This window comes from Girardinichthys multiradiatus, chromosome 10 (genome assembly GCF_021462225.1).
Source record: "Girardinichthys multiradiatus isolate DD_20200921_A chromosome 10, DD_fGirMul_XY1, whole genome shotgun sequence".
Lineage (NCBI taxonomy): Eukaryota > Metazoa > Chordata > Actinopteri > Cyprinodontiformes > Goodeidae > Girardinichthys > Girardinichthys multiradiatus.
The window spans coordinates 11,679,236-11,798,734 of NC_061803.1; the positions used below are offsets into that span (position 1 = coordinate 11,679,236).

Consider the following 119,499-nt stretch of genomic DNA (forward strand, 5'->3'; position numbering starts at 1 on the left):
TATGTCAAATTACTTTATCCAAAAAGTTTAGGTTTCTAAAGATCCAAATATGTCTAATGAATTTTTAAAAACCTATCATACTTTATTTACATTTTTGTCCCATTCATTTAGATTTTTATTCAGCTGTTTGCTTTACGTTATTAACATTTCAGTGCAGAAATCCTAAACAGCTTGATGCCACTTCAAAAACCTTTACTCTACTGACTTGTACAGTTTTAGCAATCTGTGAGAAGCTGAGATGTTGCTTTTAATGACAGAAAAAGGAAAAATGTGTATTTGACAATTGTTAAAACAGTTTTCTCACTTTTTATTTACGTAAGGAATAAGTTAGTTTTCTGAGCTGAACAACTTCTGATGAATGGGTATAACATATATCAATGCACATTGTATAGAACAGATATATTAATCAGGTTGTAATAACATCAACAGAAGTGGAATGCATTTTTCACTATTTCTGCAAAGCGTTTCAGATAAATGCTGAGGTGGATCGGGGCTGCATATATAAAGCTGAATTATATTATGTTGCAATGATGAGCTCTAATCACTTTTCCACTCTGAGAAAATTAGAATCAGTAACAGGAGGACCAGTATGACATAGAACAAAAAGAAAAATTTGTCCACTCTTTTAGCCACTCTGGTCCAGTAGCCAGATGTCTTATCTTCTTTCTTGGACTTCAAGAACAGAGTTAATAACTTCTCCATCGCCCTCAGCTCATCTGAAAGCCTCTCCAAGGTGTAACAGTTCCCCGTCCGTTTGTTGTGTCTGTCCTGAAAAAGTGGTTAAATAGATCAGTTGACTGAAGCGAGGGCTGCATTTTGCACTTTTACGTTGTTTGCAATGATAATAACTTAATGCTAACCTCTTCGGCACCAGGCGCAACCTCACCAGTTTCACTTGAAGACACATTGTGGTTAAAACTACCTTGAGTCCAATCATGTGTGTCTGAAAGAAACACAGGTGCTACTGCAGTAGGTTGTATAAAATTTCAACACTTAAGACAAACATTTTACCCTCTAGAATAATATTTATATAAACTGATTTTAAATTAGGGTCAAACTGAAAATATTTAACATGACTGAAATGTGACTATGTGACTTAATTCTATTGGAAAAAGATGTAACTGATTTAAAATGAAGTTAAGGAAAAAGTGTATTCTATACAATTGCATATAAATTAGAGCTGTTTTTTAAAGTGCCTTAAGATAACAATTGGTGTAATTTGGCGCTATTTAAATAGACTATTGAACTAAACTTAAATAGCTACATTATTGCTTATTAACACTTGATTTTCCTGAATGCTGTTGTGGTTGCTTTCCTGAGGAGGGCAGCAGATATACCATGTTTCTAATTAAATGATCTGAATCAAAGTAGTTACATCAGCATTGCATATTTAAATGTTTTTGACGTTTTCACACCTTCTAGTTTAACCCGTTGTTTATCTGTTTGTTTTGCTTTTGCTTTTTGAAGGAATAAATTCACAGGACATTTCAAAACTGTAAGTTACCCATCTTTGCATATCTAAAGTTGAGGAATTTGCTGAAAAATACAGAAAGAAAATTTTATATTCTAGTTATTTCACTGGCAAAAAACTTTGATTATAAGTTCTGAATTGAGCTATTAATGTGGATTATTAGCTATTTTAGCTAATTCATTTTCCTGTTCAGCCATTTCAGTGAACCAGGATTAGCAATACCTTTCACAACTAAAGTATTCCGCTTAGTTCTGAGCACAATCACAATAATCTAAAAGAAATTAAAATATCTTCATGAAATATGTGTACATTTTTAATTAGTGTTTTTTTTTATAAACAAATGAAGATATTTATTGTGTAACAGTCTTTGTGGCAGTGCTTATTAGACACAGGCCACTGTTAACATTGCTTAGTCACACTATCACGGAGATAATATTATAACATTTTGGCCAATGATGCACAGTATTAGTCGTCAAGGGTTGATGTCCAGCATGTTTTAGTTATCTGCAGAGTTAAACACAACTGAACCACATGAACGATTCATTTGCAGGCTTCTGCAGAACTTGATGTAATCCTGATGAGGCATTTCAGTCATTTGTATTGGCTATTTTGGAGCAGCGACACATTTCAAATATACAGGACTGTGGCCCTTGAGGAATGCTATTAAATTCCTTTGCATTTAGCTTTCAGTAAAGAAGATGAAAATGTTGATAAGATGCCGACAGTACTTCACAGCAAAACGACTAGTAACTACTAAAGAGCCCAGTTTCCCTGGAGCTGGGCTAACATTAATCTCCTATCTGTGAAGCAGCTGTGGAAGTTGCCTTTATTGGCCTTGATAGATTCCTGCATCATGCATCCACCTCTTTGTGTCTCTCGGGAGCCCTTCTCTCTCAGATACATCACAAAGATCGTCTCCAGGAGGCTGAGCATCATCAGAGCAAAAACCACAATACAGTAAGTGGCTAAAAAGGATCAGACAGCAGAAGATTAATGAGGTCCTATCATATTTACTGTACATAAAAAGCAGTCCAGCAAGGACCTATCCTACCTATGAGAGGGACCTGGTTAGAGGAGGAAGGCAGAATTTCATTGAGAATTAGCTGTAACACCGTAATAGCAAGCAGCACAGTGACTTTGAAGCTGAGTTTCTCTCCACCGTAGTCTGAGATCATGAAGGAGGCCAAGTCCAGACACAAGAAGAAGAGAACAGGCAGCAGGAAGTTGACAATATACAGCAGAGACCTCCTCTCCATTGTGATCTGAGAAACAAGATTTAGGATTTGGATTAAATCTCATCAAAAGTGGAAAATATACCTTATATACCAATGTTTACCAAAATTTGGCTTTTGGAATGCCATAAAACTGTTTAGCTTAATTTTTTTAAATATATCTTTAAATGTTCTTGTTGCATTGCTCTTTTTTCAAGCAATTTCAACGTTGTACCATTAGAAGATGTAACACCTTAAATCCCTACCAAGGTCAAGACCAAAACAATACAGAATATAGGAAAGGTCATTCAATTCTAAAACAGAAAAAGCTAGAGATACCTACAGTATAAATGATTATGTCTTGATCACTTAATTCACTGGCGTTGTTAGCAGTGACTGTCATGTTGATGAACAGCCACTCATACTGGGTCCGCATCACCTCCCGAGACCACTCTGTGGCCTCTGAAGAGTTGTCACTTGGTTGTAGCCGGATTTCTCTGGCTGAAACAGCAATAAAATAATGTAAAAGCTGTTTTAGATTCCAGGGAAGGAAACAGCTGTCATATAACACAAAGATTATAACCTCTGCTCAGTGTTAAACACAGACATCACAAATATTTTAATCAGCTGTGAATCTTTTGTTTATTTTGTTTATTAAACAGAACCCTCCATAGACTCTGTGCTGCAGTTGTCTAACAGTGACTAGATGGGATTTCTCTCACACTTATAAGCCATCCTCCTCAGTCAGGATAGACTTGGGTCTTGTTTGCCGCAGCTCTGTTTCTTTGAAGCTTTTAAGCTAGCTATTGATCTGATTTGATCATTATATATTATAATATTTCCCTTTAGATCTGTTTTCCCTTTTGTTATTTAGTCTAGTTTCCTTTGCTTCTCAGTTCCTCATGCTCATTAGTTTTATGAAATACATTCCCCTCAGTCTCCCTGCAGCCTGTTCCTTGTTCCCCATGATTACTCTGTCCCTCTGTTCATTGGTTCCCGTCTGTATTTAAGCTGTTTCGTTTTCATTGTTCCCCGCTGGTTCCTCCCATTAACTACCTAGCTGTTCCCTGCTGAATATCCACGTCTTATTGTTGTCACCCATGTAAGTTTTTGGAAAGCTTTCATTAAAGAAAATTTTTCTCATCATGCCGCTGCCCAGTGTTTGCCTGCGTTTTGGTCCTACACAACCTGAATCCCTGACATTTGGAAGTCTGATCAACTTAAAAATAAATATTGAGTATTACTAATCAGATTTTCTCCTTTAGGTTACCTTGGGGATATACATGTTCTCCACATCATCTTGCCAGATCATTTCAAATACCTTCCTGATCACATATTTAACAAGAAGAAATTATAGGGGACCGTAAACATAGTAAGTTGTCAAGGAGTCCATCAGGTAATGTTGATAACAGGTAACAGTTATTTTCTGTCATGACTGTCCTTAACTTTTGGTGTGAGCTCAAATTAATCCCACTGCTGCTAGATGCAAAATTTTTATAGATATGTTAAGATCCTGCTCTTACCTGTGTGTATGATGGATTTGAAGGTGAGGTTACAACTCTGAATGTCGAAAGGAAATTTGTATGTATGCATCATGCAGGTGCTCACTAACACCTGGTCATTCTGAACTTCAACATCTCCTTTGTTGTTGATGGTGAGATAAGGACTTGGAGGGGCTTTGTCTTTCTCTGTCCTGTATTAATTAAACAGACAAATGCACAAAAAGGGATCATGGACCTTTGAAAACCTTGAGGTTCACACATGACAAAGCAATACTGTCAACCAAAAGCCCTGGCATCATATTTACAGATCAGTGAATGAAGAGGACAAAGACATAAAGGCACAATCTAAAGCCCACAGGGTTTAGAGCTTAATTTAACTAAGTCACATGGTGACTCATGAAAATAGCGTCTTGTCATGAACTGTAGGACCTTAATGTGTTCTCTGTGCTTTTCAATGTTTTATCTTTTTGTATTTTAGTAAATTAAGAGTTTACATTTTAGTTAATGGCTGCATGGTGGCGCAGTTGGTAGCACTGTTGCCTTGCAGCAAGAAGGTCCTGAGTTCAATTCCCATCTGGGGGTCTTTCTGCATGGAGTTTGCATGTTCTCCCTGTGCATGTGTGGGTTCTCACTGGGTACTCTGGCTTCCTCCCACAGTCCAAAGACATGCCTGTTAGGTTAATTGGTTTCTCTAAATTGCCCTTAGGTGTATGAATGAGTGTTTGCATGGTTGTTTGTGTGCTGCCCTGTGATGGACTGGTGACCTGTCCAGGGTGTACCCTGCCTCTTGCCCATAGACTGCTGGAGATAGGCACCAGCTCCCCCGTGATCCACTATGGAATAAGCAGTAGAAAATGACTGACTGACATTTTTAGTTATGTACCCAGTTAACTGTATGGTTTTTAGTTTAATCATTTTATTTTTATGAAATTACAATCAAGATCAGGGGGGGTCTGATCTTTATATGTGACTCTGGTCCAACACACCTCAATCAAATTGGTGTCTTAGCTCCTCAACATGTCAGCTTTTTCAGGCAGTGCTTTTTAAAAACTTAATTATTTGATTAAGGTGGGTTGAAGCAGAAACACATTTAAAAATAGTAGCACACCAGCCATTGAGAGACAGAGTTTGAGACCCAAGATCAAGATGATCCTGCCTGTCTCTTGCAGGCATTTGAGTCCATTTAGCAGGTGATATGTTCACTTTCTTGGCAAACCTTTGCTGATAGGTTGAGAAAACATGTCTTGACTGGCTTTCTCTCTTTGAGAGCAGAGCATGCTGTGACCAGACTGATCTTCACCATCCTGGGTTACTTCACGCTCCTCACAAGAGTGTAATTTCTTATCTTCTATGCCCAGCCACCAACACTCACAGCTAAATCCAGTCTGCACTCACTAGTCACATTGCCATGCCCCCACCCAGATCTCTGGATTCATTCAGCATGTCCACCTGAGAAAAAAACAACAACATCTATAGTATAGAGCTAGAGCATGCAACTTGTCCTCCAGGACGCAGCATCTCCTGCAGCAATCTCATCTCCTGAAGCAAATGCAACTCCTTCATTTCCAATGTATGCATCATCTCTAGCGTCTGCACCCTCCTGTTAAGAGTGTCGGTTATTAGAGCATTCCTCACCTTTGTCTTCTGAGTATTCATCACCTTTATTAAAATCTTTAACTCAATCATCATGGTTTCTGCCCCATCTCCAGATTCAAAGTTCCCTGAACTCTCATAAGCATCTTGATGTCCTGCGCCATCTCCAGCAATATGGTTTCACTGTTAGGGCTATCATCCTCTCTTGCTCTGCCTTTATCATTGTTGTCTCCATTGTGTCCACTCTTGATGCCCGCAGAGTCTTCATCCCTGTCACTTCCAGCATCTCATTAATCTCCATCTTTAAACCTCCATTACAGCAGCACTTAATGTCTCTGGAACAGCAGTCTTCTCCTGCACTATCAATATCTTCTCTGTCATCTTGTGAGCCATCATCAGAGTCTCCATCGTCCTCACTGCAAACTATTTCTGCAAATTATTTATCCTGTGATTTGTTGACTGAGTCTACTTGTTAAGCCCCTGACCAGCCCTCATGAACGTCCTTGCCAAGCTCGCCTTGGTTGGTTATCATAAAGATAGATATCATCTATCAATGCTGTCTATGTAATATCATCCCAAATTTTTCATTGGATCCAGCAGCCCGCCACCCATCCATTTGAGTGTTTTTATACTCTTGAGATTTCTCATTGGAGCTTGCAGCCTCTGGGTCACCTCTCTAAAGAGTTTCAAGTTCCAGAAACCACATAAACCCCATAACCAGAAGAAAGCTTTTAGTGGCTCATACAAGAGTCATATTGAATGTCCAGACAAACATTTTTTTTTTTATTTAGAAGGAAAATCTTTTAATCAGTTTAACAAATAAACTTAATGTTTCTACGTCACATGCACAATGTCATTGTATTCTCATATAAACACTTACATTTCTTCAATCGTAAGATCTGGTTTCCATAAAATTTCAGAAGGTAGAGAAACATTATCAATTCCGCAAAACTGATTGGGATCCCAGGAAATGTGTTCATTGTTCCATCTCTTAAGAGAAAATAGTATAGAGGGAATTAACAATCCTGGGGTTAAAACCAAGAAAGAGAGGAATGTAGTGGTAAATATGAGAGTAAAATTGTTCTAAAGAACTCACTGTGACTGTCCACACATAAGGAATAAATTTCTGGTCTTTTTCAACCTGTAAAAAATAAGATATGAGGTAAAAACACAACTTAAAGCCAAATCCTTTACCAGACAGAGTGAAGTGAAGATTAAAAAATGTGTAACATTACTGCCCATTAACCCAGTCACTAAAAGGAAGATTTTATGTATGTTATCTTGTACTAATGTACAAGATTCTTTATGAGGAAAGCTGTTATGTACTTTCGGAGTACTCAAGGCTATTACAGTTTTCTAGAAAATGCTGGAGAAACCTGAAAAAGCCCCATAGTCTGTCAATATCTAGTGACAATTTTCTGAATTCCATCTAAAAATAAAGTAGCTGCTGTTAGAACAAGACAGTCAGAGACTGTAAACCCAACGTAGGGCCACTGACACCATGGATTCAGCTTGGCAAAATGAGCTACTCCAGTTCAGTGAAAGAACAGAAAAGGTCTAATTCTACGCTTTCTGGTGATTTATGATATTTGATTTCTTTTACTGTAAGAACATACCACTAACACTGGGTTCACATTTATATGAGTTCAAAAGTTACAAATCTGTTAGCACCTTAGCAAACCAGTAGAGCTTAACAACAATTTGGCGTTGGTTGTACATCTCTAGCTTTTTTTTTTGTTATTTACACTATCAAATTTTGTAATGGCCCTATATTTTCCCTCATTCTTGATCCCCAGATCCAGACTTCTGCTGGGATCATGAAAAGACTTTCCCTTACGATAGAACATATGATTATGTTTTGTTTTCATTTTGGTCAAACTTTTGTGCATTCTTTTTGTGGAGTTAGATGCAAAAATGTTTAAAATGGCCATATCCTGCAATGGTGAACAATCATTTAACCATCTAACAAGCCACCACCCACGGGCAGTTTAAGCAGCTTGCAAGTGGGTTCCAAAATGATGAAATCCATTATTTTGACATCAGAATTTGACAATTTATGTCACACTGCAGGGCCAAAATGGATGCCAGCTTCTCTTTTTACAACAGACACCTCTTTCAACAGATTCTGTCAGCCTATGGTCTCTCCAGACCCAATCATGGCAGTAGTAATTGTGAATAATATTTGAGATAATGATAGAGAAATTGTTTGGACATACCCACAGGAAAACCAAGAATACATTTCTTTTGGTGTTGTTATCAAACTTGCAGTAGCCAAGACTTGTATCTATTGTATCTATCATTTGACCCATCCATGAACAGTTACAGGAAAACAAACAAAAAATATCCAGATAAGGGAAAGATTTTGAAATGAATGTGTGTTTCAACTCCAATAACTGAAAACTGGTTACAGTTACTGTATGGATGGATGTTCAGTGTAAAAATTCACAGTGTTACCTTTACAGAAAGACCAGGCTTTTTGCATGTGCTCCAAATCGTTCAAGAACAGCATTTAATTTAATTTGGGCAGGCATTTTACAGGCATTTTTAGACATTTTGGGGAGAATGCAGTCTCTGACTATTTTTTTTTTCTTTTTTTCTCCAGCATCAGACTGAGTTTACCATCTAGTGATGTTAAATGCCTGCATAGGGTGCCGGTATGTTAGGTGTCCAAGTAACTACTCTCAGTAAACATTTTTACTGACTTTCTCATTTTTAAGGTACAACTTGTCTGAGCTCTGAGTTGAGCTAGAGACTCACCACTCCTTTTGGGAAGAGCTCCAGAGATAAAATCTTAATTCTTTGTCAACTTTTGGTTGCGTTATCTGGTACTTGTGCTCGCTTTTGATTTCCTTTACTGTTATATTTTTCATATTCCTCTATTTCTGACATTCAAATGAATATAAATAACGTAAGCTGCAAGCCCAAACACAGGGATCTTATATATAATGACATATAAGAAATGATCTTATATATTTCCTTAGACATTGACATCGATTACTTACCACATCTAGGATGGCATAGAGCAGAACCTCCAGTGATACTTGTGTGGGATTTTTATAGTTTTTAACTGGCCGGGTCATCGAGTACAGCTCGTTGTTACCTGACAGGTTTAAATAGTTCAAAACATCCTGATAACTGCAGTTTTGCTCACAATGAACCTCATCTACAGAAGAAAAACACAGCAAAACATTATTCATGATATAACATGATGACTTAAAAACTATTCATCTTTATGACGAGGGTATCAAAAACACCCTTTTACAGATGTAAGCAGTAATTGGAATTGATTGTGGGCATTAAGAGGCCATTATGAGACTGCACTAACAGCAGTACAGGGTTTAGAATAACCAATTCACTGGTTATTCAGTAATGTGAGCATGTTTCCAGGAATCGTTATCTCTTTATCTCTCAAAGATATTTAGATTTCTCTACTGTTTGAGAGAAAACATATCCTTTTGAAGCACTGGATAATTTTGTAGCCTATTAAAAAGAAAAAATAAATACATACAGATCATCTATTTAAGTCCATTTTAATATTTCTAACAAGGCATGCATATTATTCCTCCTAAAATTCACATTTACCATGATGTTTCTGTAAAAGGCCTGTAAAACAAAGATCCCTGTCGGCTAATTAACTCATGGTAAATCTTTCAACAGCCCCGGCAAGCAGACAACATATCAAAAACAGTCTATAATTCCTGAAAGGTTGTGAATTCGCCTTTCTTTACTCTGTAAAAATAACTTCACTAAACCACTTTTAACTGTAAACTGCTTCTGATTTTTCAGACTGACTTCGTGTATCAGACTTACCAGAGATGAGGAGCAGAAAAAGAAAGCTAACCAGCATGGCTCCTTCCGTCTTGAAAATTCATGCGTATATTTGTCCTTTCAGTGAGTCTTTACAGTTGATGACACCATGGTCTTATAATGGAAAGGGGCTGGGCAAACCACAACTGTAGTTGTAAATGTTGTGTTCTTTGCTTTTTTTCATATTCCCATTAGCCAGACAGCCATCCCCAGACAGAGGCTACGCCCACATGTCCAAATCGAACATACAAAATTATTTCCAGATCAAATTACAAAGGAAACGGAAACTTGTCGCACTGGCCTCTTAAATATTCAAACTAGATTATTTAACAAGGTTAAAAATACACATTTATGAGCATGCAGGGGAGTTCATAATTGAATCTCTTTCCCCAAGCATTTGCTGTCTGCAGATCGTACTTAACTGGAGAAATTGGAAACATGTTGCCACCATCAGTTCAAATGTCTTTTATTGATCAATATGAAAAGGATTATGGCAAAAATGCAGCTGAACAGCTGTTTTCAATTCCCTTGGAGGTAAACATTCCTGTAAAACTCAGGATCAGTGAGTTGCAGTAAGCAGTTAGGCTACCTAGCTCCTATTTAAAACATAAAAACTGTACATTTAAATTAATGACATCTGTGTGGTCAAAGAAAGAAATATATTTCTTTATTCAGTTGAGAAAGATAAGGTAACACGAACCATAGGAGTCAAGCTGACATCCAGGAGACTGCATAAGTCATTGCCATAAATATAAAATCACACGGCACATTTTAGGTCTTCCTATTTTGAAAAGTATGTTTTGATTTCTTTTCTAATTAGTGAATAATATATTCAACTATATTCCCTCATAAAAAAATTTTTATAGGCTCTACTTATATAATATTCATTAAAACAAAATATTTTTGATTAAATTAAATTAAGGGTCAAAATCCATAAATGGCCACTTCAAGAGTAAATTGCAGGTGTATGTTTTGTGGACTCATAAAATATAAACATTTAAACAAATGTTTTAACTTTTGAGCAAAAATCTGAAATGCTAAATGATTAGGGGTTTCTGTTTGGGGTTGTTTTTTCAGATTAAAAGCAGAATGCACTGAGCTTGGTTAATATGAAACAGAAAAAGGTAATTGTTTTATTTCTACAGCTTTTTACATTTTCATACACAGGATATAATCTCCTAACTTTTATTTTTCCAGCCATCCATGGTACAACCGTCTGTTACTGCTGCTCTGTAAGAAACATCTATCCTTGTGTGTATTTTTGTGCATATATGATATACTGTATATTAGTTAGTAGCTTGACCCCAAACAGAGTTTCCATGTTTATGATTTCTATATAAATTTAGATTTAATGGTTGCAGGAATTTCAAGGCTTCATTGTTTGACCTTATGTTTTTTTTTTTTTTTTTTTTTTTCTTTTTGTTTTTACCAATTATCTGAAAGAAATTCACTCAACAGAAAAATTTAGTATTTTAAAATGAAAGGAAAAACAGAAATGGTATTAATAAAGTTAAGACTGAAGCTTTATTTTTAAATATTCTGTTGAACAATTTTTACAGTTTTTTGGTAAATAAAAAAAGCAAAAATAAGAATTAAAAGTTTCATATAGTGTAGTACGTAGGGATGTCTCAATCAGAAATGTTTCTACTCTACACCGATCTAAGGTATTTGTCTCTGTAAGTTAAAGCTATTTAAGCAGCAGTTCAGCTTGTAACATATTTTAGTATAGTTTCAGTTAAAAACATGTGAGGTCAAAACTTACACAAATGCTTTTCTCCTTCTTCATAGCACTTTGCTTTGAATGTCTTAATATGCAAATGACTGGTGTTTCAGCCGCTCGCTGCACAGCTGAATTGTTTATAATGTATTCACTTTCTGTATTAGTTTATTGAGGATGGATTGAAGTATCTCTACTATAAAGTATTTGCTTGTTGAATTCTCTAACTTTGTTTTAATTTCAGAAAAGCCTAAAATGCTAATTTGCATGAAATTTGTTACAAAGCAGAATATTTCTAACAGCACAGCTACAGATACAATACATACTGATTGGACATTGTACAATACGGTATTGCAATGAAGGATTTTATATTTCTAACAGTACCATTCCATACAGATGAAGGACAGAAAGAGTGAAACAGTTATAACATAAAAAATAAAAAAAAATCGGTTGATTCTCTTTGCCCAGAATACAGACTTCACTCTTTCCTCTCTGGGGCCAAGATGTTGATTCATCATGTTCTGCAACTTCTTCAACTCGTCCAGGATCAACAGCAAAACATTTGTATCCCTCGAGTGACTGATGTTGTTCACCTGCACAAAGATGCAGTTGTTTTAATTTTCTTTTACTTTCTCACTCAGTGTGATACAACTTTGTTCTGCTCATCTTGTCTCCACCTTGTTTCTGAGATCATCCTAGTGGTATGAGATGCACACAACACAAATCCTACCATTGTCTTAGAATAAAGACTTTAAACTGTGAATAGTGAAAAGTTAAATGGCTTTACACATAGGAACATAATAAAACTTGGTCTGATAGGGACTCTATCTTGTTCTAGAATTGTTTAAATCAAAATTTTGTGTAGAGCTGTCAAGGTGTTTGAAGGTGGCTCTTCCCTGATAAGCAGCAACAGTTGCTTCACTAAGGTCATTGCTGATTTCTTTCCACCCTGGCATCCTGGTAATTAGTTGTTTGCTAGTTAATTAGCAGCACCTGGGTGCTACCTTCTCTCTAAAATCCAATAAAAGTAGTAAGGGTGTACACTTAGCTTTTCATACATTGCCTAGCCAAAAAAAAAGTCACCACCTGGATTAAATTAAGTAAATAGGTACGAGCCTCCCATTGGATAATTACTGCATGGGCAATTATGTTTCAGCGGGCAAAAAATTATTTAACCCCAACTGATGCAATGAGTTGCTTCTTATTTCTTAAACAACCATGTCGATAGACACACCCTGTGTTCGTGGAAAAGATTTCAGTCTGTTTCAGAAGGGTCAAGTCATTGGCATTCATCAAGCAGAGAAAACATCTAAGGAGATTGCAGAAACTACCAAAATTGGGTTAAGAACTGTCCAACGTATTATTAAAAACTGGAAAGATAGTGGGGGCCCATCGTCTTCGAGGAAGAAATGTGGCCAGAAGAAAATTCTTAAAGATTGTGATCGGCGATCACTTAAACGTTTGGTGAAATCAAATCGAAGAAAAACAACAGTAGAACTCTGTTTAATAGTGAAAGTAAGAGCCTTTCCATACCACAATGCGAAGGAACTCAAAGCATTGGGACTGAACAGCTGTGTAGCCTTAAGAAAACCACTAATCAGTCATGCTAACCGGAAAAAGATGCTTCAATTTGCTAGGGAGCATAAAGATTGGACTCTGGAGCAATGGGAGAAGGTCATATGGTCTGATGAGTACAGATTTGCCCTGTTTCAAAGTGATGGCAGCATCAGGGTAAGAAGAGAGGCAGGTGAAGTGATGCACCCATCATGCCTAGTGCCTACTGTACAAGCCTGTGGGGGCAGTGCTCTAATCTGCAGTTGCTGCAGTTGGTCAGGTCTGGGTTCAGCAACAGTATGTGTTAAAAGAATGAGGTCAGCTGACTACCTGGATATACTGAATGATCAGGTTATTCCATCAATGGATATTTCCTTCCCTGATGGCACGGGCATATTCCAAGATGACAATGCCAGGATTCATCGGGCTCGAATTGTGAAAGAGTGGTTCAGGGAGCATGAGACATCATTCTCACACATGGATTGGCCACCACAGAGTCCAGACCTTAACCCCATTGAGAATATTTGGGATGTGCTGGAGAAGGCTTTGCGCAGCGGTCAGACTCTACCATCATCAATGCAAAATCTTGGTGAAAAATTAAAGCAACACTGGGTGGAAATAAATCTTGTGACATTGCAGAAGCTTATCGAAACAATGCCACAGCGAATGCGTGCTGTAATCAAAGCTGAAGGCGGTCCAACAAAATATTAGAGTGTGCGACCTTTTTCTTTAGTGGCGACTTTTTTTTTTGGCCAGGCAGTGCATGTTGAATTTGCTTTTGTTTAATAAATAACAACAGTGTAGAGCCTGTTTGTTTCTGTACACTTGAAGATAGATTTAAATAATTTTAGAATGTGGAGAATACCATATCATGTTCATTAACTCGATGCGTTACATTAACGCTCAGCTTGGACTCCTGCTTTACTTGCACTGCCATACTTGCACAATGATCACCTGCACTGTTGTATTGCTCTTGCATCTTATACTGCTCTATATTTACTCTCACTCACTTAAAACTGTGCACATATATTTATATTATATTGTAGATATGTTTATACTGTTTAATTTGTATTGTATTGCACCGACTACGCCAAAACAAATTCCTTGTATGTCCAAAAACGTACTTGGCAATAAAGCTTTTCTGATTCTGATTCTGATTCTGATTATGTCCAGATATGTGACACCCTACTACTGGAAAACAACCTAGTTTCTTTTAATCATGACTGTATTCTTTGCTAAACTTGATTTGTAAATCTTGCACATTTATTTTTAACAATGTTTTCCTTTACAGTGTAAATAGTTTGTAAACAGCTTTGAGCTGCAAAACAACTTCCTTCCAATAGGTGAGTATTGTTAGTATAGAAGGACGTATTTAGTGTTTTTATTTAATATTTAGAAATAACTCAGCTCATTTGCAACCATGGTTGATTTTGGTTTAAAAAAATAATATTTGATAGGAACACCACAATTCAGAAAAAAGAGAAATTAGTCATTAGTTGTTCCTAATTTATAAGGGTGTGTTTATTCTAAACTGCTTCTGATTGTCAATCAAAAGCATAATCTGAAAAAGTAAAGCCTAAGAACCTCTATAAAAATATACACATAAGGCCTGATCTTCAATAGGTCTGCGTGTACAAAACCATACACAAACCTGTTAAAAGCTGGTATACAACCCAGATGCTAATCAGATTGCGTGTGTAAAATCTGCGGAACAGCAGACGCAAACATTTTAGCGTCTTGCCTTCATAAATTTCCAAAACATATGATAATGGCCCAAACACGTAAATTTATGGGAGGAAGATATGCAAATGATATCCTTTACCACCCGTAACACGATTTATCAAACCTGAAACGGATTGCAGATGCTGTTGTGTCTAGATTTAGCACGTTTGAAATGAAGGCATTAACTGCGATGCAAAAAAATGTCTGCTGTCACTTTGGCCAGAAGGAGGCATAGATATAATGATAGACTAAGGAGAGAGAGTATCTTCTGAACATGTGTCAACAGATTTGGATTGTCGAAAATAAAAATATTAAAAATAGATGAGAATAGAGGATTCTATGTAGGATTATCTAAGGTTTTATTTGGAGCCAATCACAAACAGAAGCCATAAATTATCTCCTATGATAAAACTTCTTGCAATCCTGTTTTCTTGCGTCTGGATCATTCCAGCGCACCATTGCTGTCAGCGAGATCATCTGCTGCTGAAACACAAACCTGATCATGGTGAAGTGCGCACATAACTGATCATCCACCAGAGAAGAGCGCACAGCCTGTTAACTGTAATTGCACATCATGAAATGGACCCACTGTGCTGTGATGTTGATAATATAATTACTAGGAAACAAATACAGGCATTATAAGGCGGATTAAATCCGTCATTTGCAAACTGGATACTGAAAGCACTTTTTAGCAGATGAAAATTTACAATTTTAAGGTGTCTTTTCCATGTGATGAGAAAGAAAATGAATGCTTTAACCTTGTCACTAAACAAAACACATTGCCTTTTTGACAATAACATTGTGTCATTGCAGAGCAAGTGGAGCTGGATCAGTTTGAACATATGCCAGGGGAGTGTTTATACAGTGAAAAATGATTTTGTGTCACCAAAAAAAATTTTTACAGTCAACAACGTTGTATTTTGTTAAAATAATGCCAAAAAAACTAAACAAATTCAGCAAAATAATTGGAAAATAATTTATTTTTATGTACATAAATGTTAAATGTAAATTCTTTGAAGGACAGTTTTGTGACATTATGTTTTAAAATTAGCAAAGCTATAACATACAAATAGCCAACTCCTTCAAACTATTTTTATGTTGCTAATATTACGTTCAGGCTTAAATATTGTGGCTGTTTATGATAAACTCCGAACTCTTCAAATAAATACTCTAAAAAAAAAAACAAAGGAACACGATAGATCTCTGAAAAGAACTAAAAGTTCAAGGGAGGCAAACCTCTAATAAATTAATTGACCGACATGTTTGTCTTTTTTATTGTTAATAATGATTTGCCGATTTGTTGAGTTAAGTCGAGCAACACAGTTAAAGACCATGTAAAAGGGAATTCAGCCATCTTCTTAATACAATACAAATGCCATAGATGTATTGTTCTAAACATAAAAAGTCTCTATTGAGAGTTTTATTGTGGAGTCAGAATTCAATTAGGGTTTCAAGATTTCTGTGTTTCACGATTTTGTGAGTGTGTCTGAAAGTGCGGCCCTGCCCCTGCTGCTCCAGTGGTATAAAAACGTAAAGTGCGGTAGCCTTGGTGGTTCTCCTGCTCACTTCCGAGTCAGAGATAGCGCTGATAGTTTGCTGCTAGCTAGCTAACCAATTATGCCTCATTCAACTTGTTCATGCATCCTCCCTGGATGCCACAATGCACAGGGTAGTAGCTTGGTGACTTTATTTAAGTTTCTGAGATGACCACCTGCACAAACTCTGGAACAATTTTGTAAAGAGACGCCACTATGGAGAGATCAGGATCACCACTAACATTCGCCTTTGCAGTGCCTACTTTTTTCCAGATAGTTTTACTAACTACCAGGAGATACAGTTGGGATTCATGGACAGTCGGTTGGTGCTGGCTCGTGAGGTTGTACTGACCATCTCCCTCCCCGACTCTCATCCTCCCAACATCACCGCAGCTGACGTCGCAGCCCTTGACAATGGCATCGCCAGCATCTCCAAAGACAGGATTATGAGGCCAACAAATGGATTAAGTTTTGTTGTGTGCTTATGTTTTTAATATTCTAAGTGCTGCCAGCCTTCGCAAGTATTGTCTCCTCACACAAGACACGGAGGTGGGAACGGTCCTGCGCATGGATGTGTTCAGCTCCTTCAGTGGACATGCTCCCACCGTTTCAGAGCAGAAAAAGGTGATGTTTTTCCATTACTTTTGAGACCAAATTTTATATGCTTAGCAGTGTTTTTAATTGTTATTTATTGCTACTTTACATGGACTTGAAGCTGTGCCCGCTCCTATGGTGCTGTCAACTCAGACACAACACTGAACATCTGGGCACCGATGGTCCAATGGCGGAACATGCACGCCACTTTGGACACAGGTCTTCCCTTCTGCGCAATAATCTGTAATCCTTTACTTTGATTAAAGGCCAAGCAGGTAGTCTTTGTCTCACTGGGTCCATCCAGACCACAAACATAAAGCATCTGCTCGCAGAACAACTTCAAACTGAGGGGCAATAATTTAGTCAGGGCCGAGGTTGCGATGACAAATCTGCTGCTGTGAATAGCAACGACAAAAGTTAACAAACTAACAGTTTAGAAAAGCAGGAGCAGAACGGAACAGAAGGAAAAAAAATCTGCAAGTGGTCCATCATAACGATGCAGCACAACAACCGCTGCATATTTCAAGCAGGGAGGATCTGTTTGCTTTTCCTCTAGTTCCGCTGGGGGCAGTAGCAGCCAGCCAGTAGCACACACAATTTCCTCATTTAAATAGGGCAGTGCGCAATCTTTGAAAATCACACGCAACACATCCACTTATTACACGTGCAATTATTTTTTTTTTTCGCAAAAAATTTAGCACCCCTTGTTTGGGATCTTTGAAGATCAGGCCCATAATGCTTTACCTCCTCATCAGCATTAAGGAGATCCTGCTGTCTCTCACTGTCACAGGCTTGGCAGATGCAGTGGCAGCCATTTGTTTTTTTGTTGTCTAAAAACACAACACATTAGTTGTAAAAAAAAGAAACATGCATACATATTATTATTTAAATTATAAATGCAAGCGGGGCCTCTTTCTTAAAAAACAAATGTAGAGCCAACAAAACTACAAATTTTATCACAAAGACGAAGCACATATGAATGGAAACACATAAACAGTGACAGAAATTATTCAGATGTTCCAAGGTAAAGTGTGTCTCACCTGAACTACAGTTTGTTTTGACTTGTTTGTGTTTGTCCTCCTCACTTTCCCACAATTCATCTTCGGAGTCTTTTTCCATCAGATACGTTACCAGGATTGTCTCCAGCAGACTGAGCAGCATCAGAGCAAAAATCACAATGCAGTAGGTCGCTTAAAGAAGGAAATAGGCCATTAGTGAGGTTTATTTGCATATCTCAGGTCAAGGGGAGTCCCCTTATTTCTTGGTTTCATACCTATCAGTGGAGTCTTGTTGGACATGGAGGGCAGGATGTCATTAAGGATGAGCAGGAGGACAGAGATGGCCAGCAGCACCGTGACTTTGAAGCCCAGCTTCTCCCCTCGATGGTCAGCAATGAAGAAGGAGGCGAGATCCAGAATAAGGAAAAACAGGATAGGCAACAGGAAATTTATGACGTGAAGTAGAGGTCTCCTCTTTATGGTGACCTGAGGAAACAGATAACATTTAAAAACAAAGAAAAGTTTGTATTTCCTAAACTCGGTAAGGAGCTGTTAAAACAAAAATTAGGATATGTGCATATGCCCTCAAAAATACTGTTTTAGTTATTATTGGTATAAATAATCATAACCTTTGAAGATTACTGTTGTATTATTGGTATTTTGGTGATCTTAAACCTTTCGGATGTTTACCCAAATTGTTTTCTGCACTCAAGTACTAAATGTGTAGATCAAAATACCATATTTAATGCAAAGAAATTTTACTTTACCTGGTGAAGTAAATCAGATATTATTATGAGCCATAGATATGAAAATGAGTGTCTATGTTTGAGACTCTTATTTTGAAGTATGACAGGAAGTTGTTCTGGGTCATAATTTCCTCCAGCTTAATGCATTAAGATGCAAACCATTGTTTTTGGTAAACTGATCTAGTGAGTTGAATGGGAATCCCTTGTTACGACATCTACTTTTTAATTCATTGCATTTGTCACCTTGTTTTTGTTTTTTGGGTTGTGTACCGTGTAAGTGAGCAGTTCCCAACGTCTGTCATACAAGCTGAGGTTGGAGCTTTCGACGGACATTTTCAGGAACTCCCACTCCCCCTGAGTCTTCATTATCTCTCGGGAAAACTGCGTTGCCCGAGAGGAATTTGAGAAAGGAGACATTCGTATTTCCTTTACTGTTGGGAGACAAAGATGTGGAAATATGGGTTCAAGCTGCTAAAGTGTCTTTCACCCGCACTTGCAAGAGCATTTGTTTTCTTCTCTTGTGGGAGGAAAACAACATACAGGTCCTTCTCAAAATATTAGCATATTGTGATAAAGTTCATTATTTTCCATAATGTCATGATGAAAATTTAACATTCATATATTTTAGATTCATTGCACACTAACTGAAATATTTCAGGTCTTTTATTGTCTTAATACGGATGATTTTGGCATACAGCTCATGAAAACCCAAAATTCCTATCTCACAAAATTAGCATATCATTAAAAGGGTCTCTAAACGAGCTATGAACCTCATCATCTGAATCAACGAGTTAACTCTAAACACCTGCAAAAGATTCCTGAGGCCTTTAAAACTCCCAGCCTGGTTCATCACTCAAAACCCCAATCATGGGTAAGACTGCCGACCTGACTGCTGTCCAGAAGGCCACTATTGACACCCTCAAGCAAGAGGGTAAGACACAGAAAGACATTTCTGAACGAATAGGCTGTTCCCAGAGTGCTGTATCAAGTCACCTCAGTGGGAAGTCTGTGGGAAGGAAAAAGTGTGGCAGAAAACGCTGCACAACGAGAAGAGGTGACCGGACCCTGAGGAAGATTGTGGAGAAGGGCCGATTCCAGACCTTGGGGGACCTGCGGAAGCAGTGGACTGAGTCTGGAGTAGAAACATCCAGAGCCACCGTGCACAGGCGTGTGAAGGAAATGGGCTACAGGTGCCGCATTCCCCAGTCCTGGGCTACAGAGAAGCAGCACTGGACTGTTGCTCAGTGGTCCAAAGTACTTTTTTTCGGATGAAAGCAAATTCTGCATGTCATTCGGAAATCAAGGTGCCAGAGTCTGGAGGAAGACTGGGGAGAAGGAAATGCCAAAATGCCAGAAGTCCAGTGTCAAGTACCCACAGTCAGTGATGGTCTGGGGTGCCGTGTCAGCAGCTGGTGTTGGTCCACTGTGTTTTATCAAGGGCAAGGTCAATGCAGCTAGCTATCAGGAGATTTTGGAGCACTTCATGCTTCCATCTGCTGAAAAGCTTTATGGAGATGAAGATTTCATTTTTCAGCACGACCTGGCACCTGCTCACAGTGCCAAAACCACTGGTAAATGGTTTACTGACCATGGTATCACTGTGCTCAATTGGCCTGCCAACTCTCCTGACCTGAACCCCGTAGAGAATCAGTGGGATATTGTGAAGAGAACGTTGAGAGACTCAAGACCCAACACTCTGGATGAGCTAAAGGCCGCTATCGAAGCATCCTGGTCCTCCATAAGACCTCAGCAGTGCCACAGGCTGATTGCCTCCATGCCACGCCGCATTGAAGCAGTCATTTCTGCAAAAGGATTGCCGACCAAGTATTGAGTGCATAACTGTACATGATTATTTGAAGGTTGACGTTTTTTGTATTAAAAACACTTTTCTTTTATTGGTCGGATGAAATATGCTAATTTTGTGAGATAGGAATTTTGGGTTTTCATGAGCTGTATGCCAAAATCATCCGTATTAAGACAATAAAAGACCTGAAATATTTCAGTTAGTGTGCAATGAATCTAAAATATATGAATGTTAAATTTCCATCATTACATTATAGAAAATAATGAACTTTATCACAATATGCTAATGTTTTGAGAAGGACCTGTAAATGGTCTCCAAAGCTGCAATTTGATTATTAACTCGGTTTACTTTACAAAGTCAACTGTTTCCAATAAGAACAAGTAGGCCAAATCGGCTGCTTTGGGCCCCTACACAATGCCGCTGTTACTGTAAATTGATAAACAATTTAACAATCAAACAAATTAGAGCTAATCGGAGAATTTTTTTGTTTAAAAGAAAACAACTTTTCTCCAAAGCCGGTGGGGGAATGTTGGGACCAGGATTATAGACACAAACAACCGAAACCTAAAAAAGATTCCTGGATCCTTTTTTTTTTTTTAACTGCTCTCAGTTGACGACACAACAAATAAAAAACTTTGGTTCAACATTGCTACTTTGCTGAGTCGCCATCAGTTCCATTATGTTAAAAGTGTTTCCTGGAAAAACAAATGGGTCATAGCACTAATTGATACCCACCACAGTGTACCGCAGAACCAATGGATATGCTGCATTCCTGAGTATCAAATGGAAACTTGTGGACGTCCATCTTACAAGTGCTAACCACACGCATGTCCTCATCATAAAAGACGGATCCTTCATGACTCACCAGCAGGTATGGATTTGGAGGAGAGTCATCCTTCTGTATCCTGAAACAACATTCAGGTACACACACACACACACACACATTTCTTTTTTTAATGTGTTTGCTGAACATTCAGATGGCACTTCGTTTCATGCTCTGAATGAAATAAATTAACAGATGCTGGACGTTTTTCTGTCATAGCAAGATTATTGTGTTTGCTCAGTATTATACTGAAAGAAGTATAAAAATGGTTGTGTGTACTTTAATAAAAGTGAGCACACAGTAAAGTCGTTTACCTCTGCAAATGCAGTAACATCAAATATTAAATTGTAGCTTTTTATAATACCGAAATGTAAAAGTGCAATTTATTGCTCATAACCTAGAGACCATCGGTCTCTGGCTTTAAATCTGATGCAAATAGTCCGGTTCCTAGTCTCTTAGTTAGAGTGACTTAACCAGGATTAAATTTATTTATTGTATATTTGTGTTTTTATTATCAAGATTATCTCTGTCAGAAGGAACTTCAACACACACCATATAATGGAGTCCTGCAATATATTTGTGGTAAATAAAATAAATTCAAAGAAATCTTTAAGGAATCTTCAATCAGGGAAAGAAAGACCTGACAAATCAGTTTTTTGTACCATTTCTCTTACTTGATGCAAATGATACTCTACTCAACTCAACTTGCAAACAAAACCTGCCAGTTTCTCTGTGTAACAGTTTCTCTTTTAGAAATTAAAACTGGGATAATGTGTTGTTTTTTTTTAAATGAACAAAGATTTGACGTGTTTTGATTGGCCAAATTCTTTCATTCTTGTTGGTTTCAGTTTTGGAGATGTTTCATGTAACAACACCCAAGCTGCTCAGAAGGTTAACTCTAACCTCTGTTTTGATGCTCAATTTAAATGTGCTGCTTATTCTTGTTTTTCTGTACCTTAAAACCGATTTTGTCTTCAATAATGCAACATACTTTAAATAGATATCAGCAGATGTTCCCTGCATTGCCTGGACTTTGTTTGAATGCAGTGCCCAGGTTCAATAATGGCACTTTTTTGTATTTGATGACCTTTTCAATTGTTTTTATACTTCAAGTATATTGTTAATCAGAAGCATTAGTTGTTTGCTCACAATTTATCATGCAGACATGCCGAGAACATTGATCTTTTTTTAATGCTATCTTTTTAAGTGTTTATCTGCTTTGAAAAATGTTTAGATTGGTAAAATATATCAAATCTGAACTGTCATCACAATATGAATGCGTGCAATATCAATAAGCATTGCTGGAAAGCATTATTGGTAGGATGCAAGTGCCATGCATGTAAAGTTTGTATGCCAATGATATGTTTGGTCTATTGAATGGATTTCACCGCCGTTGATGCTTACACTGGATGTATATTAAGAATCCCTCAGATGCTGAAGTTCACAAAACGTGGTGGGATAGTGTGATGAAGCAATAGAGAGAAAATAGTCTGTAAAATCTAGGGTAATCCTAGCTGATGACACCATTGCAATATTCAGCCATCATATCGCAATTCCAGGCAGAAACTAGAGTCAATGTCTGTGTGTTGAAGGCTTACATCTCATAGATTAAGAGGTCAGGTTTCCAGAGCATGTCTTTAGGAACTGAAATCTCAGTGATTCCGCAAAACTGAGCTGGATCCCAAGAGATGCGTTCATCTTTCCATTGCTGCAGTAGTAACACATTGAAAGGAATAAGGGACAAAATATTCTGCCAACAAACGTAATCACACATTGTAATTACTACTATTGTTATTATTGAAAATATTTGTTGGGGTATGAATAAAGATTTCATAAAAAGTTGTCAAAATGGATTAAGTCAGCTCACCACTGATGCCCAGAGGAACGGCACAAAGGTTTGTGTTTTCTCAACCTAAGAATAAGAACACAAACAATTTTAGAAAGCCTGAACAATTTTAATTACCTGATTAGTAGGGATGTCTCAATCGTTGGGGTCCACGTTTGGCGTTTTTAAATGATCGGTTTCAAAGTCGTTGGCAGTTTCTCCCCAATGAGCTGTACAGTTGCATTTTGCAAATAGAGCTTTTAAAATTCATAGATTTTGGCTGCACGACTTTCTAAACTGTTTATAAGGGCTTTTACTATACTTTGTTGAACTAATCAATCTGAGTTTTTCTTAAAATCTTAAGTGTTTTTATTGCTTTTTTACCCTAGCCAGCTGTCTGTGTGTGGGGAGATTAAAATAAGTAGGATATGAACTACTTTGGTATGTTTTGTCCACACACAATTAACTGGAACCACACTGAAATACATTTTCCAAGCTGAATTATCAACGAGACGTATCAAAACATAGAGCCATGTTAACCATTAGCCTAGGACAGCAGGAAAAAGATGTCACCTAGGTGTATGTGTCTGTAAGATAAGATATATCTTTAGAAACAAATGATAAAGCTTTGCAAGTGGTGACACATTAGAGCATTATTGTAATTTTCTTAACCTAGTTAACCTGTGGTGGGGCAGTTTGGGCTTTCCTTCAGAAACTCCAGTTGGGACAAAATATCTGTTGCTGTCTAAAAAATGGTTCCTGCAGCATCTGGAATATCACTGGTGAGCAAGTTAAGTGGAACACAATCACAATAAAAATAAATGCCATGTAATACATATGAAATTTACTGTATTAATTTACTGCACTTGCGAAAGCTCCAGGGGTTTTCATGCCATGCTTTGCTGTTGCATAAAAGTATAAATGAAGTAAGGAAAGAGGCAGAAATATGTAAAAGATAAAGTTTAATAAATTAACAATGAGAAACAAAGGCAGCTGAGAATTCAAGACACAAGGTGAACCCATGACCACAAGAGGAACCACGAGCAACAAAAAGCATTATAAGAAACAATAGCAGAGGTGGGCTGAAAACAAGGAACCTAAACACGTGGACAATGATTACTGGAGCAGGGAACAGGTGAGTGTAATTACCTGGATGTGTTGCAGCTGTGAGAAAGTACGTACTAACGAGCTGAGGGAGAAACGCTATAAACAAAAGAAAACGAGCACTACAAAGAAACGTTGGAGAAACATGAGAAACGCAAAGAACTGAAATACCAAAACCTCAAAACAAAGGTAACAATTAAACCAAAGTCCAACATATCATGACATTTTGAAGGATGTACAAGTCATTGATTTTACTAACTTTAAAGTAGGATTGAATAAGAACCCCGTATCAGCCTAATCGTAAATGATTTGGATTGTTAAAATATTCTGATCAGGACATCCCTACTGATCAGTGATGCATCTCATTTAAAGCAGCTTGTACCACGGACAGAATGGCGTAGAGGATGATGTCCGACTTCACCACTGTGGTGTGTGTGTGGTCCAGAACGGGTCGGGTCAGTTTAAACACACTGTTGTCTACCGTCAGGTTTAGGTAGTCCAGAACATCCTGATAACTGCATACTTTACAGGACACCCCATCTACAGAAAAACAGTTGGCACCAACAGTTAACCAAGACTTATATTATTTAAATAGAAATATAGTACTTTTGGAATAAGTTTATTAAATCATATGAGCACAGGTTTATTAACTTTCAAAACGTCATGCTGACTAAGTATTTTTTTTTGTGCAGAATAATTCCTCTGTACATCTTATAATGACATAAAATTTATTTTCTTGCTTTCTATACAGATAATTGCTTTGAGAATGGCTGTATATTTGCACTGCACTGATGTAGATTCTCAATCATCCAGAACATGAGAATCCTAAGTGTTTTGTTGGATTGCTGTGAAAAAAAAAGTTTGGAGAGTATGTGTCCCTTTTCCCTAGTCCTTGAGATGTACAGTAAATGAACTACGGCGTCTTGAATCAGTCTCTGTCTGAGAGTGTTGCCAGGTTTAAATATATTATGCTTGGAAAGTATCCTTCTATAGTTTCATGTGTCCTCCATCCACATATGGAATGACAATGTTCTTGTTTGACTGTTTTCTTGAAATACTGCATGCCATAAGCTCAGTTTGGGTAACCACAGGTTTGAAGTGCTATTCTGATGTGCTTGTGTTCTTTGTCCTTTGCTTCTGTCTTTGTGGAGACCTGTTGGTGCTGTGGAGTTCTGATGAGTTCAAATAGATTGTGAGATTCAAAAAGTAGGAACTGCTGTGTTGGTTTTCTGTAGACTTCAACAGTGAGGCTTCTGTATCTCTCAGTGTGCACCAGACAATCCAACTGTAAGTTGTTGTCTTTGGCATCCTCCTTAGTTAACATGATGTGGTTTTCCAGCGACTAGTTAACGACAACATCAGCACTGAAAAAATCCATCTGTTTTTGTGTCCCAAGAATTATGATGCTGAGGTTTTTCAGTGGAGATAACTATAACCTACATTTGGTGTTTGGAACGTAATTGGCAGCTTGTTCTAGAGGGGAATCTGTATTCGTGTATGTTTCATGTTTCTCAGGTAGAGATAGAATATTTACAGATGAACGTACGTGCACAGCATGTACACCAGCAAGTAAAAGATTGCTATGTTTTTTTGGTTTTTTAACCATCCCTATAGCAACATTTCTGAATCCGACTCAATGTGGGAGCAAGTCTACCAGCTAACATCTTTCAATAGAGACCAAAAAGCAGCGGGCCTATTGTCAAACCTACATCCTGATGCTGTGGTCAATATCTAAATTAAAATCAGAATATTAGTATCAGCAAAATTAAGGCACTGTTTAATTTAAGCTATATTGTTTATCAACAACAAACATATATTGTAGAACGTGGCAAGCAAAACTTTTATAGTGTGCGGCATTCCTCATTATCCAGTTCAGATTTTCTTCTGCTATAAGATTAAAGTAAAATAGCCCATCAAAAACACAACTATCCTTCAAAATGTTCTAGACTAAAAGCTATTGCTGTTATGAAATTCAATCAATGGCCAAAACAGAAATGTAAATTTCAAAAAACTTACCCATGATGATAAAGAGCAGGAAAAAGGAAATAGACATCATCTCAGGAGCGTTTTGCAGACTGATGTGGCTGGGGCAGTTTTTCTCAGCAGTGAAGTCCGACCAAACAGGTTTAAATGAGCTATCCCTCCACTGTGGACATGTGTAAAAAATAATTAACTTACAGAGGGAGGAGACATTCAGTATCTGGCTTTGCTTTGATTCTTCTGACAGCTGTGATTACTGTAACAAATGAGTTACAACAAGCCAAACACAATATGAAAGGTGAGTTGAAGACATTCATCAGTTTAGAGTCAGAAATAATGTGACATTACAGCTTACTGTCACCAAGAAGGAAAATATAGCAGATTTAGCTCTGAACTTGTGACTTGAGCACACAGTTACAAAAGAAGATGATGCAACACGTAAAATTTGATTAGAATGGAAGCAAGGCAATGTGAGAGCAACATTGTGAACGCTGTCCCCAATTAAACCCACTTGTTTTGCTGTTGTCTCCTGCCAGTCTCACTGTGGGCGGTTGAGCAGTGAAACCCAATTGTCTGAAAAGAAGATCTATCTTCACCACAAAGGTTGCTAAAAGCCTGGAATTAATGTCTGATGGTCTTTTTCCATCATGCTGAGGCTCTCTCTACATCCAGAACCATGCAGAGAACTTAGAGGGGACCATCAGCAGGTATGTGTAAAAAAGAACATTTAAAAGTTAATTCATTTCATAAATTAAATTAAGAAAGTGAAACTAGTACATACATTCATTAAAGCTAGAGTGATAATTTCACTAAATTGTAATAATCGGGGCTTACATGAAAGTCCCAAATTGGGGAAAACCTTTTAACATCACTGTGCATCCATAAATGCATAATATCTTCAGCCACAACTTGGCATGACTTTTATCAGAACGCACAAATGCACTTGAAAGATAACACCATATTATCACAACGCTAATACCTTGGCCAGGTTTTAGATATGAGGCAGACTTGGCCTGCCCTGCTTCATATTTTTAACAAGCCAGCCATGTCGATATGCACAGGCCCTGTATCATGGATACGTTGCCACCATAGTAACACACCACCACAACCTAAAGAGGTTTGGTGTATGCTCAAAACACAAGCAACTATTTCCCTCTTTTATGCGTAAAAAGTATTGCACTCTTTTATAACCCAGAAGACCTTGTCTTGTGTCACCAAAGACCATCAATCTCCTGAATCTCTTTTTTATGCCTCAGAAAATGCATTTGAAATCGAACATTCATCGGTCTATGGTTCAAAGAGAACGGTTTCAATTGCTTTTTTTTCTTTTTTAAAATCCTTTAATTCAGTGATTACAAAATTATTAGTTGAAGCAGATACAAGTAATTATTCCCCATGCCTAAATAATGTATTGTGTTGTTATGTCAGAAATAATTCAATATTAATATTACTACCTGAGGATGCAAGTTAGATCATAATCAGGCCCATTCACAGACATTTAGGCCAATGCAAAAGACCCAAAAGGGTTTGATATTAAATAAATACATAGTAGGAGGATCTGGCTTCTTGGTAGCATTTTTCTAAAACATAAGGCATTTACATGAATGAGCAAACATATCTAAAGGTGTAGGCTTTATCTTATTTTCATAACCCATGCACTAGGTTCATAAAAATCATTTGCATATCCTACAAGGTAATAAAGTATGAAATAGTAGACCAGTGTTTTTAAAACATTACAAAGTTGCTTGCAGGCACTAAATGAGCCCTTCTAATTCTTGAACTACACATGAAAGCATATCTGCTTCTAAAATAGCCCTAATAATCAAATAGCATCTCTATGGATTAATTCAGTTCCCCCACATTTAAAAGAAATATTATGCATTAATTGCATCAGATTGCAAAAGACTATAGCTGTTTGCGTCATGCAGATTGCCAAAATAAATACTACCTACTGAAAGCTGGTTACAATTTTGATTCATTTTGATGCACTGTTCAATTGTTAGGATTACTTGGAGTGTATGTACAGGCGTGGCCAGACCTATTTTACAGGGGCACATGCCTCACAACACCCTCTAAGCCTCTGTAAAATTTTCAGTTTTCCACCGACTGTTACAATAAAGCAGCTAAAGGTCTATTTTAAAAGAATAAAATAAAGTTTGATGCCTTGGAAAGAAAATATGAAGCAATAAGGAAAGACGAAAGAATTATGTCCATTACTGTTTGTGCTGATAGAAAGGCAAAAAATGGACTTTAAAAGTTTAAAACATTTATGAAAAGTTGTATATTCATGTCAAAACCTGAAACCCAACAGTTTGCCAAAATTCATATTTCAACTCAAAATGGCAACATGGTTTTTAAAAAAAATAATACACGAAGCCTGTGATTCGGATCATATATACATGAGCAAAACAGTTAATATTCCCCTAAGTATTGTTCTCCTCTATCTATTTTCACAGTTTTTCTTTGTTTTTGGAGCAAATGGATATCTAAGCCGGAATACTAGCGTAAGTGTTCACATTTAAAACATGGTTATTGGTATATGCACATAGATAAATAAATAAAATGGAAATTTAGGTTTGGAATTTGTTCGGATTTCTCTGCCCCAGTATGGCTTTATATCTAAGAACACCCCTGCCTCTGTGGTGGGGGGTATAATAAGCGAAGCACACAGCAACACTCCGTAATAAAAACAAAAGAGTAAATCTTTATCATTTATTAACTGCAAATAACAACATGTAAACTCAGTCAAGAAAGCACAGATATTTTTTTTTTCCTGACAACTGATCCAATATTAATAGAGCACATCTGTCTCTAGACTAATTGTATTAATTGTGCTATCTGATACAACTTTAACTTTCTTACTGTGAGTAAATCACTTTCTTCATACAATCTGCAGCTGTGTATTACACACACCTTACTGTTACAGTCCGATGCTGTTATTTATCAGGGGGAAAAAAATATTTTCTTTCTCTTTGATTACGTCTATATCGTCTGTTTTCGTGCCTGAAAAACAGGTGCAAATTGCTTACACCTGCTGGAATTAAATTGCTTCTCTGCATGTATTCAGAGAACTCTGTTTTGTGAACTCAGTGCAGAAACAAAGCAGATAGTGTGTGCAAAACAGTTGCAAAAATGGGGGAAATTGCACTGTTTCGGAAACCCCTCCTGATAACTTTGACAAATTAATTAAAGAATCCAATTGCGTTTAAACAGATTAGTTAATATTTCTAAGAGTTCCATTCTCTGAACATGAGGTACAGAAAGAGAGAAACAGTGATGGTGTAGACAATGAAGAAAGATCTGTTGATTCTTCTTGCCCAGGACACCAACTTCACTCTTTTCTCTCTGTAGCTGAGATGGAGGCTAACAGCTTTCTGCAGCTTCTTCAGCTCATCCAGGATCAACAGCAACACGTGAGTCTCTCCTGACTGAAGGCTGCTGTTCACCTGAAAATAATCAGATGTCATTATTGTTCTTCAGTAGTGATGGACACTATTTGACACTGTTACTTGTTTCTGAGATCCAGATTATGTGGTTGTAGGTTCAGGGCCTTAAGCATGGCTGCCTTCATGCAAACGTGGGGATACTGTAAACAATCAGTATCTAAACTTTTCAAGTCACCATTTAACTTAAGCTAATCTCCCTTGGAATTATTGTTTATATAGTATTTAAAAAAATAATGAATGCCACTTTACAGTAAGACCTTGAAAATGACTAATTCAATATTAATAAACCAGTTTTTAATCAGTTGTAAAGATGCTAATTAAGCATTTGTAGAGTACAAGGTAAAGAGCAATAGAGGAAATAAAAGTGGCGTGTTTCTTAATGTGATCACACATCAGGGGACGAAAACTGTCTTATGGCTGCTTAAGACTGTTTACAGCCTAATTGATATCAATACGTGTTAGCTGTTATAGGTTGTAGTGACACTGAGCTATTTTTTAGTTTGATTTAAATTTTAAAAAATCATCAAGTCCCATAATTTATTAAAACCAGTCTCAAGACTTAATCCTGCCTGTCCATTGAGCAATCTGAGTCAAACATTTAAAGAAAAACATTATTTCTGTGTATTTCATGGATTTAAGATTTTCATAGAATAAACTAAATGTAATTACACTCCAACTGCTTTTGGCACCAGAACCACAGCAAAAGGATCGAAAAGAGCACCTTACTTGGTCCAAAATAAAACTGTTTCCCTATGTATGAAGAGGTCTGCTGTAAGGCGTGGTAAGGGGTATTCGTCGCTTACCGTTTTCGCTGTTGCACTCGGTGGATTGTTTGGTGGGTGAAGGCTCTCTCGTTTGATCTGATTTCTCTCTACTGTGATATCTCTTACTTGTTCTAATACATAAGCACGTTAAAACACATACTTTCTGCTGCTGCTTTTAATGTTTGGGGACTCTCCATGTTTTACACGGTTTTTTCTAGTAGTGGTAAGGGGTCGCTAGCTTAGCTTTAGCTCCACCATGGCTACCCGTTCTGCTGTTTCTCTCTGAGTCTCCTCCTCTCTCCTGCTCTCTCTGTCAGAGGTTCAGTTACTCCTCTGCCTCCTTTAGTGATAATGGTAAATGTAATAAAAGTAGCATTTTTGTAGCTTTGGAGGCGAGGGTGTCGGAATTGGAGGCTCCTTGCTATTGAAAAACCAGCAGATAGCCAAGACCCCTTAGCCAGCGCGGAGCCACCGAGGGTAGCTCCCCGTAGCAGTCCTTCAGCAGAGTCACACCCGCTGAGAAGCCAACTCTGGTAATTGGCACCTCCATAGTCAGAAACGTGGCACTAGAGACACCAGCGACCATAGTCAAATGTCTGCCAGGGGCCAGAACGGGCGACATCAAATCCTACCTGAAACTGCTGGCTAAGGATAAGCGTAAATACAGTTAGATTGTTATTCACGCTGGCGGTAATGACACCCGGTTACGTCAATCAGAGGTCACCAAAGTTAGTGTTGCTTCGGTGTGTAAGTTTGTCAAAACAATGTCGGACTTTTCTCTGGTACCCTCCCTGATCTGACCAGTGACTACATGTTTAGCTTCATGCTGTCATTCAACCGCTGGATGTCTAGGTGGTGTCCAGAAAACAATGTGGGTTACATTGATAACTGGCGAACATTTTGGGGAAAACCTGGTCTGATCCGGAGAGACGGCATCCATCCCACTTTGGATGGAGCTGCTCTTCTTTCTAGGAATCTGGCCAAATTTATTAGTTCTCCAAAACTTTGACAACCCAGGGTTCAGACCAGGAAGCAGGGTCGTAGGTTAACACTCCTCTTTGCAGCTTCTGTACTGCTACCCGTTACCCTATTAAGACAGTGTCTCGCCCACGGCCAAAATTGAATAGGTAAATAAATGATCTAAAAGGGGGAAATCAGGAAAATCTAATAAAAATAAACACAACTCAGACTAAAAAGAAAAAGAAAACAATTAAATGTGGCTTACTGAACATTAGATCTCTCTCTTCAAAAACTTTGCTAGTTAGTGACCTGATTTGTGACAATCCGATTTATTTATTTTGCCTCACAGAAACCTTGCTGCAGCAAGAGGATTATGTTACTATAAATGAGTCAACTCCTACTAATTATTGAAATTTTCACATTCCTCAAAATACTGGGCGAGGAGGAGGAGTAGCAACCATCTTTCAGTCCGATTTATTAACTAGTCCCAGACCAATCAATATCTACAACACTTTTAATATTTAATCCTTAGATTTCCTCATCCAAATTGCAAAGCACTAAAACCACTTCTGTTTGTTGTTTTGTACCGTCCACCAAGCCCTTACTCTCAATTTTTAGATCAGTTTTCAGACCTTTTATCTGATTTAGTGTTAAATACAGATAAGGTTATTATAGTGGGGGATATTAACATTCATGTTGACACTGAAAGCGATAGCTTAAATATTGCCTTTAATGCTATCTTAGACTCAATTGGCTTTGCTCAAAACATTAACAAACCTACCCATCTTTGTCTTCATTCTCTGGACCTTGTGCTGACATATGGCATTGAGTGTAAAGACATAACAATATTCTCTCATAACCCTGTCCTGTCTGACCATTTTTTAATAAACTTTGAGTTTAATTTAACTGAGTTCTCCACACCTGAAAGAAAATTTCATTATAGTAGATCATTATCAGAATATGCTGTAACAACCTTTAAAGTATCTGTTCCACTTTTGATTTCCTCATTATCACAGAAAAGCACAGTGGAGGGCAATCATTTTTTTTCTTCCCCTTCACAAATTGATTCTCTTGTTCATAGTGTTACTTCATCATTGCGTGATGCATTAGACAATGCAGCCCCCTTGAAAAAGAAGGTAATTATTCATAGGAGGCTAGCTCCATGGTTTCATTTAGAACTGCGTACTTTAAAGCACAATGTTAAAAAATTGGAGAGAAAATGGCTCTACACACCTAGAGGATTCCTACTTAATCTGGAAAACTAGCCTGCTGTTGTATAAAAAGACACTTCACCAAGCTAGAATAGCTTATTTCTCATCATTAATAGAAGAGAACAAGAATAATCCTAGGTTTAGGGTTAGGGGTTAACCCTAACCCTTCAGGTTTCTCCTTAGCACAGTTGCTAAACTTACACAGAGTCATAGCTCTGTTGAGCCATCCATTCCCTTAGCTCTCAGCAGTCATGACTTTATGGGATTCTTCCAAAATAAAATTCGCACTCGTACTCGTACTCGTCGTCTTCCGCTTATCCGGGATTGGGTCGCGGGGTCAGCAGACTCACCAGAGACACCCAGACTTCCCTCTCCCCAGACACCTCCTCCAGCTCCTCCGGGGGGAGCCAAAGGCGCTCCCAGGCCAGCCGAGAAACATAGTCCCTCCAGCGTGTCCTGGGCGGTCCCCTGGGCTTCCTCCCGATGGGACGTGCCTGGAGCCTGGAACACCTCCCGAGGTAGGCGTCCAGGAGGCATCCAGTATAGATGCCCGAGCCACCTCAACTGGCTCCTCTCGATGTGGAGGACCAGCGGCTCTACTCCGAGCCCCTCCTGGATAGCTGAGCTCCTCACCCTATCTCTAAGGGAGTGCCCGACCACCCTACAGAGGAAGCTCATTTCAGCCGCTTGTATCCATGATCTCGTTCTTTCAGTCATGACCCAAAGTTCATGGCCATAGGTGAGGGTAGGAACGTAGGCCGACCGGTAAATTGAGAGCTTCACTTTTCGGCTCAGCTCTCTCTTCACCACAACGGACCGGCACAGCGCCCCCATTACTGCGGCAGCTGCACTGATCTGTCTGTCGATCTCCCGCTCCATTCTTCCCTCACTCGTGAACAAGGCCCCAAGATACTTAAACTCCACGTGAGGCAGGAACTCCGCTCCAACCTGAAGAGGACAAACCACCCTTTTCCGGTCCAGAACCATGGCCTCGGACTTGGAGGAGCTGATCCTCATCCCAGCCGCTTCACACTCGACTGCGAACCGCCCCAGCGCATGCTGTAGGTCTTGGCTAGAGGGGGCCAGCAGGACCACGTCATCTGCAAAAAGAAGAGACAAAATCCTCTGGTCCCCAAACCAGCCCCCCTCCGGCCCTTGGCTGCGCCTAGAAATCCTGTCCATAAAAGTTATGAACAGGACCGCTGACAAAGGGCAGCCCTGCCGGAGTCCAACATGCACTGTGATCCCCCTGTAGTTGGAACACACCCTTCTTATGAAGGGGGACCACCACCCCAGTCTGCCAGTCCAGTGGTACTGTCCCCGACCGTCACGCAATGTTGAAGATGCGTGTCAACCATGACAGCCCCACAACATCCAGAGACTTGAGGTACTCAGGACAGATCTCATCCACCCCGAAGCCCTGCCACCGCGGAGCTTTCTAGCCACCTCGGTGACTTCAGCCTGTGTGATGAAAGAATCCAACCCCGAGTCCCAAGCCTTTGTTTCCACCAGGGAATGCGTGATGGCAGGATTGAGGAGATCCTCAAAGTACTCCTTTCACCACCCGATGATGTCCCCTGTTGAGGTCAGCAGCCTCCCACCCCCCACTGTAAACAGTGTTGGCGAAGCACTGCTTCCCCCTCCTGAGGTGGCAGACGGTTTGCCAGAATCGCTTTGAGGCCAACCAGTAGTCCTTCTCCATGGCCTCTCCGAACTCCTCCCAGGCCCGAGTTTTTGCCTCTACCACCGCCCGGGCCACGGCACACTTGGCCTCACGGTACCCGTCAGCCGCCTCAGGAGTCTAACAAGCCAACCACAGCCAATAGGACTCCTTCTTCAGCTTGACACTGCGACAGGCAACGCAGACCTTACGGCCGCAGCTATGGGCAGCAGCATCGACAATAGATGCGGAGAACATGGTCCACTCTGACTCTATGTCTCCAACATCCCCCGGAATCTGGTCAAAGCTCTCCCGGAGGTGGGAGTTGAATACATCCCTGGCCTAGGGCTCCACCAGACATTCCCAGCAGACCCTCACTATGCGCTTGGGCCTGCCAAGTCTGTCCGGCTTTCTCCTCCTCCAGCGGATCCAACTCACCACCAGGTGGTGATCAATGAACAGCTCAGCGCCTCTCTTCACCCGAGTGTCCAAAACATGCGGCCGAAGGTCTAATGATACGACAACAAAGTCGATTATTGACCTCCTGCTTAGGGCGTCCTGGTGCCAAGTGCACTGATGGACACCCTTATGTTTGAACATGGTGTTCATTATGGACAATCCGTGTCTAGCACAGACGTCCAGTAACAAAACACCACTCGGATTCAGATCGGTGAGGCCATTCCTCCCGATCACGCCTCTCCAGGTGTCACTCTCTTTTCCCAAGTAGGCGTTGAAGTCCCCCAGCAGAATAATGGAGTCCCCGGGAGGGGCACTATCCAGCAGCCCTGACAGGGACGCCAATAAGGCCAGGTACACCGCATTACCGCTCGGCCCATAGGCCGAGACGACAGTCAGAGACCCATCCCCAACTCAAAGGCGCAGGGATGCGACCCTCTCATCCACTGGGGTAAACCCCAACATAAGATGGCTGAGCTGGGGGGCAACAGGCAAACCCACCCCAGCCTGCCGCCTCTCCCCGTGGGCCACTCCAGAGTAGAAGAGAGTCCAGCCCCACTCAAGGAGATGAGTTCCAGAGCCCACGCTGTGCGTGGAGGCGAGCCCAACTATTTCTAGTCGATATCTCTCGACCCCCTGCACAGGCTCAGGCTCCTTCCACCCCAGCGAGGTGACATTCCACGTCCCTAGAGCCAGCCTAAGCATCCGGGGATCGGGCCGTCGAGGTCTCCACCTTCGTCCGCCGCCCAATCCTCTTTGCACTGGTTCCTCATGGGACCGATTCTATTAAAAAGAAAATCTTTGACATACTCCCGACAATGATTACTTCATGCTCAGCAAGTGAGACAACATTGGCAGTAACTGTAGAACCTGATCTGTGTTTGGACTGTTTTGATCCTGTGGAGCTTCCTGAGTTATCAGAAATATTAGCTTCATCTAAACCTTCAACTTGTATGTTAGACCCAATGCCAACCAAATTATTTAAGGAAGTGTTCCCTCTGATTACCAGCCCCATTTTAGGTATGATTATAACCTATCCTTAGTAAATGGATATGTACCACAGGCTTTTAAGGTAGCTGTAATTGAAACTTTACTTAAGAAACCTTCGCTTGATCGAGATGACTTGAAAAATTACAGACCTATATCCAATCTTCCATTCTTATCTAAAATTCTTGAGAAAATAGCTGCTAATCAAATGTGTGAGCATTTATACAGCAAGGACCTGTTTGAAGAGTTTCAGTCAGGTTTCAGAGCTCATCATAGCACTGAAACAGCTCTGCTGAAAGTCACTAATGATATTCTTATGGCCTCAGATAATGGACTTGTGTCTGTACTTGTCCTGTTAGATCTCAGTGCTGCATTTGATACAGTCGATCACAATATTCTCTTAGAAAGGCTGGAATGTGCTGTAGGGATCAGGGGAACAGCGCTAGGCTGGTTTAAATCTTATTTGTCTGACAGATTCCAGTTTGTTCATGTAAATGATAAATCATCTTTAAACTCCAGGGTTAATTGTGGAGTACCACAGGGTTCAGTACTTTGGCCAATTCTCTTTACTATATATATGCTTCCAATAGGTAAAATTATCAGGCAGCATAGAATACATTTTCACTGTTACGCTGATGACACTCAGCTTTACTTATCCATGAATCCTGATTTGCCCAACCAGTTAGATAGACTACAAGCATGTCTTGAAGACATAAAAACTTGGATGACTTTAAATTTTCTGCTTCTAAATTCAGACAAGACAGAAGTTGTTGTCTTTGGACCGTAGTCTTTAAAAAAGAAACTGCTTAGTCAATCACTTAAACCTGGATGGCATTAAATTGACCTCTGATAATAAAGTAAAAAACCTTGGTGTTATTTTTGACCAGGACATGTCATTTAAATCCCATATTAAACCGGTTTCTAGGGTTTCCTTCTTTCATCTCCGGAACATTGCTAAAATTAGAAATATCCTGTACAGGAGTGACGCTGAAAAACTAGTCCATGCATTTGTTACTTTAAGGCTGGACTATTGTAATTCGTTACTATCAGGATGTCCACAAAATGCAGTTAAAAGCCTTCAGCTGATTCAAAATGCTGCAGCAAGAGTTCTGATTAAAATTAAAAAGAGAGATCATATTTCCCCTACTTTAGCTTCCCTTCATTGGCTCCCTGTTAAATCCAGAATATAATTTAAAATTCTTCTCCTCACATATAAAGCCCTTAATGATTAAGCTCCATCATACATCAGAGATCTGATTGTTCCATACGTTCCTAACAGAGCTCTTCGTTCTCAGACTGCAGGTTTACTGGTGGTTTCTAGAGTGTCTAGAAGTAGAATGGGAGGCAGATCTTTTAGTTATCAGGCTCCTCTCCTGTGGAACCAGCTCCCAGTTTTAGTCTGTGAGGCAGACACCGTGTCTACTTTTAAGGCTAGGCTTAAAACTTTCCTTTTTGATAAAGCTTATAGTTAAAGTGGCTTAGGTTATCCTGAGCTATCTTCCTTATTTTTTACCTCCATCTTCTTCCCTCCCTGTTGGATGGAGTAAGGGGGAGTCAGGTTTAGCCTAAACCGGCTCAGTTGGTTCAGGTGCAAACACACCCTCCATTTCTGCTACCTGTATGACCCCCTCTCTTTTCCAATGGTTATGGTCAATCTGACAGAGAGAGGTATCCCAATCGTTGTGGTTTTTAGTATAACAATGGCCATCAGTGGGCTCTAGATGGACAAACTGTCTACTTTTAAGGCTAGGTTTAAAACTTTCCTTTTTGATAAAGCTTATAGTTAGAGTGGCTTAGGTTATCCTGAGCTATCTCTGCAGTTATGCTGCTATAGGCTTAGGCTGCTGGAGGACATAACGACCACTTTCACTCTCTTCGCTACATTCTCACACTACTCTTTAATTCTGCATTATTTGCTGTTATTTCAGTTTTTAACTTTGTTCTCTCTCTTTTCACTTCCTAGAAGCTACACCTGGCCTGACTCTGTGTCTACCTGTGACACCTTTCTGGAGAGGGGCATCGTCCAAGCTTCTGCTGGCAACAACTTAATGCTCACCCTCTACCGATGACCCACATAGCCCTGTCTTTCAGTGTTTAACCCTTTCTCTCTCCTAGACATGGCAATTGACTGAGCTTAACTGTGACTAACTCTATGTGGTCTCGTTCAGACCTTGAAAACTGGCTCAGAGTTGATCTGTTCATTCTTTCTAGGTGAAACGACTAAAGGAGCTACATCCATTAACATTTACTTTTCCTTCCCATAGAAAGGACTCCTAGATCAGTGCTCCTTTTTTCTCTTTGTGTCTCTGCTCTGTTCTCTCTAACCCCCAGTTGGTCGTGGCAGATGGCCGCTCACCCTAAGCCTGGTTCTGCTGGAGGTTTCTTCCTGTTAAAAGGGAGTTTTTCCTCTCCACTGTTGCTACATGCATACTCAGTATGAGGGATTGCTGCAAAGTCAACGCCAGTGACTGTCCACTGTCTCTACATGCTCATCCAGGAGGAGTGACTACTACAAGTCTCTGACTCGATGCAACCTGCTGGGATTCCTTAGACAGAAAAACGTTTTATCCAATTTGAATAAATAACTGAATCTGACTGCACTGTTCAATGATTAGGATTAATTGGAATGCATGTACCTGAGTTTTGTGAAGTGCCTTGAGATGACCTGTGTTGTGAATTGGCGCTATATAAATAAACAGAATTGAATTGAATTTAGCTTTGACTACATTTAAAGTCTTGCAAGTACGTTTTAAGACTTCAAGAAAAGTGAAAGGTCAAAGTGAAAGTGTTTGTCTTTTTTAGTACTACTAACAAAACAAATTAGGGATGCAACGATATCAAACTTCAGGCCGATATCGATATCTGATATTAAAATCGCTGATATGGCAAATAACCAATATTTACCAATATTATATATATCTCACTACCCTTTCAACACTGCGAAAAAACGACCACATTGCTGGCATTGCTTCTCTGTATCAGTTAAACACCTTACAGTCCTGCACTGCATCAATGTAACATGCCTGAACAAATACCACATAGCCAACCCCTTCCCCTCCCCCTCCAGAAAGATGATAATAAAGATGGTAATAAATATATCAGTTATTAATATCGGCCCAGTTTTACATATTGGACCGATACCAATATGTTAAAAAATGACTGCAGATACCATTGTTAATGCGGATATAGAGTGCCTTGCCAAAGTATTCGGCCCCCTTGAACTTTTCAACCTCTTGCCACATTTCAGGCTTCAAACATAAAGATATAAAATTCAAATTTTTTGTGAAGAATCAACAAGTGGGACACAATTGTGAAATGAAATTTATTGGATGTGTCAAACTTTTTTAACAAATAAAAAACTGAAAAGTGGGGCGTGCAATATTTTTCGGCCCCTTTACTTTAAGTGCAGCAGACTCACTCCAGAAGTTCAGTGAGGATCTCTGAATGATCCAATGTTGTCCCAAATGACTGATGATGATAAATAGAATCCACCTGTGTGTAATCAAGTCTCCATTTAAATGCACCTGCTCTGTGATAGTCTCAGGGTTCTGTTCAAAGCACAGAGAGCATCATGAAGACCAAGGAACACACCAGGCAGGTCTGAGATACTGTTGTGGAGAAGTTTAAAGCCGGATTTGGATACAAAAAGATTTCCCAAGCTTTAAACATCCCAAGAAGCACTGTGCAAGCAATCATATTGAAATGGAAGGAGTTTCAGACCACTGCAAATCTACCAAGATCCGGCCGTCCCTCTAAACTCTCATCTCGAACAAGGAGAAGACTGATCAGAGATGCAGCCAAGAGGCCCATGATCACTCTGGATGAACTGCAGAGATCTACAGCTGAGGTGGGAGAGTCTGTCCATAGGACAACAATCAGTCGTACACTGCACAAATCTGGCCTTTATGGAAGAGTGGCAAGAAGAAAGCCATTTCTCAAAGATATCCATAAAAACTCTCGTTTAAAGTTTGCCACAAGCCACCTGGGAGACACACCAAACATGTGGAAGAAGGTGCTCTGGTCAGATGAAACCAAAATCGAACTGTTTGGCCACAATGCAAAACGATATGTTTTGTGTAAAAGCAACACAGCTCATCACCCTGAACACACCATCCCCACTGTCAAACATGGTGGTGGCAGCATCATGATTTGGGCCTGCTTTTCGTCAGCAGGGACAGGGAAGATGGTCAAAATTGATGGGAAGATGGATGGGGCCAAATACACGACCATTCTGGAAGAAAACCTGTTGGAGTCTGCAAGAGACCTGAGACTGGGATGGAGATTTATCTTCCAACAAGACAATGATCCAAAACATAAAGCCAAATCTACAATGGAATGGTTCACAAATAAACGTATCCAGGTGTTGGAATGGCCAAGTTAAAGTCCAGACCTGAATCCAATCGAGAATATGTGGAAAGAGCTGAAGACTGCTGTTCACAAACGCTCTCCATCCAACCTCATTGAGCTCGAGCTGTTTTGCAAGGAAGAATGGGCAAGAATTTCAGTCTCTCGATGTGCGAAACTGATAGAGAAATACCCCAAGTGACTTGCAGCTGTAATTGCAGCAAAGGGTGGCGCTACAAAGTATTTACGTTAGGGGGCCGAATAATATTGCACGCCCCACTTTTCCGGGTTTTTTTTGTTAAAAAAGTTTGACACATCCAATAAATTTCATTCCACTTCACGATTGTGTCCCACTTGTTGATTCTTCACAAAAAATTTGAATTTTATATCTTTATGTTTGAAGCCTGAAATGTGGCAAGAGGTTGAAAAGTTCAAGGGGGCCGAATACTTTGGCAAGGCACTGTATCATGCATCCCTATGAAAAATAATACAAAAACAATGAAAGAATCAACCCATAGTAAATTTGCTTCAAGCACTTCAAGGTCTCCTGCGACCCGGTCCCGGATAAAGCGGAAGACGACGAACGAACACTCATTTTATTTTGAACTAAATTGGCTCATATGCATGAAAACCAGTTATGTTCCAGGTTTGTACACTCACTTATAGACTACTGTTTGTCGTATGATAACTTAAAATGCCATAAATAGTCCCAATTGTGTTTCACTACTGCAGTGTGTATATAAATCTGTCTCTTAACATAGACCTACCTCAGGAGCATTCAAAAAAACAATTTGTAGGGCCAATTATTGTATTTGTAAATACACAGAATGGCATACTTCTTCAAGTCCAGGAAGAAGGTCGTGCTGCTTTCCTTTATCTGAATCCCCGCAGATGCTTTTACAGACAGTTCGCTTCTCATTGTCTAAAAACAAGAGAAACCTTTTTAGTAACGAGGCTGTAGACATAAACAGCATAATAAAACGGTATGGAGTATAAAAAAGAGCAGGCACCAGAGACCTGGACTGTATAAAAACTCACATTCTTAAACCCTGATTTTAGCATTTTGACTGAATTTTGACTGCAGCCATCGTGGTTTGTTTGAAATAGTCCTGTATTGGGCCTGGGCAATATTGCCTATAATTAATATTGTAATATATTTATAATTTCTCATGACACAATATATGTCACTATAATAATGTTTGACCATCTAAGGTGACAGTGATACAGACTATGACCCTTCTTCCAACAGCAGGAATAAAGCAAACTATGCAACTCTCCTTTCACGCAATCAAACAGAAGAAGTCATCTGTAACTAGTTCTTACCCAAAACAAATTTAGGCTGAAGTTTGGCTGCTTATTGTTTGAGAAGAACATTAGACTGGGGAACATATCAAAACATAGCAAAAAACAAGTCCTAACTCATGATTTCAGACAAAGACAAAACCCTCTGATCAAAATTCAGGCTGTACAGATGCTAAATGGGGACCAGAGCACAAAATTATCCTCCAAACACACATTAACTGAGTGAAAACAGTTCACACAGTATGACAGCACACATCAGAGCCAAACATCAGAACATCACACCAATGTTTGGTGTTCAGAGACAGAAAAAAGAGCCTTTCAAACAAATGCCACATTTCGTTAGATAGCAGCCATCGCAGGGTACTGCTTTAGTTTCAAATAAATACATTACAATTTGACTGAGAACTTTGTGAAACTGTATTTAAGGCATTAATTCAAGTTTTAAACTAGTGTACAAAATGAACCCTGACACAGGTTAGAAGATAACAGAGCAAAGATGACTCCTACCGCCAAATCAGAACAGAGGACACAATAATAAAGTGCAGATTCCAGTTGAGTTCCAGTACATTAGAGCATTGTTCACTGATTCGAACAGCAGCCCACTAACACACTGTATGTTTAAGAAAGAACAGTAATTTTAAAGTTTAAATAATTACTAAATACTGTAACCTTGCAATTTAAGTTGTATAACAATTATTTCAAATGAAATCAAAGATCAGCTAAAAAACAGCAGTGCAGAGATCAGAATAGACGCCGTTTTACCCAGCTGAGCAAATGACTCACCCACTGAAGGCAGCATTATGAAGTGTATTATCTGACCTATTTGTCTATTAATAATTTCTTCATTAAACATTTTAGGGCTATCTTTTGTTAGCTGCAAATCCATGACATACACTGGACGACTTCCTGACAACTCCATGAGTCTTTTTTCAGTACAGCAGCCTCATTCATCAGCCAAATTGTAGCACTGTGAACAAAACTGTGATGGCAGTATGCAAGATGGCAAACTGACTAGTGCAAACTGAATAATTAGTATGTTAACAAAACACAGAATAATAAAAGAATGGTTCACTGAATTACAGAGGGTAAAATGCAGAATGTATGAAAGAAAATAAATAAATAGGTACATTGCGGGAGTTGTTCTCAACCTAGATTAAAAACCAAGGAGAAATAATGAGTCAATTAGGAAGTCAAACTTGCTAGAGAAAAATCTCAACATCTCAGAAGACTGAGGTAACTGCTGCGGCATGTTGAAGTCCTACCATTTATCCAGAAAACAAACTAAATAAGACATCGCAAAAACAAAACAAACGAGAGATTTTCTTCAGAATTTCTGATGCTTCTCACCTTTGTCACAATTCTTAGTTTTGGTGTTTTTACGTTTGCTCTCCCAGTTTTCCTGTGAGCCAAGCTCATCTTTTTCAATTAGATACGTGACCAGGATCGTCTCCAAAAGACTTAGCAGCATCAGAGCAAAAATCACAATGCAGTAGGTTGCTAAGAGGGGGAAACAAGCCTATTAGTATGGTTTGTTTGAGAAGTTTGATATTTTTTTCTTTTTAATACAGATTTTCTACCTATCAGTGGAGTCCTGTTGGACATGGCGGGCAGGATTTCATTAAGGATGAGCAGGAGGACAGAGATGGCCAGCAGAACCGTAACTTTGAAGCCCAGCTTTTCCCCCCGATGGTCCGAGATGAAAAAGGAGGCGAGATCCAGAGATAGGAAGAATAGGATGGGCAACAAAAAATTTATGACGTGGAGAAGGGGCCTTCTCTTTATGGTGACCTGAGGAAACAGATTCAATGTTTAAGCTACAGGAACAACATGACTATTTCATAACTTTGATCATTTGGATATGATAAACAGGGGTATTGCATTTTAGTCTGCTGTTTTTTTGGCCAAACATTATCTAAATAAATGCAAATGAAGCCACTGGTGCTCCAGTTTTTTTGACTCAGATAAATATATATAAGTCAGTAATTTGTAAATAAGTGTAGAAGAATCCAGTCTCCAGCATAGCACCTTCAGCACTCCTCGGCAGGCAGAGTACTGCACTGCTGATAGGTATATGCATTCTCACTGATCAGGCTCAACATTATGTCAACTGAGAAGTTATTTATTTAGCCATTATTTAACCAGGTTAATCCCAATGAAATAAAAATGTCTCTTTTACAAGAAACCTAGCCACAAAGGCAGCAGCACAGTCTAAAGACAATAAAAAATACAATTTACATTAAAAACATTGGTCATAAGTGGTGAAGTGATACAAACTGACTATAGCGTCACCAGTAGATAAATGAGGTAGTAAGTGAAGAGTTTGTCCTCATAGTTGATATGCTAGAATTGTGAAACGTTGGCAAGCATATTGTGGGATTGCTTGACAACATTGAATGCAAGAACTACAGTTCATATGGGATGTTCCCCATCTGTTGTGGTCAACAAAAGAGGTTCAAGAAAGGAACAGTTATTAACCAGTGAAAGGGTCAGTGGCATCCAAGGTATATCGAAGTATGTGGGGACTGAAGGCTAGTACATTGTCTGATCCAACATTTGACCTGCTAAAACTCAAGTTGTTACAAAAACTAAAAGGTAGTTCTGATTAAAAGGTGTCAGAATACAAAGAGCATTGGAGTTTGTCACAAATGATGCTGCCCAGCTACAGATACCTGATTTGACTGTGAATGGTCCTGTGGTCGCCAAGGTAGTTTGACAACTCCACAGGAGCAGAGCTGCTGGGGTAGATTATATTTATTTTGAGTCCCCCAGAGCCCTGAATGTCCTCAGGATGTCCTAGTAAGCTTGTTCAACATTCAGGGAAGTTGCTCAAAGAAGTCAGTCAAAAGCAGAAAGTTCTGTTATAAAAAGTGTACATTTTCCATATTTGACGTGCGTGTGCTGGGGAGGTCTTTGCTCAATCTACTGATATCAAGAGTGGATAGTCATGTTATTGGTTTGCTGTTCTGAGAAGTCTTTGAAATGTTGGAGGTGGGTAGTTACCAGAAGGGTTTTGTTGCAGATTAAAGATGCTTGTATTGAATTTATGTTGATTAGCTTTTCAGAAAAGCTCATTGGCTAAGCTCTTCCATTTGCATGTTATTGTAGTAAACCTACATTGCATCACACTGTTCTTTTCTTTTTTTACTTTCTGGAGTCTATTTCTACATTTAAAACTGTTTCCACTGATGTTGTTGCAAATATGGTTTTTATAGCAGCTTTTAGATTAAGTTTTGTTTACTACATCTTCTATCTGGATGAAGATGATCTGACGTCAGTGAACCATTTGTCTGACTGCCAGACCTTTTGAGATTTGTTCTGAGTTGCGGTCCGACTCATTGAGAGGTATGTACCAGAATAAAAATTTCGGAGGGCTCAAAAGTTATCATGCGTCTGTATGGCCTTTAAGTCTCATGGAATATTGAACCAACACCACTTTAGAAGCCCCCCCCCCACCCCCCAAAAAGACTGAAAGAGTTGGGGGGGTGATCAAAATCTGGACAGTTCACCTTGAAGCTGGTGGCGGGTCATCAATGATTTCTAGAAATGAAGTTAAATGTATAACTTCTTCCTGCCACAGATCTTTCAAGAAAATAACAGTAAACATGAATCGATGAAAATCAGGCAACATCTGCAAGCAAGATAGTCACCTGGAGCATTTCTGCTCGTACTTGTCGTCTTCCGCTTATCTGGGACAGGGTCGCATGGGCAGCAGACTCAGCAGAGACACCCAGACGTCCGTCTCCCCAAACACCTCCTCCAGCTCCTCCGGGGGGAGCCCAAGACATTCCCATGCCAGCCGAGAAACATAGTCCCTCCAGCGTGTCCTGGGCCGTCCTGGGCCTCCTCCCAGTGGGACGTGCCTGGAACACCTCCCGAGGAAGGCGTCCAGGAGGCATCCGGTATAGATGCCCGAGCCACCTCAACTGGCTCCTCTCGATGTGGAGGAGCAGCGGCTCTACTCCGAGCCCCTCCCGGATGGCCGAGCTCCTCACCCTCTTTTTAAGGGAGTGCCCGGCCACCCTACGGAGGAAGCTCATTTCAGCCGCTTGTATCCGGGATCTCGTTCTTTCGGTCATGACCCAAAGTTCATGGCCATAGGTGAGGGTAGGAACGTAGACCGACCGGTAAATCGAGAGCTTCGCTTTTCGGCTCAGCTCTCTGTTCACCACAACGGACCGGCACAGTGCCCCCATTACTGCGGCAGCCGCACTGATCCGTCTGTCGATCTCCCGCTCCATTCTTCCCTCACTCGTGAATAAGACCCCGAGATACTTAAACTCCTCCACTTGAGGCAGGAACTCCTCTCCAACCTGAAGAGGACAAACCACCCTTTTCCGGTCGAGTACCATGGCCTCTGATTTGGAGGAGCTGATCTTCATTCCAGCCGCTTCACACTCGGCTGCGAACCGCCCCAGCGCATGCTGTAGGTCTTGGCTAGAGGGGGCCAGCAGGACCACGTCATCTGCAAAAAGAAGAGACGAAATCCACTGGTCCCCAAACCAGACCCCCTCCAGCCCTTGGCTGCTTCTAGAAATCCTGTCCATAAAAGTTATGAACAGGACCGGTGACAAAGGGCAGCACTGCCGGAGTCCAACGTGCACCGGGAACAGGTCCGACTTAGTGCCAGCAATGCGGACTAAACTCCTGCTCCGCTCGTACAGGGACCGGATGGCCCCTAAAAAGGGCCCCCGATTCCATACTCCCGCAGCACCCCCACAGGGCATCACGAGGGACACAGTCGAATGCTTTCTCCAGGTCCACAAAACACATGTGAACCGGTTGGGCAAACTCCCATGAACCCTCGAGTACCCTGTAGAGGGTATAGAGCTGGTCCAGTGTTCCAAGGCCGGGACGAAAACCACACTGCTCCTCCTGAAGCCGAAGTTCGACTATCGGCCAGACTCTCCTCTCCAATACCCTGGCGTAGGCCTTACCAGGGAGGCTGAGGAGTGTGATCCCCCTGTAGTTGGAACACACCCTCCGGTCCCCCTTCTTATGAAGGGGGACCACCACCCCAGTCTGCCAGTCCAGAGGCACTGTCCCCGACTGCCACGCAATGTTGAAGAGGCGTGTCAACCATGACAGCCCCACAACATCCAGAAATTTGAGGTACTCAGGGCGGAACTCATCCACCCCCGAAGCCTTGCCACCACGGAGCATTTTAACCACCTCGTTGACTTCAGCCTGGGTGATGACAGAGTCCAACCCCGAGTCCCCAGCCTCTGTTTCCACCAAGGAATGCGTGATGGCAGGATTGAGGAGATCCTCGAAGTACTCCTTCCACCGCCCGATAATGTCCTCAGTCGCGGTCAGCAGCCTCCCACCCCCACTATAAACAGTGTTGGTGAAGCACTGCATCCCCCTCCTGAGGCGCCAGACCGTTTGCCAGAATCGCTTCGAGGCCAACCGGTAGTCCTTCTCCATGGCCTCACCGAACTCCTCCCAGGCCTGAGTTTTTGCCTCTGCCACAGCCCGGGCCGCATCAAGCTTGGCCTCACGGTACACGTCAGCCGCCTCAGGAGTCCTACAAGCCAACCACAGCCAATAGGACTCCTTCAGCTTGACAGCCTCCCTTACAGCCGGTGTCCACCACCGGGTTCTGGGATTGCCGCCACAACAGGCACTACAGACCTTACAGCCGCAGCTACGGGCAGCAGCATCGACAATAGATGCGGAGAACATGGTCCACTCGGACTCTATGTCTCCAACATCCCCCGGAATCTGGTCAAAGCTCTCCCGGAGGTGGCCCTGGCCGAGGGCTCCGCCAGGCGTTCCCAGCAGACCCTCACTATGCGCTCTGGCCTGCCAAGTCTGTCCGGCTTTCTCCTCCTCCAGCGGATCCAACTCACCACCAGGTGGTGATCAGTGGATAGCTCAGGCCCTCTCTTCACCCGAGTGTCCAAAACATGCGGCCGAAGGTCTGATGATACGACAACAAAGTCGATCATTGACCTCCTGCCTAGGGTGTCCTGGTGCCAAGTGCACTGATTGAGACCCTTATGTTTGAACATGGTGTTCATTATGGACGACCTGTGACTAGCACAGAAGTCCAATAACAAAACACCACTCGGATTCAGATCGGGGAGGCTATTCCTCCTGATCACGCCTCTCCAGGTTTCACTGTCTTTTCCCAAGTGGGCGTTGAAGTCCCCCAGCAGAATAATGGAGTCCCCGGGAGGGGCACTATCCAGCACCCCCACTATCCAGCATTTCTGCTTCACATCGTAATCAATGTCACATTCCACCCACTGTACCTCGCACATTTGTTGTAAGACTACTGATACCACCACAGGTAAATTGTTTAACCGGGTTTTATCAACTTTAAAATGTTTTAAAACGTCTGGTGCCGTGATGACATCATTTAGGAAAAGATGTTACAATACAGGTCCTTCTCAAAATATTAGCATATTGTGATAAAGTTCATTATTTTCCATAATGTAATGATGAAAATTTAACATTCAAATATTTTTGATTCATTGCACACTAACTGAAATATTTCAGGTCTTTTATTGTCTTAATACGGATGATTTTGGCATACAGCTCATGAAAACCCAAAATTCCTATCTCACAAAATTAGCATATCATTGAAAGGGTCTCTAAATGAGCTATGAACCTAATCATCTGAATCAACGAGTTAACTCTAAACACCTGCAAAGATTCCTGAGGCCTTTAAAACTCCCAGCCTGGTTCATCACTCAAAACCCCAATCATGGGTAAGACTGCCGACCTGACTGCTGTCCAGAAGGCCACTATTGACACCCTCAAGCAAGAGGGTAAGACACAGAAAGACATTTCTGAATGAATAGGCTGTTCCCAGAGTGCTGTATCAAGGCACCTCAGTGGGAAGTCTGTGGGAAGGAAAAAGTGTGGCAGAAAACGCTGCACAACGAGAAGAGGTGACCGGACCCTGAGGAAGATTGTGGAGAAGGGCCGATTCCAGACCTTGGGGGACCTGCGGAAGCAGTGGACTGAGTCTGGAGTAGAAACATCCAGAGCCACCGTGCACAGGCGTGTGCATGAAATGGGCTACAGGTGCCGCATTCCCCAGGTCAAGCCACTTTTGAACCAGAAACAGCGGCAGAAGCGCCTGACCTGGGCTACAGAGAAGCAGCACTGGACTGTTGCTCAGTGGTCCAAAGTACTTTTTTCAGATGAAAACAAATTCTGCATGTCATTCGGAAATCAAGGTGCCAGAGTCTGGAGGAAGACTGGGGAGAAGGAAATGCCAAAATGCCAGAAGTCCAGTGTCAAGTACCCACAGTCAGTGATGGTCTGGGGTGCCGTGTCAGCTGCTGGTGTTGGTCCACTGTGTTTTATCAAGGGCAGGGTCAATGCAGCTAGCTATCAGGAGATTTTGGAGCACTTCATGCTTACATCTGCTGAAAAGCTTTATGGAGATGAAGATTACATTTTTCAGCACGACCTGGCACCTGCTCACAGTGCCAAAACCACTGGTAAATGGTTTACTGAGCATGGTATCACTGTGCTCAATTGGCCTGCCAACTCTCCTGACCTGAACCCCATAGAGAATCTGTGGGATATTGTGAAGAGAACGTTGAGAGACTCAAGACCCAACACTCTGGATGAGCTAAAGGCCGCTATCGAAGCATCCTGGGCCTCCATAAGACCTCAGCAGTGCCACAGGCTGATTGCCTCCATGCCACGCCGCATTGAAGCAGTCATTTCTGCAAAACTGTACATGATTATTTGAAGGTTGACGTTTTTTGTATTAAAAACACTTTTCTTTTATTGGTCGGATAAAATATGCTAATTTTGTGAGATAGGAATTTTGGGTTTTCATGAGCTGTATGCCAAAATCATCCGTCTTAAGACAATAAAAGACCAGAAATATTTCAGTTAGTGTGCAATGAATCTAAAATATATGAATGTTAAATTTTCATCATGACATTATGGAAAATAATGAACTTTATCACAATATGCTAATATTTTGAGAAGGACCTGTATTTGGATTTTGACCATCTAAAGTGACCCAAACTGAGATTCAAATTTAGCTGTTTTTGCTGGTGTTAAGTGTGTGTCACGTACAGTGTATATGAGCAGCCCCCAACTCTTGTTGTCATAGGAAAGAATGGAGTTGTTGACAGACAGACGCAGGAACTCCCACTCTCCCTGGGTCTTCATGATCTGCTGCGAAAATTGAGTAACCCGAGAGGAGTTTGAAGATGGAAGTATTCGGATTTCTTTTACTGCATGCAGAGAAAAGACAAATAAGACAATAAGTGAAAGGCGATGCAAAAAAGCCACATGGTAGTCATAAAACTGACAGAAACGCACTGCAGTGTATTGCAGAACCAATGGATATGCTGCATTCTTGAGTGTCAAAGGGAAACTTGTGGACATCCATCTTGCAGGTGCTAACCACACGGATGTTATCACCAGCAAAGACTGTGCCATCAAAAGTCACCATCATGTATGGATTTTGAGGGGAGTCGTCCTTCTCTATCCTGGAGCAACATAAAAACACACAGACATACTGTACATACAGTACATTTGTTTTATATGGTGTGATTGTGAAACATTTACATGGCTTTCAAAGATGTAAAAAACTGAAACCACAAAAGCCTGATTTTCTGTGTGAAAAGTGAACTCTGAATTATCATCAGAATAGATTATTAATGTGCAATACGGAAAGCATAGCTGGTATCCTCTCATAATCTGTTGCACATGTTGACGTTTATTGTTTTTGTCTGGTTCCCTTAGCTTCTTTCCTTCTGTGTTATCCGGTGGACTTAACTTGTTTGCTTGTCCAAGTAAACTAGGTCCTTTCTTGTTAAACATCATCATACTCCAGTCACAAATGTATATATATCACAGGTTGTTAAATATTGAGTCTATTTGCCAAATCTTTCCAAAAGTCTTAACCATACAGGGATGCAACAGTTGGTTTCTGCTGCGTCCCTGGTTTGGTTGTCCATTTATCCATTTTCGATATCAGCTTTCTCCTTGCAGGGTCATGGAGGAGCTGTAACCCATCTCAAGCGGTCAATAGGTGACTACAAAGTTTGGAATATTTTTTTATAACCTAACCCTGCTTTAATCCTCCCCACAACTTTCTCCCTGACCTGTCTCCTGTGTTCCTTGTTTTCATGATGCAGTTTGTTCTCTAAGAACATTAGACATTGTACATAACACTAAGGATTTTCAACTGAAAAATGTGAACCATGTATAATTTTCCTTCTACTTTGCAATTATGCCACACTTTTCGTTGGTCTGTTACATAAAACCTAATAAAAACACATTGAAATCTGTGATTGTTGCATAAATACCAGAGTAGGTGTTTAATGGGAACTTTTATAAGCCAGACATTTTCATCCTTTCTTGACTTTTTGTGCTTTTTTAACCTTTATCTAATTCAAACATTCTGCTTGTGTTTGTTTTACACCCCTTGTTATAAATGTAGCTTAATGTCTTTTGTGTGATGCAGGCTTACATTTCATTGATGTATAGATCTGGTTTCCAGAGCAGGTCTTTGGGAACTGAAATCTGAGTGATTCCACAAAACTGAGCCGGGTCCCATGAGATGAGCTCATTCTTCCACTGCTGTGGTAAATTACGTATAAATCAACACAATTTATTGAAAAACGGAGCCAAACAGAAGTCAAGGAGGTGAATAGTATAACTTTACAAGCTATGCACATTAAAATTTTCCAAATCTCAGCTTTGACTGACCTTTGACGCCCAGATGAAAGGAACAAAGGTTTGTGTTTTTTCAACCTAAGAATAAAGACAAAGACATCTCTGATCACCCTCAGGTATCTGATAAATACACATCATCTAAGCATTAATGCAACTCGTACCACCGCCAGGATGGCATAGACGATGATGTCCAGCTTCACCACAGTGATGTGAGTGTGGTCCAGAACGGGGCGGGTCAGTCTAAACATGCTGCTGTCTACTGTCAGGTTCAGGTAGTTCAGAACGTCCTGATAACTGCACACCTTACAGGACCCTCCATCTACAGAAGAACAGTTATCCTGAAGGATTTCATTTGGAAATCTTGTACACAAACCAAAGCTAATTATTTGGTGGCTCCACATTATGTAGCATCAGTGTTTGCTGCAGTGTCGTATTGTTTTATACTTTTAATCTTACTGTTGGGTAATGTACATTTATTTTTATTAAAGCAGGTTTTATCATCAACATTCAGTAGTAATCCAGATTTTATGAAAATGTAGGATTTTCTGTAAAATGCTTATGCTCAAATGCTGCACACTTAAAACAAGGCAAATACATCAAGTATAATGCTACATTTGTGAAAATAGTGTATATATTGTTTGGTTGAAACAAAATGAATATAAAAAAAATGTAATTTAATAAAACGGGTATGCTGTTATTGTATCAAACTGTGTTTCAATTTCAGATTACTACTTGCTTTGCTGTATCTTTGTTGTTTTGTTTTTGTTTACCTTTTTATTTGACATCCAGTTAACAATTTAAAAATGGTGGGAGGCTTTTGGCTACTGTATACTAATAAAATATTCTAAGTAGATTGCAAAAATATCTAAAACTCTGCTAACATTTTTCAGATATATTTTAATTAAAGATATTTGTCTAGCATTGTGAAATTGTTTATTAGCATAAGGTAATGTTGACTCATTTTCTCACTATAAAGTTTCTCTAAATATTTGTAGCCACCTTTTATAAAAAAGATCAGCAGTATTTGCTAGTGAAAATGTATATTTGAAATGCAGCACCTTCTCTGCAGAAATAAATCAAAATAAATCTGTTTCAACAAGATTTTGTTTTACTTTAAATGTGCCCTCCTTGTAGTGTATTACGCTGTATTTTATTATCAGATTATAGCCTGCTGTGGGTTTTCGGGGCATACTTTTTTAGGTTTAGGTTATTGGGTTTCTTTACATTTTGCTGTTAAATTTGAAATAACACAAGAGCAATAGATTCTGAGCTGTATATGTTATTTGGCAAAATTAATGTAGACACATTTTCATTTAATTCTTTTTATCCGTTTTTTAGGTTTTAATCACCTAAACACTGTGAGAGGCTTTGTTTAAATATAAGACAATTCTAAATATATTCTAAAAATAAAACAAACCTAAACATTTAGACTTAGAAGATATTTAGGGCTAATTTGAACAACTGGAAAAATTTCAGTTAAGGTTTGTTATTAGAAACTGCTCTCATTTAAAAACTTATTTTGAACCTATTCAAACACTGGTGTTTTTTTGTTTATTTGCTTCCTTTTATTTGTTTGTTTTTGATGAAATCATACAGAACTTGTAGGTTTCTGGTTATCTAATTTTCTTCATATGATGAATTTAAGCATTGTCCATAAGTTATGAATGCTTACAAATTACTAGTAGTAGTTTAACAGGTTCAATAATACTGATTTTTAAAGGTCCAGAAGAACATTTACTGAAAAATCCAAAAATAAATTCGCATACAGTAATAGACCTGGATACAAGCAAAATTGAAAGAATATTATATTATCATTTTTATGGAATGTAAGTTTAAGAAACTTACTTGTAAGGATGAGCAGCAGGAGAAAGGCAGCACAGGTCATCTTTGGAGGTTTTTGCATGTCTCTGCTGTTTAAGATGGGGGTCTTTTATTCTCAGCTCAAGGCTGCTCACAGAAAACGTTTACCCGCTGTCTGAAATGAAAAACCCTTCTTATGTGGACATATAAGGCACATAATTAACTTACAGAGGGAGGAGACGTACACTATTTGCCATATATCAGGTTTAACTTGGATCTTGCTGACAGCCAATGTCGGTATGATTGTTTTGGGTGGAAAGTAACAAAAATCCAAGCTCAGTAAAAAGGCAGGTGGGGGACATTTATCTTCTTAGAGCCAGAGATAATGTGATTTTACTGCTTCTTGTCACTGAGAAGATGAATATGGCAGATTTGGACTCTGCATGTGAGTGCAAGGTTACGGGACAGATAACATAATGCATGGACAGCAGCCAACAGTAAAACAGAAGGTGAAATTTGATTAGAAATTGATCACTGAGAAAATATATTAACAAGATTATAAACATTGTCCCCAATTAAACCCACTTATGTCATTGTCAGCCTTGCAGCATTAATAACCCGATTTGTTTCAACACACCATATCTCCCGCAGTAGCATGGATTGATTAATAACCTCTCCCAGCACACTAAAAAATTATCTGTAAGGGAAGTATTATACAGGAGCATCTCAATAAATTGAAATATAAAAACATATTTTTGTGTCATTAATTAGAATCAATGTCAAAACTCATATACTATATACATTCATTACACAGCATTCATTTCAGCGATGAAAAGTTAATTCTGTCAGAAAATCGGAATATTATATGTCAGTCTCCCCCAAACTTTTCAATGTGCTTTGCTTCACAGTGTTTTGTTTTCTACCACAGTTTTTCCTTTTGCATTACTTTCCATTAATATGCTTGGAAACAGCAGTCTGTGAACAATCAGATTCCTTAGCAATGAGCAGTTGTGGCTTACTGTCCTTGTAGAGGTTGTCACAGAAGAGTCTTCCCTCTGATCCTGTAGACAGTGACATTGACATAACCTTTCTGTATCAGAGATTGTTTTTAGTGACTTATGCCATGTCTGCACCTGGTGTCTTTCGTTAATGTGTGGGCAGCTACTGCAGGTAGTGAATAAGAGCTGTGGTTTTCCAGATAGGCCAAAGCGGAGACAGAGAAATTAAGTCGCACTTTAATGTTTTCTGTCACTTTGAATTTTTCTTCCTGTAGAGACAAGTTAGCCTGAAGGGCAGCAGAGATTCTGTCTTTAAATAACTTTTAGGAAGATTTTGTGCGCTGACATGTTTAAAATAAAATTTGGATTTTATTAAACTGGAAAGCTAAGGGAGGCTGCAAGTAAAAACAGTTTTAAAGAGCAAATTCTTCACCATAATTTTACCTTTTTTATTTATTCACAACTTAAACATGAGAATGTGAATGACCACAACCTTTTCTGAGAGTATGTTCACATTATACAATGTGTCTCAACAAAGGGAAAATGAGAATATTAAACATGCACATAGAATGGCAAAGGCCAGATTGCAAATGATGGGGGATGATACAATCAATATACTAACTGATCTGATGGCTGATGGTCTATAGATTAAAGATTAAAACCCGTTTGAGAAATAACTCATATGACAACTGTGAATTTTCCTGGATATGTCTGTTTGTGGTTACCATTAAAGCATGCCTTGTTAATCTTTCCCAAACTCTTAAATAGGCTTGACTTCACTATCCTCTCTAAAGGCTGTGGTTGTTGGTCCATATTTTGCACCAGCTTTTCCTGCCACTCAATTTTCCATTAACATGCAGTGTCTACGATAGATTTTTTGTGGCTTATCCATTTTTTGAAGACTATGAATGATGGTCTGCTGGACAACAGTTTAACTCAACAGTCATTGTGTGGGCCATAATAAAATATCTTTAAAATAAATGTATTGGTCTTCAACAGAAATAAACACAGTAGCAGTGACAGACATTTCAAAAAGCCTGTCAAAAGCAAGCAGTAAAAAATAGAAACAGGAAATTACTCAGGTTGTTTAGTTGCAAAATCTTTATTGTCTGTTTAAGTCAAATTTTCATTTTCACTCTAGAAAAGTGGGGTTTTGTGGATTTCATTTGATATCATACTGAGACTGGTGCCAGAAAGCAGCTCTGTCTGCACATTCAGACTGATCACATGACTGTTTGCAGCTTGGTTATAATAGTGCATAAGTCTTGACCTGAGCAGGCCAATCGAAATGTAACACTACAGAAAGACATGGTACCCCTTCGGATTTGTGCAGTGGTCCATTATCAAGTCTACAGGAGGGTGCAGGCTGACATAGACTAACATGCTTACTTCTATCATCACCTCATGCACCGGAACGTGTGTCGTCTAGTAGTCAGCTAAGAGTGCACTGATTGCAGATATTGTTCCTCTGGGGTTATCCATTGTGTTTGCACGATTATGTAAACCTTTCACCAAATTTTCACATATTTTCATCCACATACTAAGAGACAGCACAGTGTTCTGCAACAAATTGAAACACAAACGATTTGCATCAACAACAGATGAGATATACATCAAACGTTTTACAAAACCAAAAACAACTGAAAGGATCTCAAACGATAGAAGGCAGGCGGATCGGGAAGATCAGTGAGGTGGGGGGCTGAGGGTAGAGAAAATCCTTCCAACATCATTTTTAAATGCCCCGTGGAAGATTTTCCTCACCGTGATTCCCTTCATAATGGCAACATCAAGGTATGAGAAGACAATTAAAATATACTGAAAGGTTTGAAGTGTAATAGGGCAGTGCAAACACAGTTCAGTCTTAGAACTAGTGCAGGAGGTGAAAAGATGGAGGTGCAGGGCTTTGTTATTGCTTGGTCGTACTTGCAGTTGTACCGCATTAATACTGACATGCTAAAATGGAGCTACAGAAGGAGCAAATGGAGATGGAAAGTTGTGTGTGTCACAATTTGGGTTTGATTCCAGTTAATGAAGATTCCCTTTCTTTAAACTCCACCTTAATTGTCCTACATTGTTTCTTTTTTTTTTTAGAGGTCATTATGGCCACCAGTTCTGGGCTCATCCATCTAAAAAATTCGCCTGCTTCTGAATTTACATTCAGTAGCTTCAAAAGCGTGGCAGGAATGGAAGGAAAAGGTGAAAAGCTGCATGCGAAGGTCGAGATTTAAGCTCCCTGATCCGAAGTAAGGGGCTAGTGCTGTTTTTCTTCGATAAGGTCGTCCGGTGAGAGCTGATGTTTAGCGTCAAAGTGTCCTACCACTCATTCAAAACACAGTTTCTGACACAGGAAGAAGTTAGTAGTAATAAATCCGATTGCCGATCACAGTAGCCCCTGACTGTTTAGCTGGAAGATCAGTAGGAAGGAGGAAAAAGGTAGAGAAGAAGAGCAGGATGTATGTTTCTAAAGATACTAGCACAATGCAGAGCTCTCATAGAACCTACAGGTAATAAATAATAAAACAGCAGAAGGATAATCATTCCTAGAAATAGTTAAAGACAATAAAACAAGGAAAACATGTAATAAAAGTGCACCAACAATGTAAAAGGTGATTCCTCTTCCTTCCTCTTTCCACTCCAGCCGGGTTCCAGCGGCGAAAGATGGTCACAGAAATCTTTAGACGGATGGGGAAATGTTTCCCTGCTCAGCAAAGACAAATACCCGCAGTCACAGCGCTGTGGGCAGGGTGAGGGTGGGAATAAGCTGACTCTCTGGGGCGATTTGAATCGGTTTGACTGTTACACGAAGAGTGGCCCATGGAGGGGATGTTTCGAACTCTGGCCGTCCCTGTTCTCCACCCCCTGCTCCTCCAGGTTAATGTTGCTGGTGGAGATGTGGTGGGGGAGGGGATCAAGACCTGGCCTGTAGCCCCCTAGATACATAAAGTCTGACAAAGAGAGAAGGAAAACGATTATTCCATGTTTTTTTTTTCCATTACATTACATAGTGATAATGGACTGAATTTCTCAAACCTTATACACGAAAAAATCAAACTGTCTGACAGAACAGCCTGATGATTTTTTTGTTCCTGAAAATTTATTGTAATTTCAAAGTATGTTGATTTCTCCAAAGTCTGTGCTTTTCAAAAGAGAAAAGATTTGAGGATTCTGTATAATTTATGCTGGGATAGTCTTCATTGTTATTTAACTTATTACCCAACATGAGTCCCCTTCTGCACTATTACATATAAGTCTTGCATTACAATGGCTTTAGAAGATGTGCAGTTTTGAGAAAGCCGTCTGTACAGTCAAATGCCCAAATGCTACAAAAACAATGCAAGCTCTACTTAAATGGCACAGTTGTGACTCAATGGTAGCAATAAACTCACAACATGCTATCCAACTAGTACATAATGTTTGCATCAGCAGAAAACTGAAGTCTACACCCTTCATCCTAATACATTAAGGAGGTACATCAAAGATGCGACGGGACTTGATTTTCCACAAAATGCGCATCATTTTTTTCACGTTTAGACCCACGCAAATGCAGTCGTTTGATTAAATCCTTGTTTTTCTGTCCCCATGTTTTTTTCCTTACACAGTAACACTAGAACAGAAATGTTTTGCTTTTAAAAACATGAAAATGAAAAAAGATCTCATGTTTGATGACTGAGTTATAGAAAATATTATACTAAAAAAATAAAAACATCAGCTCAAAGATAATAGGAGGCTAAAATTAGAGGATAATGTGCCTTGCAAAAATGATTCATGCCATTTGAATTTTTTCAAAATTTGTTGCATTAAAATCTCAACATATTTATTGGGGATTTTATTTTGTAGACCAAAACAAAGTATTGCACAACTAAGGTGGACAGAAAAGAATGCAAATTTTTCAAAGCCTTTTACAAATACAAATCTGAAAAGTGTGCCTTGCATTTATATTCAGCCCCATGAGTCAGTACTTTGTAGAACCCCCTTTTTCTGCAGTTGCATTAGATGAAGGAAACCAACGATTCTCTGCTGGATTTCAGTCTAGAATGTAATTAATGGCTGTATGTTTAGGTTGTTGTCCTGCTGGACAGAGGTAAACCTCTGTCTCAGTCTCAAGTCTTTCACAGCCTCCAACAGGTTTCTTCCAGTATTGCCCAGTATTTAGCTCCATCCACATTCCAATCAACTCTGATGAGTCTTTTTGTTCCCACAAAAGACAAGCATTCCTACAGCATGATGGTGCCACAATCAATCTTTCACTGTGGGGTTAAAATGTGAAAAGGTTCAAGGGGTGTGAATACTATTCAAAGGCAGTGTGTATGCAATTTTATTTCCATGCATAAATAGATAATATGAAGCCAGCTGCAGCTAATCATCCTGATGTTTAATCCTTCATCTAACCTTAACACCATACCTAGTCCTCAATGTGCACTGGGCACGACTCCTCATCTGTCCATCCGAAAGAGAGCCAAAGAGGAAACAGAAATGACGAAGAAGAGATAGAGAAATGGGAAAAAAGGCAGGACAGGAAAAAATGTTCAGGAAAGAACAGAAGATGATGAGAATAATGATGGCAGGATCGAAAAGGAGAGAAACAGAGAAATAACAGAACTTTTACAACACACGAGTAGGAAACATGTCACAACGTTCAGTATAAAACATCGTCATAGGAATGAGGGAAATCAGGGGTAGGGAGAGAAAGGGTTAAAAAGCGAGAAATATGCAGAGCTGAAGGTTTTAGGGAAGTCTGAACTTGTACAGCGCAGATCAGAATTTGTATTTTAAAGTAAAAACATATCTGGTCCATATGGGGCTAAACAGAGGCTACAGAAATGTATATTATATTATATTATATTATATTATAACAGAGATAAGAACAGCTTTCAGGGGACTGTAAAGCAAAGCCTATACAAGAGTTTGGTGGAGATTTACAAGGTAGAGTCGGAGCATCAAGAGCCACCAAACCCATAGGCATCTAGAAATCAAGCTACAACTGTTGCATTACTTGTATTAGGCCACTTATGTACCAAAGACAATGTCAGTAGTGTCTGGATTGACAAAACTTTCAGATTAATGTAGTTTTTGCATTTCATTTGAAAATCAAGCTCCCGGAGTCTTAAGTAAGAGTGGACAGACACAAAAACAGCTTGAAGTCCTGAGTGAAGTTTCCACTTCACTCTGGATGATTAGGGTGCCATCTGTTAGTGTTGGTCCACTTTTTTTTTTCTGAAGTCCAACAATTACGAGCACTTTTCTCTGCTGACAATGATGGTGGTTTAAAACTCCTAACCCAAATTACAAAAAGACACCATTGCCTGGTATAGCGACCATGGTATCACTGTGCTTGATTGGCCAGTTAACAATGATCGCCTTCACGTTACACCACACTGCTGCAGTAATTTATGCAAAAGGAGCCCGAACCAAGTACTTAGTGAATATGCTGTACAGTACATGAAAGCAATTATCAGTAATCCAACATTTCTGTTTATTTTTTTATTTATCTTGTGTTACTGTGTTAGCTGTGAGCCATAATCATTTAAATTAACAGACCTCTTTGAGACTGAATCACATTTCAATGACATTCAAATTTTTCAGATGCACTTGTAAATTGATCCAGACTCCAACCAAGATCCCTCAGCTCTTCTTACAATGAACCAGCAAGGAGCATTTAAGGGTAAAAATGGAGGGGTCAGAATGATGGATGAGAATGGCATGTGCAGATGTTTTGCAAAGCGGCTCAGAGCTGGCAGACACCGAACATGAACTTCAATCTTTGAGAAATACCAGTTTCAGAGTCTCTCTCTCACACACACACACACACACACACACACACAAACACATATGTTTTTTAAATGACCGCATGCGGAAATCACTCATCAAACATCCTACAGATGCACTCACTCACATACATACAGGGTTTCAGCTCAAAGGAAGAGGAAAGAAACAGTGCACAGCTATTCAGTACTGGAAAAATGAAGCACTGGAGTACCACAACACCAAAGGACAGAGATGAAGAAAATAAGGAAGGCCCCAAATCTTCAAGCTTTACTATAAAGCCTACAAAAAACATCTTAATATTCACTGATAACTCCTTTTCTTAAGTTTACACTTTTGACTGTGTGTGATGGACTGGCAACCTATCCAGGGTGTACCCCGCCTCTCGCCCATAGACTGCTGGAGATAGGCACCAGCTTCCTTGTAACCCACTATGGAATAAGCGGTCGAAAATAACTGACTGACTTTTGACTGTAGCTGCTGAGTCATGCAACTCTCACTTTTCCTTTCCTCTATCCTCAAGCTCTCATTGGTCCATGTTCGACAGGTTGCCACTCACCAGCGAATCGGCTGTTGGGAGCCTGTTCATTATCCAACCCCAAAGAGGGCGTGTCACAGTGGGCGACGCCCTGATTGTTATTGGCCAACTCTGGACACCTGCTCCGCCCACCTGCAAGCGAGGGCAAAGGTCAAACATGAGCAGCCAGGCACAGCGTGAGAGGGGAGGAGTTGGGAGGGAGGAGGGGTGAGGCAAGCAGGGAGGAGGAAGGAAGCCATGCTGGAGTGGAAAATGATTAAATACATCAACAGTCAGAAGAATATCTGTTGAAAAGGGAAACTGGGGATGAATTACATCTCTGAAAATCGTTTTAGAAGAATTTCTGCTAACTAATTACTGAGTGTGGCTCAATTTAGACCAAATGTATGTTTAAATTTGGCCTTCTGCTTCATCATCTATTTAATAAATCCATAACTTTCCCCTTTAGAGTGTAAACGAGGCATTTAGTCTAAAGTGGGTCTCATAATGTATCAAAAGGCTGTCAGATTATATTAGAGCAAGCAAATGTATGAATATGATGTAATATGTACAGATGACTTACAGAGTATAGATGAAAAACTCATTACACTGAGCAAAAAACATCAGTGTCAGTCTATTGTGTAGTATCAGGAGCTGACTCTTCTGACTAAACATTCAAATTAACGTGAATGTTTTAACATACAAGTTTAAGCTCATAATGTGATTGTTATTCTTATTGTATTAGTAAGAATCATCGTTTCTGAGATTTTTTATAGATGTTAACTAAAATACATTTGTGTCATTTTGCTATGTTTTTATTGGTATAAAGATTAAACAGCTTGAATATCCTTCAAGAGAAGTAATTTCTTTTTTTAGGGTTTTACTGTGATTTTTTCCTGTTACTGAACGTGCTAGTAGGTCCATGGTGACAACACTCTTCAGAGTGGATGGTGTTACTGAGTGAAGACTCAACATCAGCCATTTTCGAGATCAGTAAGTTGTTTAAAATGTAGTCAGAGGAGGTAAATAGATGTAAGAAGCCGTTTGAAAGGAAAATGTATTTTCTACATGTTGAGACATGTCTGCGGTTCATTCAGGCTGCGAGAGAAAAAGGGAAACCAAGACTTTCAGCAGCCTGAAGGCTGAACAGAGTACAGTGAAGCTGCTCTGTTTTATCTTTTTGAGCTCCAACCTCTGGCTGGTGTGAAACATTCTGGATTTGGAAATGTTAGCACCCTTCAGTGTTTTACGTAAGATTGTAGGAACACACGTGGAGACTCCTGTTTTAGTAATGCTAGCCATGCTAACTGAGCTAAATTAAATACAAAACACTAATTGCAGTTAAACATGTCCAAAAAAATGTGTATTTGTTTTAAAATATTAATAAGACCGTGTTAAACAAAGACTGCTCTCACACGCAGAGTTTTTACATTGATAATGACTGCTAACAGCAGGAATTTTGAATGCTGTTCCCATACCTTCTGATTTCACAGCTCTTATTGGATTCGGTGCATCTCTTGCCAAAATGATAATTTTTTCTTACTTTTATATTTACCACATTCTTTTAGCTTTGTGTCTGTCCTTTTTATTTTCTGCAACCATTTGGTTGCCTGTTTGATAGTTAAATATATATAAGTTATGTTGCATAAAGGAAAAAACTGTCATATTCAATGAATTTGAATATTATTGAAAAGTTTATTTATCTTAGTAGCTGCCTTCATTAAGTGAAACACGTTATACAGGGTAATTACACATAGACTGATGTTTTTAAGCCTTTATTTCTGTTAATTATGATTATTTTCTGCACACAGCTAACGAAAACTTAATATTTAAGATTAGAATGTTAATTTAGTCCATTGAAAAAACATTTTTAATTCAGAAATATGGGCTTAATGAAAAGGTATATTTAATACATTCTTAAAGGTTCTTATTTACTCTTCAAAAGGTACTTTAAATCTTACGAACAGGCCTCATCAGAGAACACATTCTAATTTATTGAATATGGCTATATTTTTCAGGTACAGGCTTTATTCATTTACATCTGTGGTGTCCAAACATTTGAGGTCCAAAATGGGTTGAAAGTAGTGGTGGGCCGGAATTGATTAAAATAATAATGAATAAATAATTACATTTAGTTTTTTCTATCTGTAGCTGCTCAATAAAAACTGGACAATATTTTAATGAAACAAATAAGTTTATTTTTTTCCAGAAGAGTCTTCTGGAAATTACTGTATACCTGAAAAATGGGCGTGAAAATAGTCTTGGTCTATAAAAACTTGTCAGTCTATTGTCAGCAACAAGAACGAGATATACAGGTCCTTCTCAAAATATTAGCATATTGTGATAAAGTTCATTATTTTCCATAATGTCATGATGAAAATTTTACATTCATATATTTTAGATTCATTGCACACTAACTGAAATATTTCTGGTCTTTTATTGTCTTAATACGGATGATTTTGGCATACAGCTCATGAAAACCCAAAATTCCTATCTCACAAAATTAGCATATCATTAAAAGGGTCTCTAAACGAGCTATGAACCTCATCATCTGAATCAACGAGTTAACTCTAAACACCTACAAAAGATTCCTGAGGCCTTTAAAACTCCCAGCCTGGTTCATCACTCAAAACCCCAATCATGGGTAAGACTGCCGACCTGACTGCTGTCCAGAAGGCCACTATTGACACCCTCAAGCAAGAGGGTAAGACACAGAAAGAAATTTCTGAACAAATAGGCTGTTCCCAGAGTGCTGTATCAAGGCACCTCAGTGGGAAGTCTGTGGGAAGGAAAAAGTGTGGCAGAAAACGCTGCACAACGAGAAGAGGTGACCAGACCCTGAAGAAGATTGTGGAGAAGGGCCGATTCCAGACCTTGGGGGACCTGCGGAAGCAGTGGACTGAGTCTGGAGTAGAAACATCCAGAGCCACCGTGCACAGGCGTGTGCAGGAAATGGGCTACAGGTGCCGCATTCCCCAGGTCAAGCCACTTTTGAACCAGAAACAGCGGCAGAAGCGCCTGACCTGGGCTACAGAGAAGCAGCACTGGACTGTTGCTCAGTGGTCCAAAGTACTTTTTTCGGATGAAAGCAAATTCTGCATGTCATTCGGAAATCAAGGTGCCAGAGTCTGGAGGAAGACTGGGGAGAAGGAAATGCCAAAATGCCAGAAGTCCAGTGTCAAGTACCCACAGTCAGTGATGGTCCGGGCTGCCGTGTCAGCTGCTGGTGTTGGTCCACTGTGTTTTATCAAGGGCAGGGTCAATGCAGCTAGCTATCAGGAGATTTTGGAGCACTTCATGCTTCCATCTGCTGAAAAGCTTTATGGAGATGAAGATTACATTTTTCAGCACGACCTGGCACCTGCTCACAGTGCCAAAACCACTGGTAAATGGTTTACTGACCATGGTATCACTGTGCTCAATTGGCCTGCCAACTCTCCTGACCTGAACCCCATAGAGAATCTGTGGGATATTGTGAAGAGAACGTTGAGAGACTCAAGACCCAACACTCTGGATGAGCTAAAGGCCGCTATCGAAGCATCCTGGGCCTCCATAAGACCTCAGCAGTGCCACAGGCTGATTGCCTCCATGCCACGCCGCATTGAAGCAGTCATTTCTGCCAAAGGATTCCCGACCAAGTATTGAGTGCATAACTGTACATGATTATTTGAAGGTTGACGTTTTTTGTATTAAAAACACTTTTCTTTTATTGGTCGGATGAAATATGCTAATTTTGTGAGATAGGAATTTTGGGTTTTCATGAGCTGTATGCCAAAATCATCCGTATTCAGACAATAAAAGACCTGAAATATTTCAGTTAGTGTGCAATGAATCTAAAATATATGAATGTTAAATTTTCATCATGACCTTATGGAAAATAATTAACTTTATCACAATATGCTAATATTTTGAGGAGGACCTGTAGGTCACTCTTTTTCAAAAATGTCTGCTGTAATAAGCCAAATTAAATAAATGGCTGCGCCTAAGTCTGCTTTTAAGTGTAGTGACCTGATGTTTGTGTTGTTGTATACTGTGAAATTAAAATGATAGTAAAAGACCTAGATCATAAAACAAATATACTTGGTGTTGTAATAACATTTTCTACTTTAAGAAGAGTTTAACGTTACTGTATCTTTTATGAAAGTCTAAGAAAACTTTAAAAACTTTCCATCTGCATCACCTGCTCGTGTTGGTGGGCCAAATTTGTGCCTTTCTTGAATTGTGATCGTGGGCCGCATGAAATCATCCTTTAAAAGGGCCACACTTTGGACACCCCTGGTTTATATATACTTATGAAATTGGCCATTAATTTTTTGATCTGTTATCTGAGTTATGTGAGACAAATGTGGCAGCTGAGCACAAAAACCAACGGGAAACATCCAGAATGTGTCTGGCAGTGGTTGCATAGATGCACATACATATGCTTCCAAACATACATCCTACAGAAGTGAGTTATCTTATAGTCGGTCAGGCTGCACACCTGCACTCAACCTGGAAGGTCTTTAGGTCACAACAAACACCCACAAAGACATCATTCACAGACAAACAAATTTACATGAACATGTTTTAAACTGTCAGTTTAACAGCTAACCTTGTTGTGTTTGCATTAAGCTCCAAGAATCACTGACTCACACCCTCTGCTTGTTTAGCAATATCACTCTCACTTTCCTCATTCACAAAAGCACATAAACTGCATTTAGGAGCAGAGCAGATGGGGCATTTGGATAATTTTAAATAGCGCAGAGAGCCAGAAGTGCTACATTCCAATAAATGCATGAATTGTTAAATCTTTTTACACATACAGTACAGACCAAAGGTTTGGACACACCTCATTCAAAGAGTTTTCTTTATTTTCATGACTATGGATATTGTAGCTTCACACTGAAGGCATCAAAACTATGAATTAACACATGTGGAATTATATACTGAACAAAAAAGTGTGAAACAACTGAAAATATGTCTTATATTCTAGGTTCTTCAAAGTAGCCACCTTTTGCTTTGATTACTGCTCCGTACACTCTTGGTATTCTGTTGATGAGCTTCAAGAGGTAGTCACCTGAAATGGTTTTCCAACAGTCTTGAAGGAGTTCCCAGAGATGCTTAGCACTTGTTGGCCCTTTTGCCTTCACTCTGCGGTCCAGCTCACCCCAAACCATCTCAATTGGGTTCAGGTCCGGTGACTGTGGAGGCCAGGTCATCTGGCGCAGCACCCCATCACTCTCCTTCTTGGTCAAATAGCCCTTACAGAGCCTGGAGGTGTGTTTGGGGTCATTGTCCTGTTGAAAAATAAATGATGGTCCAACTAAACGCAAACATGGAATAGCATGCCGCTGCAAGATGCTGTGGTAGCCATGCTGGTTCAGTATGCCTTCAATTTTGAATAAATCCTGAGCTGCTGTTAACCTGCGATTTCTGAGGCTGGTGACTTGGATGAACTTATCGTCCGCAGCAGAGGTGACTCTTGGTCTTCCTTTCCTGGGGCGGTCCTCATGTGAGCCAGTTTCTTTGTAGCGCTTGATGGTTTTTGCGACTGCACTTGGGGACACTTTCAAAGTTTTCCCAATTGTTCGGACTGACTGACCTTCATTTCTTAAAGTAATGATGGCCACTCGTTTTTCTTTACTTAGCTGCTTTTTTCTTGCCATAATACAAATTCTAACAGTCTATTCAGTAGGACTATCAGCTGTGTACTGTATCCACCTCCTGCACAACACAATTGATGGTCCCAACCCCATTTATAAGGCTTGAAATCCCACTTATTAAACCTGACAGGGCACACCTGTGAAGTGAAAACCATTTCAGGTGACTACCTCTTGAAGCTCATCAACAGAATACCAGGAGTGTGCAGAGCAGTAATCAAAGCCAAAGGTGGCTACTTTGAAGAACCTTGAATATAAGACATATTTTCAGTTGTTTCACACTTTGTTGTTCAGTATATAATTCCACATTTGTTAATTCATACTTTTGATGCCTTCAGTGTGAAGCTACAATATTTATAGTCATGAAAATAAAGAAAACTCTTTGAATGAGAAGGTGTGTCCAAACTTTTGGTCTGTACTGTATAATTAAAAAAATTTAAATATTAAAAAATAACTAAATAAAGAAGTTATCTATAATTATATAAACATGTCAATAATTTATAAAATAAATGATTAACAGTGAAATTGCTCATATTTTTTGAGAATTTATTTACTTCATATTTTCTCTGCAACAATTCACTATTAAATAATTTAAACTCTTACTGTGGTTAAACATTTGATTGGTTAACATGGACAGCAAGCCCATTTCAGACCAATCATCTTGACTGGGAGCTCCCAATGGCTGATGGGTAGGTCTGACTGATACAATAAATGTGCCACATAGCAGCAAAAAAAAATGTATAAATATTACCTATTTACATACCATTTTAAAATATAATAATTAAAAAAGGCAAATCATTACAAAATAATTAAGTTATTAGTGTATTTATTTTCAATTATAAACCAAAAAACTAATGCTTGCACTTTTGGCCATCCATAATCATGAAGGTGAAGACTATGCAAAAACAAGACAGCAGACTGGTGTTTAACCTGAAAAACACAGAATGACTGAAGGTGTTCATTTACCTTTTGTTATTAAGAAAACCTAAAAGAACCTGTCTGTCCCCTAATAACCCTGTTATCACAGTTTGATTTAAATATAATCAGGGATTTAATTGATTGTTTGTTTCAACATGAAAACCAAGCATCTTCTGATTATATTTTGTTGACTTGGTTACACATTATGCATAAAAAAGCATTCGCCTCAGCTCCAATGATACATGTGGATTTAGCCAAAACTGATTGCGTTAAAAAAATAGACAGCACCATCTAGAGGACAGCTGCTGCAATATCATGTGTTTCATTCTTTTTCTCAGTCATGGTTTTAAGAGATATGCATCTATCCAGTTGATGAAATACTTAATGAGCAGGAATACATGCTGTCTTCATGACTAGAAAGTAAAGATCGCAAGAGTCACTTTTGGGTGAGAGGTGAAGGATTAGTCTCCTAGTTACCTTTCCCATTAGACGGAGAGGAGCATTCCTCTTCTGTGACATCATTTCCCTGGCAGAAAACAAAACAGCAAAACTCTAACTAAAAATAGGCTGAAATGAAGGTGCTTGTGTGCATGTGTGTGCAAATGTGTATTACAATAACCTCTGAATCCTGCTCCTCTACAGCCATAGAGTAATTGTTTCCCTTTGACTCCATAGAAAACTCCTGAATAAGGGGAAAAAAAAGACAAAAAAAGACATCCAAACAGGAAAAATATCAGGATTTTAAAAAAAATAAACAGGATCATCATGTAGCCATTTTTATCCTCTCTACCTTCCTAGGTCCTCACCCCGTCCTGGTGCAGAGCAGCTCGGCTCTCCATGGGAGCGTCTTGGTCCTCCTCAACATCCACGTTTCCCACCTCGTTGGCCCCCACCGGTTCTGCTTCGGTCCCGGCCATGTAGGACCCTGACATGGAGGACATGGTGTCAGCGCTGATGTGAGAGTGCTGCGAGTGGGACGAAGCCATGGACATCACCGACTGGGCCAGGCTGCTGCTCACTGGATCTGATGGAAAGAAAGAGACACAGGTAATGATCCAGCTCAAGATTCGGAGTTTATAATTATCTAGTGGATATCTCTGGGACATGAATATGGATCTGATCTTCCCCTTAACAACAAACACAAATGTGAAAAAAGAAATTAAGCAAGCCTTGACTGTTCAAACCTCAGGATATTGTTTTAGAACCTAACACTTCTTTAAATTTCTCCACACCAGCCCAATGTGTTTCTTGGTCTTCTGTTTTGGTGTTAACTTCAGTTAACAATTTGAGTCCTCCTATTTTATAAGGAAAACTAGGTTCAGGTTTAGAAAGGGTGAGGCTCGAGTTGCATCTCTGTATTTGTGTACCTTCAGGGGAGGTGATGGTGGAGGAGAGAGGGGTACCGGTGCAGGGTGACTGATCGATGGCTCCAGACGAGGAAAGAGTCAGGTTCTCGCTGTCAGGAGTCACTCCGCACTGGAAGACACAGCAGTGAGCTCATAGTGCTACATGATCTAACGTTAAAACACACAAAAGCAAAAGTGCACACTTATGTTGCTCTCACATAATGTAGTTGTATAAAACACACAGACACACACCTCTTGCTGACCAACAGCCAATTTAGGACGACATGCATCTGATTCACTGCAAGACTTCTCATCTTCCTCTTCAGGAAGCACAGAGGAATTCTGGGAAAGTGATCTAAAATGAACAAAAATGAAATGCCTCAGATTCTAAATATTGTCTTTTCACTACATGAAATACACGTGATGATCAAACTGATGCTTCAGATTTTAAAATGTCTTCACATTTTTCAGGAAAAAAAGAAGAGCCAAAGGAATTAATGGAGGAAGGACACAAGGAATGAAAGGTATAAGTGAGGGAGGGAGGACACATGGAAGAATGGAAGGACACACAGAAGGAAAAAAGGACACAAATGCGCAATGGAATACATTTTAGGAATAAAAGTATTTTTTTTTTCCATATCTTGCTGGTCTGAATTTAAACAACTCTACAATAGGGTTTGTTTTTTTAGAAACCAAATAAGAATTTAAACAAATGGCAACGTTAACTGCATCTTCTGACTAATTTGAATCTGGATAGACCTAAAGGATAAAGATCAGAAGAAGGCCAAAGCTGACAAGTAGACGCACTTTGAACCACTCTTTTTCAGTTTTAATCCCTGACTGGAATTGGACTGGTCAAGAGGCGAGAGGGATCGGGCCAGCGCAGAGTGGGGCTCGTTGCTATAAGGTGGCAGGACCCCAGAGCCATGGCTAGGACCGGAATGGAGAGGATTAGGAGCCACCGAGGAGGTGTTCAGAGGCCCGTTCAGCGCCTCCAGGAGAGAAACAGCCTCATAACCAGGAGGGATGTGCTCGGACGCCTGCTGCAACAAGACAAAACCAAAAAATACGTTTATAGTAAAGAATTACGGTATTTTGTCCTTCATTCTGCTTCAGCTGTGCCTCACCGAGTGTTCCTCCGAGTCCGACGTCTGGGAGGTGATGACGGGGTTAAAGCTGGTGGGCGACAGAGGACTGAGTTTCTTCCTCATTGCTCGAATTTGCAACAAAGCTCTAAAGGCTGACAGGAAAAAAAGCAACAGAACCATAATGTCACAAATCACACACACCTTGAATGTAAACCAACCAACAGAACTGTGTTTTTGCAAGTCAGTTCAAAGGCCTTGTTGGACCCAAGATTTAGTTAAAGCAAACCCACTGGTTTTATTGAAGACCGTAGCCATTTAAAGGTCAATACATATTTTTTTAAACACATAATAAAGCTGTGCATGTTTTAAGTAAAACATTTTTGGGACCTTTGTGTAGCTTTCTCAGCCCAGTTAATAAATACTGCAACATCCACTAAGTCTATGTAATCATAGACCCTGAAATGAAGCGTGTTATTTTACTGCACTTTAAAACTGCTGTCTTATTAAGAATATGCATGCACTGATTGGTCTAGGACTTGGAATTGGCAACTGACTAATTTTTAAATGAGACAGATCAATACAGTGGACAAAAGGTCCTGACCGGTACATTTTTATTTCTTTCATTTCCAGCACAAGACGCACAGCAACTTTCATCTTCAGTGTTAAAAGACTCAAAGCAGCAGACCATATTGATTTGTGGAAATGGGAGGAGCTCTCAGAAGAACATTTATCAGGTGGCCAAATAGAAACAATTTCTGATTAAATTGTGAGTCACTTCATTGATCTTTACTAGTTCAGACACACTTTGTTCTGATCTACTGAAACATATTGTTTTTGAGATAATGTCAACTCAGACTCTTGCTTTGTTTGGATTTGCCAGTTGAAACCACTTTTTGAAAAAGCATGTAACGTGGTAAACTCACGCAGCCTGCAGATAGGACAGCAGTTTGCCTGGTAGCGCAATGTGTCTGCGCAGGCGTTGCAGAGACACAGGTGCCTGCAAGGGAGGATGAGGGTGTCTCGGACATCAGACAAGCACACTACACACTCGGCGCTGTTGTCACTGATCTCATCGTCAGCCACCTGCAGAAGAAGGAGAAGAGAAACATTTCAAAGAGCCCACCTACCAAAGCAGACAGCTACGCCAGTTTTCTGCAATCTCATTTCAGATGAAAGACAACTTCTTTTTTCTACTTTTGATTCCTGACTGTTGTATTTGTTCTCGATCCCATAGATCTCCTGCAGCAGGTAGCTAACTCCATCCACCTGGGAGAAGAAACACAAAGAAGAATAAAGTCAGACGGTCCCAGGGGTCTGACGTTATTACTCAAAAGGAAATAATTTCTTGTATAAAAAAAATGTAACAACAATAAGGGGAAGGAAGGGAGGAGAAAAAAAACAGGTCTATTCACCACTTGCTTCTGCTTCAGAGGTTTAACACAGTAACTCCCATCCATATGCTGCAAAATAGGAAGACATAAACATTATAGAGAAAGTGGTGGTAATTTAAGAGTTTGTTGCTCTTACATAAAAAGGTTCAGTCAAAGCCTATTTTGAGCTCCTAGACCAGAAAATTCCTGGCCGGCTTTACCTTTTCAAATGTAGCCAGTAGGATATGAGAGTGGCCCAAATGTTCTGGAAAGATAAAACACGGTGGATCACACTGACTTAGAATTCTGCTGCAGTACTTTCACAACATCTATTCTTGTAATACAGCATCTTACCCTCTCCCTCGTCTACCACAGCCTGCACAACCATGGGGAAGATCTCCTTTTCCATATCAAACAGCAGCTGAGGAGAGAGAAGCAGCATTTGCTACTCTGCACAAGCCGCCTTACCACTCCAAAATATTCTCACGGGGCTGTTGTCAGTATGAGGCAGCTTACCTCGTCATCTGCCCATTCGCTGAGGTTGACGGTGTGGGAGGGCAGACAGAACTGTTGGCAAACTCCTCTCTTAAAATGCACCGTTTCTGACTGCAGCGAGCTGTCCTGTGGCAGGTAACTGCAGGGATCAGAAAGAGAGGGGGCAACAGGTCAGCAATCTCAACAGAAGTTGGAAAAATTGATTGCTTCTGTATGCTGAAGCTGGTATGTGAGACATCTGGTTGTATGTTCAAGTAACTCTTCATAAATACATTTCTATCAAAGGAAAGAAAGTTGCATTTAAAGGTTTTTACTTGTTGTGTATATGTCAAGAGGAGATTAGGAAACACCCGCCCACATCTGAACAAAAATCAAAGACGGCTGTTTATGCAAAATATGCAAACACCTACACTCAGAACAAGAATTATATTAGTAAGCAATGCAAGACTTGGTTGGTAGAACATGAATGAATATGAAAATCTAAAGCTGGCAGTTGCTTCAGAGCGTTCTGCAGGTGCTAAATTAAAAGGATGTTTCACAGTTTTTTAATGAGTCTGTTCTACATTGAATTCTTACTAGCTCAAACCAAAAATAAAATAATAAATAATAATAATTAAAAAAAAGGACATCAAGAATATCTCATAATTAGACAACCATAAAAACTTCAATATATAGACGAGTCAAACCTGGATTGGATAATTCTACAATCAAAACAGATTTAAAACTCAGTATCAAGTGTCTTGTTTTGTGAGTTGAGTATATCATTACACTCCAAGAGAGTGTAATGAGAGTCTGTTATTAGGTGAAAACATTAAGCTACATCAGCTTTTCAATAGGCAAGATGATGACTACCACAAGCAGCAAACTACTAAAAAAAACTATGAAAAAGTGACATCAACAATTCGCTAATGAAGAGACTGGATACTTCTGCCAAATAAACGCACTGAACCTTGTTCTTCATGTTTTTATATACAGTTGAAACCAGATATTTACATACACTGAAGAAAAACACACATACAGTAAGCTTTTTTTCACACTGACTGATGTTTAGTCAGTCTAAACCTTCTCCCGTTTTAGGCCAGTTATGATTACCAAATTTTTATTGATTTTTAAATGCAAGAATATTGAGAGATAATTGTTATTACTTTCCTTAAATTCAGAAGTTGACATATAACAAGATTACTTTGCCTTGAACGATTTGGCAAAACCTTGATGATGAGGTCATGGCTTTTTAAGCTTCTGACAAGTTAAGTCCAAACACCTGAGTTCAATGGAGGCACACCAATAAAACAATTATACACAAGTATAAACAGCATGGGAATCCCTAGCGATCATGCTGTTCACGAAGGAGACGAGTTCTGTGTCCCAGAGGGCAACCTGTTTTGGTGTTACAGCCATGGGTGGAAATCCTGAGAGGGACACAGGGTACACAGGAAGGGAAGGAAAGAGTTGTCTCAGGAGATTAGAATGAAAATTATAGACAAGCATGTTAAAGGTAAAGGTTATAAGACCATCTCCAAGCAGCTTCATGTTCCAGTGATTACAGTTGCACATACAGGTCATTCTCAAAATATTAGCATATTGTGATAAAGTTCATTATTTTCCATAATGTCATGATGAAAATTTAACATTCATATATTTTAGATTCATTGCACACTAACTGAAATATTTCAGGTCTTTTATTGTCTTAATACGGATGATTTTGGCATACAGCTCATGAAAACCCAAAATTCCTATCTCACAAAATTAGCATATCATTAAAAGGGTCTCTAAACGAGCTATGAACCTAATCATCTGAATCAACGAGTTAACTCTAAACACCTGCAAAAGATTCCTGAGGCCTTTAAAACTCCCAGCCTGGTTCATCACTCAAAACCCCAATCATGGGTAAGACTGCCGACCTGACTGCTGTCCAGAAGGCCACTATTGACACCCTCAAGCAAGAGGGTAAGACACAGAAAAAATTTCTGAACGAATAGGCTGTTCCCAGAGTGCTGTATCAAGGCACCTCAGTGGGAAGTCTGTGGGAAGGAAAAAGTGTGGCAGAAAACGCTGCACAACGAGAAGAGGTGACCGGACCCTGAGGAAGATTGTGGAGAAGGGCTATTCAGAACTATTCTGAAGTGGCCTTCTATGAGCCCTGACCTAAATCCTATTGAGCATCTTTGGAAGGAGCTGAAACATGCCGTCTGGAAAAGGCGCCCTTCAAACCTGAGACAACTGGAGTAGTTTGCTCATGAGGAGTGGGCCAAAATACCTGCTGAGAGGTGCAGAAGTCTCATTGACAGTTATAGGAATCATTTGATTGCAGTGATTGCCTCAAAAGGTTGTGCAACAAAATATTAAGTTATGGGTACCTTCATCTTTGTCCAGGCCTGTTTCATGAGTTTATGTTTTTAAATAATTCTGTTAAAGCATGTTTGAAAGGCAATGTCTGACTTTCATTTGTTCATTTTCATAGAAATTTTATTCATTATTACCTTTGTCAGATTCAAGTTATTTCTGTGACCATTGTGGGTTTTTCTTTCTTAACCGAGGGGTACCAACAATTTTGTCAACGTGTGTATGTAAAAGCCAGTACGTCATTTATTACAGCACTTGTGCAACGAGCACAGGGTTGTAACATGAAAAGTGACATTTCTCCTGCTTTGTCCAATATCAGCTCACTGGTTAAGCAAATAGCCTAGCTTATGATGTTTAACATGCTCAAATGAGTAAGTCGTATAGCAGCTGTGGAAGGGGACAGAGGAAGACAGGAGTAAAAAAAAAAGAGAGAAAAATAGATGAGGAAAAAGATGGGAGAAAATAAAGAGGACGGATTTTTCAAAAACCTCTGTCTGGATGCTAAAGTCAGATATAAGCCCAAATCATATTTAACTAACATTTTATATTTGTTCCAGGAGATGTATTCAGATTTTAAAATGTAGGCTATATAAGTATTCTTAATTTAAGTTTGAGGGCAGAGTTTTGATTATTTTTTGTAGGCTAGTAGTTATCACATGACTGATGTTCAGTTTGACAGATACCTTAAAAACTGTTCAGTTTAGGTAAGTTTTTAGTTAAAAACTTGATACAAAACATTGTTCTGCTTCTTTGGGAAACAATAAATATTTTATTTTTATTGTTTATTATTATTATTAATTATGCATTTCAGTTTTTTGTTTTGTAGTGGGTGTGTGCTAATGACAAAATCCCCTGTTTATGTGTGTGTATTATTAACTACTATTATTACTTTTAATAACATTGTTTAACATGCTGAGAGCTCATCCCTACAAGGAAGGTCGCAAAGGAGCAGGAAAGAGAGAGGAAGAGGGCTTTTTTTCCACGTCCCCCAGGAATTACTCTCTGAAATGTACCCGTTTATTGTCCCCCGCAAAAATGAAATTGGATTTTCAGCCCTGGTTACAGGTGTATATCAACCACAGGACAAAAGCAAAAGACCTTGTGAAGATGCAGGCTGAAGCTGGTAAAAGAGTTTAATTATCCACAGAGAAATGATTCCTTCAACGCATGGGCGGAAAGGCCACTCAGTGAGGAAGAAGCCATTACTCCAAAAGCAACATAAAAAGCCAGATTACAGTTTGCAAATGCACACAGGGACAACAACCTTAATTTTTGGAGGCATGTCCTCTGATCTCATGAAACAAAAATTTGAGATTTTGGCCATATTGACCATTATTCTGAGATAAAAGGTTAGAATTGCAAATCTGAAAAGAAAAAAAAATGTTTGAAAAAGCTTTTAAAACATTTTAAAAATTATCTCATTATTCTGGCAATTCTAACTGACCTAAAACATGAAAATCTGATTTAATGTCAGTGAGGATAAAAATGTTGTCTTTTCATACAGTATATGTAAATGTCTGGTTTCAACTGGATCTGCTCTTTCGTTTGTTTCTCCAATAAGAGTCATTTATTGGAAATGTGAGCTGTGATGGACTGGTAACCTGTCCAGGGTGTACCACGCCTCCCATCTATAGACAGCTGGAGATCGGCACCAGCTTCCCCACGACCCACTATGGAAGAAGTGGTAGAAAATGACTGACTGACTGTTGCAAACGTGTCAAAATAATCTGCAGATTTTAACTCATAAAAGGACATTTTAAAACAATCCTCGACTATAATTCCACCCAGGAATGCAGGCCTGCTATGGTGCATTATCAGCCACCATCAGTTCCTCTAAAACACACTTTTACTTACACTGGCACTCCATTGTGAAACTCCTCCATGGCCTGGTAGTAAATGGTGATGGCAACCTGTGTGTCGGCGTCAAAGGTGAACTCTATGTTATAGCAAGCCCTGTTCTTCCCTGCCACCTCGTCGCCTGGCAACTTCAGGTCCTCACTACACCTGGAAAATGGTTGGAAACATGTAAAAATAAAATTGTGCATTTACTGATGCTAAGAGCACTTTGTGTTAAAAAGTGCTTCAGCTCCTGCAGAAGGAGCTACAGTGCCTTGCAAACTACATAAAATCCCAATACAATACATTCACGTTTGTGGTTGTAAAAAAGTTCAAAGGGTGTGAATACTTTATTTTGCTAACAACTGACAAAAACATCACCGAGATGTTAAACAATACTTTTGTATTTATCTTAATGTGAATTCTCTTCATTGTATAAAGGAAGACAAACAGCTTGTGGGTACCTCTGACATTAGCATGTGACTACAATAGCCTAGCTAAACCAAAAAATACATGTTAGCGTTCAACACAACCTCTAAAAATAGCTGTTGTAGTTTGTGCCCTAAAAATAGCATGCTTGACCAAACCGTGAACAAGTTGTTTAATGATATGTTGTGTCAGAAAGAGGTGTGTACCTTACGAGCCGCAACGTGTCCTTTCGAATGTTTATAAGGCTTCGTAGGGTCTTTACTGGTTCCTGAGGTGGAGGGGCTGCATACGGGAACTGGACACAAAACGGAAAACACATTTTAGATGTAAAATGCAAGCTGTGGGACAGAGGAGGGTGACCACTTTGTTTTCCCGTAAACCAAGCCAGAACTCTTTTTTCTTGACTGCAGCAAATTTAGGGTTTCACAAGGTTACACGAGGTTGCTTGACCTCAACAATCCCGATAACCTTACCGCAAAATGGCTTTGGGTTGTCAGCACGGATCCAGTTGATGCTGACAAGTGCTGAGCCTGGGCAAAAAAAATCTGCTCAGATTGATCCTTTCCAGGAACAGAGCTGACACTTCAAACCAGATTTTTTTGCATTTCTGTACCAAAGCAAAGAAAAACATTACAGGGTCAAAGAGAGTCTCATTATTTCAAGTTCCTTACAGGACTGATAAGAATGCAAAACACCTTTTTTAACTGGCTCAACTGCTTTCCTTTGTGACCACCCTTGCACTTAGTTATTAACAAAAAATAAAATGGTATAAATACTATAATATTTAATACCCTTGATATCAACGAGTGTCACGTTGTCACTTTTATGCTCTTACTAGTTCACTGGTCCATATAAAGTATGTCAATTATTTAAATAGTATGGCAAAAAAGCTTGCAGGTTTACTAAAAGTTCATTTTGGCCTACGTAATAACTAGAAATGCCTCTAATATGCACTAATTGACACTTTTTAGTCACACTGGTCAGGGTTCCTAAACAATTTTTATTTTAACATTCTGTAGAGACTGACTGACTGACGCGGGCAGGCTGGAGGCAAGGAGGGAGGGATGTATGGATAAAAGTGCTCTGATTAGAGCAACCTACTGTTAGATCCTCAGATATTTCTCATGTAGGCAATATAACGGAGTAAAGTCTAAATATAGAAATAACGTGGTACGTTGAGAAACGTTTCAAGGAACCTTGACTAGTGAACTGTTATGGCAGGAGAGCTTTAACTAGTGTACATTGCATGCTTACCTAGACAACTAGTTTAATTTTTGATTGCCCTCACCATAGTAGTCGACTATAGTGCGCACATTGAAAGGTCACTAATGAGCCAGACGGCATTGTTATGTCGAGTGGTCAAGATATGGGTTTTTTAATGCCAACTAGTTAACTAGTATGATAAAAACCCTACTAGTTGGGACTTCTGTGCTACTAGTAGGACCCTACTAGGTGAATATAATTGCCATGAGCTCGCAAAAAGGTGTCACTACTATTAGTGTTTTTTTAGTAGTAGGCAAAACCTCTGGCTGATATCAAGGATATCAAATATTAACTCAAATAGCTTCCCATAACTCAACAAACACCATATAAACTGGACTCTGTTCCTTGGTTCATTTCCAACTCTTTCACTGTGTTCAAACCCAGAGGCTGCTGAATAAACGTAAGAGGAGAGCTGGGGTTGTTTGAGGATCTCAGGAGAAGAAACGTGCAGGATGTGGTTGGGATACCTCGACAGTACAACCCCTCATCTGAGCTCCCGTGTGATTAAAGGGTGTTTGTGTGGCTGTGAATAACACCATATTCAGCACTATTACACATCTGGGCTCAGCAGGAATCACGCCTGCAAACCACACAAACAAACACACACGGGTGCTGAAACGGGCCAATCACTGAAACCTCACTGGCAACACTGTGCCTCAAATAACTTACTTACACAACTACCTACAGTTCAGTGAAAAGGATTCCAAAAAATAAAGTTCTCAACATTATGATCAAACAAACATATCCTAAAAACACCGCAATTTAACCAATTATTTTCTTGGCGAGTAACAGGATCTTATGGCACAAAATCTGTTAGAAATCTGCAACTGTTGAACTATTAGCTGCTAACGATGCTAAAGTTAGCACCTGCCTCAGAGCTTCCTATTGGTGCTGATCTAAAGTTTTTCCAAAATTATTAAAGGACCTGGACTTTAAACAGAATGTTTAGACTGACTTATTTGTGAAAACACATCAAATGGAGCAATTAAATGTTTTTTTAGCATTACAACTACCTTAGAAATATTCAAACAACAACAAAAATTATATATAAACTATTTAAATCTCAGCTGAATTGCTCTCCACACAGTAAAAATTATTTGTGATTTTAGAAACCATAATTAAAAAATATTAAAATCTTGCTTTGTGTTCTTCTTGTGAAACCAAAATTGTGTTTCGTCTGGTCTTGTGAGATGGTTCTATAGTCTCGCCACCATTATTTTCTTGTATTGTGTTCACAAAAAGAAAAACCACATCTCCTTTTGTCCTGCAGTTACAGATCATGTCAATCATTTAAATGGATACATTTCAATCTTTCATAACATGTAGCTTTTTAGATTAAGTCTTGATGTATTGCTCACTTGGTTATGTATTGTCAGGTCATTTAGGCGACACTGACTATTTTCCAGGCAGGACTGAGTGAAGCTATGACCTTGGTGTCATCATTACTATATGCTGTTGCTGTGTTATTTACTGGCTTAAGCTTGGCATATAAAGCCAACAATATCAGTGGTGGATGAAAAAATCCACCCTGTGAGAACAGTAAGTCCATTGAGAAATTGATAGATATTTATTCAGTCGTTCTTGATTTTTTTTCCCATTTGCAGCCATTTTGCTGTAGACTTGATGGTGTGGTTGAAATCATTGCACCCATTGTACAAACGAGTTTCAGTCAAGCTTTAGCGGCCTCACTACTATTAGAATACATTGGTGAACAGAGGAGGCCAATGGCAGCAAGTCGGCCAGATTCTCTGACTGTATAACAGTTCTGAATGTTGTGAAGCATCTTCTTCACTGTAAAATGCTTGAAAATGCCCATTGACATTAAATTACCTTAACAATTGCTTCTCTAAAATTACTGTAACTCCCCCTTGAACAGTTCAATAGTTAAAAGCTAAGACAAAGTTTTTTTTATCAACTACTCTGCAATTTCATTCATTGAGGCATGAAATCCATTTTCTTTTTGTGTCCTTAAAAGTAGCCTCAGCCATTGTCATACGTGTGGTGCAGCAGACACAAAGCACAACTGCAGCTAGGCTTACAATGCTGGTAAAGTATTAAAACACACATTTGCAAAAATATCCAACTGAAAAACCAACACTGAAGCTACAACCATAAGTCTGCGCCCACAGCAGGATTCTAAAATATTCAGGGAAAAACTGTTTGCCCAATTTTAGCCCCCACAGAGGCAGAAACAGCAGAACCAATGAGGTTGGTGCTAAGAGAGACAAAGAAAAGCATTTTTATATCAGCTTCAGCTCGTCTGTGTCGATTTTTCTTTTTCCTCTGCAGACAGGGGCGCTTAGATTCTGCAGCTCTCTTTAGTTCGACCTTCAGGTTCATGATTGAGTTTAAACAAACTCTCTAGGGAATGTGTTGCTTGTCTGTCTCACTGCACATGGAGTCAGCAGATAATGATTTTCCAGTCTAATTAGTTTAATGAGATGAAATAGAATTTCAATCTGAAAGACTGAAAATTGTCTTTGCAGAAGTCAAAAGGTCTGTGACTCGCTTTCACACCACAGCATGCACTAATCCATATGATAAGCAGTATAAAAAAAATAAAATGAGATAAGAACATTTTGTTTGCTGGTCACCTTTTGGACCTCCGACAAGCATGCATCTTATTTTTATATATACCAACGTTTCACTCAGAAATATACGCTTTTTACTACAGTCTCAAAGTGGGCAATAATGTGCTGCTTTGTGAATGGTCTTTTCAGCAGAGAAGAAGAAAAAACTTGGGATATCTCAACAGAAAAACACTACAGTTTCTTGTTGCTGCAATGAGAAATAATTGACATTGTTGCTTTTCTTTCTCTCAGTTGTGATCTGACTGTTGTGTGTTTGGTGCCACCGTTTGAATAGGAGTTTTACTGTTGCTGTCGGAACACTCAACAGTGTCACCAAAACCAGGACTGTGCTTGGACATCTGGGGAGAGTCCTTCAAATTCAAATAATTATCCTTAGGCCTAATTTAACTCATGAACATTTAGCACATTTCAATTGAGGATAATTTTCAAAATTAATAGGATATAATATTTACCCCACTAAAAATATATAAATGCCAATTTATGTCTAGAGAAAACTAGCAAAAATTGGTTAACACCAGCTAATGTTGAATTACAACAAGAATCCAGCAGGAAGTGCTCGTATTTTGAAGAACCTTAGGTGGCTTAATAATGAAACGAGCTAAACGACTAGAGAATAAAATGTCAGGAAAAAACGTACGTTTACTTTTTCTTCAAAACCATCCAAATCATTCAACGCAGGCTTCAGTTTCAAAGATATTACTGTAGTCATTATTATGATAATTTCATAAAAATGAATTCATTGCTAGGAAGCATAAATAGCCCATGGTCCTGGTAAATAAATGCACCCTGTCAGACGAGAACATGTGTATCTCAATCAGAGCTGCAGTCTGTGGTTGACAAATGCTTGCTTAACAGCAGCACTGGATAAAAACGGATGAAACTTGGAAAGTATTATTGGTTTTTACTGGCACATAGTGTCAAGAAACATTACAAAGCAGTATGTAACATTACAATGGCAACTAGTCATTTGCATACACTACAGTAACTCATAGGGGACAACAACATGGATTTAAAAAAAATCTACATTTGCGTCTTACTTGCACTACTGACTACATGAGATAAAACACTGTTCAGCAGACTTGAGTCCCACAACTCAAGTCTTTAGATGGGGGGTCTAGCTAAAGTCTTTGTTTTTGCGACTTAAGTGTGATTCAAATCTAAGTTGCAGACTCAAGTCCCCATCTCTGGGCACAGGAGACAAAATTCAATACCCACAAGCTGGTCAAATGAACAATAAAATGAACTAGGGTGCATGAATTGACCTTTAACATAATGAAAGCAGAGACTTCATTGAAGGAAAGTGTAGGATTGTCAGTAATGTTAATTTAGAACAGCATCATGTAGCTTATGCAGTTCCACAACGTAGACCAAGCCCCACAAAGTTTGAAATACCTCAGATTTCTCTACTTTGAAGAACCTGTAATTAAGAACACCATATTTTTAAAACAGATGACAATGTTGAAGAGTTTTTAGAGAGTTAAAATAGTTAAGATATACACTGCTCATAAAAATAAAATGCTCAAATAACACATCCTAGATCTGAATGAATGAAATATTCTCATTGAATACTTTGTTCTGTAAAAAGTTGAATGTGCTGACAACAAAATCACACAAAAATCATCAATGGAAATCAAATTTATTAACCAATGGAGGCCTGGATTTGGAGTCACACACAAAATAAAAGTGGAAAAACACACTACAGGCTGATCCAACTTTGATGTAATGTCCTTAAAACAAGTCAAAATGAGGCTCAGTATTGTGTGTGGCCTCCATGTGTCTGTATGACCTCCCTACAACGCCTGGGCATGCTCCTGATGAGACGGTGGATGGTCTCCTGAGGGATCTCCTCCCAGACCTGGACTAAAGCATCCGCCAACTCCTGGACAGTCTGTGGTGCAACGTGACATTGGTGGATGGAGCGAGACATGATGTCCCAGATGTACTCAATCGGATTCAGGTCTGGGGAACGGGCGGGCCAGTCCATAGCTTCAATGTCTTCATCTTGCAGGAACTGCTGACACACTCCAGCCACATGAGGTCTAGCATTGTCCTGCATTAGGAGGAACCCAGGGCCAACCGCACCAGCATATGGTCTCACAAGGGGTCTGAGGATCTCATCTTGGTACCTAATGGCAGTCAGACTACCTCTGGCGAGCACATGGAGGCCCATGTCGCCCTCCAAAGAAATGCCACCCCACACCATTACTGACCCACTGCCAAACCAGTCATGCTGAAGGATGTTGCAGGCAGCAGATCGCTCTCCACGGTGTCTCCAGACTCTGTCACGTCTGTCACATGTGCTCAGTGTGAACCTGCTTTCATCTGTGAAGGGCACAGGGCACCAGTGGCAAATTTGCCAATCCTGGTGTTCTCTGGCAAATGCCAAGCATCCTGCACGGTGTTGGGCTGTGAGCACAACCCCCATTTGTGGACATCGGGCCCTCATACCATCCTCATGGAGTCGGTTTCTAACCGTTTGTGCAGACACATGCACATTTGTGGCCTGCTGGAGGTCATTTTGCAGGTCTCTGGCAGTGCTCCTCCTGTTCCTCCTTGCACAAAGGTGGAGGTAGCGGTCCTGGTGCTGGGTTGTTGCCTTCCTACGGCCTCCTCCACGTCTCCTGGTGTACTGGCCTGTCTCCTGGTTGCGCCTCCAGGCTCTGGACACTACGCTGACAGACACAGCAAACCTTCTTGCCACAGCTCACATTGATGTGCCGTCCTGGATGAGCTGCACTACCTGAGCCACTTGTGTGGGTTGTAGAGCCCGTCTCATGCTACCACCAGTGTGAAAGCACCACCAACATTCAAAAGTGACCAAAACATCAGCCAGAAAGCATCGGTACTGAGAAGTGGTCTGTAGTCCCCACCTGCAGAACCACTCCTTTATTGAGTGTCTTGCTAATCGCCAAAGATTTCCCCCTGTTGTCTTTTCCATTTACACAACAACATGTGAAATTGATTGTCAATCAGTGTTGCTTCCTAAGTGGACAGTTTGTTTTCACAGAAGTTTGATTTACTTGGATTTATATTGTGTTGTTTAAGTGTTCCCTTTATTGTTTTGAGCAGTGTATATAAATAAATTAGCTGATAACATCTGCAGTAAGATAGTGGTTCTCAGCCTTTCAAAGACCACCTCTATACACGTTTTCCACGTACCACCACACTGACAGTTGTTTTGAAAGAATAAAACAGCACTTGGACTTTTCAGTTTCTTGTTTTATGTCACAGAAAACAAAAAGGGAAAGAATATATCTGTCTGTGATTGCCTGAAATATTTAGTTTCATTTTTACTTGGGAATAAAATAAAATTCCAAGTAGGTAATATGGAAGTTTTTGTTCAACCCCAACCTCAAAATTCAATATGGCAATATATTTCAAAATGCAGAGAAATATATTGTTTATAGCATGTATATTTAATAGCAGTTAACCTAGTAGATGAGTATATCAATTAGCCAATCCCACTGGTTTTCGGACTTGAAACTGAAACATGGTTAAACACACAGAAAACATGGGCTTGACAAAGTTAGAAATGGGCGGACCCATTTACGTGCATAAAAGGAGCATTAAAAGCCATTAAAGGTAAAGGGTGGTACTCATAAAAAGTTTGAGAACCACCAATCAAAATAAAGTTAGACTATTTTTTATCTGAAGATCCCAGTCATAGCAACCTTTATAATTAAACGTCAGTGTGAAAAAAAAACCTACTGCTACTGGTCTGCTCCCCAGGAAGTTAAGGTCTGTGTTTTCCCCAAACAGGTAACCCTCCGGATGGGTGGAGTCAAACTTCTCCCCTCCCATGATGAAATGGTTGGCAAAGTAACTCCCTGCAAAAAGAGAAGGAGAGAATCGTTTTTAAAGACATTTATTTAAAATATATGAGATTTAAAAAAATTTTAAGAACATAAGTGGCTTCGAGAGGATAAAAATGTCCCTGTTGTTTAGTTGTTGTTGGTTTTTTGGGTACTTTAACATGGTTAAGGTACCCAAAGAGGAACTACTAAAGAAATAAGGCAGAACTACAGCCATGGTTAAGAAAAACCCTTTTGTTGATTGTTATGTTTCTACTTGTATATGTTCCGGTCTTCACCAGGTTCTACAATTATTAACTATTTATTCAGAAATTCAAGTGAACAAAAACAAGTGTAGCGGTTGAAATAATTACAATAATAAGTAGGTTGTTAATTACAAGCATTACTAAATGCATTATTAGCATTCTGGTATCTAAAATTAAGTCACTCTGACATAAACTAAAACGTCAATGTTCAGATTTAAATGAATATACCATCTCCATCTGGACGTCAATAATCTACCTATATCTACAAGTGTGTGATTGCATTCACTGCTATGAACGGACTATAAATTACAGGCATAACATTGGTGGAGGGATTTCTTCTGAATTCAGGTATGGTGCAAATATTACCGTAAAGGGAAAATAAAGACCCTTTAATAGTGAATGTGTCAAATTGATAAGTGGTCGTCTATAGGTCACAAAAAAAGGAGGTGATAACTTTTGCTTTAAAGATAATCTATAAGGGAAATACAGGTAAGGTCCTTTGAAAAAACAGGTCAGGGGGATGGATTTCTTCTTACCCGGAAAAAAAACCTGCTTCTCTAACGGAAATGATTTTTGCCCCAGGATTACGAACCAACTGGAATCCTGGATTTACAATAAATAGCAACACAATGATAAGGCATGAGTACACAATAGAATTCATGCCAATGGCTATGACCAACAACTACAGCAGAGTCAACAGCCAGACCACAGAGGAAACTGTAGGTGTTCTGTGAGCAAAAATACTATCATGTACGAAAATACTTCCTTTTGAGCAGCTGCAGAAGCATTTTTATTTATAAATTCACATTTAAGATACACCTAGCAATCAGTACTTTTGTCTTGAGTGGTCAAGTTCTGCAATAATGCCCGATTTCATCATTCCAAATTTAACTTCATCACTCTTTGGCAAGTTTCAGCTGTGTATGTGACTGCTTTGTGCTCACTTTTCTTCTACTGCATGATTTCGGACATGGAAATTAGTATAACTATCCTGAGCTATGGGCCTAAAGAAAATGTATAATAAAATCTGATATAATCAATCAAGCTGTTGTTTATTGGACTGGAACCAACACCATGACCACATAGTCCAAAATGTCATCATTTATCATTCACAAAATGAAGTCTGGCAAAAAGGCGATAAATCTCTGGGGGAGGAAGCCGTTTTTTTTTGGCTTGATGTACAAATGTTGGAAAAAAGCCTGGTTGTTACCAGCCAGCAGCTTTTTCAGATGTTTACAGAGACTCAAGGTGGACAACAAGAAACTTTAATGGACATGTTGCTTTTTAATGACAGGGCCAGGCTAATATCATAAGACTGTAATGGTGGTTCATCGTCTCAACACACGATGAGCCGCCAGGCAGTGACGTTTCTGCCAGGGAACCTAGGAATAGCTTCTCTGAATTATCTTTTTGTCACACAATGACAGCCATTACCACACTGGAGGAAAAAAGGCACAATGACAAAGCTCTTTGTCTCTACTCCTCATCACATTCTTATTATTTACAGCAGGTGGGAAAAGTGGCCTTGTCACCAGATCCCACAGACAGGAACCAGGGCTGACAGATTGGTTTCACAGGCTGCAGTCACCACCACCTTCTGTGTCAGGCTCCCAAATTACACAGCTGCTGTGGCAACAGTGGCATCCACAAATCAACATTTCTGCCTTGACCTTTTAAGCCTTTTCTGAGAATAATATTATGCAATCACATATATGAGCAAAATAACACTCCACATTTATCTCTTGATGTTTTAGACGTCTATCTGATGTAGCCTTAGCTGTGAAGAGTAATATCTTCATATGTTCTAACACAATCTCATTTTTAACGCTACATAGGATTAAACCTAAATCAGGCTGGGGATGATGAGCAATGTGCAGCAAGGAAAAAAAACCAAAACAACCCGGCATAAAAACTGAGGGAAGACACATCAGCTTTAGGTTCAAAACCAGTTTACCCATCAGACTGTAAGAAAGCTATCCTGGTTCCTTTCTGCTACACAATGTCTTCCAAAAGTATTTATTGAACTTTCTTTGTGAGATTAAAAACAAACTTCAGAGAGGATATGAGAGCTGCAGTTTTCAAGTTTTATCACATATTGTCAATGGGATTACGACTGAACTTTGACTGGGCCATTCTAATACATAAACTTTGATCTAAATCAGGAATTACAAACTCTGCACTTCTGGTGCTTGGTGTGCTACTTTCAGATGCCTGCTTTAGCACACCTTAAGCAAATCATTTGGTAACCAGCAGGTCTCTGTGGTTTGATTTCACACTATTTGATGTAATTGCATTGGACCAGGAATGCATCTAAAAGTTTGAGACACCAGATCCAAACCTTTCCATTGTAGCTCTTGCGGTAGCTCTTGCGGTAAATTTAAGGTCACCCTGCTGGAAGGTGAACCTCCACCCAGTCATTTGCAGCCTCTCACATTATCTTCTGTGATTGCTCTACATTTAGATCCATCCATTTTCCAATCAACTCTGACCAGCTGAGGAAAAGCATCCCCAATGAATGCCACCACCATTTTTCATAGTAAAAAGTGGTGCATTCAGGAGGATGTGTGTAATGTCAATATCAAATCTATTTGTATAGCACATTTAAAAACAACAACGTTTGACCAAAGTGCTTCACAATTACATCAACAATCATAAAATACCAAATAGAATAAAACTTTTATAAAAATGACAGAAAAAAAAAAAAACATGCATCTTAATCCAAATCCAAATATAGCTCTGATTCTTCAAAAATACTGCAACTCTCTTTATTGTTGACCAGAATATTTTATGCATATGCCATTATCTGACAAAGAGGGGGGCATCAAGTCGATTGGGGTGGACATCCCCCCCCCCCCCCCCCCCCCCCCCCCCCCCCCCCCCCATTGGTGGCACCACTGCTAAAAAAAAAATGACAAGGCATTACTTTTTCGGTGAATTATGCATTAATCTTGTTGTTTTAGAAATAAACTAGAATATGCAGAATAAGTCCTAAGAAAGATTCCAGGTAAAACAGCAGGAGTTACTTTATGCTAGAGGCTGAGGTGCTCTGCAGGCCCGTCAGCTAACCGGGTTTATTGATGGAGCTCAGAATAAACCGTCTGCAGGGATCTTTGGAGCAGCAAAACTCCCCAGTTTGACCTGTTGTTGTTGACTTACCAGATTTCGGCGGATAACGGTACACCGAATTGGACGGAATGTCCAATTCTTCCACGCCTATGTTCTGTCTGCTTGTCAAAGCTCCCATTTCCAGTCAAAAACAGACCACACGGCCGACGGGCATAACACTTCAGGGTCGCTTTGTGCGCTGCGGCTCTTTATTCGCTATCATTTATTCCAGTTCGTGCTGCTCCTGTTCATTTCTGTCGGCGCCGAGGCTCCGCCGTGAATGTGACCGTCCCGGGGATTAGTATGGTTGTCTGGCTGCTTATCCCCTCTGTGTCTGTGTGTGTATGTTTTTTGTTGGGGGTTTTTTCAGGCAGAAAATAGAGGTAGCAGTCGCCTTAACCGCTGGGAAGCGCTCTCATGGTGGACTAAAGCCAAAATCTCCGAGCCTGGATCCGCTTCTTCACCGGACACCGTGCAGCTAAGAGACGCTCTCCGACACCTCCGCCTCGGCCGATTGTGTATCCTCTCCCCTACTTCCACCGGCGCTTGGCGTTGCTGGGTCCTTTCAGAGAGCCCTGTGGATCCCCATGACGTCACACGGGCAAAAATCCTGACCGTGTTCCTTTTGTTTTTTTTTTTTTTTTTTTTGCGCAGTCCCCTTCTCTGCAGCTGCTCCTAGCGGATAGACTGCTGCTGCACTGCAGTGGGCGGCTGCGTGCCTAAAACCAGGCGAGAAACATTTAAAGCCTTTCAATTTAAGCTATTTGATCATGAAACAAGTGCAATCGGAGAATTCAGAGCGCTTAGATGTTGTTTTTAACCACTTAATAAAATACGCTAAAATTTATGTAGTTCAGAGAAAGAAAACATCCCGAGCTGCAGGTGAACGATTGTTTCGGTCGTTTTTAACAAGTTAAGCAAAACAAAACGACAGAAATAGAGGTCTACGGTTATTGTTATTATACACTCCTGTTCAACAGAGGGCAATGTAACAGTTACACAGCGGCAGGGCATTAGAGCCACAGGAAGGCGGAGGCAGATAGCTGAATAGCCAATCAGAACAGGCTAACACGGGAAGCGCGTCGTTGCGCCGTAAAAACGATGCGTCAGCGCGTCCACCATATTGTGAGTGACAAAATCGTCTTGGGATGCAGCAAAATTCGTCTTAAAGAAGGTTTTTCGGAATAAATAAATAAAAAATAAAGTTTAAAGTAAATGTAATTCAGTTAAATGGGGAATGTTGAAACATTAAGAGGACCCGTAGCATAAGGGGTGACTAAGTAGACTGTAAGCAGTACCTACCGGATGTGCCCAACAAGTTCTCCAGAGGTATTATCCTGCAATTTTGGGACGCATCCCTTCTCCAACACACCTGAATCGAATCGAGCTGAATTCCCTCATCGGCATGTCGTTTAGCTCCAGAGAGACCTAGTAACGAGCCATTAGATTTAGCTGTGTTGTAGAAGGGATGCATCTAAAAGGGTTAGGACTTATTTATTGTTATTTGTTATTGTACTTTACAACATTCAATAAACATCAAATAAACCCTCTGAAACAACACACTCTGTAAAGGTAATCCTCTAAACATTTAACCTAAGCAATCAAATTCCCATTTTTTGGTGTCTGAAAGTTGGAACACAGAAATGTAACATTTCCTCATCTGGACTTTTTTTTTTTAATGAAAATATTAATATTATTCCGGAAATGTTTTTCTGTGGGTATGTCCAAAGTGTTTCCAAACGAAATATATTGGCTACCATGCCTTTAGTGTTAGAATCAGTGTTAGAGCTGTATGCGTATGAGTAGGTGAAACTTGTATACATGATACAATACACGGTGGATGTGATTGGTTTAGGATAGAACATAGACCGACACAATTGACTGAAATAGGTTTCAATCAAAAAAAGAGAAGTTGGCAGCTATTCTGGCACAATGGTGTTTCTACCAGAGTTTTTTTTTTCCTTCCACTTAACTTTCCATTTAATTTTTTTATTATGCTTGGATACACAATTCTGAATTAATAGCTGCTTTACCAGTGTGCTTTTGTGGTTTAAAATTGATTCTAAAAATTGGAATTAATATGTCTGATAAAGGTCTGTGACTAAACTCACTCATGCAAAGATTTAAACAGGCTTATAATCATTTTACCAGACTTTATAAAAATATTGACCAAGGGTCATTAATTAACAGATTTACTCTCATGCGTAGAGGTCACTACAGCGGACAGACAAACAAAAGCTGTTATCTTGGATCTGTGTTGGTGTTCATGGTTTACTTGCATGTAAACCATTACATTGGACTGAGGAATACGTACATACACTGCCACCGACTGACACATTAATGAACCCATTCATAAAAAAATCTAACTTTCTTGTCCAGTTCTACTATTGTGAGACTCTTTCAGGTAAACTTGGAAACCTTAATAAAAAAAAATAAAGATAAAAGCGATCCTGATTGTAGTGATTGTAGGAAATCCCAATTATTCCATAAAAATGAACATCATTCATCATTTGGTATGTTTTAAATGGCCTTTTTAACAAATAGCCGACGATGGTAAACGGCATGTGTTCTTTTATTGAAGCAGAAAATGGGAAGCATTAGGAAGCGAATAACATTGTAAGCTGTATGCTGTCACTCAATGAACAAACGGACTATATCATAGTCAAGAAGTTACAGAATTTTGGAAAAGGCTAATGTAATATGACACGGTAAATACGAAAATCGAAAAAAATGACCATTAGTTAAATTGCATCAAATTTGTCGATTTCTGTAGTTACAGTTAGAATGAACTCCTAGTCGACAGGGGGCAGTGCAATGAGACACAGAAAGAGGCGGATAGCTGATTAGCCAATCAGAAGAGGCCAACACGGGCGCAAACAAAAAAGGGAAAAGGAAGCTGCGCTGCCGCCATTTCAGGTGAAAAGCAACGCGGTCAGACCGTTACTGAGTGGTTATAGTTTCAGAAATTAGATTTATTTGTTGGGACTTCACCGTCTTGCCATTTTAAGACCAAATTTAGCCATTTTATTGCGCCATAGGGGCCTCACAGTTACAGTCTGGGAAGCCTAGCGCCGTTGTTTTGAGACGACCAAGAAAAAATGAGCTACGGAAGGCCGCCGCCAGACGTCGAGGGGATGACCTCCCTGAAAGTGGACAACCTGACTTACAGAACTTCGCCGGAGACTCTTCGTCGTGTTTTTGAGAAGTACGGTCGGGTGGGGGACGTGTACATCCCCCGGGACCGGTACACCAAGGAGAGCCGCGGCTTCGCATTCGTACGTTTCCTCGACAAGCGCGACGCCGAAGACGCAATGGACGCCATGGATGGCGCGCTGCTCGACGGGCGGGAGTTGCGGGTTCAGATGGCCCGCTACGGACGGCCGCCTGACTCGATGTATAGCCGGAGAGGAGCTCCACCGCGCAGATACGGGGGCTACGGACGCAGAAGCCGGAGGTAATGTTGCATATCAGTTTATTACAACGTTTTTGTTATACATGTGCTCAAATGGGCACATGGTCACAGAGAAGAAAGACGCATGTTGCAAGGTCGCTGCTTCCTGTTTTTTTAATCAAATGTTCTATTTTTCTGTGTGTAACTACAGTCGCTCAGCCAGTCCCCGCCGTCGCAGACGTAGCCGCAGCCGCTCCAGGAGTAGAAGCCGTTCCCGATCCAGGAGCCGTAACCGTTACAGCCGCTCCAGGTCCCGTTCCTACTCCAGATCAAGATCGAGGTCCAGGTCAAAGTCAAAGTCCAAATCCAAATCTAAGTCCAAGTCCAGGACACCCAGGCGCAGCAAGTCGAAGACTCCTTCCAGGTCTCGGTCTCGCTCCAGGTCCAAATCGCGATCCAGGTCCAAGTCGAGGAGTCAAACCCCAGCATCCAACAGGGCGTCAAAGTCCCGATCCAGGTCAAAGTCCAAGAGTGGACCTAAATCACCAGGAAACAACGAAGCAGAGCCTTAACCCAAATGTGGACCCAATATGACGGTATTCTGGGGAACGGGTGATTTATTGTATGCTTTGATTTTGCATCAAAAAAGTGTGCACAATGCTTCTGGAAGGCTAAAAAAAAAAAAAAAAAGCTTTGATAAATGTGCAGTGTTACCTTTGTGTGTGCTTTATTTTGAAACTTTCTCTGGCCAATTTAAAGCGCACACAGGCAACAGGGGATTTGGTTTAAAAGCATCGTTATAAATTGTACTCAGTTTTCTATTGACTTGTTTGGGAGGGGAGGCAGGTGGTTGGAATGTGGGATGATCACTCAAATCGTTCACCTAAATGTGGAATTCTTTCCTCCAAGCTGCTGAGTCCTGTTTGCAAAGAGAGGAGGAGATGGGGGTGTTGCAGTGTGAGAGCAGTTAGTGTGTGACTCGCCCATGTGACCTGCTGTTGCTGAGAGCCATGGCAGTTGCTAAGGAGCAGGTCACCAAGGCAACGGTGGTTGCTATGAAGCAGGTCGTCATGGCGGTGGTTCGGGCTGTCACTTGGTGTATGAGGTGTGCTGAGGTACGTTCTCGCGAGGCACACAGGCAGATGCACTGAGCAGTTTATCCACCTGTGCCTGTGGTTTCCTCCACCTCACAGAAAGGGAGCTGACCCCGAGGTTTGTTTTTCCCAATATGCCCGGGTGTAAGACTATTTAGGGCTAGCGTGGAAGGAATTGGGCCAGGAAACTGTAAAATAAGGAAGTGTTACTGAGTTAAATGTATGCCTGTTTTCTTGCAAGTATTTAAATATTCAGATCAGCTACTGGAATTGATGCCGGCTCCTGTTTTTGCTCTTGGTGACTTAAGTTTTGTTTTCTCTTCCAGATCTCGGTTGCATTGAGCCTTTGAGGACATCTGGAGCAGCCGCACTTTGAGCAAGAAGACTCCACTATTACCACTGAATGCAGACTGAAAGGTTAATTGGATGTTGGTCTAAAATGTTTTAAATGTTTAAATTTGTTTGTAATCTGCCAATACAAATTCTGTAACATTGGCATCATTTGTAAAGTTGAGTATATTGAAAGGGAGGTGTTTTTTCAATGTACTGTTTTTTGGGACGGGCTTTTTCATTAAATTTGTAAGTAAATTCCTCTGAATCAAAATAAAATTTTCAGCAGGCTCCATTTACAATTTTTTTTTTATTGGTTGAATACAAACCTATTTGCAAAGCTGATGTAGAAAATGCTGTTTTTACTCTTTGTTTTCAGTATTTACAGCTGTATTGCCACTCTTTCTTGGGGGGGAAATGGCTTAGTATACAGTGACATAAAAGCCACTTTGTGATTTGCTTAATCCAGCAACATTTTTTCGGCTTTTTCTGTTTAGTTTAAGTTGCTTTCCTATGACTCTAACCCTCTTTCTTGTGTATCTTTTGTGCACTAGGCGCAGTTGTGTAGCAGTTGAGTAATGCTGGTTAGCTGTTAAGATGCGGTGCAGTGCGGTGGTGACATGGTGTGGCGTGTTGCGGTGCTGAGTGCCCGGTGCAGTTCCGGGGCTCGACCCTTCGCTGCCGTTTGCCGGTTTGTAAGCTCACAGGTGTGGCAGATCATCCATCCTCTCCTGTCTGTGACCTCTACTTCCCTACATGTGCTGTACATATTGTCTTCTATCCTTTTTACCCTTCCTTCTCTTTTGTGTCCCAACCTTCCCTCCGTGGTATACCCACTAAATTGGTCTTTGCTTTGAAAACTGGTCCAGTGGGACTCAAAGAGAAGGGTTAAGGGGCAGTTAATGGTTTCTCAAAAAACCTTTTGAATCGCATTCTTCTGTGTACCTCAAATGTCTTGTAACTACTTCAAATGAATGCAAATAAAGATCTTTGTTGGAAATAAAAAGGACTGTGGTTTTATTTATAACACATTGTATTGGTTAGTGTAGTATCTTTAATACAAATGATCTTGGTCTACTTTTTTGAATAAAGTAGTTTTGAGATAATATGCATTCTGCAGTATTCAAAAAAAAATTTATTTAAATAAAAATTTATGCAGATGAATTATATGGTTATATATATTTTAAGCTGTGTTAATTATAGTTTTGGCTTTCAGTTAATGGAAACCAAGAATTCAAATTAAGTACACTAGAACTGTTCAGAGTGCTGAATCTATGCAGATTGGAAAGTTGAGTGGAAGGAGAAACTGGCAGAAAAAGGTGTGCAAGCAGAAGGGACAACTGCAGCCATGGGGATTGTAAGAAGCCAGTGAGGGAGATTCACAAGGCGTGACCTGGAGACACTACACTAAATACAGGATATCCAGGAATATGGGTTACAAGTGTCTGATTTCCAAACCTCTACCGAATATGAAAATGTGATTGAGGTCAACAAAGTCTTGACGGTTCTGCCATGCTGTTTGGTATGTTGCACCAGATCGGAGAGAAATTAGTCCAACAATAAATGGAGAGCAGGTTACTGGTGTATATGCTTCTACTACTTGACATAGTTTATGAAAAGGAGACCATGCTGGATGTGCTCATAGCAAGGCGAAAGGGCAATAGACATCTTGCTGCAGTGTCACACTGCTGTTATTTTCTCAGAACACTGGGTTTTGAGATTTTCTTACAAATCAATCACGGTGAAAGATTTTGTGTAAGTGGCAAATTGCACAATGTGAACCCAGTTTTTACTGGGCTTTGGAGACAAAGAAACTGAACTATTGTTCAGTGGTCCAAGTCCTCTTCAGATGCAAGTAAATGTAGCATTTCATTTGGAAATCAGGTCCAAGAGATCCAAGTCTCTTGATATTCAGTTTGAAGTTTCCATAGTTTGTGGAACCATAGACTGTGGAAACTTCGCTTGCGATTTTCTACATATTGATGTTGTGATGATGATTCGTATTCTATATACGATGTCCTTGACTTGATACTGATCCAAACGTTACCTGGCTGTTTTATTTTTTTAGAAGCATGCACCTAACAGGCCAGTGTGGTGGCAAAACCAAGTATTAAATAACCAGGGTCTACTGAGCAAACCCTTAATGGCTTCAATTAACCTGTATACAGGTAGAGTTCAAACACAGAGCAGGTTCCACTTTTCTTCATATTGCTAATAACGTGGATTGTTATCAAAAGAACCTTGAATTTACTCTGCAAGACCAACCAGAACTGAGAGACTAAAACATGACTACTTTGTTTTCTTCACAGGTGAAGAAAAACTACTTTCAAAACGACACATGAACATTTCTTAACAGAAGAGTTCATCTGTTTGTTAATCAACAATGAACACAGCTGTTGCCAACCATTTGTTCATAAAAGGAAGCTGTAGATATCAAGGTTCACTGAGCTGTTGTAAAATAATAAACCAACTGATTTATTAGTAGGGGAAGTCTTAGTCCTGAAATTACTTTTTAGTTTATTTTATTTTAGATTGAAGATGACAAAAGTGTGTTTTCCATTTGATCAGTCCAGGGGCTGCAAATGGCCCCAATGGCCCCTCCTGCAGCAATAAGGTCCCAGCTTTGACTCCCAGCCTGGAGCCTTTCTTTATGGAGTTTGCATGTTCTCCCCATGCATGCGTGAGTTCTCTCCAGGTACTCCAGCTTCCTTCCATGGTTCAAAAACATGACTGTTAGGTTAACTGGTCTCACTCTAAATTGCCCCTAGGTATGAGTGGTTGGGTGCATGGTTGTTTGTCCTGTGTCTCTGTGTTGCCCTGCAATGGACTGGCGACCAGTAATAGTGTTAAACTGGAATAAAGTGGCCTAAACTGAAATAAAAGTGAATCTGATTTTGTTGGATTGAACTATAATTGGCATGAATTTGCCTGAACTGCAATGCAGACTTAATGTGAATCAGAATTTGTTGACATGATCTAGATGCAGGCTGATTATAGGTATCAAGGTATACTAATGTTTAAAAAAATTACAGTTTTCAAAAATGTAATATTTGTCATCACAATGTTCTAGAGGTTAAAAGCCTCTTAATGAGATGCCAGGTAAAATGCTACAGTGACCAGTGTTCTCTTTACCTGTATGGAGAGTAGGGTAAAACAGCACCTTCCCTCCCACACCTGTTGCTGTGCACTGCCACTCGACTGGCGGAAAGAAGTCTCTGAAGGCTACAAAAAAGACAAATTCAACGGTTTGAAAGGAATTCTAGTTGTGAAAACTGTGGATGGTCATGGTGTGGAAACTAAAGGCAAGCCACGCCTCTCACTCAGGTGACAATTTTAAAGCTACTCTTAGCAAGCTATGATAGAAAGATGCCAAAATACACTTTACATCACAGTTTGTTGTGCACGGGGCTGCAAAGCTGAAGACCAGTCAAGATGTCTACACTGACCTCTGTCCAACACTGAGCATGTGAAGCATTTGAACTGGACCAGTGAGCAGTGGGAGAAGGTGGTCTGACCTGGCGGTGGTTCTTGCATGAATGCAGCCTTGGGCGAGCACCTCCTTCAACTTCATCCGCCCCCACATTTTCACCACCTTACCAATCTGGCCTGAAAATACAACAGGTTCATAACATTAGAAACTATACGTCAAGTAAATGCCACTTCACCTTTCATAACCGGTGTGTAACCTCCTCAGAACCTTTTGCATAAGCAGAATTTCTTCCAGCAGTACCTGAAGCTAGCTGCACTAAATAAACAGTTCACGACTAGTAACAGTCAGGCCATGCTTGTGTTTCACTGTTAACGCAACATTTTCTCCTCTCTGTGGCTGCTTCCATTTTATGAACATCAAAAGAACCATCCCAGTTTGCAAAGGACAAAATGCTTTAAATTTCCTGGTGGCTTGTCACTGAGGGCCTTTCAGCAAAGCTGGAGAGGAAGTCACGGGTTAACCTGAAATCCACACATTTGCTTGACACCACCAAACAGCAATGTCTCCTGAAAACCAATATACAGGTGCTTCTCAAAATATTAGCATATTGTGATGAAGTTCATTATTTTCCATAATGTAATGATGAAAATTTAACATTCATATATTTTAGATTCATTGCACACTAACTGAAATATTTCAGGTCTTTTATTGTCTTAATACGGATGATTGTGGCATACAGCTCATGAAAACCCAAAATTCCTATCTCACAAAATTTGCATATTTCATCCGACCAATAAAAGAAAAGTGTTTTTAATACAAAAAACGTCAACCTTCAAATAATCATGTACAGTTATGCACTCAATACTTGGTCGGGAATCCTTTTGCAGAAATGACTGCTTCAATGCGGCGTGGCATGGAGGCAATCAGCCCGTGGCACTGCTGAGGTCTTATGGAGGCCCAGGATGCTTCGATAGCGGCCTTTAGCTCATCCAGAGTGTTGGGTCTTGAGTCTCTCAACGTTCTCTTCACAATATCCCACAGATTCTCTATGGGGTTCAGGTCAGGAGAGTTGGCAGGCCAATTGAGCACAGTGATACCATGGTCAGTAAACCATTTACCAGTGGTTTTGGCACTGTGAGCAGGTGCCAGGTCGTGCTGAAAAATGAAATCTTCATCTCCATAAAGCTTTTCAGCAGATGGAAGCATGAAGTGCTCCAAAATCTCCTGATAGCTAGCTGCATTGACCCTGCCCTTGATAAAACACAGTGGACCAACACCAGCAGCTGACACGGCACCCAGACCATCACTGACTGTGGGTACTTGACACTGGACTTCTGGCATTTCCTTCTCCCCAGTCTTCCTCCAGACTCTGGCACCTTGATTTCCGAATGACATGCAGAATTTGCTTTCATCCGAAAAAAGTACTTTGGACCACTGAGCAACAGTCCAGTGCTGCTTCTCTGTAGCCCAGGTCAGGCGCTTCTGCCGCTGTTTCTGGTTCAAACGTGGCTTGACCTGGGGAATGCGGCACCTGTAGCCCATTTCCTGCACACGCCTGTGCACGGTGGCTCTGGATGTTTCTACTCCAGACTCAGTCCACTGCTTCCGCAGGTCGCCCAAGGTCTGGAATTGGCCCTTCTCCACAATCTTCCTCAGGGTCCGGTCACCTCTTCTCGTTGTGCAGCGTTTTCTGCCACACTTTTTCCTTCCCACAGACTTCCCACTGAGGTGCCTTGATACAGCACTCTGGGAACAGCCTGTTCGTACAGAAATTTCTTTCTGTGTCTTACCCTCTTGCTTGAGGGTGTCAATAGTGGCCTCCTGGACAGCAGTCAGGTCGGCAGTCTTACCCATGATTGGGGTTTTGAGTGATGAACCAGGCTGGGAGTTTTAAAGGCCCCAGGAATCTTTTGCAGGTGTTTAGAGTTAACTCGTTGATTCAGATGATTAGGTTCATAGCTCGTTTAGAGACCCTTTTAATGATATGCTAATTTTGTGAGATAGGAATTTTGGGTTTTCATGAGCTGTATGCCAAAATCATCTGTATTAAGACAATAAAAGACCTGAAATATTTCAGTTAGTGTGCAATGAATCTAAAATATATTAATGTTAAATTTTCATCATGACATTATGGAAAATAATGAACTTTATCAGAATATGCTAATATTTTGAGAAGGACCTGTAGATGCTACTTTGACACGTACCTTCTACCAAAGCATTGTTGCAGACCATTTTAACGCCTAAAACCAGACCAACGCTGACGAAAGTGTTGCCCCCAGACTGATTTTGTGCAGCCCCGACTGCATTTCAAGAATGATACATCTGACTGCCTTATTTGTTTAAATATAAATTGTTTGAATAGATATAGCATGCTTTGTTTATTGTACAGCAGGGGGAAAAAATCAAAACATAGTTTGTTGTGATTTTAAAAAAATAAAATCTCTTTTATTGGCCCACCAACCCTTTTGACTTGATTTTGGCCCATGTGACGAAAAGGTGGCATACCCCTGATCTAAATAGCATTGCCTGATTACTATTGCCTACAACAGGTTTGAGGTGTTAACTTGGCCTCCAACTTCCCCACATCTCAATCCAATCAAAGCATCTATGGAATGTGTTGGATAATCAAATCTGTACCATCCAGGCCCTACCTTGCAATTTACAGGACTTAAAGGAGCTGCTGCAATAAAAATTGGACTGAAAACACTTTTAGGTAGGTAGTCATAATATTGATGCTTAATCGTTGTATTTACTAGTATCCTACTCCTACTTTATCTTCAGGTGTTGACAAGAGGGTAAGAATGTTTTCCCTTCACCTGACAGCTTTACTCTATCAGCCTGCTCCTCCAGGACACGGGTTCTGTCAGAAACCATTTGAATCCACCAGTTTGTCCTGCTGATGGGATTATCTGCAGACGCAGATAAGTGTGGAGCCGAGCACGTTGCGCGGCTTCGTGCCAGCCCACCTGCCCTATCCAAGCGCCGGTAGTCTGCGGATAAAGAGGGCGGGGTGAGGAGAAGGAGGAGGTGGGGGGTGGCGTAAAACCAGAGGATGTGACGTTTTGTTCGGAGAGAAGATTGTCCCGTATCCGATAAACTGCAGTCGTTAACGTTGATGTTTGGCAGTGGGGGATTATCGCAAGCAGCGGGATGGCTGAGTGAGTGAATGCTGTCTGTCGGCTCAGGTGATCGTTGAGCGGGGCGGCGACGCGACAGGAGTGACCCAACAATGGACGCAACTCTTATATTGTCCGCTATTATTTTCACGCTGCTCGCCGTCGTGGTCGCGACGTCGCTGCTCAATGGCTCGTCGCCCGCGGCGGACTTCGCGAACGCGCGCAGTTACTTCGGCCGGAGAGGAGATGGTGCGGCCGGAGGATCGGCGAAGTCCGAGGCGACGCTGAACGGCCATGTAAGCGGGCAGAAGAGGAAGGAGGCGGCGGACAACTGGAGTGAGATGAGTGGGAGCTCACACGACCACTGGGATGTAGTGAAATCTGTGAGTAGGTCTGACATCCTGCAGGGAAGTGTGGTTGTTTTGTTTCATTCGGAGATTTGCTTCTTTGCATAAATCTCCCTTAATCTGTTTGAGTCAAGTACGAGTCAAATACTGTCTGGATGTACAGAAACAGCCTGAAGAAGCTCTGGGATTGTGTAATACATGCACCAATAAAGTTAACTAAAGTGCAATGTACTGATGCAACTCCATAAATGAGATTATCATTGGAAAGTTAATTTATTATAGTGTTTTAATTCGTAAGTGAAACAAGCATATTAGATTAGTTTAACTCAGGGTGATACATTTCTGGGCTATTTATTTTCATAATTAAGCCTCAAAAGTAATGAAAACCCAATATTTGGTTTCTCAAAAAATGTGAACATTACATGAGACCAATAAAAATGTTATGTCATGGCTTACACAATCATGGGAAACACTGTTGACCTTGTCACAGGAGGTTAAGTTATAAAAGGTCATTCCTAAATGCAGTTTTCTACAGGGTGAATATTAATGAAAAGTTGTGTGGAAGGAAAAAATGTGGATAAAAGTTGTCCGAGCAGCAGGGATAGCCAAATCCTTGAGAGGATTGTTAAGCAAAGTCCATTGAAAAGTTTTGAGGAGATTTACGAGATGAGAACAGCGGCTGGAGTTGGAGGTTCAAGAGCCACCACACACAGATGTATGCAGGTCATGTGCTACAACTATCAGATTCCTTGTGTTAAGCTACTCCTGAACCAGAGAAGTCGTCAAAAGCCTCTTACTTGCGCTAAGGAGAAAAAGAACTGGACTGTTGCTTAGTGGTCGAAAGTACTCTGTTCAAATGAAACTAAAATTTACATTTGGAAATCAAGCTCCTTCCAGAGTCTGGAGGGAGGGCATAGAGACAGAATCCAAGTTGTTTGAGGTCCAGAGTAAAGTTTCCACAGTCACTGATTTGGGGAGCCATTTTATGTCCTGGTGTTGCTCCACAGTGTTTCATCCAGCCCAAAGTCAGTGCCATCGCTTCCTCTGCTAGCAAGCGTTATGCAGAGACCGATTTTATTTTAGAGCAGGACTTGGCACCTGCCCAATCTGCCAGAAATATCTATTGAGAAAAATGAGAAGCACCAGAGGCAATAAAGCAGACGAGCTGAAGGCCACTATAAAAGCAAACATGTTATTTAACACCTCAATAGAGCCACAGGTTGACAGTTTTGTGCATGTCATTTTAAATGGTAAATACATGGCCTGAATCTATGTAGCACTGTTCTAGTCATACTGGCCAATCAAAGTGCTGTTCACTAAAGCCCCATTGACTCAGTCACACTCAAAAATGTGCACACATTCATGCACCAATAGACAGATTTTAAACAATGTGAGGTAGAGAAGCACATCGAAACGCGATAGGGAATAAAGCAGGATTTGAACCCACAACTTTTCTGACTGCAAGATGACTTCTCTTCCCATTAAACCACAGGCGTCCCATTTTACTCTTATAAGTACAACATATAAACTATCAGGTTGAAATAGTTTTATCTGATTTAGTGTTATTTTATGTAATCTGCAAGATCCAGAGAAAGTAACCAGAAATCCAAGTTACATTTTTATTACGTAAAAATCATTGTTGCAGCACAAATTCCAGTTTCAATGATCTCAGATTGAAATATATATATATTTATTATAATATTATAATATTAATAGCTTTTTCAAGGGTTAGTTTCTTTTGTTGGTTTCATTTAATCTAAAATGTATTTGATGATTGATAAAGAAATAAAAATAAACAGGTAGTATTGAACCTGCAAGTTGTGTAAATAACAAAAGGACTACTATATAAATCTGTCACATCTGTTTTTTTTTTTAAACTGTTTAGCATTGCTTTTATTTTGAAAGGTATGGTTGGGAATGGCTTTCACTTTCCACTCAGGCCATCTCTGACCTGTGTTTACCATTCATAAATATGCCGCAAGATGTCACCTGAGACACGCTCACGCATTAATAACACAGAACTATTGCCAGCTCAGTCACCTGGTTCAGATGAAAAGGCCAGATACCAGACATGCAACAAAAGCACGATCTGCTGAATTTAAGAGGGGAGAACACTTCTGATTTAATAATTCTCTGGCAGGAGCAGCTTCACACAGAAGAGGGTGCAGCAGTCGAATATTCGTCCTCCACGTCGAGCCTGTCTGTCCCCAGCTTAGAGGTAGACTCGTCCGAGGCCTCGTCAGGGATGGGCCGCAGGTCTTTCATTGGGCTCTCTGATACGGAGCTCCTAAAGTGTGCTTTCTCTTATCCCCAGACTGAAGGAGCCACAGAGAGCCCAGAGGACAACCGTAAGCATCTTCTTACATTCTCACTTCAATATTTAATACTACAAAATATGTAAAGTGTGTATATACGTTTGATCAGTATTTATTAATTTTTTTTCTTGTTTAAACAGTGAAAGTGGGATCGGATGCAAATAATTCCTTGAAGTATGTTCCTGGAAAGGCACGGTCGCACCACTTAGAGGTGATGATGTCCAAAGAAGAGCTGGAAGAGGAGCAGAGGTCAGTAAAAAAACAAATTGGAAAACATTTTTTTAATAAAAGTTGCACTGTTTATTTACTTTATTCCTATAACCGATGATGCTTTGTGGGTATAATATATAGGACTTCCATGTAAACAAATGGTTTATCACAGCACAAATACACATGAAACATGTGGGAACCTCAACTTCTACACCTTAAACAGTATAATATAATTATATGCATATATCATTTTATATTCATATTTGAAAAATTGGAAGGCTCGGGTGAAAAAATGGCCTTTGATTGGAAATGACCTTTACTAGCATCTTAGCATACTGTCCTTTTTGGCTGCTTTTTCAACTCTGTTAATGCAGATGAGCTTTAAATCTGACACAGTAATAAGGTTTGTCGTGTTTTGTTTAAGGAGGTTAGGCAGATCTTTATGCAGCTCACAGCAGACATAGAGCCCAGTCAGCACCTTCTAACCGAGCTTGAGTTCTGGTGTCATTGTCTGCAGAGACACAGACAGGGGCTGCTCATGTGTAGCGAGACCAGGCAAATCTTTCTGTCAGGCAGCTGCAATACACAGATGTTGTCAATTTAATTTAATTAGACTATGCATTCTCTGTGCTTTTCAATTTACAAACATATTAATTGTGTATTTTACTATTGTTATGTGGCAATTTGTTGTTGCGGGTTGATAATGCTTTGTGGGATTGAAACCTGGGATGCAATGCATTCGTAAGTTATTTATTTTAAAATGTAACTGCATTACTTATTTCTAATACTGAAAATCATAGCTCACTTTCTCTCAGCGGTGCCGTTAATACTTTTCAGAAGCCAAATCTTTTCTGGTGGACAATCGCAGTCCAACCACAAAGGATTTTCCTTCCTTTGTCAAAAAGGCCAACATACCAGATTTTTAGTAGTTGCTTCCAATTTTAGATATTTCTTCCCTGTTTGGACTAATTCCTTATTTGTTAGTAAACAATGCAAACTAAATGTCTTCCCCGGGGAAGACCCAGAACCCGCAGGAGGGACTTTATATCCTGTCTGGCCTGGGATCGCCTTGAAATACTCCAGAACAATCAGGAGGAGGTCCTTCCTGGACCTGTCGCCCCCGCAACCCAATCTCGGATGGTTGAATGCAGTGAACATGTGAAACCAAGGTCAAATCGCTTGTTTGTGTGCACAAACTTGGCCAACAAAGCTGATTGTGATTCGACACACAACTTCTGAAGCAACAAGCTAAGCTGCAAACTGTGGCTTCAGCACTGAATGAACCAAACAAAACTTGCTTTACTGCAACTTGTGCTGTCTTGCCAAACGTTGCCCTAAGAATGCATCCTACCTTTTTCACTGACATGAAAAAGGTGGATAAACAGACCGAAAGCTGTAAATATTTGAGCTGTTAAATATTTTTACACTGTTAAGGTTTGTACTGGCATGTGCTCAACTTGGCAGCCCATCGATAGCTCTGATAACTGATCTGTTGTGTATAAATAATTATTTCCAGCCTTAAACAAATTTGTCAATATGGCAAAATCAAACACCCACAAACCACAAAAACTGTTTCTGGATGAAAAAAATGCAATAAAATGTTTAAATTCAGTTTCCATTGAAAGTCCAATTGGTCTATGGTCTGTCTTACTTGTTGATCGGCATCAGTACCGAGACCATCTTCTATTTTGCTGCTTCACGTGTGGTTCTGGATGGCGCACGTTTGTCTGCTGTGTCAGGGCTCGGCTTTAGGCGGGACAGAGTAAAGGTGAGACTGAGCCTCTGCTAAGCACCATTAGCCGTCTGACGGATGAAAACCAGGAGATTTACAGAAACAAATCCAAGCGTTAAGTCACTACTTGGAAAAAAAGTCTTAGTTATTGGAATTTCTTTCTATAAAATATCTGCATATCCTGCTCTTATCATTGCAGGAGTAAATGCAACGCAGACGTTAAGTGTCTGTTAACCTGAAAAGAGAGCAGATATGTGGTAAAGTATGAGTTATTCTCTCCTAGATGTCCCAAAATAGTCCCTTTCTGGCCATTGGGGTAGAAAACAACTCCCAGTCAATTAGCATTTTGCCAATCTTGACCTCAGCAACGGTGTTTGCCTCAGCAGCTTTTTATCCTCATGTGGCCATGAAGTGACTGATGTAACAGTGCAGTTTTGCTTATCTGATCCCACTTTTTCTCCCCCTGACGCCCTCTCATCCTCCATTAGACTTGTGGTCCACAGGTGTGCCTCAGCAGGTGTTGATTGTATCTCTTGTTGTTTTTGTTTTTTGTTCTGCCACAAGAGGGGGTTAGAGTATCACAATACTTGGACTTGAGCAGTCCAATCAGGTACAGGTGCATTTAAAAAATAGAATAACATCCGTAAGTTTCTTTGTTTAAATAATTTATTCAAAAACTGAAAACCCTACATAAAATAGATTCATTCCAAATAGAGTGCTATATTGAAAATGTTTATTTTTCTCAATTTTGATGATCCTGGCTTAAAGTGAATCAACCCAAAATTCTGTTTCTGAGAAGATTAATTAGTAAAATAATATTTATAGTGGAACGTTAATGGAAGGAAGAACTGTGGTAGAAAAACTTATACGAGCAGCATGGACACCTGCATCCCTAAGGATTTTGAAGCAAAACCCATTCAAGAGTTTGGGGGAGATTGACAGCGGTCAGGGGCTAGAGTCAGTGCTTCAAGAGTCACCCCTCACAGACATATCTAGGACATTAGCTACATCTGTTACATTTCTTGTGCTTAGCCACTCTGGAATCAGAAACATCGAAAGCATCAAGCAAACTCTTGAAACTCTTAAATTGTTATGGCCTACAGGACTGTGTATGCCACATCTGAATTAAAAGCATGTTGATTTTGTGTACTATTTGCATTTTTATTAGCTTTAAGCCATAATCATCAAATTTAACACAAACTCCTGAAGTATATCACTCTCTGTATAATGGATATGTATATAATATGAGCTTTACTTTGGGTTAAATGTTTGAAATTAATTCGTTTTTCATTGATGTTCTTGCATCCAGATAGATGAGGCTGTTAGTACGATGTGTGTTCAGTATTTTTTAAAGGGAATTTTTGAATAATTGGATGACTTATTAGGGTATCACTGATATCAATAAGTTTTCCTATTTAATGGGCTTTTCAGTGGACCATTTTTCACTGATTAGCCGGTATCTAGACGAGTAGAAGGCTTTCTTTTACTTAGGCTGCTTTTAGCTCAAATCTCATACAAGCATTTTCCACTCCGCCCATCTGCCTTAAATTGGGATGGATTTAATACAGTAAACACTGCACTGAAAATATGTTGCAATATGTCATTCACTGTATGAGATTACTGGGTGGTGCACAGTTTGCACCCCCCACATGTTTATAGGATTTAAGGTAATTATACGACTGCGCAATAGGCAATCACAAAAAATTCCATTATTTCTGCCTACTTACTGCTTTAAAAAATGTTCATATATAAAAATGCTCATCTCTTTAAGAATGTTTCTCATAAGAATTTGCAAATTATACATTTTTATTTGTGTATATTTTTAATATTTACATTTTGAGTTTACTCTTTTACTCCTAAATAAATTCCAGTGACCTGATCTGCCTTCATCCACTAGGTCACCCAATTAGTAAAAAGAGTCTGTGTGTAATTTAATCTCACTATAAATCCAGATGTTCTGCAACAGCCTCAGAGATTTGTGAGAGTATTAATGAAAGATGTTGTGCAGGGAACACAGCAAATGTATATGCTCTAGTCAGATCACACATGATAGGTTTGTGACTCTAGCTATCATTGGATCGGACTGAAATAAAATGCATATTAACTTAATTTGGACAGATCTGGGTTCTATTTATTTTGATATTTGACCTGGTTTGTCTTGTAAAGGGCTTCCTGATGACATTTGTGGTTAATATGACCTGTGTTTTAGCTTGCTTGTGTGTCCCTTTTTGAAAAGAAAAATACACAGATGTGTATTTTAGGGTTTTGCTGAACTAACAATGGCAGCATTGTTAGGATAGCAGATGTGGTTTCAGCTCTGCAAGTCAGAGTTTGAAGTATGTCCTACAATCAACTCTGAGCAAAGATTTCAGGACACATGTCTCTCACTTGGACCATAACCAATTGTAAACTTAAGAAGCTCCTTTTAACAAGTCTGTATGTCAGTATACAGAGTCATCAAAATCAACACTCAGGCAATCACTTATCAGCTTTTAAACGTCACTACAAAAGGAAAATACAACCTTCACCACACAAATGGTCACACATTTAGAATAGGCAAAGTGTTTCTCAAAGTTTTAGACAGGACCTAATCCAATCTCAAAATCCCTTAAAATAAAAATCTGAAAAGTGTGGAGTCTATTTTTATTCAGCACCCCTAGGTTAAGACTTTGGAAAACCACCCTTTGCTGCAATTATAGCTGCAAGCCTTTTGAGTTCTGTCTATATCTGCTTTGCATATCTCTTTGCGGAATAGCTCCATCTCAGTTAAACTGGATGGGGTGCATCTGTGGACATGCATTTTCAAGTCTTGCCAGAGATTCTCAGTTAGATTTAGACCTAGACTTTAAGTGAACCATTCTAAGATATGAATATGCATTAATCTAAATCTTTCTATTGTAGTTCTGGGAGTATGTTTATGCTTGTAGTCCTGCTGGAAAGTCAACCTCCACCCTCTCAAATCTTTTGCAGCCTCTAGGAGGTTTTCTTCCAGGATTGCACTGTATTTTGCACCATCCATCTTACCTTTTAACTCTGATCAGCTTCCCTGTTCTTGCTGAATAAAAGCATCCCACAGCATGATGCTGCCACCACCGTGTTTCACAGTTATTGGCAGACTTGGATATTTCATGTAACATGCTGAGTTTTGGTCTCTTTGCCACTCTGCATTTTTTAACAGTGCTCTGTGAGGTGTTCAAAGCTTAGGATATTGCTTTTTAACCTGGTGCTGCTTTAAACTCTATTACAACTTCATCCCTGCCCTGTCTGCAGCGTTCATTGGTGTTCATGATGCTGTTTGTTTACTAATGTTCTCTAAAAGAAAATCCCTCTGAGACCTTCACAGAACAGCTGGATTTTATACTGAGATTAAATTACACACAGGTTGGCTTTATTTACCAATTAGGTGGCCTCTGAAAGTAATGAGTTTATTTTATTTAGGGGGCTGAATACCAATGCACGCCACACTTTTAAGATTTAAATTAATTTATTTTATGTATTTGTAAAAGCATCTGAAAACCATGTATAATGTTACTTCGATATAAAAATTATGCACTTCTTTGTGTTGGTCTGTCACAAAACTCCCTGTGAAATTACATGGAGACTGTAATGAGACAAAATGTGAGAGTGAGAGGTGAGCATGCTTTTGCAAGGCACTGTACAGCAAACTAATGTCAGCGCTGCATGATTTTCTTCCAAATGTAGATTCTGTATAGATATGTTTTTCCACATTTTGGATCGCTGGGCCCGAATTTCACCGGCCAGATCCATAGAAATCCTTGTGCAAAGTCTTCTGTTTGTAAGATATTATTATTTTCCTTCAGGAACATATTGTGAACATTTCATTTGGTATCTGTTCCCCAGGGTGCAGCGTGAGCAGCTGGCCGCCATCTTCCAGCTACTGAAAGACAACAGGCAGACGTTTGGGAATATGTCTGAAGGAGACTTAGAGGAGCAGCTCAGACTCTACTCCATCTGAGACTTCTCTAGAACCTGATCTGCTCCAGGACTCATTCAGGACTCAGAATATTTCATTTAATTCCCTTGCAGTATTCAACACAGCTGTCTGCCCCAACAACTGTTTATTTTTGTTTTTAACTTGTATCACACACACAAACACACACCCACCTGCACTGATCAAATAATAATGGAAATAACATTCGAGCATTGTTGCTATTAGTTCCTTGAGTATAACTTTCAAACTGTTGCATAATAAACCAGAATATTGTGTTAATATGCGTGTGTGTTGGATTTCAGCCTAAGTCATTTCAAGGAAAACTGCTCCATTTCATTTTCTGTTTTTTTGAGTGTATACCGCACTTGTCGGACTGGTTTAAAAAATGTAATCTATAAATTTTTGAGGGTAAAAGTTTCCATTTATGATGGCAAATTTACTTTAATTGAGCATAAGTTCCTCGTTAACATACCTCATCGTATCTAGTAGTTTCACATTGTGTAGATTTCAGTGATAGTGGTATGACATCTCAAAGACAATCCCTGTTAGTAATTGGTGTTTACAAAGCACAGACCTTTTTAAAAACTTCTAAATACTTGTCAATAGATATGCCAGGAATAATGTATTAAACTCAGTTTCCTTGTCATTCAGCTACTTACAGGTCATGTACTTAAAGAAAATCGTTCTTTGCTAGGCTTGGCCCAGTTACACCAGCCCATGCCCTCCAAGAATAAGTGGGTATAGATGATAGATGGAATGATTTCTAGTGTTGAAACCAAGGACCGCGGAACCGTTAGGGCCTACCTACTTTTGGTCATCAAAGTTGTAAAATAATTAGAAAACGATACATAAATAAAATGGAACTCTTCAATAGATAGGCTTTTTTAAATACAGATCAGACAGCAGCATCATTCTCCAATGAGAGCAATAAATGATTTTATCTAAACATTTATTGGCTGTTTGCATCATGTGATGTGAAGAAAACTTCCTACACAAACGTTGGCCGCCTAGCATTGCTTCTGATCGGTATCGGTTTGATATCCTCGTTAGTGTCCATTTTTATTGTTTACGATGGAAAGTAAAATAACAGATTTTTATGCCACCTAAAGTGAAAGGAATTTCGGCTGCAGATATTCCACCTGTGGTTTACTGTACTTTAACCTGTGGGGATGCTGCAGCGGATAGGTCTGCTGCTCCCCCTTGCTTGTTTGCCGCTACAGCAGACATGGAGGATAACCCTGGGTGTGCCGCTGCTGCCTCGGCTGTCCATACTATATCTGGTGGGTGTCATCCAGCGAGCAATTTAATCTACAGCACATGTTAATCTATCTGCATTTGTTAATTTGGTCACTCTGTTCTGTCAATGTGAAAGCCGCTCCTCCAGAAAAATGTTTGCCGCCTTCAGGCCCGACTGTAGTATCCTCTATTGCTCCAGAGCTCCCAGCTTCCACATCTTCTACAAGCTAGGCAGAAGTTCACTGCTCCAGCGGCTGCTGTAGGGATCTGGCAATGGAAGCAAATCGTTACCATATTTCAAATGAAAAAGCATTTCCAGAAATGCTTTTTCATTTGAAATATGGTAACGATTTGCTTCCATATCTGGCAAAGTCTCAAAGGTGTGACACAGAAAAACCGGTCTGTTCAACCACAGTGGTTTAAAGATTTCAAGTGGCTAACGCTGAGTCAAACACGGGCAAAAATATTCTGCATTCAGTGTCACCTTTGGACTATTAAAGGGGGATCAAGCAAAACTAATGAAAACGCTTTCTCTGTGCTTGGATTCCAAAACTGGAAAAATGCTGTGTGCTCTTTTCGAAAACATGAAAGAAGAAAATATAGAGAGGCTGTAGTTTATTACAACATGTATTCATCCCAAGAGCAGACTATTTGGTCCCAGCTTGACGCCCAGCTCAAAGTTCCAGAGGAGTCCCCAGAACAAAGCCAGCCTTTTTTATCAGCTTGTTGAGCTTTTTTAAGTCCCTGGCTCTGATGCTGCTTCCCCAGCAGATGATGGTAGAAGAGATCACACTCTCCACAACAGAGTTATAGAAGATATGCAGCATCTTGCTGCAAACACCAAAGGACCTATGCTTTCTCAAGAAGTACAGTCTGCTCTGTCCCTTCTTGTAGATGGCTTCACAGTTGCATCTCCACTCCAGTCTGTTGTCCAGGTGAATACCGAGGTATTTATACTCCTCCACCACCTCCACTTCTTCTCCCATGATAGAAATAGTGTTTGACTTATTCCTGTTTCTCTTAAAATCTACAATCATCTCCCTTGTTTTAGTCACGTTCAAAATGAGATGATTGTTTCCACACCATGCCACAAAGCGGTCCACCACCTTCCTGTACTCAGCATCTTGTCCATCTCTGATCCACCCCACAACTGCAGAATCATCCGAGTATTTCTGCAGATGACAGGAGTCTGTCTTGTACTGGAAGTCTGAGGTGTACAGAGTGAAAAGGAATGGTGAGAGTACAGTCCCCTGTGGTGCTCCTGTGCTGCTGACTACCTGGTTAGACTCACAACCCTTCAGTCTCACAAACTGTGGTCTGTTTGTCAGGTAGTCTTTGATCCAGGAGATTGTTGAGGCCTCCACCTGAGTCTTCTGGAGTTTCTGACAAAGCAAATCAGGTTGGATTGTATTAAATGCACTGGAGAAATCAAAGAACATGATCCTCACAGTGCTGCTAGCTTTGTCCAGATGACAGTGGGTTTGTTGAAGCAGGTGTATGATGGCATCTTCAACTCCAACTTCACAGCAATAAGCAACCTGAAGGGGGTCCTGATGGTTTACTGTTTGCTTAATCAGGTGGGCCAACAGGAGTCTCTCTAGGACCTTCATGATGTGAGATGTCAGGGCAACAGGTCTATAGTCATTGAGGACTGATGGGTGAGTTTTCTTTGGTACCGGAACATGACAGGAGGTCTTCCACAACACCGGAACCTTCTTCTGGGCCAGGCTAAGGTTGAAGAAGTGCTGCAGAATTCCACAGAGCTGCTCTGCACAGGCCTTCAGGACTCTAGGGCTGACATGATCTGGACCTGCAGCCTTATTCCTATTCAGTCTCTCCAGTTGTCTCTTCACCTGACTTCTTGAGACACACAGGTGGAAGGGGGAAGCAAAGGAAGCATCAGCATCTTCTGATATGGTTGAAGGCAAACATGTAGAAGCAGAAGGGTCTAAGGCTGAGGTGGGAGATAAAAAATTTGAGGTGTTACTGGACAGCTGTGGGTCAAAGGAAGTTGGAATGTCTGTTTGGCTGTGAGCAGGAGAGGAGGATGCGAAGCTTGTTTCTGAACTGAACCTATTGAAGAATGTGTTCAGTTCATTGGTTCTGTCCAGACCTCCATCGGTCTGATCATCCTTCTGCTTGAAGCCTGTGATCTTCTTCATCCCTGTCCACACATCTCTGATATTTTTTTTCTGGAGCTTGCTCTTCAGCTTCTTCTTGTACACCTCCTTGCTGTCTTTTATCTTGACTTTAAGTTGCTTCTGTAAACTCCTCAATAATTCTCTGTCTCCCTTTCTGAAGGCTCTTTTTTTCTTGTTAAGCAGGTCCTTCAGGTCACTGGTGATCCAAGGTTTGTTATTGGGGAAGCATCTCACGGTTCTGGCGGGGATGATGTTATCCACACAGAAGTTTATATAGTCGGTTACACACTCAGTCATGGCATTGATGTCCTCTCCATGTGGCTGGCACAGTGCGTAGCCTCAAAGCAACCTTGCAGAGCTTCTTCAGCTTCTTGTGACCATTTTCTCACAGTCCTCTTTATTACAGGTTGCCTCTGAACAAGGGGCTTATATTTCGAGCAGAGAAAAACAAGATTGTGATCTGATTTGCCTAGAGGAGGTCTTGCTGTAGAGATGTATGAGTCCTTGACATTTGCATAAAACAATTCCAATGTTTTGTTTTCTCTGGTAGAGCAGCTGACAAACTGTTGAAATGTTGAAAGTGTAGCAGAGAGTGAAACATGGTTAAAATCACCAGAAATTGCCACAAAAGCATTGGGGTCTTGTGTCTGTAGCTTAGCAACAACTGAGCTGATGGCATCACATGCAGTGTCAGCAACAGCGGAAGGTGTTGCCAAAATAACACTGGTGAACTCTCTGGGTAAATAATATGGATGAAAACTTACTGCCAACAGTTCAATATCTGGACTGCAGAAATGACACTTCACAGTAACATGTCCTGGATTACACCATCTGTTGTTCACAAGTACTGCCAGTCCACGTCCTTTACATTTGCCGCTCCTCTTTAAATCTCTGTCTGCTCGTATGGTTAAAAAGCTGAAGTATTATTTGAGCTTTTGAGATATTAATCAGCTGCTCCCGGTGGTAAGAAACAACCCTGTTGCCATGGCAATGCATCATAACAAATGTCCAAAAATAGAAAGTATTAAGAAAAATCCTCCAAGTTGCACAGCATCCGACACTGGAGTGGACAGTCATCCAAAAAAAATCAACTGTATCCACCACAAGAGGAATAGTTCCCAAAAAAGAATAAATCAGAATCAAAAGTAACAGAGCTACTCCAACCTGCTGCCACCTTGAGTGGGCAATTCTAGAAATTAGCCATGAGATAATAATTGAACTGATTAATTCAGTTTCTCATTCAATATTATCCCAGATTATTTCACCTGTTCCTGTTTCAAGTCTTAAAACATGAAATGGCCCCCGGTAATAGTAACCTGCGCACTCTTTGCCCAACGAGATGGACGGGTGCAGTGAAATTTGTCCTTGACAAGTACGGTTTACTTTCCACGCTGATGACTGAAATAAATGAAGAATCATACAGCGATGCTGGTAGGAAAGCTGGGGGAATTTTGGCTGCGCTGGACAAATTTAGCACATTTTTTGGTCTGCATCTGGCGCTCATGTGTTTTTCTCCAACTGACCAGCTGTCTAGAACCATACAGACTGTAAACATATCATTACAGGATGCACAAAAGGCTGTAGCTTTCACAAGGAGCTTCTTTCAGAGAAAGAGGTCAGATCACGTTTTTGAGGAGTTTTACAAAAACATTTTGGAACACTCGCGAGATCTCAGAGACGCCCCAGTGTTGCCCCGGCAACAGAAACGCCATGCTAGACCAGATTCAGGAAGAGAATCTGCACTCACATTCCAGAACTCAGTGGATTATTGTAGAAAAATATACTTTGAGGTCCTGGATCTACTTGATGGTGAATTGGAGCGGCGTTTTGAACAAGACTTGCATGTCCCAGCTGCATGTTTCAACAGTTTGTCAGCTGCTCTACCAGAGAAAACAAAACATTGGATTTGTTTTATGCAAATGTCAAGGACTCATACGTCTCTACAGCAAGACCTCCTCTAGGCAAATCAGATCACAATCTTGTTTTTCTGTTGGCAGTAAGTTTTCATCCATATGATTTACCCAGAGAGTTCACCAGTGTTATTTTGGCAACAGTTTACGTTCCACCTTCCGCTGTTGTTGACACTGCATGTGATGCCATCAGCTCAGTTGTTGCTAAGCTACAGACACAAGACCCCAATGCTTTTGTGGCAATTTCTGGTGATTTTAACCATGTTTCACTCTCTGCTACACTTTCAACGTTTCAACAATTTGTCAGCTGCTCTACCAGAGAAAACAAAACATTGGAATTGTTTTATGCAAATGTCAAGGACTCATACATCTCTACAGCAAGACCTCCTCTAGGCAAATCAGATCACAATCTTGTTTTTCTCTGCTCGAAATATAAGCCCCTTGTTCAGAGGCAACCTGTAATAAAGAGGACTGTGAGAAAATGGTCACAAGAAGCTGAAGAAGCTCTGCAAGGTTGCTTTGAGGCTACAGACTGGGACGCACTGTGCCAGCCACATGGAGAGGACATCAATGCCATGACTGAGTGTGTAACCGACTATATAAACTTCTGTGTGGATAACATCATCCCCGCCAGAACCGTGAGATGCTTCCCCAATAACAAACCTTGGATCACCAGTGACCTGAAGGACCTGCTTAACAAGAAAAAAAGAGCCTTCAGAAAGGGAGACAGAGAATTATTGAGGAGTTTACAGAAGCAACTTAAAGTCAAGATAAAAGACAGCAAGGAGGTGTACAAGAAGAAGCTGAAGAGCAAGCTCCAGAAAAACAATATCAGAGATGTGTGGACAGGGATGAAGAAGATCACAGGCTTCAAGCAGAAGGATGATCAGACCGATGGAGGTCTGGACAGAACCAATGAACTGAACACATTCTTCAATAGGTTCAGTTCAGAAACAAGCTTCGCATCCTCCTCTCCTGCTCACAGCCAAACAGACATTCCAACTTCCTTTGACCCACAGCTGTCCAGTAACACCTCAAATTTTTTATCTTCCACCTCAGCCTTACACCCTTCTGCTTCTACATGTTTGCCTTCAACCATATCAGAAGATGCTGATGCTTCCTTTGCTTCCCCCTTCCGCCTGTGTGTCTCAAGAAGTCAAGTGAAGATGCAACTGGAGAGACTGAATAGGAATAAGGCTGCAGGTCCAGATCATGTCAGCCCCAGAGTCCTGAAGGCCTGTGCAGAGCAGCTCTGTAGGATTCTGCAGCACCTCTTCAACCTTAGCCTGGCCCAGAAGAAGGTTCCGGTGTTGTGGAAGACCTCCTGTCATGTTCCGGTACCAAAGAAAACTCACCCATCAGTCCTCAATGACTATAGACCTGTTGCCCTGACATCCCACATCATGAAGGTCCTAGAGAGACTCCTGTTGGTCCACCTGAGTAAGCAAACAGTAAACCATCAGGACCCCCTTCAGTTTGCTTATCGCTGTGAAGTTGGAGTTGAAGATGCCATCATACACCTGCTTCAGCAAACCCACTGTCATCTGGACAAAGCCAGCAGCACTGTGAGAATCATGTTCTTTGATTTCTCCAGTGCATTTAATACAATCCAACCTGATTTGCTTTGTCAGAAACTCCAGAAGACTCAGGTGGAGGCCTCAACAATCTCCTGGATCAAAGACTACCTGACAAACAGACCACAGTTTGTGAGACTGAAGGGTTGTGAGTCTAACCAGGTAGTCAGCAGCACAGGAGCACCACAGGGGACTGTACTCTCACCATTCCTTTTCACTCTGTACACCTCAGACTTCCAGTACAAGACAGACTCCTGTCATCTGCAGAAATACTCGGATGATTCTGCAGTCGTGGGGTGGATCAGAGATGGACAAGAAGCTGAGTACAGGAAGGTGGTGGACCGCTTTGTGGCATGGTGTGGAAATAATCATCTCATTTTGAACGTGACTAAAACAAGGGAGATGATTGTAGATTTTAAGAGAAACAGGAATAAGTCAAACACTATTTCCATCATGGGAGAAGAAGTGGAGGTGGTGGAGGAGTATAAATACCTCGGTGTTCACCTGGATAACAGACTGGAGTGGAGATGCAACTGTGAAGCCATCTACAGGAAGGGACAGAGCAGACTGTACTTCTTGAGGAAGCTTAGGTCCTTTGGTGTTTGCAGAAAGATGCTGCATATCTTCTTTAAGTCTGTTGTGGAAAGTGTGATCTCTTCTGCCATCATCTGCTGGGGAAGCAGCATCAGAGCCAGGGACTTAAAAAAGCTCAACAAGCTGATAAAGAAGGTTGGCTCTGTTCTGGGGACTCCTCTGGAACCTCTGGAGATCATTGTGGAAAGAAGGATTATTCATAAAATGAAGAACATTATGGAGAACCCTGAGCATCCTCTTCATGAGACTGTCCTACAACAACAGAGTGTCTTCAGTCAGAGGCCTCCTCAGATCAGCTGTAAGATGGAGCGCTACAGGAGATCCTTCCTGCCCACAGCCATCAGCATCTACAACGGTTCTTTGAAGAAACCCTCATGATGAGCTACAACAACATTTAATTTCCCTTTGGGATTAATAAAGTATTTTTGAATTGAATTGAATTGCTCTGGAGCACATGATTATTTCCGCTGCTAAATAAGATACTCCATCTTTCCCTTCTCTAATAATGAATCTCTACAAGAGTGTTGTGCCGTAAAGTGATGGTCTGCCAAAAAACTGATTGGGTAAATTTGGGCGCTTCCCCGCGAAGCAGCGAGCAGCGAGAGGGGGAGGGGCTTGTCGCAGGAGTGCGCCCAGCCTGTCAGCTGAGTGTCTGGTTTTGAGAGTTCTTTCTCGGTGGTTTAGCTCTTGAAGTCAACAAAAGAAAGACAAATAAAACAGTTATATTTGTACGGCCAATATTACAGCAAAGGTGTGTCTCGTTTATCCTTTGCTTCTTATAAAACTGGCGACGTTCTCACTGTGAAAGTGTCGGTTTCACGCTTTCGTAGCAGTAAAAATAAACTTTTGATCATTTATCTGCACTAACTTTGCTTAGATTTAGAACCACTCTGTCACGCAATTGTACTGTGATGGTGTAACTCCATAAATTATCAAATAAAAAAAAAGTTTTTTGACCTATATTTTTTAAGGTGGTTGTTATTCATTTATTTTGAAAAAAACAAAAACAGAACAGGTTGCAAAATTTCGAAATTATAAACTGTATTTCACTCAGAGGAACTACATTTTACAGATCTCACTGAAGACATGAAGTAAGTCCCAAACAGCCAAAAATCGATGTTTTTCTCTGCTAAAAAATGATTATGGCCAATTTGTCTTGACCAATGAAATGTAATTTCTGCCTTAAATGACTGTTTTACTGATGAGCTGAATTTCACAGACCTCTCAAAATTGCAAAAATAGTCAGAAATCTAGCTTTTTTCCTCTGCCAAAAATTGATTATGGTCTTTTTTCTGACCATTGAAATGTAATTTCAGCCTAAAAGTGCTCTGCTTCAGTCTGAGAAATTATATTTTACTGATCTTACTGAACACTGCCCATTCCACACTAAATAAAATAAACAAAATGAAAAATATTGCAATATTTTGTTTGCCAAAAGTTGATCAAGGCTTGTTTTCTGACCCATGAAATGTTATTTCTGCCTAAAATAACTTTATTCCATTCAGGGGGATTGTATTTTATTGATTCTGCTGAACACAATCCATCCCACACTAAAGAAAAGCCCAGCATGGACAATATCTGGGTATTTCACCTGCCAAAAAGTGATCAAGGCTTGTTTTCTGACCCATAAAATGTAATTTCTGCCTAAAATAACTTTATTTCATTCAAAGGGATTATAATTTACTGATCCTGCAACAAACAATCATTCCCACACTGAAAAAGGTCCCCAAATGGACCAAATAAAACTATTTCACCTGCCAAGAATTGATCATGTATTATTTTCTTACTCATAAAACACTAGGGGAATCACATTTAATAGATCTTGCTGAGTACAGACTCGCCCACACTGAAAAAGATCCCCAAAAAGTACAATTTGGGGGTATTTCACCTGCCAAAAACTGATTATGGCTTAATCCATGACCCATGGAATAGGATGTCTGCATAAAATTGCTTTATTTCATTGAGAGGGATCATATTTAATACATCTTGCTGGGCACAGACCTGCCCACACTAAAACAAATCCCCAAAAGTACAATTAGGGGTATTCCACCGGCCAAAAACTGATTATGGCTTAATCCATGACCCATGGAATAGGATTTCTGCATAAAATTGCTTTATTTCATTGAGAGGGATCATATTTAATAGATCTTGCTGAGCACAGACCCGCCCACACTAAAACAAATCCCCAAAAGTACAATTTAGGGGTTTTTCACCTGCCAAAAATTATTTACAGCATTTTCTCAGACACATGAAATGCTATATATGCCTGAAATGACTCTGTCTCACCTTGAGGGAATATATTGTACAGATTTGACAAAATTTATGAAGTAATTCAGTGCAAAACATTTATCAAATGGGCAAAAGTCTTGGTTTTTCTCTGCCAAAAAGTATTTATGCCACAAAGTTTTAAAGAGAAGGACTAATCTGCCCTAACATTTGTGTTTTTCTTTCCTGTGGATTTTAATTATCCACAAAATTGCCAAAACTGTTCAATTTAGTTATCACGTTCTTAAAATTGACCTGTTTTTTCAACGCACTTTTTCTTTGACATTTCACCCCATCTTCTCCCGTTGAACTTTATTACATTGTAAGACCTTTTCAAAATGAATAAAGTTTGAATATATTCCAAACAAAAAGAATAATGCGTATAATTCCAGTTGTTGTTTAAACGTTAATTATATGAACTTTGTATGTTGCTTTATTGGGTTTGTATTTAAATTAAATTAATTAATTAATTAAATTAATTAAAATTAAAAGATACTTTATTGATCCCCGAGGGGAAATTAGAATTCCAGTACAACCCATCCAAACATACATCATGACACAAGACAAGCGGGGACAGGTCACCGAGGCTTTGCTGCCCACTCACAGGCGCTGCCCTTGCTAGATGAGAAAAGAGGCCACATTAGGTAAGTAGAGGAAAAAAATCATATTTCACACTTTATCCTTAGCAGGATACAGTTTGAGATTGCAAAAAACCTCAGCACAAAGAAGCAACAAATTTACAAAACAACATCATGCTGGGAACGGTGAAGGCGATGTGTGGGGGTGCATATGTTTATCTTGAGCATGTGTGTGTGTGCAAGTGAGTGTGTGCAAGTAAGTCCATGAAGCACTGTCACCGAGGCCATTGTCCTTGATGGTACATTGAAATGTTCATCAACCGGCCACAAAGTTCTGAGCAGGTCCACAGATGTCCTCAGGGAAGGGAGGGGGCAGAGGGAGCAGAGCGTCATGTTTACATAACTTCCAGGAGACGGTTGAAGATAGCCAGCAATCAAGGCCGTGCAGGGGAGCCAGATTCAGAAAAACAATAATTATTTGGGTTAGGCTGACTCTTAATTTTCCGTCAGCCTTGAGAGTCTCGCTGGTGCTTCTCAAAGGCGAATCCAAACAGCCAAATTCCTGGTCTTTCGCCAGATCCGAGCGAACAACTTTCTCCAAGATTTATCCCATTTCACCCCCGAGTCCAGGAACCGCAACCTGCCTACGATCTTGTAGGATCACATCCAGTCTGCGATTCAGCTCACGTAACATCTCAGTCTGAGTGCTGATTTACACTAGAGTCACATTCACCTAATCGCACTCACTAACGCTCACACATTCGTACACCGATACGCAGATTGGTATGCAGCTTAAGTGCCTTGGCCAGGGACACATCGATATATAGTAGGAGGAAGCTGGAATCTAACTCACAACCTCCTGATTGCAAGACGACTACTCTTCTTACTGAGCCACAGTCGGATGTGATGTGTGGCCACGATGGTTCCACCAAAACTGCGTGAAGATGCAATTCAAAGCCAATACAGGAACATTTGCCTGTGAGGTATGTCATTGAAAACAAAAGTTGTGTTAATGTATCCAGTATTCTGTTGCATATTGCCTCCTGTCAAGATGTAAGTAAAACTGACAGTTGCATGGCCTATTTTTTAATATATTTATTTGGATTTCTGAGAGGAAAAAATATTTCAAGTTGAATTGTTATGTTGATTTTGAATCTTGTTTGACTTTTGATCAAAATTGTTCTAACAGTTCACTTTTTGAAGCTGTGTTGTTTACATTTTTGATTTTGGCATACAAATGTGTTCATAGATGTTGATAGATTCTCAAGTGATAGCATAAAATAAGTTATTTGTAAGGGAAATCTTGGTTGTGATCTGTGGAAAAGGTTTCTGCTATATAGTTAAAGTGAGACCAGGACTACTGGGTGTGTAGAAATAAAGAATAGATACTTTGTGGGTTTCTGTCACTTTTTGATGAGTGAAACTGTCGTATGTCAGCCATTTTTGGGGCATTTAACACATGGAAATGAGTGTGCCGTGCTTTGGATAATTACACCAACAGGAAAGAGACATTTAAAGGCAGATTAGTCTGCAAAAATTCCTTGTAAAGCCAATCTGTTTATAAGTTAACACCGTGGGGGTCCGACCTGATGCTCCAGCATCTATTCTCGCTGGGGGTCAGTTGACGACCAAACTCTGGTTCTCCCTGGAGATCAACCAGACCTCTCAGAAACAGCTCCATTGCCATCTTCCGCTCAGCTACCGGAGAACCCAACTCAGCCGGCTCATCTTCTGGGGTTCTTATGGGGAGTCCTTTCTGAGGTTTTTAGCCTGCAATCCCAAGCCTTTGCTGGAGTTCAGCCGGACACTCCAGCCCCAGTTCCACCTGTCCCAGTGTTCAGGGTCCGAAAACGATCTGAGGGAGGACCGCCCCCCAGCCAAGTCTCTATGTTTCGACAGGGGTCCAAGGATGGACCGCCTCTCATCCAGGTTCCTGAGTTTCGAGAGGGGTTCGAGGACGAACTGCCTCTACTTCCTGTTCCGGAGGGGTTCGGGGACGAACCGCCTCTACTCCCTGTTCCGGAGGGGTTCGAGGATGAACCGGCTCTGATCCTGGCTCCAGGGCCGACTGACTGTGGCCAGACTGACTGTGTTCCTGTCCAGACTGACTCTGGCCTGTGCTCCCGAGCTGACTTACAGTGCTCCAGAGCCGATCGATGGTGTTCCAGGGCCGACTGACTCTACGCCAGATTCTACGCCAGAAGACTCTACGCCTGATGACGCCATGCCTGGGTCCAAGTCGTCCCCAGGTCCAAGCCTCCAAGGTTCCCACCTGGGTCCAAGCCGGACGCCGGGTCCAGGTCTTCTGGGTTTCAGCGTGGGTCCAAACCGGACGCCGGGCCCAAGTCTCCTAAGATCTCGCTTCGTGGGTTAACCTGGCCTTGCCACAGACCTCCTAGATGCCTGCATCTTCGTCGCCAGTCTCTTGACCATCTGCATCTTCGCTGCAGGCCTCCTGACCAGCACCTGCTTCGCTGCAGGCCTCCTGACCGGCATCTGCTTCACTGCAGGCCTCCAGACCGGCACCTACTTCGCTGCAGGCTTCCAGAACGGCAGCTACTTCGCTGCAGGCCTCCAAACCGATGGCTTCTTCATCGCCGCAGGCCTCCAGGTCATCGGCTTCTTCGTCGCAGGCCTCCAGATCGTCGTCTTCTTCACCACTGGCTTCGACGCCGCAGGCCTCCAGATCGTCGGCTTCTTCGCCGCTGGCTTCGATGCCGCAGACCTTCTAAGCGCCAACTCCTACGCCACAGACTTTCTTGGCTCCGTTGGCTGCTTCACGGTAGACCTCACAATCGCCAGCTTCTTCGCAGCAGGCCTCCTAATCGTCAGCTTCTTCGCCGACTCCTACACCAGAGACTTTCTATGCTCCGCGGGCTGCTTCACGGCAGACCTCCTGATCGTCAGCTTCTTCGGGACTGAAAAACCTGATTTGTAAGCCTTTATGTTATAA

General features: G+C 40.3%; 6 protein-coding genes across 19 annotated transcripts; 2 read left to right on the top strand and 4 right to left on the bottom strand.

The window, feature by feature from the left end:
• Positions 1-286: 286 nt before the first annotated feature.
• Positions 287-9,715, bottom strand: LOC124875503 (5-hydroxytryptamine receptor 3A-like). 2 transcript variants are annotated; one of them, XM_047377714.1, is made up of 10 exons: positions 9,588-9,715; positions 8,780-8,940; positions 6,874-6,918; positions 6,658-6,767; positions 4,206-4,375; positions 3,026-3,183; positions 2,523-2,733; positions 2,335-2,436; positions 861-943; positions 287-768 (listed from the first exon to the last, which is right to left on the bottom strand). In XM_047377714.1, exons 1-10 carry the CDS (start codon positions 9,622-9,624, stop codon positions 538-540), a joined length of 1,308 nt encoding a protein of 435 aa, XP_047233670.1. In that variant the 5' UTR covers positions 9,625-9,715; the 3' UTR covers positions 287-537. The 2 variants fall into 2 exon arrangements, with proteins under 2 accessions (XP_047233670.1, XP_047233671.1); XM_047377715.1 differs by lacking the exon at positions 9,588-9,715 and having other exon boundaries at positions 6,658-6,765; positions 8,780-8,914.
• A 319-nt stretch (positions 9,716-10,034) lies between these two features.
• LOC124875617 (5-hydroxytryptamine receptor 3A-like) lies at positions 10,035-26,151 on the bottom strand. The gene is made up of 10 exons (XM_047377884.1): positions 26,023-26,151; positions 24,389-24,546; positions 22,945-22,989; positions 22,676-22,785; positions 20,990-21,159; positions 18,721-18,881; positions 17,980-18,190; positions 17,747-17,896; positions 17,451-17,536; positions 10,035-11,894 (listed from the first exon to the last, which is right to left on the bottom strand). Exons 1-10 carry the CDS (start codon positions 26,060-26,062, stop codon positions 11,676-11,678), a joined length of 1,350 nt encoding a protein of 449 aa, XP_047233840.1. The 5' UTR covers positions 26,063-26,151; the 3' UTR covers positions 10,035-11,675.
• Positions 26,152-28,834: 2,683 nt separating this feature from the next.
• LOC124875667 (5-hydroxytryptamine receptor 3A-like) lies at positions 28,835-52,730 on the bottom strand. Its single transcript, XM_047377955.1, has 10 exons — positions 52,619-52,730; positions 50,935-51,092; positions 50,807-50,851; positions 50,568-50,677; positions 49,412-49,581; positions 49,163-49,323; positions 42,694-42,904; positions 42,464-42,613; positions 40,651-40,736; positions 28,835-29,432 (listed from the first exon to the last, which is right to left on the bottom strand). Exons 1-10 carry the CDS (start codon positions 52,674-52,676, stop codon positions 29,214-29,216), a joined length of 1,368 nt encoding a protein of 455 aa, XP_047233911.1. The 5' UTR covers positions 52,677-52,730; the 3' UTR covers positions 28,835-29,213.
• A 1,927-nt stretch (positions 52,731-54,657) lies between these two features.
• Positions 54,658-87,957, bottom strand: rnf157 (ring finger protein 157). 9 transcript variants are annotated; one of them, XM_047376300.1, is made up of 21 exons: positions 86,383-87,948; positions 82,878-82,996; positions 75,789-75,845; positions 75,522-75,610; positions 74,905-75,054; positions 70,729-70,846; positions 70,567-70,633; positions 70,434-70,477; positions 70,255-70,302; positions 70,037-70,108; positions 69,766-69,925; positions 68,882-68,994; positions 68,562-68,797; positions 68,007-68,109; positions 67,776-67,884; positions 67,215-67,432; positions 67,028-67,090; positions 66,886-66,934; positions 59,895-60,004; positions 57,974-58,018; positions 56,380-56,516 (listed from the first exon to the last, which is right to left on the bottom strand). In XM_047376300.1, the coding sequence occupies exons 1-20, from the start codon at positions 86,468-86,470 to the stop codon at positions 57,974-57,976; spliced, it is 2,058 nt and encodes a 685-aa protein (XP_047232256.1). In that variant the 5' UTR covers positions 86,471-87,948; the 3' UTR covers positions 56,380-56,516. The 9 variants fall into 9 exon arrangements, 8 of the variants coding, with proteins under 8 accessions (XP_047232253.1, XP_047232251.1, XP_047232257.1 ...); XM_047376302.1 differs by having other exon boundaries at positions 57,974-58,008; positions 59,894-60,004; positions 86,383-87,944; XM_047376297.1 differs by lacking the exon at positions 57,974-58,018 and having other exon boundaries at positions 54,658-56,516; positions 59,894-60,004; positions 68,562-68,794; positions 86,383-87,943.
• Positions 87,958-89,197: 1,240 nt separating this feature from the next.
• srsf2a (serine and arginine rich splicing factor 2a) lies at positions 89,198-92,152 on the top strand. Of its 2 annotated transcripts, XR_007039887.1 has the most exons (4): positions 89,198-89,785; positions 89,934-90,318; positions 91,143-91,233; positions 91,701-92,152. XR_007039887.1 is itself a non-coding variant. In XM_047376304.1 (3 exons), the coding sequence occupies exons 1-2, from the start codon at positions 89,430-89,432 to the stop codon at positions 90,292-90,294; spliced, it is 717 nt and encodes a 238-aa protein (XP_047232260.1). In that variant the 5' UTR covers positions 89,198-89,429; the 3' UTR covers positions 90,295-90,318; positions 91,143-92,152. The 2 variants fall into 2 exon arrangements, 1 of the variants encoding a protein (XP_047232260.1); XM_047376304.1 differs by having other exon boundaries at positions 91,143-92,152.
• A 5,486-nt stretch (positions 92,153-97,638) lies between these two features.
• LOC124874795 (matrix-remodeling-associated protein 7-like) lies at positions 97,639-106,527 on the top strand. 4 transcript variants are annotated; one of them, XM_047376333.1, is made up of 6 exons: positions 97,639-98,075; positions 100,180-100,257; positions 100,354-100,387; positions 100,495-100,603; positions 102,496-102,553; positions 106,158-106,527. In XM_047376333.1, the coding sequence occupies exons 1-5, from the start codon at positions 97,806-97,808 to the stop codon at positions 102,533-102,535; spliced, it is 531 nt and encodes a 176-aa protein (XP_047232289.1). In that variant the 5' UTR covers positions 97,639-97,805; the 3' UTR covers positions 102,536-102,553; positions 106,158-106,527. The 4 variants fall into 4 exon arrangements, with proteins under 4 accessions (XP_047232289.1, XP_047232288.1, XP_047232287.1 ...); XM_047376332.1 differs by lacking the exon at positions 102,496-102,553 and having other exon boundaries at positions 97,641-98,075; positions 100,186-100,257; XM_047376331.1 differs by lacking the exon at positions 102,496-102,553 and having other exon boundaries at positions 97,644-98,075.
• Positions 106,528-119,499: the final 12,972 nt, after the last annotated feature.

Bases quoted from the DNA above. Each gene is read 5' to 3' on its own strand.
- rnf157 (XM_047376295.1), bottom strand. From the start codon at position 86,470: ATGGGAGCTTTGACAAGCAGACAGAACATAGGCGTGGAAGAATTGGAC. The intron at 69,926-70,036 runs GTAGAAAAAAGA...CTTCTTCTGCAG, and splicing joins ACAACAGTCAGGAATCAAAA to GTGGCTGACGATGAGATCAG. The intron at 68,995-69,765 runs GTGAGTTTACCA...TTTTCCTGTCAG, and splicing joins CTGTCCTATCTGCAGGCTGC to CCTTTAGAGCTTTGTTGCAA.
- LOC124875503 (XM_047377714.1), bottom strand. From the start codon at position 9,624: ATGCTGGTTAGCTTTCTTTTTCTGCTCCTCATCTCTG. The intron at 6,768-6,873 runs GTGAGTTCTTTA...TTTTCTCTTAAG, and splicing joins CTTATGTGTGGACAGTCACA to AGATGGAACAATGAACACAT. The intron at 3,184-4,205 runs GTAAGAGCAGGA...TTGCTGTTTCAG, and splicing joins CAAATCCATCATACACACAG to CCAGAGAAATCCGGCTACAA.
- srsf2a (XM_047376304.1), top strand. From the start codon at position 89,430: ATGAGCTACGGAAGGCCGCCGCCAGACGTCGAGGGGATGACCTCCCTG. The intron at 89,786-89,933 runs GTAATGTTGCAT...GTGTAACTACAG, and splicing joins TACGGACGCAGAAGCCGGAG to TCGCTCAGCCAGTCCCCGCC.
- LOC124875667 (XM_047377955.1), bottom strand. From the start codon at position 52,676: ATGCAAAAACCTCCAAAGATGACCTGTGCTGCCTTTCTCCTGCTGCTC. The intron at 49,582-50,567 runs GTAAGCCTGCAT...ATGTTGCTCCAG, and splicing joins GATCTATACATCAATGAAAT to GATAGAGAAGGACGACTCCC. The intron at 42,614-42,693 runs GTAGAAAATCTG...TCCCCCTCTTAG, and splicing joins CAACAGGACTCCACTGATAG to CAACCTACTGCATTGTGATT.
- LOC124875617 (XM_047377884.1), bottom strand. From the start codon at position 26,062: ATGATGTCTATTTCCTTTTTCCTGCTCTTTATCATCATGG. The intron at 17,537-17,746 runs GTGAGACACACT...TTGTGTTTTTAG, and splicing joins CAAAACAAACTGTAGTTCAG to ACAACAAAAAAACAAATGGC. The intron at 11,895-17,450 runs GTAAAGCATTAT...ATCTTTGTGCAG, and splicing joins TCCTTAATGCTGATGAGGAG to GTGAACAACATCAGTCACTC.
- LOC124874795 (XM_047376331.1), top strand. From the start codon at position 97,806: ATGGACGCAACTCTTATATTGTCCGCTATTATTTTCACGCTGCTCGCC. The intron at 100,258-100,353 runs GTAGACTCGTCC...TCTTATCCCCAG, and splicing joins TGTCTGTCCCCAGCTTAGAG to ACTGAAGGAGCCACAGAGAG. The intron at 100,388-100,494 runs GTAAGCATCTTC...TTGTTTAAACAG, and splicing joins AGAGAGCCCAGAGGACAACC to TGAAAGTGGGATCGGATGCA.